This window comes from Micrasema longulum, unplaced genomic scaffold, assembly GCF_059751315.1.
Source record: "Micrasema longulum isolate JH-2025_06_02 unplaced genomic scaffold, ASM5975131v1 h1tg000165l, whole genome shotgun sequence".
Taxonomy (NCBI): Eukaryota; Metazoa; Arthropoda; class Insecta; order Trichoptera; family Brachycentridae; genus Micrasema; species Micrasema longulum.
In genome coordinates this window covers 138,820-249,592 of record NW_028277370.1, presented here as the reverse complement: position 1 = coordinate 249,592, position 110,773 = coordinate 138,820, and the positions used below count along the sequence as shown (strand labels likewise).

At 32.0% G+C, this 110,773-nt stretch overlaps 6 protein-coding genes across 7 annotated transcripts; 3 read left to right on the top strand and 3 right to left on the bottom strand.

Annotated features, from left to right (window-relative positions):
- Positions 1-1,577: 1,577 nt before the first annotated feature.
- Positions 1,578-24,247, top strand: LOC148284028 (sodium-dependent nutrient amino acid transporter 1-like). Its single transcript, XM_088242807.1, has 14 exons — positions 1,578-1,625; positions 1,710-1,787; positions 5,029-5,107; positions 6,528-6,780; positions 7,469-7,676; positions 10,388-10,431; positions 11,138-11,285; positions 12,194-12,272; positions 16,011-16,114; positions 17,273-17,465; positions 18,474-18,650; positions 20,316-20,415; positions 22,446-22,717; positions 23,683-24,247. Exons 3-14 carry the CDS (start codon positions 5,060-5,062, stop codon positions 23,881-23,883), a joined length of 1,827 nt encoding a protein of 608 aa, XP_088098933.1. The 5' UTR covers positions 1,578-1,625; positions 1,710-1,787; positions 5,029-5,059; the 3' UTR covers positions 23,884-24,247.
- An 850-nt stretch (positions 24,248-25,097) lies between these two features.
- On the bottom strand, positions 25,098-34,108 carry LOC148284027 (sodium-dependent nutrient amino acid transporter 1-like). The gene is made up of 13 exons (XM_088242801.1): positions 33,776-34,108; positions 32,692-32,947; positions 31,602-31,821; positions 31,219-31,262; positions 30,148-30,295; positions 29,572-29,650; positions 29,354-29,457; positions 28,748-28,940; positions 27,734-27,910; positions 27,523-27,622; positions 27,153-27,329; positions 26,904-26,995; positions 25,098-25,998 (listed from the first exon to the last, which is right to left on the bottom strand). The coding sequence occupies exons 1-13, from the start codon at positions 34,106-34,108 to the stop codon at positions 25,819-25,821; spliced, it is 2,103 nt and encodes a 700-aa protein (XP_088098927.1). The 3' UTR covers positions 25,098-25,818.
- Positions 34,109-36,534: 2,426 nt separating this feature from the next.
- RpL29 (ribosomal protein L29) lies at positions 36,535-39,899 on the bottom strand. Its single transcript, XM_088242806.1, has 4 exons — positions 39,871-39,899; positions 39,626-39,680; positions 38,102-38,166; positions 36,535-36,779 (listed from the first exon to the last, which is right to left on the bottom strand). The coding sequence occupies exons 2-4, from the start codon at positions 39,660-39,662 to the stop codon at positions 36,660-36,662; spliced, it is 222 nt and encodes a 73-aa protein (XP_088098932.1). The 5' UTR covers positions 39,663-39,680; positions 39,871-39,899; the 3' UTR covers positions 36,535-36,659.
- A 3,472-nt stretch (positions 39,900-43,371) lies between these two features.
- LOC148284025 (acylamino-acid-releasing enzyme-like) lies at positions 43,372-62,357 on the bottom strand. Its single transcript, XM_088242805.1, is given in 15 exon segments — positions 43,372-43,730; positions 44,433-44,642; positions 46,994-47,291; positions 48,561-48,698; positions 50,070-50,220; positions 51,251-51,366; positions 52,783-52,960; positions 53,867-54,012; positions 54,866-54,995; positions 56,378-56,515; positions 57,371-57,516; positions 58,706-58,872; positions 60,328-60,379; positions 60,382-60,538; positions 62,200-62,357. Coding segments are annotated over 15 exon segments (2,139 nt in total). The 5' UTR covers positions 62,212-62,357; the 3' UTR covers positions 43,372-43,630.
- Positions 62,358-70,278: 7,921 nt separating this feature from the next.
- Positions 70,279-85,137, top strand: LOC148284024 (membrane-bound acylglycerophosphatidylinositol O-acyltransferase mboat7-like). Of its 2 annotated transcripts, none has more exons than XM_088242810.1 (7): positions 70,279-70,599; positions 72,048-72,334; positions 75,526-75,677; positions 80,225-80,436; positions 82,439-82,624; positions 83,581-83,716; positions 84,743-85,137. In XM_088242810.1, the coding sequence occupies exons 1-7, from the start codon at positions 70,373-70,375 to the stop codon at positions 84,944-84,946; spliced, it is 1,404 nt and encodes a 467-aa protein (XP_088098936.1). In that variant the 5' UTR covers positions 70,279-70,372; the 3' UTR covers positions 84,947-85,137. The 2 variants fall into 2 exon arrangements, with proteins under 2 accessions (XP_088098936.1, XP_088098937.1); XM_088242811.1 differs by lacking the exon at positions 70,279-70,599 and adding an exon at positions 71,831-71,971.
- Positions 85,138-98,233: 13,096 nt separating this feature from the next.
- Positions 98,234-109,337, top strand: LOC148284023 (membrane-bound acylglycerophosphatidylinositol O-acyltransferase frj-like). Its single transcript, XM_088242800.1, has 6 exons — positions 98,234-98,556; positions 100,830-101,110; positions 103,172-103,323; positions 105,240-105,451; positions 106,228-106,413; positions 109,169-109,337. Exons 1-6 carry the CDS (start codon positions 98,321-98,323, stop codon positions 109,335-109,337), a joined length of 1,236 nt encoding a protein of 411 aa, XP_088098926.1. The 5' UTR covers positions 98,234-98,320.
- Positions 109,338-110,773: the final 1,436 nt, after the last annotated feature.

Here is a 110,773-nt window from a genome sequence, read left to right as displayed (position 1 = left end):
CTTATTTAATAAAAATGCTTGTAAACATTTACTTATTAAACGCAAACTGTTGCATTTCATAAAATTTTAACGACATATATTTTCTACGTGAATCAACGATTTTTGTTGCAAAGATAACAGAACATACATCTAGAAGTTTCGGAAAGGCTCATTCTGACAAGGTGTTTGTTCAATCTGCAGTGCCCTGGGCGGGCTCTAGTGATAACCCTCACTTGATTCCGGCTGAGCTTTATTAGGTCAAAGGCAAACCTTTGCGAGTACCCTGCGAGTAATCAAGGGAGCAATAAAGAAGTATAAATATTTTAAATAAATCAAAAATGTAAGAAAAATTTATTGTTAAAAAAAAAGAAATAATCGAAACATACTCGTATTAGGTTTTTCAATGAGACAAATATTACATGTAATAATAAGGAACAGTTTAAACACAAAAAAAAAAAACAGAATAGATCAATAAGCAATTTATACAAGAAATAATTTGAGACAAATGAATTGGAATGGTTATAAAAAAAATGTTAAAATATCAAATAATTTTTGCTTCCCAGCCATTAAACGAAATATTAAAAAAATGTAATTAAGATCTCTAATGCCTCTATATTAGCAGGAATTGGAGTCTAAAATTTAAATTTGAAATAAATGGGATAATTAACATATTACAACAGAGATCAAGGACATTTTAAAGAAGGCAACATAGAAGTCTAGGCATCTACAGGGCTTATGTCATTGGTTGGTTTAAGTGTCCACTTTACCCATTGTGTAGCATTCACTATTCTGCCCATATTTGAACATCTATATCACTTAAATTCTTTCATCTGTTGATGTTTGTGAAGTTAAAGGGCTGAAACCTTTATTTATGCGAGTGAGATTCATCTAATTGAATTATTTAACCTACACACTAGGCAACGCCTGAAATTTTGATTTTTTAAATTTCTATACTTCTTCATGGACCAGGTGGATTTATCAACAATATTTTGAGTTTGTCCAAATTTTTTCGACAAGGACTGGATTCAACTCCCCGGGGAGCTGTTAACATTAACATATTACATCAGAGATTATTATTATTACATATTAATAACAAGAAGAATGTTCTTCATCTCTGTTGTAATATGTTAATGTTAACAGCTCCCCAGGGAGTTGAATCCAGTCCTTGTCTACAAAAATTTGGACTAACTCAAAATATTGTTGATAAATGGGATAGAGTGCAACAGTGGCTAGATACGGGAAAAAGTTACAATCCTAGACCTATTAAGTACACACCATAAATTTTATTGACGCCCAAAAGGGGCCACATTCGCCGTATTAAACTTCAATAACGTTTTAAATTACTATAGGTAGTATGAATGGTTTTATATTGTAATTATGGTGTCGTTTATTCTTTTTTAATTAAAAGCGTTAAAATATTAAACTCCTTTCTTCATAGTACATCTAAAAGTAAATATTGGCCACCTTACAATATTCCTTAAAGTACCTACCGATCTTTTTATTTCCCCATCAGAAATTGCATTAAAAAAACAGAATAGTTCTCTTTTTGAAAATGATTTTTTATCTGTCAAAACAAATGATTTTCAGTTGATAATCTTTTGGTATATAATTCATTTCTAAATTTCTTTCGGGGAAAAAAATAGTTCGTAAGTATTTGGCTCATATATTCAATATCAATGTGATTCTAAATGTATTTTGTCAAACAGATAATTTTTTTGACTAATTTATAGTTTTCTAATGCTTAAAATCAGTGAGTCAACAAAAGTTAATTACTTGAAGAAAATATTTGGAGATTTTATCGGATTAAGGTATGAATAAAGAAATCATTACTAATTTATTGTATACAAAATGAAAATCAACTCTGAATTTATAATATTAATATTAGGATCAAAGCACCAGTAAATGACCACCCCCCAGTAAATGACAATTGGTTCATAAAACACAATATAATAAGAATTGCTACATGTGTCTAGTCAAAAAAAAATTAACACTAGAAACTATGACAAAAGCAGTAGGCGGACACATCTTTTGGTAAGAAACAAATCCATCAGTTTTGAACTGTGAGTTGTCTGTCAAAAGGTAATAGTGCGTCTTCCCGTTATTGTTCTGAGATTGATAGTGTTTTTATAAGGAAAGGTGTGGTAAGTGTTTTATTTGATGCTATTTCTTTTACAATTATTTAAATATACCCATATTCTAATGTGTTAGGGTGTTTTATAATGTAATGAGTTAACTGAATCTGAGTATTATTTTTACTGGGGTAGTAGTGTTTATTCACTGGTGATTCTGCCAATTGTTTAAAGCAATATTAATTAAAATTGTAATATTCGTATTTCAATAAAAAAGTCAAAGTACTTAGAAAAATTAATGTGTTTTTTTATTATTTTCTTTTATTTTGAACGCTTAAATAATGAAATTTATACATTTAATATGAATTTTACTACAAGTTAAACCTTAAACGGCCATTCGTTGGTGCTTTGACCCTATGTATATTTTAGAAATACAAAATAGATATACCCATATGAAATATGTTTTGTTTTTTTAAGAAATACAAAAGATACCGCAGCGGCTTCATTACTTTTCTGAATATTTGACGATAATTAAATAAAAATCACGTCGTTTCTCTGTTGGGGTAAACATAGAGGATAGAATGTCATTTTACGATATATTTACATTCATACACTGATTAATCCGACTAAATCACTGATACACATTTATACCATCGGCAATAGCACTTTTGACAAATTACAAAAGCGTTGTTTGTTTTTTTTTTTGCTTTAATTTTTCAAAACCAATTTTTCAATATTGAACAATTTTCTGTCAGATAGGGTGAATGGAAATATATTTTTTATATTTACGACTATTCTACTGTCAACTTAAGAAGATACTTTTAACGTTTGCACTCTCATGAAATTCTGTAAATATTGACAGTCAAGTGTAGGAAACAAATGCCGTACTTTATTGTTGAGAACCCCAATAGTGACGTACCACCGCAAAACTTTACGATCGATTGACAATATCGAATTATATTGTGCGTGTTAATTTCAAGGAGTTTGCAATACAATTAATCAAAGTTAATTTTAATGCATTAAATTTAATTTGGACGTTGAACTTATTTATGCGCCGATTAAAAATAGTTAAAATTTACAAAATAAAATATGCTATTATGCGTGATGGTTACTAAAAATGAGACATGTTCACGAATTAGCTCTTTTTTTTCGCATTGCCCATTCCCACCACCACTTCTCATAAAACTCACGTGACTACTCAGAGCAATCAGTGTTGTCTTGCTGTTGACAAGGAAAAAAAGCGGAGTACACGCTGTGATCATAAAACTATTTAAATACCCATAAATTAAGGAACCCTGGTATACCTATGTTAGCTAAATGTTAGACCGTCTATCCGATCGTCAAAAATAACTATTTCACTCGCAATTGTTATTATGTGATCCATACTCCGTTTGTTAAAAGATGACACTCCCGAAATAATCTAAATAAAACAATTATTACTTTTATTATAATTATAACCAATATAGTTATTTCTGTTGCTATCTTTGTCGTCCTATAATTATTGTGGGAGTCATATTTTGTATTTTTCTTTTGTATCATTTTGATTTACCTTGATTCGTATATTCCTGTTGAATTACCAAGTAGAACAATGGAATAAAGTGCTTTTATATTTATTTTAATATTTTATTTTTAGTTAGTATTAAGCTATTTAGTCATGAAACCCCGTTTCTATTACCCTTTGACGAATAATTATTCAAAATCGATATCTAAAATCGAAGGAAAAAAGACTGCCACAACACTATTGTCACTATTGTCACTATTGTCTGAACTGTAGTTTCAAGCTATTTAGTCATGAAAAAAAATGACTATACAGGTGCCACCGTTTTGTAGCAACAATTCACGGACAGTGTATACTTGTAATGACGTATTAAATAGACTTCATGAACTCGGCAATAGTTATTCCCACGTATCTGATATATTTAGTGTAGGGTATTGTTCTTATAGAACAAACCTTTTGAACTTTTTCAAAGATGGTGAGTGGTAATTTTTTTTATTTATTCATGCATTTCATAATACATAAGTTTTTTGTTCACTTTGCCCAGCTGTATGGAACAGTACTTATGATTTTCTTGTTGCATTACTGTAGAATGTTTTATTATTTAAACTTTCTACTGAAAATGCTGTATAATTTTTAGGTTGATTTTTTAAATATAAATCTTGTATAATTTTTAGGTTTAATTTTTTGGGTATAAGGAAATTTATGTTTTTTTAAAAAAAAAATATTAATCCAAATATGTTTGTATCATAAATGTTGCAAAAGGCAGATTTGCCGTTCATGTTAATAAAATAAAATAAAATAAACCCGTTTCTATTACCCTTTGACGAATAATTATTCAAAATCGATATCGAAAATCGAAGGAATAAAGACTGCCACAACACTATTGTCTGAACTGTAGTTTCAAGCAATGACTAAAAATCGTTTCAAACGTCATAAGTGCCATCATCGTTGCTGCCGGTATAGCAAAAAGCAGTAGGAATGTTTTAAATATTTCAGTAATTGATTTAAAAGCGGTCCATTTTAAACGGTTGTTAAGTAAAACATTATGTTTCTGATTACGGGAAGATGGCGCAGGTTGACACGAGGTACAAAGTTTGAACCGGGTTGTGGTCCTGTGGTTAGACTCACGGATCAGAGGTCCGAGGTTCGAACCCCACTCTAGCGCAACTTGATTCCCATTTTCTAATAGTGAGTTATTTAAAACTCGTTGAAAATGGCCCACAAAATTGAAATATTTGGGTAAGCCATAAGAACGCAAATATTTCTTAAGTAATTTGCCCGCAGCTACCGCTACAAGGAAAAGTACCTTAACTGAGAAAAAATGCAATAAAAAAATATTACAAATTTATTTATTGATTTAAAATTTGCAAAAAGGTGGTAAGTCACCTGGCTGCATATAGGTACTTAATGTTCAGCAATTTCAAGATTGCAGGTTAAATTGAATCATCGCTGATATAATAAGTTTATTTATATTTATTTCAGACAAGAAATCTGAAGCTTTACTACACAAACAATGGAGAAAAATAAAATGGCATCTTCATCCGCAGACAACGTCAATGGAGTGAGGATTTTAACATTATAATATCTCTTAAATATCTGACCCTCATTCTGCGTAATTCGCTGAGGCGAAGAGAACTTGAGACCACACAAGCGAAGTAATTTCAAAATTACAAAAATTTAAAGAATCATGGCGTTGATAATACAAGCGAAGTAATTACAAAACTTTAAAGAATCATGGCGTTGATAATACAATACATAAAAATATATTTTTAAAATGTTTTTGGTCAGTTCTATAGTCCACGAGCTGAACCCGGCAATGCTTTGCTATTGCTAGATTTGAGTACATACTCGTACGAGTATATACATAGATTAAATGAACGCAATCGAAAGTTTAATAACAATTATTGTATTTAGATGTTATAAGAATTTAAGGATAGAATCTTATTGGGATCCATTAAAAATGAATTTTGTTTGTTAACATTAAAAATAAATATTTTTATTCACAAAAAAAAAAGATTTTTTTTGTACATTTTATGCATTCTCGGCGAACGCAGTCGTGGAGAACGATGAAAAAAACATTTACGCCCCTAATTTTTTTCTATTGAATAAATTGAAGATTTTAATAGCTATAAATATGTTCACAGCAATGGTCTACAGTCTTCAGTCTATCGAGGACGCACATACAAATATTTCATTTTATATACATATATAGATTAACAAACATATACATTTTTTAAAACCAGTGAACTTCCTCATTCTGTCTAGTACTATATCATTCGTAGCATGGAATTAAAAATAGTCCAGAAACCGTATACGAGCATCAAACAGAAGGCGACTAAACTACTCATAAATAAGTGGTTTTACGTTTTGGCCTATTAGTTTCTTTGTAGACGTCGCTCAGTACGCAACTCACATTGGACATTTGACCGACATTATCTTTAAAACATAAAATATTATTTAACGTGATATAAAAATATTTGTTTTATGTAAAATAAAATTTGTTTTATATTTTAAGTTTCAAGTTAATTAATTTAATTACTTTTATTAAATGACCCATTACTTATCTACTCTGTTGTGTCAATTAATATTTCCGCGTGCACAGTAAAATTTTAGAGAAATTAACCGATTGCTTTTTTTTTTTTTTTACCTTACATTTGTGTTATGATTGTATTTTTTCCCATCGTGCAACATTACAAGGTGACATCACGAATGCGCTCGGTGAAAGTGGGGCATAGTGAGGGGATTTTTGGACACAGTCCGATGTATTCAAATATGATTCTACGCTCCTTCTGGACTATTCTTAATTCTATGATTCGTAGAGTGGTTTTCATGTAATTCCTAGCGTTTCTCTGCAAGCTTCTCAGTGACAATTCTTGCAGCTTTACAACAAGACACAACAAACATAGCGTTTAGCCGGGTTTTGAATCTTTTCAATGGTTTGGAAATTTTCGACCTGACGAAGATACGGTTGCGTTCTGCAGGCAATCCGAGAGCGGCCGACATGGACCAACAGCCTCGACGTGCTCATGTCCTGCATCTCCCTGTCCGTCGGGCTAGGGAACGTGTGGAGGTTCCCCTTTACGGCTTACGAGAACGGAGGGGGGGCCTTCATCATTCCGTACATCACGGTGCTTTTCCTGATTGGGAAGCCAATGTATCACATGGAGATGGCCATTGGACAGTTTACTAGCAGGAATAACGTCATGATATGGGTCGTCTTGCCGGCCTTCACAGGTAAACATGAAAAAAAAAAACATACTAAATCAAATGTTTAAACTTCGGTGGGAGATCATCATCATCAAATCCTAATCCACGCCTGTAGTTCAAACACAAATAGCCATCGACGTGCTTAAAAACATGCTAAGCATTTGAGCGATCACAATGAACAATAATGAGCGTGCTTAAGTTATCGCAGTCACAAGTCAAGTCAACGCTGGTGTCGGTTTGTTTTTTATTTTCCTCGTAAATAAATACAGTTCATTGGCGAAAAATCGGCGTTTACTATAAACAAATAATACAATATATTACTTTTGCAAAATAGTAAGGAGTATCTAATACAAAAAAGTGAAAATTAAATTACAATTATTATGGTGACTGCTTTTCTTAATATTTGGCTTGCCAACCGCCGGCTAAATGCAATAAATAGCATGATAAATAATAAATACATAAATAAAAATAGCAGTTTTGGATATTTTCCATATTTACACCGGTGAAAATCATATATGTGATTGCACAGCAGGATTATACGTCGCGAAACGTAAATATTTTGACATTTAATGTTAGGTTTCCACCGATGTTTCATTGTGATCGCGAATACGATAAACAACCATGGTGAGAAATTGTTATCACGTCGCTTATTAGCACGTCGATAGCTATTTGTGATTGAGCCATTGGTTAATATAATATTATGTTTGCTGTGCAGGTGTGGGAGTAGCTCAGCTAATGGGCAATGCTTCAGTTGTTTCGTACTACGTGTCTCTAATTGGGTTGACCTTAAGATACCTGTCCATGTCCTTCAGAGAGACCCTGCCGTGGTCGTATTGCCGACCGGAGTGGAAAGATACCTGCTTCTCCGATAGTGGGAATGCCAACCACGCGAATGCTACCAGCAGTTCCGAATTGTTTTTTGTGTGAGTACCGCTTACAACCCGCTGGTTAATTTCAAATCAGTCTGGTGTTTTGCAACCTTTATTTATTATTTTATTTGTGATGTTATCGCTTAACTCTACATTTAATGAATAACATATGTAGGGTTCATAGTCCGCAATCGGTGACACACACGTGCTTAAAAGTTTCACTTGAAATAGTGTGATGACCGAAGAAAGCAATGTCATCATTTTCTATAGAATTCAATACAACATTATAATGCAACTCTAACAGTATTGCACATAAATAGGAAGCATAGTTCTGCAGTACATTCACATCGTCCCCACTATAAAGAAATTAACTACAAAGGAACGTGGTTTATAAAGAGACTACAGGACGCAACGCCAGTCAGTCAGCCCGCAAAGTTCAGTCAGACCAGCCAGTCCAAGGACCCTGCTCAACGCAGTCACTCAGCTCCAGCGTGTAGGGCAAGTGCAGCTACTTCAACTCCTCATCGCCGTAACACTCGCCCGACATAATCCATTATTTGTTCGCCGTGAAATAAATAATCATCAAATAGCAACCTCGTGTCTTCTCTGTCAATCTCTAACTGGGGTAGTAGCTCCAACCCTCAGCAACTTATTCCTACACATATATTGGGCCAAACATCAGAAATATTACTTGTAATGATTTGAAGTACCCTGATAAGGTCGACAGAATATTGAACTACCACGGTTGAATAAAAACATCAATTTCCAATGGATATAGTAATAAAATCCATCGTCATCGTCGTCGTCATTACCTTTCCACACCCAATGGTGCATAGGGCACTTTATTGGTACACCAATCGCAGTGTATCTTGATCATTTTTGTTACATAAAGGTAAGGTGATCAGTCTTACGCTTTAGGTACCAGTCCAGGGACTATGAAATATTCTAGTGTAAAAACCCCCCTTTAAATAATATTTCATATCAACCAGATCGGGAATCGAACCCGAGATCTCTTGCAAATAAGTAAGGTAATAAAACTACTAAATAGTTTCATTGGCCTTGAATCAAAGTTACCAAAACCTATTTTATTTATTTTTTAATGAAAAGATAGATATATTTATTTTTATATACCTCCTCTAAGGATTATATCATGTGTCTCAACTTATCACGGGGCTTTTCGATAGAACGTCTAGAGTCCCAGCAGGACTTTTTTTGCACATGAGAATTTCTAGGCCTGCTGGCAGGAAGCATTTTTTTTATGTAATGCGTCTCTTTCTGTCTTAGCGAGTTTTTCAATCATGTTACCTGTCCTTCCGGAAACTCCGTCCAGAAGGACATTGTGTTGGGGGTTTCTATCATTATGGTCTAATGTAGTTGGGATACGAGACACTATTTATAGATAAATTTTATATTTAAAGCACTAACTTGGTGGTTATTCATTAATATAAAATAAATAAAACCAGTTTGTTTTTAATCACTATTTTTTTTAAAACTAATGAGTTTACAAATGAATTCGTTCCTATTTTATTTTTATTGTATTTGTCTAATTTTAATTTTTTTTTAAACATGAAGTACTTTTAATCCAGTGTCTTTATTGAAGTCATGATTATTTTTTATCAGATGATTTGCGAATTCAGAAAATTATTATTAGCTAAGCACCTTAAAGGTTCTTTTACTCTAATATTCAAGTTTATTTTAGTTTCTCCAATGTATATTGAATCGCAATCATTACTTCATAATAAGAACAAAATAATTAATAACCACATAAACCATATTTCTTTTAGTCCACTCCTGTCTAGCTTCGGAAATATTCATATCAAATTACCACCCTTTTAAAGAAAAAAAGACTTGATTCATTGGCTCCATGTATAGTATTTAGTAAACATGGAAAAAAATAAAATGGAAAATAATTAATTAGTTACGTCAACCTTGACGAAGAAGCTTGTTTGCTTTGGAACCGGCCTGTGGAAAAAAAAATAGTGGTTGAAAAAAAAGTTGTTTAATGTATTTTATTACTACATATTTATATACTTTACATAGATTGTTTTTGATTAACCCATTAAGCCTCTATTTTAGAGGCTATGTAATATATAAGAAATGATAGTAATAATGAATTTAACTATGAGAAATAAAAATATTAATAAATTTAACTATGAAATTATTCTCCATTTCTCACCTTGCAGCATCTATTAGTGTATAGAATACAATATATCGTAGACAGAAATTCATCATCGTATAAGTCAAATTTGATCGCTTTACAGGAGAGAGGAAAAATCGTTTTTTATGTGTTCCGTAAAACTATTGCAATATATATTTTTTCCACATAATATAAACCTTTTGCTCAGTTCAAACAGTTATGCTCTGGGATTTTTTTTGTTTTTACTAGCAATGTTTGAATATATTCACCGCCAAATGGCGTAACTTTATAGTAGTGTAAATATTTGGAAAATTTTAATTATTTAAAATATATATATGTTTTCCAATATTTTGTTTTATAATGGAAATGTTATACTATACCAACAATATGTTCATATACCACTGATTTTCTCAAATTGAACGGTTTGGGTATGCAGGAAGAAATTGCCTTAAGGCAGTATGCCCGCTCTTATTCATATGTATGTAAACTGTAAATGTATATAAAGTGTTTAAATAACTGGATGACTTAGGCGGTGATGTTAAACACGCGGTGATGGATTGCCGCCGACGATATATGAATGTCAACCTTACTGTTATCTATTTAACTATGACGGTATTTGTTATTTCAGAAAAAATGTGTTAGAGCAACTCAGTCACATTGAAGATGGAATAGGTAACTTGAATTTGTAAAAAACATCTACCTATCTTACATTATTTATTTATTTATTTATATATACGCCCAATGGGCATTTTAAGGACATTTGTGCAAAGAAAATTATTATAAAGGAAATTAAAAAGACACAATGGTAAATAGTAGACTTGGTGGGAGTGGAAGCGGGAGAGAGGTGTTTATAATTGAGTTTGATTCAGTGATCGTATGAAAAAAGACAACTTGTTATCAAAAAAATCAAGACCGGTATGTTTGTTGGCAGACTTAAGAATTCTGGGCATAGGGGAATGAAAACCATAGTTAGTTCTATGGTTATAGGTATGAAAGAGTAAGTTTTATCTGAGGTTTCTAGTTGGGATATTTAATTTTATTGAGCTCAGTAGTTCAGGCGCATCAAATCGTGAGTTGAGAATTTTAAATAGGACTAGAAAGTCGGATTTATTCCGACGGTCTTGAAGAGAAGTTTCTAACTCATTATACGTATATCGGTCTCTGGATAAGCCCAACCTCCAGCCTATTTTTCTTAAAAATCGATGTTGAACTGATTCAATATTTTTGATGTGAATATCATAATATGGAGACCAGATAACAGAGGAATATTCTAGTAGTTATAAACGTTATTATTATTACTCTCTTGTTGTTTATTTTCAAAATATTCTTATTGCCCTGTCTTTTGAAATTTTTTAGCTATTATATTTTTTACTTCCAGGTGTTCCAAATGTTAATTTAACTGTATGTAATTTTGTTTCGTGGGTCACCATATTTTTCATGATGGTCAAAGGGGTGAAGAGTACCGGAAAGGCGGCCTACTTCACGGCCATCTTTCCTTATGTCCTAATGTTTGCTTTACTGATCAGGTGAGTGATTAATCATTGAATGTCACTAAATTACCCCACTTTGCATAACATTTACGCATAATGTCAAAGTTTAGTGCGGCTACCTATAAAATAATCATATGCCCGCTATTCCATTCTTCTTTTTTTATGTAATGAAGGCTAAATTAGTAACATACAAACTCTTCAAAATAAAGCAATGAGAGTTATACTCAAAATAAATATATTTTCTAATGGAAAAATAATGCGCGAAGAAATTGGCTTGCTCCCTGTAAAGCAACAAATAAAATACAATATAGAAATTTTTATCCGTAAAATAATTAAGGGGATAAATAAAGTAGAAAACATAGTCAAATTTAACTAACAATGTCATACATAGATAAAAAAATAGATAAAAAAATAAGATTACAAAAATGACAAATATTTTTTAATTTTTTTTTTTAAATATTTTGGCTTAGTTTAATATTGCATTCCGTGTGAGGAGTGTAATATCACAGTAAAACATGCTTCTGAGAAAAACGAAAAAATAAATAAATGTTGTTTTTGCTGTAGTTCCAATATTATGCATGTCATTACCATATGCCATGTATTAAAAGAAAGGGGAAATCTGAGATATTAATTTAATTTTCATATTAAGATTAATATTTAAATTTTAAAAGAAAAATTGAACTAAATGATAAATATAAACTGAAAACCTAGTTACTGCAGTTTTGCTTCTTGTATTTTATGGTTCTTGAAGAAATTAATATCGAAAAATAAGCAAGACTAAAATAAAGATTCCGAATCTGTATTTAACAAAATGTCGTCAAAAATGATAGATACTGCACTCTCCGCAAGGACGGCAGAATACCATAGGAATTTATTAAAAAAATAATAAACAATGGAATTTTACAAAATAATTTACAAAACTTTTTTCATCATTTTCTTTCCAGAGGTGTAACGCTAACCGGAGCAGTGGATGGAATAATCTTTTTCATCAAGCCTCAATGGAATCAATTATATAATCCAAAAGTTAGTGATCATACGACATTTATCCTTTGAAAATGGTTTAAATTTAATTTGTATTTGCAATCATTTTAATTTAAAGAAGTTTAAGTTTTTAATTTAAATTTTAAGAAAATAATTTAATTTGAAAGTGGAAATTATATTAGAATTTCTATTTCGTATTTACTAATTTATAATTTTCTAACATTCTATGCAACCTTTCTCCTATAATAAGTTAGGTGTTCACATGTAGTAATGTATATTAAAGTACAAAGATAAATACACAATTCCGTTATTGCACAAAAAAATATTTTCATGTCCCGACTTGCTAGAATGTTTCGTGTTAAGTCAGGATTCTTGTATACTAAATCAATACATAAATAGATGTATTAGGGTCGCAGCCGGATTTTAATTTTAGGCTGATTAGATATCTCCTTGTCAAATGACGAAACGGCTCCGTATTGTAAAATGACTGATCGAAGATTAGCCGTTTTTTATTTTGGCTGACCGAACGATCAGCTGTAATGTTTTGGCTGAATACAAATAGCGCCTGATTGTCCCTTTGAGTTCTTTTTTTACCACTTGAAGCGTTGCATATCACACGTTGTTGTTTTTGAGCAAAAATTTGTATCTTGCAGTAAAACTGTACTATAAATACTATATCAAATATCGTGATAAAAAGTGCTAATTTTGTGGAATCTCCATATTTAAACACTAGTAAATTTTTAGATTTTCTTGGCTTTAATTTTGATTAATTTATATTCCTAATGCCATAATTTTATTTTACACTTAATGGCAGAAATCATATTTCTTAGGATGGGTTGCCTTAATAAAAAACGAATAAAAAAAATGTTTTCGATTTTTTTAAAAAGTTGTTTGAATATTATGCACAATCAAAAGGTAGGTACCTAAGTGATGGTATTTCAACTTTTTCAGATCTTAATATTTATTTTGTTTAGTATAAATAATTTAGTGTGGTAATACCAAGGAAATAGTGTGGCATAAAGAAGTGTAAAACTTGCTTTCTTTTGTATTCAAATTGTATGTGATTTATTTATTTATTATTCGGCACAAGTGCTTTTTACAATATAAAATATAACGAGTTAGTAAGATAAACAAGAAAAAACAATATTAAAACATGGGTATAAAAAGAAAAAGAAAAATAACAAGAAAAATATGCATATACATGTATGTATGTCAGCATACAAAAGATATAAAAAATATATAATAAATTAACACCAGATCATTAGCATAAGTAGTTTTTGCAAATAATTCGTTGATTGTTAATATGGAATATCATAAAATAATTATAAAGAAATGAATTGAATTCACAGACTTGAGTTAAAAATGTCGATATGAGAGGTACATTCATTTCCTAGTCTGTGTATACGCGGTATTGGTGAGTGACAAAGATAGTTGGTTTGAGAAGGGTGACAATAATATAGACTATTTTGTCTAGTTCTACGTGTTTTTTTTTTTATACGCCTCCACTCGTTTGCGAGTGATTTTGGCTCTTAGAAACAAGAATAAGAAATTTAAAGAACATACGCTTCAGTGAACGACAAAAAAAACCCATACCCACGAAAAAATATAATATAATGTGAGGTAGTTAAAATCAGTATGAAAGAGTTATGTGACAATAAAATATTATTACCGTATAAATTAAACGTAAACATAAAATGAAATTTTGGGCCAAAAGTAAAGAGGGACATTCAATTAGACTTATTAATTAAATTATGCAAATAATATTTAACAAATTCAAATATTTTTATTATTTGTCCTTAAGAATTTAGTCAGAAGTAAATAAGTATCCAAATCATTCTGGGCTAGTAAAAATTTTACGTTAAGAGGGAACGTATTATATTCTTCACAAATATTTTGAAGGAATTCGCTTCTTTCGTAGAGGGGACAGTCAAAAAACAGATGATCTAATGTCTCATCGTCATTTTCACAAAGACACTAATATTTATTAAATCCAGGAGTTCGCAACAATCGAATTTAGAATTAATGATTTTTTATAAAAATATTAGGTCAGTTATTTTCCTGCGATCCTCCAGAGTAGGTAAATTAAATAAATTTAACAAAGAAATGTAGTTAATTTGTTCTATAGGAATATGCAGTTTGAAATGAATGAATCTTAAAATTTTTCGTTGGACTCTTTCAACATTATTTATGTGAATTTTGTTAAAAGGGGACAATATGATGAAAGTAAGGTGATAAACAAATGAGCGCGGATTTTTTATACGCATTATTTCTGAAATTATTGGGAGTGCGTGTCGCTCCCCGCTTCCTAGTGAGAACCGTCTCTGCGTATGTATAGACTCGCTCGCAACTGGTATGTATCATTGGACACCGAACTTGCATGGGTACAGAAAAAAAGTAATAAGGGTCAACACATATCGCAAGAAAATTTCAACGATTTTGGAACTTTTTATTTTTTTAATATTTTTTTTATTATTAATAAAACATATAATAAAAAAATTACATATTATACTCCCAGGAGTTATAAGAAACTCATTTGGGACCGTACATAAGAAAAATCATTTTTTAATATCAAACAAATGAATACATCCGAAATAAAAAGAAAACATTATTGTATTAGAAACATAAAACACCATCTTATATAAACTACATTAATAATTATCAATATAAAAAAGATTTAAGAAATATTTTTCAATTGCGACACTTCTGGATTTTTAATTCAGTTTTTCGTGTCTTAGCTCATCAGACAGCTTATTATATTCGGAATGGCCAATATTTTCCAAGGACCTACTGCCAAACTTTATTGAGCGAAGATTGACACATGAAGATTCCTTGAATAACGCGTATTGTAATTATGAATATTATGACCAAATGTGTGTTTTAAATTTGAGTGAGCAGAAAAGTTGATGATATTTAAAATAGTATTGGTTATGTCATGCAGTGGCATCACCTTGAAAGGAAGTATCTTTGTTTGTCAGTAGACATCCTTAAGATGGGAATCCCGTTTAAGTCCAAGAATGTTTCTTAAGCTAGGGTTTCCTAGGACAGCGGTGCCCGTATTTTAACGGCCGTAGTGAACGGTGATGCGGTAGACAGCCGTCGTAACGTCGACTAGAGAGTGGTTTCCTAAGGAAACGGTGTTAAATGGTGTTGATAACACCGTTTTTCTTAGGAAACCACACTCTAGTCACCGTTACGGCGGTTATCCACCGCATCACCGTTCACTACGGCCGTTAAAATACGGGCACCGCTGTCCTAGGAAACCCTAGCTTTAGAGCTCTGTTCTGAAGAACTTGTATTTCCGAGATCTGATTTTTGCTGGCAAAACCCCATATGCATGATAAATACGATAGGTTTTTGATTAACTGTAATGTATTTTTGTGTTGCTGTTCCATCTGTCTAGCGTAATTATGTTAAATTATGAAGATAGCAATTTAACCTGAATAAGCAGGTAAAAGCTAATACTAGTACTAGGATACATTGGAAGAAATCATAGAAACAATGAACCTTGTATTATTTGTGTAAACCAACAACTCCAGATAAGGCTCTTATTAAAAAAATAATTATATTTATTAATAGGAAATAGAGATTTACGATTAAATAATGAATGTGTCGTTGAGTTCAAAGCTTTTTTATTTTATTAAGTAGCAAATTCAATAAACAGTTAAAGTGGTCCATAATACTAATTGGGTTACTAAGCCTTTTTGAAAAAATGGTCTGATAAATTAAAAAATATATCAGAATGTAGAATCAATATGTTTTTTAAAATGCCATTTTTTTTAGGTTTGGTATGCTGCAACAACACAAGTCTTTTTTTCGCTTTCCGTTTGTGGAGGAGCAATTATAATGTTCGCCTCCTACAACAAATTTACACACCCAGTTTACAGGTCAGTAAAAATATCGTCTGATATTTATTTCGCGATGTTGGATACATTTTCTGTAAAGGTTTGAAACATGGATATTTTGAATTACCGAAAAACAAGATGTTTCGCGCCTTTATGGGACAAACGGCAGTTTTACGTTACCGCGTTATTTTTATTTTTTTAAATTTTATTTATTGGGGATATCAACAGTAATACATGTAATAAAAATATAACAAATAACATATACAGAGAATAAAACCAATGGCAGATATCCACAGAAATACATTAAATACACGTACAATACATACTAGTGTGTTTGTGTGAGTATAAGTGAGTGAGAGGGTGAGTGTGTGGGTGTTATATTGGAAAGAGGGTGTCAGGTATCGAAAATATAAATATATATAAAATATTAAGAATTAGAGATAAAATTTAATAAAATAAAATAAAACTTTATTATTGAAACTAAGTATAAGACAAAAAAGTATGTTTTAAGACGCGCATTTTAAATGTTATTTTTTTACAATCAAATGGATCAATAAAGGGAAAGTTCAAATTATATTCACTAGCAAAACGTATAAGTGGAGAGTTCTGGGCATAGTTCGTACGAACTGCTGGCACATGAAATAGAGAGCTCGACGTGTGACGGGTGCGGTAGCCGGGGACATTTAATGATAACTCCGACAAAAGAGCCGGACTATCAAGGCGTCCACTGAGTATGTCATGAAGCACCCCCATGTCCAACAGTAGACGGCGTTCTTCTAAAGTAAGCAAGTGGTGTTTTTTGCAGGAAGACATATAATTGAGATCGGATATACCGTTACCAATTTTCGTAAAGAAGGGAACTCGGTAGGCATGATGCGCGACGTTAAAATGATGTGATGCCAACTGAGAGCCGTTTTATGGGCTTGTTTTGAAATCCGAAAATTATAAATGAAAAAATAATTTTATACATTGATAGTTGAATCTTAAAAATCCGCGCAAATATTCAACATATTTCTAATATTATTCTCGATTTGAACCTATTCAAAGAGGGTGGGTTTCCTGGATGCCCGATTTTCCAAAATTTAGGTAACTACTCATTGGGCAGTGTGCGACATATTATTCATTTGACTCCAACCAAACAATTCAGTCTGTGTATTGTTTTTGGATGCTTAAAATTAATCGATGCACATGTTTTTATAGAGATGCCATGATTGTGACAACTTTGGACACATTTACAAGTCTCCTCGCCGGGTTCACCATATTTGGTATCTTGGGGAACTTGGCTCATGAGAAGGGGGTGACGGATATGAAGAAAGTCATTGGAACTGGTGGATCGGGTTTGGCCTTTATATCCTATCCTGATGCTATCGCCAAATTTAAAACAGTTCCTCAGGTACAGAATCCTTTTCACCACTCTTTATAATGGTTTAAAGTGTCATTAACGAAATTATTTTAAGAAAAAAACAAGATAATTACGTAAGTTGAATATTTTGAATAATGAGGAACATAACATCCTCGAATTAATGGTTTAATGTTCGAACCCTACTCCATCTCAACTAAGTTCCCATTTTCTAATTGTAAGGTATTTACAACTCGTTGAAAGTGGCCCCCAAAATTATAATGTTTAGGTAAAATAAGGTAAATTTATCCAAGCAAACAATGAATTTAAATAAAAGTATATATTATGTACATATATATATATATATATTATGTTTGAAGCACTTTTGTGGAACATTATTATTTGATATAATAAAATAAAATCCTTTGTTTTTATGTACCACATATATTTTTATAATTTGACAACCAACTAGTTTCGGCAATACTATGCTTTTTTTAGGGTTAATTACAAACTAACATAACAAATATAAAATTTTCACAGTGAGGGTAGAGTGGGCGTGGCTGCGGAAGTAGATAGGAGAGGGGGTTTAATAATAATTTTAAAAAGTCACTCATTCAACTTTAAGGATGGCATCAAAATTTTACATACAAACAAAAAAGGATATTCACTTGATTATTTTGAAATATTGGAGATTAGAAAGGCTGTAAATAAAAAAATAAATAAATTAATAATCAAATAAATTTTAGAACATTCCTATTTTAAATATGTTCCCTCTCCCTAAATCCACACACAAACCCCCCTCCTCTCTACTTCCGTAGCCACGCTCACTCTACCCTCACTGTGAAATTTTTATATATGTTATGTTAGTTTGTAATTAACCCTGAAGAAGGCATAGTAGTGCCAAAACTAGTTGGTTGTCACATTATAAAAATATAAGTGGTACATAAAAACAGAGTGATTTTATTTTGATATATAAAGTTGGTTGGTTTGAAGATATTACTTTTTATAAATAAGCTGTTAAAGTTTTATGAATAAAAACAACCTCTCTCATACTGTTTGTAGTTGTTTGCAGTTCTGTTCTTCCTGATGTTATTTGTCTTGGGACTCGGGAGTGCTGTTTCCCTCCAGAGCGCCATTGTCACCGCTCTTGCTGACAGATATAGGACGAGGAAGTACTGGCAGTTGGCGCTGGTGACTTGTGTATCAGGATTCCTACTGAGTCTAATCTACATAACCCCAGTATGTAGTCACCCTAAACCTAGAGAGTATCGTTCGTAAGAAGAAAGAGATACAGTACTAAAGCATTTTGCATTTAAAAGTGAAACTTACTCTTGAAAGAAATAAATTAATAATTGTGATCGCACCACTTGCCTGTTGGCAGATGAACGCTCAAAATTGGTCTGGTTTGCGGGATGCGTTATCTTTATTTACTTTACCACCGAACCCTAATACAATTGAAGCAATTACCTACCTTATACTGGGGTTCTGACACCTTATTGTTTGGTACTTCTCTCGCAGTAGTCAGGATCAGATCAAAACCTGTGGTCAGGATAAGGGGAAGTTGACGTGGTTCCTTGATCATTACATGACACAGTGGATTAAGTGAGTTATTGATCGCAAAAATAACTTATTCGCGATCGCGGTGAGAATATCAAAAGTACGTGCACAATAACGACAGCTCGGTTGTTTTCTTTTGTTATATGCATTTGAATAATGTTGAATATTAAATATGTTGGGCCGGAGACGAAAATGTGGTACCTACCCATAGTAAGAATCGCAACATCTTAACCGGGGCCCAGTAGGCAGCAAATAAATTCACGTATAACACACATACATTAAATGTGGCGCAACAAAATTGTTTTTTTAGTTCATTACAAAAAGATTTTAAATGCAGTTCTAGTTTGATTAATATTGTCAATAGTCGTAGTGATTTGAAATATTTCTTTGAAATTTTGAATTCAAATCAATTTTGAAAAATATGAAACAAGATTGGTCGTGGAACAATTAAATCTATAGAAACATTGTATTTAAAGTGAAAAATTATTAATATTTTTATACACTAAAAAGGTAAAAATCCTGAATCGAGTGAAGAAAAGTGCGCCTTTTAATGCAATGATTGGCGTATTTGCCTACCATGCTTAAGGTCCAGAGACCGATTCCTTTCGGCGAGGGTCAACTTGAAATATTTGCTTGTAAGGTGGTTATACACTGCAATATTTCACTGTCCCTGGATTGACACCAGAATCGTAAAACTGATCACTTTGCCATCCAATACATGTTCGAGATACACTGCATATGCTATTTCAATGCAGTGGCCTGATCAAGTGCAGATTAGGGTTTGATGATGATGAATAAAAACAGCAAACATTTTCATAGCAATATTTATTGGCATCTTAATCTATCAAAATCCACTATTATACATTTGATATATTATTAAAAAAAACATACTGAACAATACGTCTTTTTGAGCATTGCTAGCGAATGTTGAGTACGTTTATGTTTCAATGTTTAAGAATAAATTGTTACCAATGTTGAACATTGATAATATTTTATTTTTTATGGATTGTTTTAAAAATAATAATTATTGAACAAACATTACATGACCCTATTATATAATTTCATTGATTTAGAGAGGCATCCTTCACACTATATCCTTTCATTGATCTGACCATATCCATTCTATTTTAATATATATGTATTATATATACGGCCTAAGACAATTACAACAGTTATATGAGGAAACATGAACAAGAAACTGAACAAAAATAACATAAAACTATGTAGCAAAGACAAACAAGGGCAATAAAATAATGGTATATAAATATAAATGAATATCCTCCATCTTACCTCATTTGTGTACTCATTTTGAAATGCAGACTTTCAATTACGTTTGTATATTTTCAGGGAGGCCAGCATATTTTAATTCTAGTGGATGAGTTTCAGGGAACGTTTCTGATTCTTGGTATGGCTATTGGTGAAATAATTGGTGTTTTCTGGATCTATGGTTAGTATTATATATCTGTAGGCAACATTTAGGAAATTGATCACGGAGCAATTCGAAAACAACTATAATTCAAAATAAATTATTGTGAAAATAAAACCTTGTTATCAGTGTTACACAATTTTGCAACACTGATAACAAGGTTTTATTTTCATAATAATTTATAATGAAGTGTTACGAAGTGAATGCCGATTCAATTAAAAATATAATTCAAAATGTTTTTACTTATTGAACATAAGGGGTTTTTTATTTTTATCAATTTTATCAAAAGATAAATTTAATATTTTATAAATGCCAGACCCAGTCAACTCCGATAATGGAAACCATTTTTTTTTATTCAGGGATTGGCCTGAAGCACTGGTTTATATCCAATTTTTAAAGAATAGAAGTTTAAAATAAAATTGCATAAAATCGAACAAGTAAATTTTAAAAGTTTCTCGGAATAGAATTCACCTGACTTGATCGCAAAGTGAAAATCGCAGGGCGATATCTCACACTGCACCGAAATAACCGCACCTGAAAGATTTCAGGGCCCTGAAAGATTTCAGGGCCCTGAAAAGGGACACGCAAAACTCCTCTGCCGGGAGGTACCACTTCCCACGCGGAGTTAGGACTTCCTGTCCGTGCAGCGATTAATTACCTTTTGATCATTGTCACTGCAAATTTGATCTAATCAGCTGAAGTAGAGATATTTGGGTTTCAATGAATGTGATGAAAATTAAAAAAAATTCTATGAAAAAATACAATATAAGAAATGTAAATTGTAAAAATGTAAAATTCACCATTCTGTCAATATTTAAACATCCACATTTCCTCAACTCTTCCATCTGTTGACTTAGGAGCAAAAGAGCTGAAACCTTTATTGATGCAGGTGAGATTCATCAGGTTGATTTATTAACCTGCCAAGCAACTCCTAAAAACAATTTGTATATGTACTTCTTTTTATAGCAGTAAGTTTATTCATAGTAATGTTAGTATATAAAACCACTTACCGACTTTTTATGTCTACCGGTTTTGAAACGTACTCGTCTCTTCATCAGGACACTCACTACACTAACATGCAAATACTAAAATACACTTTTACCTTTGCTGTAGTATAAATGAAAAAATACGTAAATTACATGCAGAGTTATAGGGGGATGCAAACACCACCACGTCTGAACATGCACAGTGCATGTTATGTCCAAATGAATGTTTGAGAAGCTGGATTTCACTCTCTAGGGAGTTATTAACTCTTGTGTGGCTGTGATGTCACACTAGTCGACATAGGACACAAGACTTGATATATCTCTCTTATTTTTTAAAATGATGAATTCGTATTTTTTGTAATCTTCAAATGGACATTTTCACACCGGATTTGGAAAGTGAATTTTGTACAACTATGCTGGATGTTAATACAAAAAAATATTTATCCTCGCTACGCGAAAAAAGAGTGTCCGCTAATTCAGCAAACATATGTATAAGAAAGAGCACGAAGATAGAACTTATCACAAGGAAGACAGAAACGCTGTTCTATGGCAGGTGTTAGTGTGAAAGAGACAAAAACGAAAGGAAGTAAAGTGTAAAATAGATTCAGATTTTAGCTAACAGTGATGGGAAACGCACGCGCGTAATCTGAGCGGCGTATTAATGATTATTAATTTATTTTACTATAACAGGGCTAAATTATATGTTTATTTGCACAAATAATGGAAAAGGGATTATTAAACAGTATGTTTCCATGTTTTTTTTTTTTCAATTTTTGAACTTTAAATTATTCCGTCTTTTACTAGCGGTAACACGATGTTACATCACCGCGCGCAAAGGGATTATTTATCACAGTCTTTTAAGAGTTAAGATAGAAATTTGTTGCAATACATAATTTAGATTTACACATACTCAAAGCATTGTTCAATTTTTCTAACTTGCATCTCTTCACCCAACCTACCATAGGCCTCATAGAGAGGAACTGTATTTTAAACTTATTTTCTCAATTTCAGTGACATGTATCTCTTTACGTAAATGCCACAGAAATATGCTTTATTGCGCCACAGGTTTAGAAAACTTCTGCGAAGACGTCGAGTTCATGACGGGATCGATAGTGGGCAAGTTTTGGAGGTACTGCTGGGGCATCATTACTCCCATCATCATGATAACAGTGTTTGTGTACGCCTTCGCCAGTCTACGGAGGACCCAATACGGAGACTATGTACTCCCCCTGAAGGCGTACGCCGCAGGATGGATGATATTTACAATAGGATTATTACAAATACCAATGTGGGCTGTCATCTGTTGGGTTACTAACAAAAATGGAACCTGGGAAGAGGTAACAATTTTATTGAGCCCACATAGAAAGGCATATATCTTACAGACCAAAAAAACAAACAAATAGTCTTATTTACATGTAAAATGGTATATACAGCAACGAGGTATCATTGAATTTTGTGAAATAAGTATATTTAAAAAAAACATTAAATTGACTTAGCTTTGCCTAAAAGTTTTTGTTCAATTACTACTAAAACAAAATCATGTGTACCATTCTACGTGGGCATAATTCAATTATTAATTTGTGGGTCAGAAAATGGTAAAATAATATTTGAAATAGACAATGAGAATTTTAATTAGTGCCCTAATGTTAGCTCGAGATAAGTGTTTTTTAAAAATTTGAAATGGATAACATATTTTTGTCTAATGTGGAAACCTTTGCTAGTTTAAATTGTTTTTAAAATGTGCACGAGAAAGACTAAGGACCGACTTGGCTTATGGAAGATAGATTTTTTCTTGAAATGTTTTATTTTTATTTTTTGATAAAGAAAAAACATTTGTTTTATGGGCTTATACAAGCACATACATGACGAACGTCATTCATTATTTCATTATTTCCTTTTCGCACCTATTGGTGCATAGGGCACTGCATTGGTACACCGATGTATTAAATGTAAGAGATTTATTTTAAAAAATGACTGAGGCTAGTAGGTGTTTGATCATTAGAAATAGTTCAAAATCAAAAGTAGTACTTGAATAATAAGTTAAGAAAAAGTATTATTTTTTCATCTAAAAACGATTATGTTTTTAATGGTTACTTTTGATTTTCGACTATTATTATTGATCAAACAACTGGGCCTAAGGAAAATCCAAATATTATTATTGTACCTTAGTAGGTGTTCATTAGTATGGAAAGCAAAAAAGTAGTTCAGTAGGACTTAAATAAATACATTTAGGATGAAAATATGAATTACACATTTAAAAATAAATCGTTTAATGGCATAGTCCATCTCCATTCAATTTCAGACAATCAAGAGGTCTTTCACGCCGTCAGAAAAGTGGGGCCCTAAAGATCCAATCAAGAAAGCAGAGTGGCGCGCCTTCAAGGAACAAGCCCTGCAGAACAGGGTAGCACTGAACTTACCCAGGTGGAAACACATCTTGTATTCCTTGAATGGTACTTATCGATATACTTCTGCAATAGCAGGCACTAGTGCAGTACAATGATAATAACAATTGTAAAACTAAAAAAATATACCTTGCGAATTGTCCGTACTTCTTCATTCCTCATAAAGTCAAACCACCACACGCCTAAGATTCTGCTGAGACATCTATTCTCAAAACTCAGTATTTTGCTGTTTTGGACCCCAGTGAGGTGAAGTAAAGGGAGAATAGGTGTTAGGCAGGCGTTATATAGAAAATTTCATAATATTTTAATGTTCATTGTTTAAAGTGACAAAAATACACTCAATTTAGATTGTATTCAGTTCTTATGATTAATTGACAGCTTTTATAAATACAGACAACCGAAAACTATGTTTTAAATAACAATCATGTTTTGAGATATCACATAAATAAATTATAAATACTTGTAAGCGTCTTTAAATATCAAAATTAATTGTAGATATTCTTGCTAAGCTTCGCTAAACTATTGGATTTTGGATCGAATATTACGCAAAGCGAGAAGATTTTTTATGCAAATATAAATGATTGGATTCTACGAACTGCGGACTTAGTAGAAATAATGTATTAATTCAAAAAATCATTTAGAAAAAAATATCATCATATTGTGTTCAATTACTTTTAGAACATTGCATTAGGAAGTTTGATTTTGGTAAATGAAAAACATTTATATATGCTTTTCAATAAAATACTTACTGAAATTACACAAATCACTTTTCACACTTACTTTTAAAGTAATGTGATATTGATCTTTTTACGGAAAGAGAATATTAAATACATTTATTTTTAGAACAGCAAAAGACATTGAAATGAATTTATGCTATTTTAAAATATTAGAGATATTTATAAATGCGCTGTACTATCTTAGCATATAAAATAACAACAGTACACAAGTAATCCATAAAATATTTATTAGCAATGGTATATTTCTTTCAATCAACACAATATACAGGTGATATATAATTTGTAATATAATTTAAATACCAAACAATGATAGAAAAGTTTTACAATTACAATTATTGAAATACTAACTCTGATGCTTACAATAAATAATATATTGTTGGGTTCAAAATTGTGTAATATTAAATAACGAGAAATAAAATTTTCATGAGGCCAATAGTAAATAAAATTATAATTTATTGTAGAAAATTTAACTTACAAAAATACAAAACTGTGTAAATGGCACAAAATGATTTTGTGCTGGATAAAATATATAAATTATTGATGTCTTTGTTCCAATTAAAAATAAAGCAAAGATGGCTCTGACTTTCTTATTATTATCATCAAGTGTTTCATGTACCACTTTAGGAAGCCTCTGTATACATTTTTCATAAGAGTCCATTAATTTCAGTACTGGGCCCTTCTATAAAAATATATTCTGTAATCTTGTTTTGTTAAAATTAAACACTAAGCTTTTTTAATTTTCAATTACAAATTACCAACGTCCTTCGATAAAGAAAGTGATTTGGTTGACAGCAGAATGAATTAAATTATTTCATATCTATAAAAGACGCGAGCATTGACGTGAGACGAAATAACCTACTGGTGTTTATAAGAAATTGAATGTTCAGAAATAATATTCAATGAGATTAAACTGTAATTTATAAAAATTTAATCAGTAATTGATTAACTTTATAAATAATTATTTTATAAATAAAAAATATAAGTCTCAATGGCATAGTCTTTCAGATTGCCTTTTTGTTTTTAAATACACCAACTTTTTTTAAGAAGAGCTCAATACACAAAAAAAATGCACCTAATATATCCAACTGTCCGATATTAAAATTATTCGGACATAAAATTGTTCACTTGAAAAAACATATGTATAAAAAGTTTCAGGACAAAATGAGCTAAAATAATAATGTCACCAGCATAATCATTATTTTAAATAATAATCACATGTTCTCTTCATTCCAGGAGAATAAAATAGGTTCAAATTCATACATCTAAATAAATACTTAATTAAAATTTGCGGCACTTCTATTCATTGGTAGAATTCCTATAGGAGCCATTGAGTGAGTACAAAATATGCCTTATAAAACCCAACTTCAATGTGTCCCGTTTTCTTTTTGCTTGATCCTTAAATATCATCCATTCCAAATAGACTTTGGAATCCTTAGGACCCCATCCCGATGTCTGACTAAATAAGGACCTTACCGTCTGGAACAGAATAAAAACATTAAGACGGTATATAATAAGGGCAAAGAATAATTGATGTATCAATATTCATCCCTCTAAGATGGTCGAAGGTGCAAGGATTATTTCTTTGTCAAATTGTTTAATGTGCTCCACAAAAAATTAAGTTGATAGTTATAAAGAAGCTTTAAAAAATGGAGACAAAATCTGTCTAATGCATAATGTATAAGGATAGAAGAAATAAAATAATAAAATAATGACACGTGAATAAAGGAAATAAATTGAACATTACACAGTACAGTCCTTAGAACAGGTTATCCTAATGAGAAGAACTCTAAAATAATTTATTATAACAGTGAGATTGCACAAAGAACATTATTAATTATTATTCAATCTATTTTATTTTTTTAATGGATGAAGAAAGTTCACATAGCTAATCTTTTTTGAAAACTTAAGTAAAAGATTTAAATTTATTGCTAAAGAGATGGAAAGATTTTTGAGAAGGGAATATGGAAGTCTAGGCATTAACAAACATTGACATTGGCTGGCTGGCTGGCTAGACACTCTATACACTATGTAACATTCACCATTCATCCACATTTCCTCAACTCATCCATTTGTTGACTTTTGTAAAGTAAAAGAGCTGAAACTTTTATCGATTTAGGTGAGATTCATCACCTTTCAATGTTTAAACGCCTTTTAATATACACTTGAAAATAATAATACTACATTAAATTGCTATAATATAAAATATTTTACTGATAATTTATTTCGCTACGTTTTATGAAAAATCATTGAAAAAATGAATAAGTGTACATCACTGACTAACAATATCATCTTCTTGCAACACCAAAAGTATTTTTTTTAAATTTTCTTGTACTTAATTTGAGATTGATGAATATATTTGAAAAATAACATGCAGAGCATACCCTTATTGAACTGGATTCCCTTTGTATATAAACTATAACCCCCCAAAAAGGTAACTGTATGAGGCCAAATGCCGCCAACACCCAACCTGAAACTGGAAAATTACAAGCAGTTAGAATTATCTGCTAAAATGTAACCATTAAATTATTATTCATTGTTTTTTATTTTTTTTTATTTTAAAAATGCTAGATAATTTTAATTGAGTCAAATATTTAGGACATGAAAAATGGGGACATAAAACATGGCCTTACTGTATGCACTTATTGGATATGCATTATTCATATATTTTAACATCTCAAGACTCGCCAAGGCGTATAAGAACACAAAGGTCATCACAAATGGAGTGATTATACCCCAGCACCATCGCAAGTAGAATGATACCTTCTTGCCGGTCATAAACTCGATATCTTCACAAAAATCTTCCAGTCCTGAAATATGTAAACAGCGAAAATGTATCATTAACAATGAAGCAGATGGTTGATTTTTAATAGATGTTTTTCACAATTTTTAAGATTTTTTTTATGTTTCGACCTGTTCTCAGAAAGGATTTTTAAATGTTGATTAGTTCTAGAACAGTAAAAAAAGTCACCCATTTAAAAATAAATAATGTATCATATTTACCATATATCCAAATGATTCCAATAAGTTCCGCTAATGCCAGTCCCAAAACTAAAAAAGTGCCTCCAAAGTAATCTACAAGATTCAAAATATGTTGGCCACCCTATAAATAAGAAAAAAAAGTTTTACAGTATATTTTTATAGTACAGTTTTCAATAGAAAAGCAAAATTTTATACACAAAATTAATGTTATAATAATTTATGAAAAAGTTACAGGAGTAATGTAGAGGAGTCCAGGTATAAATGTAACGATGCATGATAGAAGTGCAATCTTCCAATATGAAAACTGTTTGAAACGGTCAGCCAGAACAGTCACTATAGAACTTTGATATGATACTGCACTTCCAAGGCCCAAAATCCACAACATTGCAAAAAAAAGTGCAGAGAAAATCTGGAAAAGAAAATTGGTTAAACAACTTAGGCTCTAATTCCGTTTTTATGATAAATATGCGTAACATATATAGTGATTGGGACGTTCGCCAACCTTGCTTGAGGTCCTGGGCGATGAAATTTTTGTTTATAAGGTGGTTTTATATCAAAATATTTCGTTTATACGGTAACTTAATACTAATCACCTTACCTTCCTGTAATAGATGATTGAAATCTTATTGAAATACACGGCATTTGAATGAATAATGCAGTGCCCTATGCACCATTCTGTGTGGATAAGGGTTCGATGATGACATATATAAATATGTACCTATGTAGCAAAAATCAAAGAGCTTAAAAATTTGAGGCCTATGATGACATTTATTTACTTAGTAAGTAGTTATTACTAAGTAGTTTATTACACATTTTTTGAGACATACTCCCAACACCATGGGACTAAAAGTCCCGTCTTGAGTTGGGACGAGTAATTAGTTGACAGACATACGAGTATATCACCATAAATATTATAGGATCAGAAACATAATAATCATTTAAAAAAAGAAATATATGGCAAATCAATATGGGAAACGGCAAACACAAAAATTCAGAAAATCTTCAAGGAGTTTCCCACTCAAATCCCTCCCTTTAAGGAAAATCCAGTCTTTAACTCCTCTCTTGAAAATAGTTTTTGCCCTTGAGAGCTTAATACGCTCTTCCAAAATATTGAACACTCATTCTCAACATTCACTGACATACATCTGTAATTTTTTTAGAATTTTTTGTATGTTTGATTTGTACATTTCTATGTTTTTATAATTTATTTTAAATCATAAGGCATAAGGTAAGAAACGCTTGTTACCTGTGGAAATTTATCAAATTTAGCTATGGCATCGGGATATGATATGAAAGCGAGACTATTTCCACCACTTCCGATCACATCTCTTATGTTAGTAACATTCTTCTCATGAGCTAAGTTACCGAGGATTCCAAATATAGTGACTCCAGCTAAGAGGCTTGTAAATGTGTCGAGGCCTACCACGATGATAGCATCCCTGTAAAATTAAATAGATGTATGCAAATAAATACATGCAATAAATTATTATTATAAATATTTTTTTTAAAGGGGCCCACTAAGCCTATATTTAAGAGGCTTGTCAGCAGGTGGGAAAGAGAGGATATGGATGGAAGTAATGAAAAATACACCATAACACCAAATTGAGACAAAAATCTTTCTTGGACTTTTTTCTTGCAACTGGTTAGTTTCACAGTTAAAACACCAACTGCGCCATGGCTCCTGACTTAATAAGAAAGGGATATTTTGATTAAGGGAAAGATCTTTGATCAATATTCAGAGTATATTTCCATAAATGTTTCTATTTATAAAGAATTATTTAATATGCAATGACATAAAACAAATGACATATTCCGGAGTGAGATTTTTTTTTCACTCGAGATGCATCCGTACCTGTATATATTTTGCTTAAATTTGTTGAAAGACGAGTACATTATGATAGCTCCAATACAAACAGTAAGTGAGAAGAAAACTTGGGTCACTGCTGCGTACCAAACCTAATAAAATATATAAAAAATAAATTAGAACACATTACAAATATTTATCAAGAGAATATACAATTTATTATTTATCTTTTAAAATGTAAAATTAGATTACGTATACTTTTATACCTTAGGACTGTACAACTGATGCCAATCTGGTTCAATAAAAAACCTGATTCCTTCCAATGCGCCATCTAATGTGGCAACCCTTAAATAATAAATTCAACTTATTAATACCTATAAGTACTAGAGATGTGACAATAATTTCATTTCTTAAGATTATCAGATATTAAGAGATGTCAGATGTTACATTTTTTAATATTTTTTTTTACAAATAACAGTTTGACGATATTCAAATCCTCATAGTTTCATAGAGCAATTTCATGTCTTCGCAACCTCATTAGTTAGTAGTAGAAGGTTAAGTAGGGGGTTTTGTAAATGTATTAGAAGGTACTTTCTTAAAACTTATTTCAGGAATTATTATTAGAATTTTTGGTCTTTGTCAATTTTTGTTACAAATAACAAGACTTTACTAATGACAAGAGTTTACTGTGTAAAACTTAGTGGATTAAAGTATCAACCTGTTATTTAATTGAATAAAATTTTATGAAATTACAATGAACATTTCTCGATAAATTTCACCAACTAATTTGAATGTTTTATAATTTTTATATTTTTTTTAAAGTATTGGAATTTTCTACATACTTGATGAGAAGTGTAATCATAATAACATAAGGAAAAAGGGCCAAGAAATAGGACGCCTTTCCCGAACTTTTTACTCCGTTCATCATGACAAGAAATATGAAAAACCATGAAAATAGTAAACAACAAGCCAAGCGCCAATCTGGATAACCTGAGAACACAAATATAGGATGATTAGTTAAGAGATATTTCAACAGAGATGGAGAGCCAATTTGTGAAGGGAAAATGGAATCATAGCCATTTATAAGGCTTCGTAATGACATTTCCCTAAGTTGTTAGTTGAAGTAATCACTTTATATACATAATGAAGGGTCAGATGTGGAACAGTGGATCAATTTATTTATTTTTAATTTTAAAAAAATCTATGTTTATTTAGTAAACACTTTTTTTCAGTAAATAAATAGTTTACCCTTTACCCTGACTTTGCTAAAAAGAAACAATATATAATTTACTAATAAATTATAATATAAGTGATATTTACTTACTTGTTACACTGTACACCAAATCTGGGGGGGGCCCAGAGGGTATATACATGATTTGCTTTCAATTTCAATGCTTGATTAGAATAACTGGCAAGCTTTTTTGACCTATTCAATGGCTTTATATGCAATAAATTAAATAGAAAATACATTTACTTACAAATGCTTAACTATTTCAGAATAGCAATGAAATGACTTATTTTTTAAAATCATCATTTCACACCAACAAAATCTTTTTTTTTGCAATTACTACAAAAATCGTAAATACTGTTATTAAATGAGCAGATATTGAATTATCATTTGCAGTAGAAAAAAACAATGTTGCAATGAAGAAAAATAAGGGAAATATTATTACTGTTATAGTGTATCCCATGTTACATTGTTCCCCAGCTGACCCTACTCTGTAAAAATTACATTTCTGCCCATCATCAAAAAATTATATTTAGGTATTTTTCATTTTTCAAACATTTGCATAGAATGGTACATAAAAATCACATCACAGTTACCACAACCTGTTTATTTTTTTGTAAAATAACTGCTGTAGCCATTCCAAGTAAAGTACTTTAATTTAAAATAAATAATGTGCTACACTCACCAATTCCATTTGTAATGTTGTCATACTGCCCAAGTACAGATTTCCTAAAATGTTTTTTTTTATTAACATATTTGTTTACTCAATTTTAGCACAAATTTAAAACACAAGATTTAAAAGATCTCATAATACATTATCAAAGAGATTTTGTTTAGCACATTTTTTAAGGATGAGGGAATCTGGTTGTAAGGCTCTGTTTATGTGTTTTATTTATGAATTTGATTTGTTTAATAGATGTATCTTTATTGATTGAAATATTGTTTAAGCTTGTAAATTTCTTTTATTCAAAATCAACACAGGACAGAGGTCCTACAGAGTAAGCAGGGTGTTTTGAAAAATAGAATATTGTCAAATTAATAATTAAATAAATAAAATATATATATTACGTGAAATAAAACTCAGAGCTGCTTGTTTTATTCTTGTTATCATGATAGCTACCATTCCTGGTAGAAGCTGAGTAACAATTAGGTCCCCATTCCTCTATGCAGGTAGCCCAAGGTAGTTCGAGATTAAAAGATTGTAGCATGTAGAAGATTGTTAAAGCCATTAGTGACACATAATATGTGACTATGGAGAATGTTGCTACTAACTGACCATATCCCACACCTATAAACAATGTTTAATAATGTATATTTACTATGTTTAAAGAACTCAATTTGTGCTACTTATAAATTGAATAATGAAATCTTTTCATTTAAATTTGTCCACCATCAACAAAATGAATCTCACTCTTACTCAAAAACTAAAATAATAGGGACTTGAATAAGTTCTCGGTGTTTCCCAACACAGGGTGTTAGCTTAGCCTTTTTACATTGGGCAATACTACAGCTAGCTTAAATATTTTTTCATAGTGTTAAACATGTTGAATTTCGTGCCAATAAAATAGTATTTGCGGGGAATTTCACTGGGTAGTCTTACCCCACCCGCCGTATTTACCGGATATTCCTCTTTTCGATTATCACTTGTTCCGATCGATGACTCATGGCCTGACTGAGCAGCACTTCCATTCTTATGAAGATGCCAAAAAATGGCTCGATTCGTGGATAACTTTAGAAGATGAGTTGTTCTTTTGAGATGGTATTCGTAAACTGCCAGAAAGATGGGAGAAAGTAGTCGTTAGCAATGGACAATACTTTCAATGACATGTTCTTTACAATTTTTTAAAAATACAGCATTAATTTTCACGAATAAGCAGCGAGCACTTATTCAAGTCCCCAATATATACAATTTATGTTTAATTTTTATTTAAAACTACATATTTACATAGTTGATTCTCCATAATGTCTATTGGTGAATATGATTATGCTTTTCGCAACCATAATATTTACTGAATTAAATTTAAAAAGTTAAGAAGACTGAATAACTAAATCAAAGCCGACTTGTTTTGGAACACAATCTGCCTTTGCCGAGGTGTTAACACTTATCCTGATATTGATTTTAAAAAGCTACTTAAACAAATCTCATAAATAAAATCACCTGTCATAGCGGGTGAAATGGCCCACACTCGAATTGGATTCCTTCCAGAAAACTGTCCTAGAATCATTTCCAAATAGTACATTGGTTTCCCAACAAAAACCAGAACAATCAGATAAGGAACTAAGAAGGCTCCACCACCGTTCTCATAGGCGGTGAAAGGAAAGCGCCATATATTTCCTAAGCCAACTGACATCGCGATACACGACATCAGGAACTCTAGGTTATGGGACCATGTTGGCCGATCATCCGGAATATCCTTGAAACATAAATTGAGCAATTAATAAGTCTTACCCTCGCTTGTTCCTTATGCTACATAAGGTATTGCATTGGTAGATTAATTGAGGAGTATAAAAGCGAAAATGCTACTGCCAACTAGCCAATATTTTTAAACATACTTACATTTTTAATAATCAATTTGATTTAAAATTAAAAATAAAACTGGGAATACAATTTATGTCTGAAAATTTGTATTAATAATTACCACAGTCCCGATAAATACATTTTCTTCTACGGGTTCAGCGGATTCCGTTCGGATTCTTTTTCGAGAAAGCTTCTTCCTCCTCTGTTCAGTAGATGTTCCTTCACCGGTTTCATTTTTCTGTTATGTTGGGACAAAAGTGTTATAAAAAAATAATCATTTGCATTCTTACGATTTACCCAATGTTTCAATTTTAGGGGGAATTTTCAACAAATTTTCAAGTAACGTACTATTAGTAAATAAGAATCAAGTTATGGCAGAATGGAGTTCGAAGCACATACCTTTGATTTGCGAGTCTATGACACTAAGCACGGGACCACAACCTGATTCTATATATACGAGGTCGGTTCAAAAAGTATTTGACTTTTATTGATAAAAACAACATTCATTGAGATATAATTAAATGACACTAATCCTCTTCAAAGTAGTCCCCTTGAGCTGCTACACACTTCTCCCAACAGTTCTGCCACTGCCGGAAGCAACGCTGGAAAGACTCTTTTGGTATGGCGCGCAGGTGGTCCGTCGCAATGTTCATGATGTCTTCCCTGGTCTGAAATCTGGTCCCTTTCAAAGGCATTTTCAGCTGGGGAAAAAGCCAGAAATCACAGGGAGCATCACAGTCTCCAGCATGTCCTGTGCAATCTCCACACGAAGTTGCTTCTGCTCAATTGTCAGCAACTTTGGCACAAATTTTGCTGAGACCCTTCTGAGGGCCAAATCTTCAGTTAAAATGGAATGAATGGATCCAACACTAATGCTCACTTCATCAGCAAGTTCTCTGATCGTTATTTGACGATCCTGCATGACCTGAATCCTTACTTGATCAATGACAATATCAGTTTTGTATGTTGAAGGCCAACCGGATCGTGCTTCACTCTCCACTGATGAGCGGCCATCTTTGAAGTGGTTATACCACTCCTTTATCTGTGTGGTGCCCATTGCTTCGTCCCTAAACACTTTTTTAATTTTGTGGATAGTTTGCACTTGAGAATCCCCAAGCTTTAAACAGAATTTGATGCAGTAATGTTGTTAAACATTTTCTGTCATTTTGTTAAAACTAAAATCCGACGACAATAGCGTACACGTGCTCACTCTTCAATGGCGTGGCAGCGACTGAGTGGCGCTGTGGTCGTGAAAAAAATTGAGCATGCGCACTAGGTATACCTACAAATGTATAATCTAAGCTCCGCCCTCAAAGCGTTATTTGTTTTGCCAATAAAAAATATGGTCCGATGCTTTTTGAAGATACCTCCTACATATACATAGTAAAATGATGGTGTATGTGTAATTTAAAAATCATTTTATCTAGAAAAAGAGTTACAAGCAGAATGCATTTTCATGTAACATCTATTAGTTTTTTTTTATGGACAAAGAAACAAAAATATTTTGTATGGACACCGGAATTAGTATTTTTGTTTTCTAATTTCACAGGAGAATATTTCATTTAGAATATGATAAGAGTGATCTATTTATATCTTTTGAAATAATGAATCCTTTGTGACATTTACGTTATTGCAAAACAAATCTTTTCAAAATTTACTCATGCAAATAAAACGAGAATTGACCATATGTGGTATTCTGTGCCATATGGCTAGTATTAAAACATTCATACATTTGACTAAGTAAAATTATTTGAACATAAACTCTTACCGCCATAACAAATTAACAGTGTAAACGTTTTTCACTCTTTAAAAGAATTAGCAATGGTTTTCTGAATATTAAAAATAATTTTAATGCAATTACACTTTGAAAAAATACTATTTTAATGACAATACTCTTGTTGAAAACGAATGAAAGGATGTGCGAATAACATTCTACCCACGATACAATGTAACAATTTTAATTATCGGAGTTGCAAGATTACAATGTAAATTAATACTAAACAACCTTTTTTTCTTCATTGTGGTACTTGCATAGAAAATGTTGTAAGAAACAATCTGCTGAGTTATACTTTTGTCAGTACATTCAAATTAAAATTATTGTAGAAACAGCGGTGAGTCACATAAATAAATAAAATATATTTTACAATAAAGTATTGAAGGGTATAAAAATAAACCTTACCCTAACCATTTAATAAATATTTAATGTTGACCATCAAACATTATCAAATTAACATTATCAAAGACCCAAAGTACATTTTTTTATTACCAGTGATGGTTTTGTCACTTTGGTGAAAAAAATTAATGAATTTCTATAACCTATGTGTGAAGTTGGAGCAAATTGTCTACGAATGATAGATCTAGTATTTGGATTGAAATGGATGCATAAGTTTTGTTTAAAAAATACCTGTGTAGTATGTAATCTAAACATTTGAAATATTTAATTGTTACTGTTTTAAAGGAACTACGATTTATGTTATTTAAATCTCTGTTGGAATTCAGTCCATTTGTGCGTCATGATTTTTCTGGTTCCACTCATATTAATACTTATGAATTTACTTCATGCGGCGCCAAGGATACTTGAGGGCCATTTACATGTGGACAATACAATAGATAGGAAAATATTGTCTTGTCCCAGTTCCGTGAACCGCCTCGACAGCATGGAACGCTGCAGAGTAAATGAAAATTATTACTCATTTTATACCAAGATGTATTGGAATTGTTAAAGAATGAACTAAATAATAAATATGTTTTTTTCTGCCTCCATTTTTGGTAGAAAAAATGTGTGGGAGTGACACATTCACGAGCAAATCACTATTGTGACAAGGTTTTGTCCATGCGTGGTTATATGAGGACAATGTGGCTGCTAAAGACCGCACGCAGTGATGGAGGTAATTATTGTTCCGCAAAAAAAGTCTGTCTGTCTTATCTCACACATAAGAATGCTTATTAAAACACACATAAGAATATGCCATAAGATTTAAAATTAATATATAAATATAGGTGTTCTTTAAACCCTGTCACATCCAAAACCATGATGATCAGTATGGGCTAGAAGACATATTAAAAAAAATATTTAGAAAGAAGAAAATTTGTAAAAATAACAAATGGTTGCTTACTTCTGCAGGGGAGAAGTGAGGGGAGAAGTGTGAGGAGAAGTGAGGGGAGAAGTGAGGGGAGCGTGGTGCAGTATCAGACTCCCCCTCCTTGTTTCTTCCCTGCAGAAGTAGCAACCATTTGCTTTTTTTGAAATTGAATTTTTTTCATTCTAAAAATTTATTTTAATGTGCCAATATGTCTTCTTGCTCATACTGATCATCGTGGATTCGGATGTGACAGGGTTTAAAGAAAATCCTGTATATATATAGGGGTTTCCCAGTATTGTTAATTCGACCACATAATGTATTTTGGTGAATTACAAATAAACATTTAATTTTTATTTAAAAATAAAAAAAAAATAATCGTAGGCAATAAATAAAAACAAAATGAGTGCAAGTATTTTATATTTTCATGAACAAAGATCAATGTGATCACATTGTAATGTATACAATATCAGGTATGTTCATGTAAATACGAGATATTCACAAGAGTTTGTTTATTAATCTTATTGTCTAAGGTTTCTTCTGTTCTTGTCTCTTGGCCGCATTCTCTTCTGCCTTCTTCTTCTGTTCTGCGGGCTTCAAGTTGTGCTTCTTGGAGAACCTCTGGTTTCTCAAGAACTTGGCATCCATCTAAAATCGAAAATAATACTAATTAAGAAAAAATAATACCAACATTGAAATGTTCAATAACATTGGATATTTTGATAGATTACAATCTAACAATATTTTGAAATATGTCGCAAACTTTTACTAACAAACAGGGATATTTTATAAAGATAGATGGAACAGGATTGTGGTCTAGTGGTAGTGTCACATTCAGAGGATCGAGGTTTAAACCCCGCTCTAAAAATTTAAAGCCTCCATTTTGCAAGTTAATTTATATCCAATACATTACTCGGATTCTATCAAAATAGTATCAGCAGTCGTTTTGGCTACATACAAATTTAATGACTCTTGTACTAAGAAATATTAATCTGTCTTTATTGGAATATCTATAAACATAATAGTGGTAAGCAAAACTAAAAGTTGAATCTTTGCTTTACTTCTACTGTTTCTAACAAATCGGCATTGAAAGAAACATTGTATGTTAAATGCTAGCGTTGTCTTATGGTGTGCAATGAATGTGTAGTTTTTTCAACATTAACACGAATGTAAATTTGCCCACAACATATATGATTAATTGGAAATTAGAGCTGACTCACTGTCTTATTATATTTGTTGTTTGTGAATCTGTATCCCGGCAGATGAAGAATACAGTTGTGTGTAAAATAGAACCAGAATCCTGGATGAGTATTTTCCACTCGGAGGCTACTCTCAGGTAAAAATCCCAAAAAAAGAAATTAAGTGGAGAAAACTCCGCCCTCGTAGGATAGTGGTTGGCATGTTCGCCTACCATGCTTGAGGTCCTGGATTCGATTCATGGTAAAATCAACTTAAAATATTTGTTTAGAAAGTGATTTTCAACTGCAATATTTCTATTTATTTATGTTGATTTTAGTAGTTAGTTATCTGGGAATATAATTTGAAAACACAAAATTTGTTATGTGGTATTCTTACATCTCACAACATCTTCGAGATTTGCACTGGTTAAAAAGCCCAGAGAGAATAAAATAGAAGCTTAGTTGGACAGTATTCAAATCCCTTCTAAAATGGCTCCAAGATACCTATCGGACCGTTGTATTAGGGAAAATACATGCCCAAGAAAATCTACTCTTAGGTCAGCATTTGATTCAAGAAGAGGAAAACTTGTCGAAATCCGGATCCCAACTAAAATCTCACTTCTTTAAGATTATCATACCTCAATTTTAAATCAGAAAATATAATATGTCACTTTCGTTTAGTTAGAATGAAAGTTTAAGTATACAATTTAAAGCGCCCTTGAGGTGATTTTTCACAAAAATGGCGCTATATAAATCAGCCAAATATTATTATTATTATTAAAATACACATACCCCGAGGGTAGACTCGAACCTGCACTTCAGAGGCCGCTTGATGCCATTACGGTGGGCCTTTCGGTCTAGAAAAATAAATACATACATAAGTATTTATCAAAACAAATAACAATCGGGTAATGAGATGTCATCAATGCACACCATTAGTGATACACAGGGCACTGGATTGGAACACCAATCGCAGCGTATCTTGATCATTTATCTTACATTGAAGGTAGGGTAAGATTTGTATTACGATTCAGGTGCCAGCAAGGGGCTATGAAATATTTTAATGTAACAACACTTTTTAAATCAATATTTTGAGTCAACCATGTTGGGAATCGGACCCATGCCTCTTGCATGGTAGGCAAACGTGCTGACCCCTACACCATGAGGACGACATGAATTATTATTACTCAATAGAATACTAAAAATTTGATCAAATAAAACTTGAAATGTTTGTTTTGGAAACATGTGTCCTGTGGCTAGTGTCGTGGACTCACGGATCGGGGGTCTGAGGTTCAAACCACTCATTGCCATTTTCTAAAAGCGAGTTATTTACAACTCATTGAAAATGGTCCCCAAAATTGAAATATTTGTGTAAATAAAAAGAGTGCAAATATTTCTGATTTATTTTTTGAATAAAAAATAATGTTTTAAAACCTTATGAAATAGGAAATAATTTGCTTTAAAGAATGCATAATAACCCAGAAAACTCATGATGCAATCTATACGACCATGAAAATCTATGAAATATAAGGTATGAATTGAGACAGAAAGAATTATAAGACAGTTATATTGGAAGTTTTTTGATAGCATACTATCTGAAGATTCTGAGTAAAGAAGAGTAAAATGTAATTAAGTTGATGGCGTTCTTTGGGAAAAACCTGATTCTGTCTCAGGTTTTTGGAAGGTACATTCACATGTATATGTAGCAATGTAGTTCAGGAGCACCATATCTTAGGATACTTATGCAGTTGCAGAAAAATGAACTATAAGTTTTTTTTTACCGAAACAACATAGTAAAAAAAAAAACATTAATTTAACGATGCATAATAGTAATATAGTATATATTATGATAGTGAACATTTTTTAAAAGTATTTTTAATTCTTGATATTTAAAAAAATACTTTTTTCGAAATCCCGAATTGTATTTTTTACAAGGAAACCTAACTAGCATTGTTCTTTTTTAGCATACTTTTCATATTAAACCTAATGGATTTTAATTGAAAAATAAAATACAGATCATTTAGGATTTAGTAACTATGAAAAAATTGGCCATGACATGTTGAGCTGACACCAGTAGCAGGAGTGAAGGAGTTTAAATGGCAATCAAAATTAAGATGAAAAAATCAAACAAAATAAACAACAGAAAATGCGAAAAGTAAAAAACCGCACAGAAAAGTCGTGAGAAAAGAATAAAGGCCGTAAAATACATCATGTAAATACGGCTGTCATTGGAGTGTTCAATGTTTTCTTTACTATAAATAATTTACGAATCGCTACACTAATAAACTGATATGAAATTACGAATAATGTACTCACTTTGGTTATGATTTGTGTGATTTTTTGACTTGGCCATCTCGAACGAGTAGAATTCCTGTAACACAAATATTTTAGGTTATACCACAGTGAAAACACAGAGCACTTAATTCACTAGATTTACGGAAAATAAACGGTCATCGAGTCGGTAGGACGAATACATATGCAGAATATCGTATATTCGAACGATTCTGAAGACCGATTAAATAAATAATTCAAAATTAACTTCAATATGACAATCAACTTGCCTTCTTGACAGATTATAAAACCGGAAAAGAAATTCGGAGCATAGAGCACAGACAATATTTGTTGTTGAAGTAGACAAAAATGACCCAACGCCATAGAAAAACTGAAATGATCGCAAAATTTGAATTGTATATTGGGCGAAATAAAAGGAAGTGTAAAATTTAGTAATATAGGTAATTACCACCGAAAAGATAATTGAAGTACTTATAGTTAATGCTCTCCTCAAATTTTAAATGAACTTGGTGCCTGATGATTAGTAATAAAAAATGTTATTGGTATATTATATATTTAAAAACTCACTCTTCTGTGCATCTTTGCGCCAATATATGCTTTGTATGATATACTTGAGTCGCATCTATGTCTTTAAATTTAGATTGATAACTTTCCATTTTGTGATTGATTTATGAATACACAAATTATCTACAAATCTTAATAGGTACACTGCAGATTCATATGGTTATTATATATTTTATTGCTGTAAAATTAATGTAAATACATTATACTTTAAATAAATAAATTGCACATTTCGAAAATGGACTCAGGTTTGACTAATATTTATATATTGTAATGAAATGTAATTGTAACATTGTAATATAAAACAACTGTTTCAGATAAACCTTTGTTTAGTTTTTAAAGTTCGCCAGAATGAGGAATGGAAGCTCTGCCAATGAAACAGATGCAATGCTTGCAATTTATCGTCTTTTCCCGCCTTAACTTTTAAATGTAAATTACCGGGTATACTGCAATTGTGGAGTTAAACTATTAAAAGTAATAATCCAGATTTGGTATTATGGCACGACTATCAATGCAAAAAACATTTTTATGTATCAGCGCTATGATTTTTTGAAGATTTCTGATTTTGAAATTACTTCGCCTGCGACATCTCAAGTTCTCTACGGTGAGTTGTCCTGATTGGTAACCGGAAATGTATCACAACACTCAGCCATTGGTTGATTTCGGAGAACTCGTCATTTAAAGTAGTTCATTTTCATCAATATCATTGTGAATTTTTTTATACATTTTCGAGAAACTTTGCCTTTACCGCACGTAAGTAAACATTTTTTATATCCGATTTCCCGTTGCACTGGACTTCCTCATTGATCAAATACATGGACTTTTTAAAAGTAATACTGTCAATTTGATCATTAAAATAATTAAATATTTGATCATAGTACGGACGGTCCAAGTGAGATCCATACAGACTGGTTTTCGGTAAAGCCAAATTTGTGCTATTTCGGTTGCAACTCCAGGTTTATTATAAATATTTTTCATACGCCTAATTTCCAAAAATCCTATTGCAGCCCATTACAAACGCAAATATGGAAGGGTGATACTTTAGAGCAGCGATCGGCAATTGGCGGCCAGATTTGGCTCGCCAAGTACTTTCTTTTAGCCCTGCGGGATCCTGTTCAGTTCCTGAACGGACCACAATAGTATATGCACCCTGGGGTGGTATTCCAAACGCTCTCGCGGCCGTATTATCTCGTGTATTTACATACAAAATACACGAGGGCGGTTCAGAATAGCACCCCTGGCCGTCAATTAATGAATTTTTATTTTTTTGTAAATCAGATGTTCAGGCTAACGAGTATTATAGTCAGTATGTTTTATATTAAAACGTCGTTTCAAATTGTATTTTATCATCACAGCAATTCTTTAATTGCATATAAGGCACATTAGTTTTAAATCTGCGTTTGGCTCGCACGAGTGACGTCGACAGTCGTGTGGCTCTCTAAAAGAATCGGAATATTCATACAGCCCACAAACTAAATTAATTGCTGATGCTGCTTTGGAGGTTTTTATCAGAAAACAATTTAGAACTGTACTTGGAATTTTATGCTAATAAAAGCTTTAAATGGCATTAGAGGATTTCAAGTGTATTGAAATGAGTGTAGTGAACACGTTGATTTTATTATTATTAACATTGAAAGCATTTACTTTGTGGTCAAAGATTTTACTAAATGTTTTAATAACCACTTACCGGGACTCACGGGGACCTGTCACAATAGATCTTCACAGGTCGCAGTGCCGTCAAGAACTTGAATGGCGCTGACCCCCACGGGCTCTAAGAATAAGAATTACTTATTGACTTTTCTATGTCTACTTATTTCAGTGCATGCAATAGTTGCTTTTTAAAATGCATGGCATGTTGGTTTTATATTTTTGTGCAACAACTACGGTGAAGGTGTATGGTGGGTTTTGCAAGTTGGTTTGATAGGTGTCCTGACGAAGAGATGTAAGACAAATTGTTGCTTACTCCTGATGGGGAGAAACGGGGAGGAGGGAGCCTGATACACTGTCAACCGCACGGCCGCGGCCCCCTCGCTTCTCTCCTGCAGAAGTAAGCAACCATCTGTTTTTTTAAATATTTAATTTTTTTAAATTTTCTTCGTTCTAAATATTATTTAAATATGCTAGTATGTCTTCTTGCCCATACTGATCATCGTGGTTTCGGATGTGACAGGGTTTAAAGAACGCCCGTACAGTACAAGTGTTGGTATGTGTTGAGAGAAATTTAAACATTATTCAATACTTCCAGTAATATTAATAAATAAAAATTTATAACGTCATTCGCATCGTTTTACTTACAATATTTCGAGTTAGTACAATTTTTTGTAAATAAGGACTGGATTCACACAGACAGTTGATAAGCCCTTTAGATGCGACTTCTATAAACAGTTCTTCATCTCTGTTGTAATATATTAATGGTTTTATTTGTTTAATTATATATTATTGATCAGACTAACTAACACAATACATATGAAACCATCTGAGTTCTTATAAATTGTTTCAAAAGATAAGATTTTGAAAAAGATATCTGCTAATAGTGTTCACCTGAATACATTTTGAAAAAACAGTACTTTTAATGGGTTTTTAAGTAGCTAACTTTGAAACAAAACCTTGGAGGATTTGGGGGTTTTATCAGGCGACAATGCTTGAAAAATTATAAAATATACAAAACTTTTTAACTCGTTTCCTTAAATTTTGTTATTTAGAGGGTTTTATCAGTAAATCGACGATTTAAAATTATCTTCTGAATGTTGAGAGTAAATGATTGGGAAGAATATTACATATGAGGTGGTTTGATTTTTCGAAATTTAAGACTGAGAAAGGACGCAGTACCCTCCGATAATGAGGGTCTTAAAGATGTGGTAGGGGACCTGGTTTGGACACATTCTGGGGACACCTCAAGAGAGCCTTAATCCTAGTTGCCTCTTCTTCACACCTGAGTATTCTCGCGGCCCTGATAATATTTCAGCAGAACTCAGGGATTGATGTGGGCGGAGGTTAGAACGCTGGCTGGAGATAGGTACTCCTGCGTCTGGTGATGTCTGAATGCTTCACTCAGAAATTTTTATCGATTTCAGAGAAAAGGAACGATCAAAAATAAGTAGCATGTTAAAAAGAGTGGAAAACAGAAAAAATTTGAGCCACTATTGGTTTTAACGCTCAACCAGCTATAATTATTTTCTACTCTTTTATGACAAACTGTAGAAGGATTATTTTATTGTAAAACATATTTATTAAGTATAAATTGTAATGTAAAAGATTTTTAACTCTTTATTAATTATTACATAATATTATTCTTCGTAAACACACAAATTTAATACAGTTCAGTCTTATTACATTGTGATGGTTACATTACTGACTGTTTAGAATTACATATTGATATTGAGCATCAAGTATAAAGTGTTGTAATATAATTTACTGATTCAAATAAAAATATTTTGTGCTTTCTTCTGTTTCCATGGCTTATTTGAGCTACTGAGTATGTTCAAGTAACCAAAGTGCTCCATTGATTTCGTGATCAATTTCAAATGCTCCCAAACTCAAAGCATGATTATCCTCATACACCAAAGCTCTAAAACAGAACACATTTTTTATAAAAATAAACATTGGTCATGTATGGCTCTTATCATTCCACAATTAATATTATTAAAGCTGGTATTTTTTAAACTGAAATTTATCAAGGTCTTTATTAACTTCAAGGTAAAATTTTATCCAGCCACCTTAATTACTTAAAACTTTTTCAAAATTAAATTAAAATTAAAATTGGGTTGTGATCCCATGTTAGTCTCGCAAACTCACAGATTTCAAAGGTATAAAGTTCGAATCTAAGTCTATCACAAGCTGATTATATGTTTTCCAGCATAGTTAAAATCACAAGAATGCTAATATTTATTTTCATGAAAAAAAACATTGTCAGCGCTGTCACTCTCATCTGAGCCCGATGGTGCCAAGGGCACTACATTGTTGCTCAAAATGCAGCGTATCATGATCATCTGTTGCATTAAGGTAAGGCGATGATCAAATTAACATTTTTTGTTGATCTTGCAACAAACTTGTCAAGAATCGACCTAGAATCGTGGTAGCAAATGCGCAAACCACTACACCATAGAGCGGGGTGGACTTATCTCAACTTGATTTTTTTTTCAAGATTTTTACCAGAGCCATAGAGTCGAAAACATTTGTCCAAGATTCTGGTTCAATTCGCACATAGAACTTCATTCTTTATCCAATAAAATGAGAATTTGTTGAAATACTGAGTGAATGGTTAACTCACTTGGTTTTGCATCCGTTTGCCTTAATCTTCTGATAGAACTCCAAACCTTGAAAGTATGGTACTCGTTTGTCCTTAGATCCCAATAGCATAAGTGTTGGAGCCTTGACATTGTGTGCGTAGGCTAAGGGAGAGGCATTTCTCATGGCAACGAGTAATTCTTTACTAACCGGGCCAACCTCATTAAACTCAGTTCCCGCTTCGTATGAGCACCTAAAACACATAATATATTTCATTAATAATATTTTGAGTAAATCACACCATTTATAGACACAAGAATCTTACACAAATGAATAAAGGTTATCATGCAGTTACGCATTGGTGTCAATTATTGTCACGATTTCCTAATTGATAATTGCTTTTTATTCTAAATACATACTTCCGGATGGTTCGTCAAAAAATGTAAATGTTGCTTAATTATTCAAACATTAAATACTTGAGTTACATGAAAAACGCCAGTAACTTTGACTTATTTTTTGCTGATTAACGTATGTAATTAAATTATTTGCTTGCTAATTTACCACAAATTAAAACTTATAATTTTTAGTATATTTAACTGATGATACCATTATTATACAAGTCCCGATAAAATAATAACTAACAAAATTTAACTTGTTCTTTCAAATAGGAATGTTCAAAGTGATCGCTATTTTTTTGGTTCTACATAAAGATTATTCACGGTGTTAGATTCCATATAAAACTCAACTTAATAAATAGGGTATCATTGATTACATGACATTTCCCTGGCCGAGTCTTTGTCTACAATGTCATTCTCCTGGCGAGCGATTCTCCCTGGGCTTTACAAATCACGATAAACTTGATGCGATTACTGGCCAGCTTACAACTAAGATTTGAACAGTGTCTAGTATTCACATAATCAATATCAAGTGCGTATCACTTACTTTTACCTGGGGGCAAAAGTTCATAGTCAAAACCCAATACTGAATATTCACCCATATTCAACTTTTAAAAATTGTGTAGATGTGGAAATCACAAACATAAGGCATAATGGTGAATGATACAGCGTATAAAGTGATCGCTTGAGCCAGAAAATGACAGATCATAAGCCCTGTAAATGTCAAGATTTCCACACTCCTCAATAATTCCTTTATCTCTGGTGAGACGTTGGACTCGAAATCTTAAGAGGGTTAAATTTCAGTATTAGTCTACAAACATTTGGACTTGTAAAATTGACGGGTGTTTTATGACATCAATAATATTGAAATAGTTTATGGTACAGGCACTACAGCAATTCCAGACAAATTATACATAAGTATGGTGTTTCCCGATGCTCGTTATAACTGAGAGTTACAGGAAGATTTTTTTCAATAAGTATATAAACTTACGAATCTGGTATATCCGTAGTATTATATTTGGAAACGAGTTCAGTGACAGGGTTCTTAACAACGGCAGCTGAGAACACATCTGGATAGAGGCCGAGAAGAAGCGATACTAAGTAGCCTCCGTGGGACTTCCCAACAGCCACTGTATGCGAGAAGTTTGCGATCTTTTCATTGATAAGGGTCACCATTGCCAACATACAATCATTAGCATCATTTACGCCAATCTTTCCCGGCAAACTCAATATACTGTCTTGACCAAGGCCGGTAGATCCTCGGTAATTAACTCGCAAAATTGAAAAACCTGATGGAAAATTAACAAAACGTCAATGCTAGCAGGGGAAACAGGTAAATGCAGGTTTATATACTGTGAAACGAGTTTGATTATGCTGCAATATTGAACCATTTTCCTTTTTTTAATGCTTCTCTGTATATCGGGGTTCCCTTATGTACCGTAATAATCTCAGAGTAGTAACGCGTGCGCTACCACTTATAGAGCTGCCTGTAGGAATAAAAATTAAAGTTAGCTAGAGTTTGCAGCAAAACAATAGGTCATACTCATGTCAAGAATTGCCAAATTCAATATAAATTTGCATCGTAATTACTTTTATGTGAGCATAAAGCGTACATGTTAATGTTGCACTACCTAAAAATATTTCAAGGATCTACCGGACTGGTCAAAATATATTTTACAATGAAAAACGTCGGTAAATGGTTAAGTAGGTTGTGAAACTATTAACACACACAAGAATTATGAAAAATCAACAAATAATTCTTAACTTCGATTGTTCAAAAAAATATTTGATGAAAATCATACCTTTAAATTACAATATAGATTGAGAAGTCTTTCAAGAAAGGAATACTAAAATGTAGGTCTTTACAGAGATGAGACTTGTCATTGGCTGGTTTAAGTGATACTTCATGTGCCAGTCCAGGGACAGTGAAATATTGCAGTGTAAAATCCCCTAATAAACAAATATTTTAGGTTGATCCTCCCTAGGAATTGATTCCCGGACCCCCAGCGTATGCAGGCCAAAGCCCCAACTCAACACTACGAGGCGGATTTATTTCTACTCAATTTCATCTTTCACCGCATGAAAGATCACCATCGTATTGAAGGCAGGTTCAATGCTTTACCCTCAAATAGTTCCAACACATAACATTGAATAATAAAATTTATCTAGTACACATTTAGAAAACAATATCTATGAGATGTGTGCTCACCAGTCGGGTATATCCGTTGCATTGATCATGGACGCTACATCTGTCACAGGATTACCGGCAACAACGGCCGAGTACTTATCCGGGTATTGTCCACTAAGATGGGTGACTAGAAAACCGCCATGGGACCGGCCCAGTAGCACACATTTATCCTTGTCTATGGAAAAGTTCTCTATGGCTTTGTCTGTGGTCAGAACGCAGTCTTTGACATCTGCTTCGCCAACTCTCGAGGAGAGGTATTCGAGAGACTTTTGACCAGCACCGGTTGATCCTCGGTAGTTAATTTGGACCATCGAGAAACCTGTGAGGTGTTTGTAATTTTAAATGTTAATTATACAGGTAAAACTAGGTGAGTAAGATGCGGTGAAAATGTAGAAAAAGCAGCCGAACTTGTAATCTTAACAATTTGAAATTGATTTGAAAGAGATGTCGTTGAAAAGGTGAGAATTTTATATAACAATTTCAATCTGGTTGGCTCACCTTTCCCGAATCCCTTTTGGAGCATCTTATTATGATGGTTCACAGCAATAACTATAGTAAGATTTGTCTACTAAAGCAAAAATACAAAGTTACGTCATTGAATTTGTATTTTACACCTACAGTAAAACCTCTGTTTTACGTTTTTCAAGGGAGCAACAAACTGAGGAAAACTTTAGTGTAAAATATAATTATTGTACAAGACTATACTAAATGTACTGCAGAAAAATTGTAAGAACTGTCATGATTGGGGATTATTCATATTTACCAATGATATAATTTAAAATATTTTGTATTTTTTCAAACAATACTTCAATGTGTTATTTTTTATTGAATTAAAAAAAATACATGCATAAATAATTTTATCTAGGTACTTAACCTTGAAAACACGAAAATAAAAATTTGAATTTGCATAAAATGCATACAACGATTTTTTCCCTAAATATTGGGAAATTTTATTTATATCGATGGTATCACTTTTTTTAGTATGGCACCACACAATTTCAACTGTCATTTACATCGCGTACTGTTTACTGTTTTGCACTATTATGATAATTGTTTAAACTTTCTCCTTTTCACATTTTGTGTGTATAAAATCAAATAATATTTATATTGCCAATTTTTTTAATTTTCTGCATCGTAATTTATTGATTTAAAGACTTTATTCTTCCTAAACATGCATCAACTGCATGTCACTGTTTCATAAAATGTCAAAATTAGACACTTAACAAAATGGTCAATTACACTGCACCTACTTTGAATTTAGTTTAAGACAATAATTTACACATTTTTTTATTTACCTCGATTTTATTCTCCATTCACGCGGCAGCGCGCGGCTCGTCTTTCGACAGATCGAATGAGTTATGAAAAAAATTTCAACGTAAATCCGGGGTTAAGAGAAACGTTAAAAACGTTAATTGGGAGGAAAATTTAATGAGAATGTAAAAAGCGAGAAAACGTTAACGAAGAGGTTTTACTGTATTTATATTTTTTTCCCCATCATTAAAAAATGTTTTTAATGATTTACAGTGGTAATTTTATTTAAATATCTTTGGGAATCTTTACTATTATGCAACATGGAAATATAGTTTACCAAGCATGATGTACAGTGCAGTTTCGATGGAGTAGGTGTTGGCGAAACTTGAATGGGGTCCTCCGTGGGGTTGCACGATGAGGGGCTGAGCCTTCCCCTCTGTCTGGGGGCCTCCCATAAATAGCGCTGTGAAATCTTCTGCAATATAAGACAAACAGAGAATAAGTATTATGATAATATTGTTATGTAAAAGTTATTTTTTCAGGGTAAAGATTGGAGCTTTATTACTTTTTAAAAATCAACACGTTATTTAATTATCATTATTATTGGAAGGTCGGGCAGCTATAAGCAGAAATGACGGTATTAGTTATCCAATATGATGACTTGTTAGGTCGTAACATATGAAGTTGCCAATTATAAGTAAGACGACGCGTGACCGCATTCCGGAAAGGTTGTGTGTAACATTTTTCTGTTTCGGCTTTTTTGCTTCAATTGTCTGTAAATACAGGTCATTTCTGGTACTGTATTTTTGTTGTCCTATCATGCTGTAGTAACATCATGCTGTAGTAACATCATGCTGTCAAGGAAATATTTACGAGTCTTATTCTTGTATGAATTCTAGCGCAGCCACGGCGGGTAGAAATATCAATGACGCATTTGAGGAAGCATGTTTTATAATGTTGAAAATATTGTGTTTTCAACAATGTTTTGAGTACCTATGTTCAAATGTTTGCAGACAGTCTGGATTTTCTCCGCAGGGAGTTATTCAGATGTAAAATTGTTTGTTGCAACAGAGAGGGAAATCATTTTTGAGAAAGGAATATGGAGGTCTAGGCATTTACTAAAATTTGAAAATTGTTTTCAGGCGTTGCCTAGTAGGTGAATCGGTTCAGCCGGATGAATCTCACCCACATGATAAAGGTTTCAGCTCTTTTACTTCACAAAAGTCAACAGATGGAAGAGTTGAAAAAATTTGGATGTTCTAACACAGGCAGAATCATGAATGTTACACAATGTGTAAAGTGGCCACTTAAACCAGCCAATGACAGGTCGTGCCCTGTAAATGCCTAGACTTGCATATTCCCTTCTCAGAAATGTTTACCCTCTCTATTGCATCAAATTTATATTGTGTTTTAATTATTACAAATAAATTCGGCAACTTCATATGTTATGGCCTATTACATAGGTCCAATTATTTTAGAAATAGTATAAATTGATAATAGAGATTTTAAACTCACTTGTACGCAAATAAACATTCATGCAAAAATATTTTTAGTAGCTATGAATAAACATGTGGGATCGTAGTGAAGCCTCTGACTCTTGATCTGCAAGTCCATGACACTGCCTCGGGATCATAACTAGCGAATTAATAGATGGGAAGTGGGGAAACAATGACGATATAAAACATGCGCTTAAAATGTAGTCAATTTTAACTAGATTTTCATGGATTTTGGAAGAGTTAAAACATGAAATTAAATGTTTGTGTTGTTTTGTCTAAAAAAAACATTTAACCTTTGTAGCACCATACTTCCTCATGAAATAGAGACAAAACGATATGAAATTACTTACTGACTGGTTCATTGCTAGTTTCGTGCGTCAGGTCCATATACCTTAGCGTCGCAGAACTAATTGCACTGGGGACGGGCACAGATTCTTTGCTTATTAGTTTCCACTCAATTGAACTTTCTTTACCGGCAGCTGGCAGTTTTGCTATAATGAGCTGGAATCGTAAACATTGTTTAGATGACGGACGTGCATAGTGATATGTGTATAATATTAATATAATGAAAAATTGTTACAAATACAACAAAATTAGGATTTGTTGCAACATTATTTTTTATTTTATTTTATTTGGGAAACCAACAGTTCTACATACATATTTATAGTAAACAAACAGATATAGTGTATAAACTCAGAATCAATAACATATTTCCACAAAGTAAACAAAGTTAGTAGAGAAAATATATTACATATTATATGAATACACATAAAAATGTTATTTTCATGTACTCGTATGTTTTTTAATAGTCAAAGAAATTTTTTATTTTTTTAAAGAACAGTAAGTTATTGTAAATTAAGTGGGATTAGGACAAGGATGCTTGAAGAGAGGACAAGGAGGAGAAGAGAGATGTACATATTTATTATTATAATGTCTACTAAGTTATATAATGCATTTTTAGAGTAAATTTTAAATCTGACAGAGTGATGTTTGTGTAGTATATGTCTTTAAATTTTGTATTGTACACTAAACAATTGTTTGTATTGTAAACTGAAAAATTTGAAGGTTAAAATATCTAACAAGATCATCTCTAGTGGAAAAGCTTCTTAAGCTCACACATACGCAAACACGTCATAAAAGAAGCCTCATCCTCTGGGGACCACTGGTTAAACCCGAGGATGTTAAAGAGCTCGCCCCCTACCTAATAGCCGATACTGAACGGATCTGGGCTCGGAGGGGTAGATTTAGCAAAATGAGAACTGTCGCCTTCTACGCAGTAGCCAGGCTCATTGAAGACCTGGGCTCGGAGAGCGAAAACTTTTCACGGGGACCCGTCACAATAGTTCTTCACAGGCCGCGGTGACGTTAGGAGCTTGTATAGCACTGACCCCCACTTTTAAGAATATTTAATAGAGTTTATGTTTACAAAATGCATAGAAATGCACTGCCAGTATTAATATTAAGAGCCACCTGTGGCGCATATGTACAATTTTCGGCAAAAGTCAATAGGTCAGAAGAAAGGACAAAATACCTGCGACGGCTGCTTCATGGAGCTCCTAGAGGCCAGAATATAATCATTGTGAACATCAATAATACTAGTACTGCAGGGGAAAGATGTACTAGATATATCAGTGATGATTCCAGTTTCTAAAAAAAATTAAAAAAAAAATTACATACATACTTGGTATACACCAATAATTTGTTAATTTAAGAGGCACTCTTGATGACACACTATATCTATCTTGTCTCAGGGACGATCAACCAATTACAAGATTATTATTTCCTGTCATGACAGTACACATGCATTAAGAGGAAGTGCGGTCTCACTTTTTAAAAAAAAAAACGTATTTCAGATCCCGTATTTTCCCCCTGAATTATGGTACTAGAGCAATGATTTTTGGAGACACTAGATATTTATTTATTTATTTAACTTTTTGTACATAATGTTATTTGTATATTGGCGGTCTCTATGGTTTTTTCATTTTTATAATTATATTTTTTTAAGTTGATCAACGGGCTTATAAAAGCCCTGCTAGAAAGATTGGCTGGCATTAATGATACATAATATATTGATTGAATTTAACCTAAACTATTTAATTTTGGGAACTATTAGTCCTTCTAATATAGCTTGAATAGAATGACATTTGTCAGAAAAAGTGACGATATAACTTTGTAGTTACGTCAAAGGAGTTATTTATATTGACACACGAAAAATCATTTGTATCTGGCGTGTACATTTGTCAGAAAAAGTGACGATATAACTTTGTAGTTACGTCAAAGGAGTTATTTATATTGACACACGAAAAATCATTCGTATCTGGCGTGTTAATTTATTTCTTAAATACAATGCTTGACACATAAATCAACATTAATATATAAAATCAGCTTTAAAACAAAAAAAAACCTAATTATTAACGACGTTCTTACAAGGTTACATCATTTTGTGAAAACGTTAGAGATGAGACAAATTGATCGAATAAAAAAATAGTTCCTTTGATGTTGTTCATGAAAAAAGTATAAATGTCTTATTTTTTGGTGAATAATTGTGTTAAACACACTATAATAGGCTTGTTTTTGCATTTTTTATATGAATTTTCGGAAACAGAGTTTCATGATTGCATGAAATAACTGATAAAATCGATTTGATCAGTGATCAGTAATTTCCCATCACTAATGAAATTAGTTTGACAGCTGTCATTCTATAGGACCATCCAGAAACCCTTGAAGCGCCCAATTTTATCTGCTATCTAAAAACGTATGGCATACAAATCAAAAAAAAAAATTGAAAAAAGGAAAACGTACCGACACAGAAAATTTCATTCTGATACTCTTTCTAAAAAAAAAAAAACAACAAAGTCGGTTGAGTTTTGCGTTGCGGAAAACGGGACAGTGAAACACTGATTTTGCAAAATTAGTTCGAAGTGCAGTTGTCTTTTTCGCACAGTATCAGGGAAGCATTTAAAAGAGAGTTACCGAAAAACAATATTCAAATACCTATTCATAAAACTTCTCAGCCACCGCCTATCCTCTTAACTATTTTACAGAAATATAACTCAGACTTACCAACATCAACTGAATAACTCCTGACTTCAGTTTTCTGCGGTGTGGAAAAAATTAGTCTCTTCGAGTCCAGAGCAAAACATCTTTTAGGGAATCCTTGGGCGTATACTCCAGTGAACTTTTTACCATCTTGGATGTCGATTTCAATGTCAACAATATCAACAACTGTCTCGATTTTCGGCTAAGGAAAGACAATATTATATTATTAACTCATGTAGCCCGAGTCGTACATATTTCCTAGTTTTAAATAAGGCTGGGAACATATTATTATAAAATTAATATTTGAAGCACTTACGTTGTGGTTATTCATTAAAGTTAAAATTAAAACATATTTTGTTTTGGCGTTTATTTTGTAGATATTCACTCCATATTCATACTTTTAATATAAAAAAAAAACAAATACTGATTTAAGTCTACTGAACCCTTTATTTTGTTTTTATATTGTAAAATAATAAGTGTTTAAACAAAATACTTAATAATGTCCATGAAGTATAGAATTTAAAACCAAATTTTCAGGCGTCGCCTAGTATGTAGGTGAAATAATTCAATCACATGAATCTCACCCGCATAAATAAAGGTTTCAGCTCTTTAACTTCACAAACATCAACAGATAAAAGATCTGAAGGAATAAAGGTGTTCAAATATGGGCAGAATGGTGAGTGTTACACAGTGTGTAAAGTGGGCACTTAAACCAGCCAATGACAGGTCATAAGCCCTGTAGATGCCTAGATTTTTATATTACCTTCTCGCAAATGTTCTTCGTCTCTGCTGTAATATTTTAATAAAGTTATTTTCTTTTTAAAAAAAACCTGGGAATTTTTTTTTGGAACTTATCTACATAAATCCCACCATTTTGTAGGCACAGCACAACTATAGCAGTATTTTTCTTCCTGCTTGACTTACAATTCCTAAGAATAAATCTCTACAGAGAAGCAACGTCTTTTATTATACCAGTCCACAGAAATAATAAACGTAGGAATCATTACATTGCTTAAAATTTCTAAAACCAAACTGCTAAATCGAAGCAAAAAATAAACATGTGTCTGTTGAGATAGCTATTCATAAATATAATTTGAAATAAGCTTACATTGGATTCTAGGGGCCAAGAAGTCTTTACAATTTGATGGCAGGAGTGATGAGGGCCTCCAATCTTCCTCTGCAACCAGATGAGACAGTCTCCATTCTGATTAAACCGAGGTGATCTCACGGAATTTCCCTCTTTGGAGATTTTAGCTGCAAACAACGGATATTCAGACCTGTTTCGTAGCATGTTTCACATATATGCGTGTTTGTGTTTAATTTATTTCTGAGAATAATGTTTGACTTAGATAATATTTATAACCATTTAATAAAACAACCATATTTAAAAGAAAATATTATGTAACACAGAATGAACATGTTTTAGGTTAGACAGACAAAATCAAACGAAACCGTGAACCGCAAAAAAATAAAGCTAAGTGTGAGTTTTGCTTGTGTAGTAAATTATTATTAGGTATTTTGTAATACAAATTTTAACACACGGGTTTTTTAATTATAATTTTTTTATTTAGGTTAATGTTTAACTCTTTTATCTTCAAATTTGTCTAATCTAGCTGTGCTTGATTCAGGATAGGTAATTTGACTGCTAAGCAGTGGTTTTAGATACATAATATATATATTTTTTAAACTATAACAGGTGAGTTGCACCAAAAAAGGTAAATAGCAAAAATATTGAAGTTACATAATTGTTGATTGAAAAATAAAATAATTGTTGCTTTTTTAAAAAAAAAAATTGTTATTTTTAATTAAAAATTTGGCCTATTTTCGTGGTTGAACCGGCTCTAAAGAAAATATGATTTTATTGATGACGCGATTTTATGCTTCTACGATAGGGAACCGGAAAAGTTCTTGCTGGTGGGAACCCCAAAAGAAGCACCCCAATGGCAGACCAAGGAAGAGATGGATGAATTGTGCGGGGAGTGATGAGTAGGGTAGGAGGGAGGGGAAGCTATAGGAGGATGCCCAGAGACAGAGAGGAGACCAAATGCCGCCCACGGATAAGGCATTAAGAAAAAGAAGTAGAAAAAAACCAAACAGGAGTACTTACTAACAGTTCCATCGAGAGTAGTCTGGAAGATGAAGCCAGGTCGGTTGGTACAGAAGATAAGTCCTAATCGCCGAGGTTCAGTTTCCCAAGCTACACCCACAATGGAGGAAGCATCCGGAGACCACAATATCTAACAAACAAAAAAAAAAAAACACTTTTATTCTCATAACGTTTCCAGGGAGTTTTCTTTTGTTTTCTTGAAGACTAATCAACTTTATTTACGCTCAATGGACATTTTCACAACAGGCGTATATGGTCGGTACATAATAAAAATCGAGAGTATGAATTGACATAAAGGAAAAATACGGGTAAATTGAGGCAATAAAATATAAAAATATGGATTGGCATGGCTCATCTCAAATTCTTGTATGTTGATCATGTTTTTGAATATATTGTACACCATTATTGTTTGTCTTTGCTACATATATAGTTAAATGTTCTTTGTGTTCAGTTTCTTGTGCATATGTTTCTTACAAACTTTAATTTCCGAAAATATATGATTCAAGAAAAATGGCATAAATTGAGATGGAAAGGAAAGAACAATATTCTAAACTTTCAAGGATAGAATGAAAGAGGGCATTTTGTTTTCAAAAAAGTTAATACTAGGGTAATTGTTAGCTATCATGAGAATTCTGGGTAAAAAATAATATAAACCATTATTAGGTTTATGGCTCTCTACGAAAAATCTGATTCTGTCTCAGGTTTCTGGAAGGCACGTTTCAACGTCCGGAGCTAGGAGCAACGAAAAATGAATTTTGTACAAGACTACAAGATCGAATTTCTTTCGACGATCTTGTAGTGAAACATATTGAAATTATTTTTTAATGGGGAAAAAAATCTGAAGACGATTTATACAGAGCTGTTTTTGTGAAAATCACCAGAAAGCGCAGTACATCTTGTAGTACAGGCGGTTAGAATTCTAACTCCTATTTATAGATTGTACTACTACAATAAACTCTCCTACAACATGGTATTCTTGACACAGTGGTTTCTATATAACGCGGTACGAATGATCTGATTGGTATTTTATTTAATAAATTTATTGGATAATATAAATATACATATTAAATAACAGGGAATCTATATAAAACTAGTTTAGAATAGTCTCCATCTAACATGGCTTAGCCTGTTCTAAGATGCACATTTTTTATCTTTTAAATAAAATAAGTAGTATAAATATAATATATAAAATAAGTAGCATAAGTAGTTCTATACTAATATAACATTTTTTATTATATCTTATAACTTATAGCTACAGGTTTCTTATAGCGCGGAAAGAATTAATTGTGTTATAGCAGGGTTAATAATTTAAAAATGCTTTTCTTAAGCCTGGGTATTTTGTGCGATTTCACCACAGTTATTGGGCTCAGCAGCAAAAAAAAAAAAGTTTTAGCAACTCAAAGATTAAAGTAATTGCCAAAGTGTAGTAATTCTTTAACTTTGTAATTGAGGGCAAGGTTACGGTTTAATGTTGTTTTTAAAGAATTATATAAAACAATGTAAGTTACTTACTTGTCCAGGGCACCAGCTTTCCGGTAGCCAGTCCACAACGGAAAATGTTTCAGTTTCAATCTCGCAGACCACAATAGAAGAGAGATGTTTACCGACAAGTTGTTCTCCCCATTCCTGTTTGTAGACATACTCATTACCCTGAAAACAATCATATTAAATTAGATCAACATTTCTTTCCGGTGGCACTACAGCCCATATCTGTCTTCAACTGCCGTCTTCCGATTGGCCGCCCGGAGAAGCTGCACTGCATCCTTTCTCACTTCATCTTCACATCTCAGCCTGGGTCTTTCCACTAATATCCTTCCAACTAGGTGTCCGCTCATTAGTCTTTTAGGGACGAGTGATTCCGGCATTTGATGTACATGTCCGGCCTACCTTAATCTAAGCAGTTTCATATGTGTCGATATGCTTATAAATGAGATAAATATAGGTAAAGAAATCTATGCATAAAAGGGAGGGCTCATGAGCAGTTATAGACTGGTTTAAAAGATCACTTAATAGACTGATTGAAATTCACCATTATGTTAATAATATAACATCAATTATGTGTAACATAAAGAAATGATAATTATAAACTGTTTAAATGTCATGTTGGGTATTCTCAAATTGCTTATTGTCTAATCTGAAAAATTCCACATGGCTAAATTTGAATCGGACAAAGGAAAAAAAGCTACAATTTGTGGGGATTTAAAGTAAATTGAGGAAATTTATACTGACAATTTTTTAAACTGCTGATTAGCATGTTTAATTTGAAGTGGTTATGGTTGAATGAAAAATAAATGCATTGACTTTAGTTTAGCATTAAAGTGTAAGGTCTAATTAGCATTTATATTAATTAACGAAATTTGACAGCTATGAAAGTTCTGTCTAATGAGTATTTAAAATATTTCTAATGCTCTGCACACTGATTTTATTGTAATACATATGTCAAATTGGTAAAATTATTATCCTATATTTGGGAGATAATGCACAGAATAAAATCTTGAGGTAAACCTTGGTAACTTCTTCATCTTTGGAATTACTGGCTTTGCTCGTAGATGGATGCCTTTTGTAAAATGGTTCTGATTTAGGCAGTTTTCTTTCCGCAATGTAAATAATACGCTTTTCATCTTTGTCCCAATTCAAGATACCGAATTCAGCTAAAATAAAAGAACAATAAGTGAATAAAATAAAATTACAATTATTTTATGCAATGAGAAATTTTAATACTTTCTCCTTGTTTCTATTCTTTTTTAAAAAATAAAACCCGGAAGTTTCAAATGAGAGTTTGAATAATGAAAACCTTCTGATTCTAGCGAGCCAACCATGGCTACGCTCCCATAAAATTGAAGTGGTAGGACTTGGTAAGACTCTCCTAAAAGACTCCTGGGGAATAATTATGATCGGAAGATACCCCAGCCTATACTATTTTAACAAAAGAAATCAAATTTATAAAATCATGAATAAAAACAGGGTCATAATATCTAATCCAACCTAAATGGGCAAGAATGTGTAATCGTTGATGGCATGATTCACAAATTACAATCACTTTTCTAAAAAGAATCCACAACAAAGAACAGACAAATGAATTTTTTAATCAGTGTGATAAGATTTTGATGACTACATAATGTTATTATATAAAGTAATGAAAGATTATTTATTAAAATATGTCATTCAAAGTTGATGAACCTAAATAATTATGTCATTATGATTATCACAGATCAATCTTGATAGATAATCTTAAGAAAGACGGAAAGATATTGTACTATAGTGTACTTCGATGAAATTTGGTTAACAAAGGAATTTCTCAATACTTTGAAGGAAAATGATTATTTATTCAATATTAGGCCAATATGTATGAAGAACACTTGTATAAAGAAAAAATGTACAAGAAAATGAACAAAAAGAACATGAAACGATGTAGCAAATACAAACAAGGGACAATAAAATAATAGTATCCAAAATATTCAAGAACATGATCAACATATAAGACTTTAAGCGAGCCATGCCAATCCTTCTTCATTCCACATTGTGTTAGTGGAGAAGAGATCTACGAAAAGCGGGAAGATCTAACTCAAATAATGTTAAGTTGTGCGACAAATTGTCTAGTTTACACATTCTGGACATTGGAGCATAAAAACAAAAGTTGCTTCTAGAAGAATTGATGAATAGCAAATTTTGACTTTTAGTGACACGATTGGGAACATAAAAAGAAATTGATTGCAACAGAGATGGGACATCACTTATAGCATTAAGTATTTTGAAAATGCATATAAGGTCCATCTCCGTTCTACGTTTCTCTAATGAAGACATATTGCTCTATTACAACATAAAAATTATTATACTTACAATCTGCATAAACATCTCCATGTATATCCAATGCTGGTAGTTCAATGCATCGTTCCATATGGCGATACTTCCAAATCTCCAAGTATTGTTTTTTCGTATCTTTTGCTTCTATTTGCTCTTTGATAATGGCTCTAAGGGTTTCTTGGGGAGAAACAACGCTCATTACTCTAGATTTAAAAAAAACACACAGAAAGTTAAATGACCTCAGCAGATTTTTTAAAATTATATTATTTTCTTGTCCTCACAACCTATGACACCATGTCCTCCATTATTTGACATAATTAATTTATTATTATGTATTTATTTATTTATCATAGAGAGGGTGTAAACATAAAAGGAAAAAAGAAAGATACACAAAAAAAGCTAAAATGATGACCGTGGGCAGTAATGAGCATCAAATGAATGTTAAGAGCGACATTGAAAAACGCAAAAGAGTTTCTGTACCTTGGAAGCAGGAAGTAGAATAAAAGAGAAGTCGACAGCTGTATTCATCAACCAAAGCTTGTGTTTAGCAAAAAATTAAGATTTTCAAGTCAAATAACATAGATCTTGCTTCACAAGCAACTTGCCAAGACGTATGATGGAGCACATTGATGTATGGTTGTGAACCATGGTGCCTTTCCGAAACAGATGGAAAAAGACTAGAGGCCTTTGAGATGTGGTATTACAGAAGAATATTAGGAGTTTCCCGGAGGGACCACATCACTAATGATGAGGTTTTCAGTAGAATCGAAGAAGGGAGGCACCTAATCAAAACCATTTCAGAGACGCGAGTCCCATGGATCATCGAGTCCCATGGCTACATTGGGCTCTATGAGGGTCTCCTGCATGACATAATAGAGGGAATGGCTGAGGAGAAAAATCACAGAGGGAGTATTTGGAACAAGTGTGCGAGGACTTACACAAACACTTGTTCCAAAATATTAAGGAAGATATTTGGTGCTGTCAATCAAAACGGATTGTGGAGGAGACGGTTTAATCATGAATTAGAGACTGAATGGGAAACCCACATTGTTCGATTCATTAAAATAAAGAAGATTACAATGGTTGGGCCATGCGCACAAAATGAATGATAACTGTACCCCAAAAAAGATTCTTTATACCACTCCAGAAGGCAGACGAAGCAGAGGCAGGCCAAAATTAAGATGGCTGGATAATGTGGAAAGTGACATTAGAGCAATTGGCCTGACGAACTGGAGATGAGCCGCAGGGTGCAGGGAGGAATGGACACAGATCTGGAGGAGGCCAGGGCCCACAACGGGGCTGTAGCGCCACTGATGATGCTGTGCGTGGACTTAAACTGCGCCACATATGTTGAGCTGAAGAGGGCTGCAGAGAATAAAGTGCAGTGGAGGATGAGATGTGGGACTTTATTGTACTTTGTTTTATTGTACTCGTATTGGAACATGTGCTGGAGACTAGTATTCCCTGTGGGTAAACGGAAGTTTACCAGGGATAGTAAAAATCAAACTCCTTGTATTTTAACAACTAGAAATTGATGACGAGGTAAGGAATGCATAGAAAGTTGAATTAGGGGAAGAGTTTGAAAGGGAAAAGGTGTTGTTAATTATCTAAGGTGGGCAGATGGATTGATGAAGGTTAAAATTTGGTTTGAATCTTACTCGTTTGAGACATCAATGCCGAACGAAGTTTCCGAAATTACTTCCAGATTTCATTGATATTTTGGGTGGTGGCAATCTTGGTTATTTTATTCCTCTCCAAGTTCCTTTGGGTCCAGATGGACCCTACGACCGTTCCGTTGTTTGAGATCCTCGCAGAGGAAAGTCCGGGGATTTGAGCTAAAGTCTTAAAGATGGACACTACTCGATCTACCTGCAAAAACAATAAAATTACATTTTTCCAATTGTTTATACACTCCTCTATCACTAATCTTTCACCCTAACTGTGGACGTGTCCAAATAGCAAAAGCGGTGAATTGTAATACATACATACAAAATATGCCGTTTTACATTGAGAAATTTGCAGTTGCAACAAAGCTTTGTTTATTATTTAAAGTAAAACTTTGTTTTTTACTTTACTTAAAAAATTTTAGGAAGTGTTTATATTTTAAAATTGTTTTTAATAAATTATACATTATTATGTAAGTTATCTCTACATTGCTGTATTAAAATTAAATATGGTTTAGTTTTATATGGTAGAATTGGCTCTGCACTATTTAACCAATTTAGTAGAATAAAATTTATTATTATTATTGTTGTATATTTGTATATTTTATATGAATGTGATGCTTTATATCGTTAAAAAAGGCTGCATATTTGGGGGACCACTGCTTAAGTCTGAAGATGAGAGAGTGCTCGGCCTCTACTTAATAGCTCTATATTATTATTACTATTTACTAGACAGGTATCACCGTTTATAGCAACAATTCACGGACAGTGTATACTTGTAATGCTGTATTAAATAGGCTCCAGGAACTCGGCAATAGATATTCCCACATATCAGATATATTTAGTGTAGGATATTGTTCTTATAGATCAAACCTATTGAACTTTTTCAAAGATGGTGAATGGTAATTAAATCTCAAGTATAATTGTTATATGAAACATTGCTTTTGATTTTCTTGTTTTATTAATCCTTTAAAATATTTTATTTCATTTGAATTTTACATTTATTTTTTTGATTGTTTAAAATTTCTACTGAATGCATAGAATTAAGAATATTATAAGTTTTGTAAAAGGCAATTTTCCGTATAAGTTAGTAAAATAAAATAAAAATATTTTAAAGACCTGGGTTTGGAAGAAGAGATTTGGCAATAGATATGAGAGCACTCGCCTTACACTCGATCGACACAATTCATAGTGACATCAGGAGCTTATTAACAATGGCTCCTATCATTGAGAATAAGAATGTACATTAAACTATTTTTTTTTATTAATCAATATATTTCATAAATGGTACATGTTTTTTAAAAATCTATTCAAATCAACTTTTATACATCTAGTAAATTTTATAACTGTAACTCTCCAAAAGAAGAGACTAACTCTTGTGCTTGAAGAGTGACTTACACTGCTATAGTTATTATTTACTAAAATTTATATAATTTTGATATTTAACAATTCAAAGTCAAGTCAAGGCACGTGATAACTATTGAGTTCAAATACAATCGTACGAATTGTAGAGCTTGATTTGTGCTTTCAGCTGGTGAAAAAACAATGGATTATAGTAATTTTTAGCGATTTAATTGACGCTTCAGATTTTGATGATGCTTTTTTGATGCTGCAATGCTGTTATATCGGCGATGAATAACATACGGCATAAAACCTCAGAAAAAAATCACCAATTATTAGTACCCGAAAGACCGTAACAATCTAAGAACACAATAATTGTGACATAAAAATGTACACATTTTTCAAAATATTCAAACTACAGAAGGCGAGAGATTAGCCTCAATAGACTAATAGTACGACATATTTTTAATACGTTTTAGATATTAGGGTTGTAATACAAAATTCAAAAGGATAAAATGTACATACCTGCGCTGACATTTTGGTAAACGTTTCTTTCCCGTTTGTTCTTGCGATCTAAAACAATGAATCGCAAACTCACTCTTTAAAACGTTTTTAATCTCTGTTTTATGATCTTGTTTAATTAATAAAACAAAGCGTCAGATAATTTATCTTATTCTTATTCACACAATAAAAATAAACATTGTCATCTGTAGTAGGTACCTATCAACTATCTAGATAAAGCTTGCACAATAACAATTGACAATTTCAAATAATAATAAGTTATATTTATCAAAAGTGGTACATCGTTTAAATTTATATCATTTAATCAAAACACAAGTTAAACAAGTTCTAAATCGACAAGTAATGAATAAATAAATACAAAGTCAGCGAAGACGCAAATCATAACCACAAAAAGGATTATTATGAATTTGACATTAGCTAAATTATTAGCTTGTCAGCTGTTCAGCTTTTGGCTTTTTTAATATTCCTATGTTTTTTTGTTCTGGTTTTCTCGTATTTCATTGTCTATGAGTTTTCTTGGTTTAAGGTCGTCTTCACTGTTTAAATATTTTTCGTCGGATTGTTGAAATAGTACCTTTTCTGGCAAGCAACAGTTTTTATTTGCCCTTTGGGCCTCAGTTGATTAGGATCTCGGGCACCTTAAAATATCGCCCCTTGGACCTCACAATTTTTTTGCTGCTTGGAGCAATTTATATGTAATATAGAAGAACCTTTTACAAAAAATAATGCTACCAAAACCAATCAAAATTTACAAACATAATACGTATATTAAATAAGCAAAAAAAACAAAAATATATAGAGGGCGTTTTGTTTATCTTTTGTCTGAGCTGCAAAAAACACGACCAGCCCAGAGCCATTTCATCGTTGCAACTCTTTCAATAATGTCCAGCACTTCTGTTTTGGTTTATTTATTTCTTACTTTATCTCTAAAGCTAGAGTTTCCTAAGACAGCGGTGCCCGAATATCTTAACGGCCGTAGTGAACGGTGATGCGGTGGACAGTCGTCGTAACGGTGACTAGAAAGTGGTTTCCTAGGAAAATTGTGTTGATAACACCGTTAAAAAATAAAACCACTGTCCAGTCACCGTTACGACGGCTGTTCACCGCATCACCGCTCACTACGGCCGTTAAGATACGGGCACCGCTGTCCTAGGAAACCCTAGCTTAAGACTTATCCCCAGCATCGCTCGCTCCATGGCTTTCTGTGAGAGACTCTCAGTTAATACGCACTTTTGTTAAATAATGTAATGGTCTCAAAACTCAAAACTAAATGTGAGTACTGGCAAAATACAGGAATCAAACACTTTTCTTTTAAGATTGATGGGGGTTCAAAATTTGATTTTGTTTTTCGGAACATAATACATAATATATTTAAAAATAAAAACGGAATAGTGTTGTGGATCTTCATAAAAAAAATCGCGGCAAACTTGAAACATTGAAGTCGCGTCATTCAAATAATACAAAAAAAAGAAAGTTAGGTAGTTTAATCGGGTTGTGGTCCAGTGGCTAGTGTCTCGGACTCACGGACCGAAGGTCCGCGGTTCGAATCCCACTCTACCCCAACTCAATTCCATTTTCTAATAGTGAGTTATTTACAACTCGTTGAAAGTGGCCCTCAAAATTAAACATTTGGGTAAATCATAAGAACGTAAATATTTCTTTAAAAAAAAAAAAAAGGTTAGTTCCATAGTATGTATTATGTATTGTATAAGTCAATTAAAAATCATTATGTGTGTTATTAACATTTTATTTACTACGACCAAATTTAAAGCGAAAAACGTACATTTTAAGTTAAATGCTCAACCCTTAAACACTAACGTACAAATACGGTACGTCCCCGAAATTGTTTTTCGGTCATAACCTTGTGTTGCGCAGGCTCTGCCCCTATCCATTTTGGTAGTTTCTTGTCTGCCAGAGACTGCCAGAGTCGCACAGAGATAATGTAAAACAATAGTCGCGGGACAGCCGAGGAGAGTGTTTGTCAGTCTTTGTACTAACATGACAATGGTTTTTGTATAACTTTACAATATTTATCGGTTTTGTTTGAAGATAAAATGAATCGTAAACGACGTACTTTACCTGGATTTTCAACAGCAAGACGGTGGTGCAGGTAGCCGCTGTTCTGCGGAGATAGCCTGCACGTCTATCTCTAGGACAATGTCTTGATCTATTGTCCTGTCCTCCGAATTTCTATTCACACTAGGACAAGACAGCATTGTCCAGTCTTGTGAACTACGCATTATGTAGTTTCCTGGAAATGACACATTACTAAATTTTATGTTGTAACATATGTTACACTACAGCCGTTTTTGTTTTGGTAGGTACCAGGGCCGGAATCATGATGGAAAGTTAACAGTTATCTTTAATTTTATATACAAAGTGAAATTAAGTTTTCGGTATGAAAAATATAATATGCACAATATTTTTTTTTCAAAACATGTTCAATTACGCGTTATCGAGAAGTATACTTAAAAATTGTATCCGAATATACACGTTTGGTACATAAATTTCGATTTTACTGTATGCAGATAATTCTGTTCACCTGTTGGTGCATGCCCCTTTTTTAGCTTTCAGAGACAACAGCTGGGGTGCTATTCTGAACCACTCTCGTGGCACGAGAAAACAGTTTTTTTCGTGTATTTTGTATGTACACGAGATAATACGGCCACGAGAGCGTTTGGAATACCAGCCCTGGAGGCGCAAATCAGAAGTCTGGGCGAGGACCTATGCGACGTCGGATCAGTGATACTTCGCAAAGAACTCACATGAGAAGTAGTATCTTGCATGGTCAAGTTAGTGCAGGACATTGGAAAAATAAACCAAAGTAGGATAGAAAATGCCCAACACTCTTCAAGTGGAATGGAAGGCCTTTTGATGACTGATTTATCTGTTGACACAGGCCGGCTTCTTCTGAAGAGTTTTGAGTAGTTTTCTCTTCACAAGAGTAAATGTTGAGAAGTTCCTGATTAGCCCAGCATAGAATATCCCTTCTGATCCCAACACTGATAGAGAAAATAGTTTCTTAATAGCAGAGAAATTCCACTTTATGAAATATAAACCTTGTACACAATAAGCTAGCTAAATAATAAATGCAACTGCCATCTAAAAAAAATAAAAATTCTGATAACTTCCCTTTGTAATCGGAGCCCTGGTCCAAGGTCCATGAACAAATGCTACCCACTAAGATGTTTGTTTTGTGACCAAAAAGTCACATTTCTTTCAGAATAAATATTACATAAAATCGTTATTGAAACAACAACAGAGGCATTCTAACAAATTGAGTAAACAGCAATCATCATAGAAATATAAACACACCGCTAAAATTTGTATTTATTAATTACTACTATAAATAGTTCGTTTATTTACCTAGATGTCACGTGCAATACTTACCCACAAGCCCACGTAATAATAAAGAAGTTAGGTGGTTTTTAAAATTAATTTTATTCGTTAAAAGACTTTAAGGCATAAATTTAATTAGTAAATTAGTTTATTTTTAGCGCGTTTTGGTTCGTTGTTATGTTATACACATAACTTACATGTACCGTCAAACATGACAATTTTGCCCAGCCATGACAGTTTTGCCCACTACCGAAATCCTTAACAAAATCAAGTTTTAAAGTAAGAAAAGTTACTGGTATCATAAAAATTACATTTGGTAAGTATATTTTGATAGTTCCATGGCAAAACTAAATATTTAGTTTACCGCCAGCTTCAGTTGATCACTTGAAATTTGAAGTTAAACTTGAAGGTCGGTTTGTGTATATCTACAAATATTGTCAAAACTTTTGTTGTTGCGGAGTTTGTGTTGAAAGGAGGCAAGTAAGTTTTATATATTTCATTGCATACATAATAAAGACGCTATATAACGTATTTCTGTATATCTATTTGAACAAACACAATATATATTTAAGTGGGCAAAATTGTCTTTGATTTCTTAGCTAGTGTTTTGACAATTTTGCCCACGTCTAAGGTTGTCGCTACATACTACACTGAAAAAACATTATCCAAGAGAGTAGAAAAAAAACAAAGTAGAAAATATAAAAGAAAATTAAGTAAATGGCAAAAACATGATTTTAAACGAGGTAACGGGATGTTTTATTCAAACTGGCCCATAAATCAGATTTTTTGCCAAAGATTTAACAAATAAGATTTTAAAATCTGATGGGGGGTTTCAACTCAAATACACGCTGAAAATGACAAGCCAGTTATTCTGTTCATTTAAACTTTGTATACCACACAGCAATTGGTAAACAATCCATCCGATTTTTCTCTGCCATCAGGATCAAAAGATACCTACACCTTATAGAGGAGAACATTGAAAAAAATGTCGTAGCGACACGGAAACAACAGACTTTGATGCCTACTCAGTTGATGAATCAACAGATTTCGAGACATTCATCATTAGTAATTACGACGAATATGAACAACGTGCCTCCGAATCTTCGGCCGAGGAAAATGAAAAAAACAGTGTCTGATCCGCTTGAAATTAATAACGGTGAAGAAGTCGCTTTCATTTTAGTAAATTTTAACACTGTTGATAGGCAAAATGACAAATAGTATGTCAGTTAAGTTATCAGCGCATCAACTACCACAATTTTAATATTGTTATGTCATTCGTAAGACGCAAACGTAATGGAGCTTTGTGTGATCTCAAGTTGAGGATATTGCTGATATATTTAATTGGAACATAGTGAAATCTTTACCTGAACCTGTAATCTTGCGTCAAGGTTTTTCTCAAGGTAAATCTTAAAAACTGCAAGATTGAGTCATTTACTGTGAGTAAATTAAAAATTTTTGTACAAAAACCAATTTTAATTTTTACCATTCAAAAATAATTTAAACCATTAAAAAATGTAAGAATATCCGACCACATTTTAGAAAGTTTTATTTATTAAATTTGCCAGCTTTTTGTGAAATTGTGAAGACTTATTTTTTATTTTAAATGTTTTTTGTATAAATATTTTTAACAGTCTAAAGAAGAAAATAAAACATACAAAATATTATGAATTCTGTACAAAAATACGATTTCAAAGTAAAGGTAATCTAGCAATTAATTGCACTGCTGTACAGAAAACAAAGATCCCTTTATTACGAAAATCGCATCAGAACTGAAATGGTTTGTAAAAAAAAAAAAATTGGCTTATGCATAGTCAAACACGAACAAATTAAAAGGATTAGAGATAAAATCCTTTGGTTTTGTTAAAAATCCAATTATATGCCAACCCTTGCCCACAAATCCACATTGTATAGAAAAATTGAGGAAATAGTTGTCAATTTTGCCCACCGGGTTTTTTCATTGATTTTATAATGGTGATGCCTCAATGATGCTATTGTTTAAACATAAACAGTTTTTTTCGCCCAAAAAGTAGTAATAAACCGTATGATAAGGATGATAAAACCAAAAATAACAGTTAATTACCAAGTGGGCAAAATTGACAATAAGTGGAGATAATTTTGCCCAGCATGTTTTGTCTTCTAAAATTGCACAAATAAAAAAAAGCAAACGTTTTTTACTTGTAAAAATGCTAAGAATAATTAGTTTTACTATTCAACAAAATGAATAGGAGTAGTCCCACACAAAAAAATTATGATATTGTAAAAGTTTGTTAAAACTGGGCAAAATTGTCACGTTTGACGGTAACAGTTCTTAAATGTACGCTATATGAACTCAAATTTGTTAACTATAAAGAAATAAAAATAAAAATAAAAATATGAAAGATCTAAGAACTGCTAACTATAATCAAGAAATAAAATATTTCATTATGATAGTGTATGCGTAATTAACAAATACAGATTGGAAAAGAAATGCTAATAATGATGGATTTTAACAATTTAAATATGGATAAACTAAACGAATCTATATTATTTCTATGTTTAATTGTTATTTATACATGCGTAATTTCACACACAGAACTGCATTTTTCATCGGTTTTACACACTGTGTAACATTCACCATTCTGCTCATGTTTGAAGATATAATTAAATTTTTTGGTTTATTAAACATTTATTGATCCGGGAGAGATTCATCTGAGTGAATTATTTTATCTACATACAAAGCGACGCGACGCCTGAAAATATTATCTAATATTTATGCTTATTCTCGGGCCAGTCGGTTTAATTAACGATATTTTGAATTTGTCCAAATGTTTGTAGACGAGGATTGATGGTGAAAGGGCAGTGCATTGCTGAATCAAATGCAGCGTATTTTGATTATCCGGCACAGGAAGGTGAGATGAGTCTTACGCTTCAGCGGTTAGTCCAGGGCCAATGAAATAGTTCAGTGTTCAATCACCTAAAAACGAATGTTCCTTGTCGAACCTGGGCCCTCAAGCAAGGTAGAGGGTGAACACACCAGCCACCGGATTTCATTTTAGGATTCGCATCTTAAATCTTTCTAGTCGCTCTTTTGCTCCATGTCTCAACTTGCTCTTTTGCTCCTTACATGTCCAAACTATCTCTGCCCTTTCTTAATTTTGTCAATAATGCTAGTCGCATTCTGCGCGTATTTCGACATTTTACGCATGATTTGTTTACGCAAACCTACTTGGCAGACAAGGAAATGATAAGTTATTATTTTGTTGCATGTGGAGAAAGCAAATAAGCATTAATTCAACAATAATTATTAGCTGGTATACGGAGTACCTACTTTGCAGAATTAGAACTTACCGACTGATGAGCATAACCGTCGCGTGCCTACTCATTCAACTGTTAAAAAATTCAAACTGCTTCATGTATTACCGACCACATTACTTATATATCATTTTATATTCTACAGCGTGAAAAGTTTTCAATAAACAACTCCAAAATATACAGGGTAACCTATAAAAGCTGATTCAATAATTCATTGAATATGAATCCCCGAAAAAAAAGATTTATTATATTTTTTTACAAAATGAGAGTTTCATTTACCTCGCGAGTTATGTACAAGGTTTATATCTCTTAATGTGTATTTTTTCTGCTTGAAGCCTCTATTTTAAATGGGGTTGCTTACTTTTTGCCTTGCTTATTATGTACAAAGCTTATATTAACTGGAAAAGGTATATTCCTTCTAACTAATAGTGTGAGCATCTGGTGGAATATTCGGCTGTGGCCGAAAAAATTTAAAATAGAGGCTTCAAGCAGAAAAAATACACATTAAGGAACTTCTCGGCATTTGCTTTAAGAAGAGAAAACCACTGAAAACTAATTCAGGAATAGCCGGAATATTGACAGATATTTTTATTTTTAATTTTTAGACATCTTTATTTACATTTAAGTCAATATTGAAATGTTACTTTCTAAATATTTAAGTTTTTCCTTTATCCTTTTTCTTTCTTTCCCATCCTCTCTCCTCTCTTCATAGTATAGTGATAATTTTTTATATTTTTTTGTTAATCTTTGGTTTTAATTTTGTATAGAATGAGATTAAGTAATTTTCTCAAACTGAACGGTTTGGGTAGGTAGGAAGAAATTGGCTTAAGGCAATATGCCCGCCCTTATATGTACATTGTATATGTAAATAAAGTGTTAAATAAAGGCAGCCTCCGTGGTGTAGTGGTCGAGACGCTTGACTAACAGGCGGAAGGTTCCGGGTTCGATTCCCGGTGAGAACACAAAAATTAAATGTGAATTTTCTCAATCCAGGGTGTTCTGTAATGTATTTCACCACTGTAATTGGGCCTCCTGGCCTGTTGCGGTGCAAAAATAAAATAAATAAATAAATAAATATATATACTGCTAAACAATTTACTCTTTATAGTTTGTGAAAAAAATAAATTGTTATTGAATCCTTAGTAAAAGAGCTGGATTATATTAATACCCGTATGCAGAGACAAAACTTAAGGTGAGTAAAGTACATTCTAATTTCAAATGCAGAGAATAACCCGAAGGTGAAGACAATAGAATGTACTTTCCTCACCTTAAGGTTTGTCTCTGCATACGGGTATAAGTCTTGTATTATATGTGGACTGAAGATCACTTCAGTCTGTGTCTATGATATCAATCATAGACACATAAGATTTGTAAAAAAAAATATGGCTCGTAACTTTTTCATCACCCAGTATTCTGAAAGCAGAAGTTAACTGATATGTTCTTTATTTTTGCACCACTCAGTACGCATGTATCCATTGCCTTCCAATGTTCTTCGTCGCTAAAGAAATAGAGTATCGATATAAATATATATTGACAGTTTATCGCGATGCCGATATGTGACTACGATTCGGGCTTAAATAACAACAGTTACTTGGCTTTGTTTTTGACGGGATTTGCATTCTACCACCGAACTGTGATTAATTTGGAGACGAAGAGATGGCTTGCATCCCTTATAGGGATGTTTGTGATGGTTTATATAATGTGGGAACATGCCTGGCATCATCTTTTGGTGGTGTTATCGTGTATAGCAATAATTAAATATGTCGGATGGAGGTTGGTACATTTTTATTGATTTATAAAAAAGATTTTTCGTATCAATGAGAAAGCTCACATTTCACATCTCACGTGTATTTTTATTTTCTTAATCTTTTTTTAATTTTATTTATTAGGGATATCAACAGTAATACATGCAAAAAATATAACAAATAAAATATACAGAGAATAAAACCAATGACAGATATCCACAGAAATGCATTTTTTTGTTTTTAATTTTTGTCTAAAATTGTAAGATTCAATATTTCCATGTACTTATAATTTTCTCAAACTGAACGGTTTAGATAGGTAGGAAGAAATTGCCTTACGGCAATATGCCCGTCCTTATATGTATATAAACTGTATATGTATATAAAGTGTCAAAATAAATAAATAAATCAAAGCTTGCTGTTTTCATTTTATTTGTCATAGACTATTAAACAAAAAAATAAAAAAATGTACATGTCGTATTATCAGCTTAATATCTGAACTTTAGAGGATTAAACAAGCAAGTCCACCTTTTGCCTTTAAAAAAAAAAAAAAAATCATTTACCATGGAAATCATACTTTTTTATCAAAATCAAGGTACAAGAAAACAATTTAAAAAGTAAGACCAATTACAGATTTCACATTAATTTATTATGAATACAGAAAGAGAGGGCGAAAAAATGACCATTAAAAAAAAAAGAAATATTATAAATATTAAATAAAAAGTACATAAAAGTCAAAAGACATGGTAAAGTTCCAACTCTACCCCCGTCCCCCCTCTTTGCTTCCATGAACATTTATATTTGTTACTGAAAAATTAATCATTCATTATATACAGGTAGTAGATGTATGTAAAAGTTAAGCAGGAGATAAAAAACAGATCTAATAAAACCATAGTATTTACAGTGTAAATGTCGATGTCACTAAAACTGTCATACAGTTAAAAAATATATAGTATATTTATTATTCTTAATTTACAAAAGGAGAATGCATTTACAAAAAAATGGAAAGATGTCGTTTTTTGTCTATAAAAAAAAATGTTTTGAATGTTTATTAACAGCATTTGTTTTTTGTGGATCTCAATCAGATTCTTCACTTAAATTATTTACAATTTCTACCCATTTATTTCTTTTTACCGGATTTTTGGTAATACTAAAATAATATTAGATTCAATACTTTTTTAAAAATCGAATTCCTACATGAATTTTTCTATAGATTTTGATTTCTGGTGACACGGTTAGGAACATAAAAGTAATAGGTTCAATAGAGATGGAACATTACTTATAGCATTAAGTATTAAAAATGAGTAATACAATCATAGAGGTCTTTTACTAAAACAATATGAACAATTATTTTTTCTAAATCCATTTAAAATATTTTTATCGGCATTTATGACATTACTATGGTATGTGATATTTCTCTATTGGCTACAAAGATTTGATTGATTAAAAAATTGCTTATAGTTTTTTTGTTATTTTCAGAACATGCCACTTGGCAGCAATGACGTATTTATTTACATACATACTTATATTCCGTCTGGCGGACTCTACGATACGTTACCACCACAGGATAGACGTTAACCTTCAGCAGATGCTGATCACCCTAAAGCTGGTTGGAGTTGCCTTCGACATCCACCTCACAAACCGAGGGAAGAAGGTCTCTTCCAATGACAATGACAAAGCTTCCAGATGGGCTGACGAGGAACCTATTGACCCAAGTTATATGGAGCTTTTCCATTACGTGTTTTGTTATGTTGGAATGGTTGTAGGTAAGTTGGAATGTTTTTTTGCTATTATTTATTTTATTTTTATTTTATTTTATTCAGAAAACATACAGTCATACATAATAAGTATTAAAAACAACAATTTTTCAACATAAAAAGACCAATTCAGTTTTCATAAATTATGCAAAAGATATAAACATTAAATGTGACAAAAAATAAAAAATAAATAAGAATTTCAAGGGAGAAAAGAATAATTGTTGACATTTGCGTTTTCCATGGAGGTAATAAATAAAAATACCGAATGTACACTCCGAGCTATCCACGCACACACATGAACGCACCTATAAAACATACACAAATATATACATAGCATAAACCACTCAAGATGCACATTCAGCAACTATCCCAAATAATCGACCCCATGAAGAAATTTTCCGTACAAATGAAACGTGCAGTTAAAAATGTCTACATCAATATTAAGTCCATTATAATTTCTACAGGTACGTCTAGTGAATGAATTCGATGTAAAGTTGATAAATTTTTACAAGTTGGTACATAACAAAAGGAATTTAATCTAGTATAGCGAAGAGGACAACGGAAACCAATATTTTGTAAAATATACGGCGAATCAACTATATTATTGAGAATTTTGAAAAGAAAAATTAAATCACATGTAAGGCGCCTTTTTTGTAGTGATTCTATATTAAAATTGATCAAAGATGCGCCGAAATCATTGTCAATGTTGCCAAAATGATATTCCAGGCTCCTTATACATTTCTTTTGAATGTTTTCAATTTGATTAATATATACATTATACTGAGGGGACCATAATAATGAAGCGAATTCGAGTTGCTATGTTAGAATAATTGTTTGCTATGTTGGATTGGTCGTAAATAGTTGAAATGATAACTTGCTACGTTAAAATGGTTGCTTGTTATGTTGTATTGGTTGTAGGTAAGGTTTTTTTAAGCTCAATGCCACGCGTGGCATTTATTTAAAATCAAATTTAAAAAAATATTTTTTCACCTAAAATTCCACTGAAATAATGCATTCAGATAAATCTTTAATATATTCTTTATATTAGTTTAGTTTGTTAAAATAATTTCGGCTCTGAGACTTCACAAAATTAACAGTTAATATAATAACTGATGAACTTTTAATTTGCTCTCGTATTTTTTCATAAATTTTAATTTAATAATTTTTTGCTCATGTGTTTTTATTTTTTCTATTTCTCATTTTCCACTTACTCATATTAAAAAAAAACCACTTGAATGTACCTTAATTTTTTTATTTTATATGTTTTTTATATATATTTTACATGTACGAGTATCTACCCCTTAGATTTCATAATGTATTCTAGATTTAGTATACCCACGCACAGGCCATGCCTATGTGAGATTTATTTGTTTTCATGAAAAACGTTATAAAATATTATGTAACAAAAAATGTACCAAATATAAACAAAAAAATTGTAAATAAAATAAAAATTAAATAAGAAATACAGATATTTTAACATAGTGACAACGGTGAATGTTAGACATCAAGTAATGTCACTTAAACTAGCCATTCACAGGTCGTAATCCCTGTAAATACCTAGATTTTCATTTTCCCTTCTTTAAAATGTTCTCTATCTCTATTCTTACAAATGAACATATGGGTTTACTCTATCATAATTCCATATAATTTAATCAATTATATCTCAAAGATTTATTTAAAAAGTGATATCACAAAAATTAAAATCTGAATTATTGTAAAATAAAATGTTTAAGGTGATTAAAATAAAAAAAATAAGATGTTGACCAATTAAAAATCACTAGATGGAAGAGTCGCGGAAATATGGATGGCTAAACATTGGCAGGGTGTGTAAAGTGGCTACTTAAACCAGCTAATGACAGGTTATAAACCCTCTAAATGCCGAGACTTCTATATTCCCTTCTCAAAAATGTGTCCCTTTCTGTTGCAACAAATTTCAATCTAAATAACTCCCTAGGGAGGAAATCCAGCCAGTCTGCAAATATTTAGACATACTCAAAACATTGTTGCGATACATTATACTTAACATATTTAGGTAAATTAAAATGAAGCAGTTAATTAGGAATGGCCAAATAAAAAAATCTTTATTTGTTGGTATTGTTGCAATGTCTTGATATTGAATGCCCTAGGTGCAATACAACCTGTTTTGTACAAGAACCTGGGGGTTCACGAAATTGAAAAAAAATAATAAAACATATTAAAAAAACCTATTTAATATATTATTTTGAAAAGTTTACAAAAATCTAGTCATACGTACCTATATACAGGGTGTTCTTTAAACCCTGTCACATCCGAAACTGCGATGATCAGTATGAGCAAGAAGACATATTGACACATTAAAATTATTTTTTTAGAACGAGAATAAAATTTACAAAAATAAAATATTTAAAAAAACAAATGGTTGCTTACTTCTGCAAAGGAAAAGCGAGGAGAGGGGAGGGGTGAGTCTGATACACCGTCAACCATGTGGTCACGCCCCCCTCGATTCTTCCCTGCAGAAGTAAGCAACTATTTGTTTTTTACTTTATTTTTTTTAAATTTCTGCCATCTAAATATTTTTTTGAATATACTAATATGTCTTCTTGCCCATACTGATCATCGTGGTTTTGGATGTGACATGGTTTAAAGAACACTCTGTATATATTTATATATATATTATATATATATATATATATATATATATATATATATATATATATTAATACATGCATTTCTGTTTTCTTTAAAAAAAAAACAATTAAAAAATATTATTTAATACTCATACATTTGAATATTTATTTAGCTTTTGTACATAATTGTTAAAAATACTTACTAAAAGTGGAAATTTGTCTTCAAATAAATGTAATATTCCTTTCAACAAATGACATTTTGGCCAAACACTTCTTTGTCTTAAAGTTACTAATAGTGAGTTATTTACAACTCGTTGAAAATGGCCCTCAAAATTAAATATTTAGGTAAATCATAAGAACGCAAATAAATATTTAAAAAAAACATAATAGTTATAATAATAATTAAGTTAAACAAATTTCAGATGAGGATAACATGTTAAATGATGTTATTTTATTATAATATTATGTTATTTGTCCTGTAATTAATTTTGAAGCATTATATCCTTTTCCAAGTATAGTTCTCTTTTTGGCATGGTAATGTATTGAAGTGTTGATTATAAAAATGTATTTAAGGTATATCGTTTGATTGACCAGGTCCTTACGTCCGATACAGGACCTATGACGACTACTTGAAGCTTCCTTTCGCCAAAAATAGTAAACCATGGAATATCCTGCGAGACAGGATAATGCATGTGTTCCTTTCTGTCATCGGCTGCAAGATCATAAGTTACCACTATCCAATCGAGGTAATAAATAATTATAATTATCGTTAATAGATTTTGATTCTATAACAATAATGAAAACATTGTATATTGCCCTAGTGCAAAGTCAACTCGAGTATAACTCAGTTATATGATTACCGTATTACAGGGGACATCGAAAGAGTTCAGCATACATTTTTGCGTTTTATCAATTTTAAATTAAGTAAACCGATTAAATACATAAATTACACATACTGAAATGATTATTTAAACATCCAAACATTAGAAAACAGTCGAAAATTAAATGACTTGCTTTTTTGTTTAAAATAATAACATCAATGTTCGATTGTTGTGAACTTATTAATTTGATTAATATACGAGTGCCTGGTCAAGTTACCCGATGTAATAATCTGTTCTACTGCGGTCCATCAGATTCACCAGTAATGCGGATGCATGTACTTGCGAACCAATATGCTAACAACATCGATGCCTTTAACGTGAGTCTTGTACATTTTAAATATCAGTGTATATTTTATTTATTTAATTTTACAATACGCCCAAGGGGCATTTACAAAAAATATACAGGTAAGTACAAACATAGTAAGTAATAATTTAAAAGATAAACAACGCTTTTTTGTATACATCTAGAAACAATAAAAAGCATACTGCCATGCAAAATAAAAAGTGAAACTTTACATAGTAAAAAAGAAAAAAAATCAAATATAACTAATTATTCTGTTTATATTGTATTTTATAACATTATGTACCTAGCTGCTTTAATCCTTTAACTGCATTTCTTTAGTTTTTTTTTTAATATTTTTTTTTTTTTTAAAACCAACTAAACTTCTAAACACAGTTCTATATTTTATTTCTTTATTTTGTATTTTTTAAATTTTTTGTTTTTTATACACTCATCTTTTTATTTTTATACCAATTATACTTCTTAACACTGATCCTATCTTTAATTTCTTTGTATTGTATTAAAAAAAAATTTGTTGTTTATATACCCATTTTCTTTTTTATACCAACTTTACTTCTCAACACTGTTCTATCCTTTTTTGCTTTATATTGTATTTTTTATGTTGTTATATACTCATGTTTTATATAACTTCCATGTGTATGGGCGTGAAAAATTAGTAAAAAATAAAAAAAAAATAAGCGGAACGAAGATTACGCACAATTCCGCGGGTAAAGTAAAATCAGTCCAATCAATCCTTCTCTTGACTTTTTATTGGTTAACATCTTAATATTTTTGTTTAAATCATCTTAAACATGTTATTTTTCAATTATTCCGATTTTAACTTTTGTGGTTTTACTTTGTTAATAATAATATTTAAGATATACTGGATTCGACCTCCTCGTTGTCTGTAAAGTAAAATCTGTACGAAAAGGCGAATATTTTTATGATTAAAAAAAACATGTTTAATCATAAGTTGACGGAAAATATTCTTCGAATTTATATACAAATATTTACATTTTCGTCAGAAAAAAACGATTTTACCAAAGTAGACAATCAAACATAACTTTCCATTATCTGCCCAGTCCATGAATATAGAATTTGGCCGAGATCAGCCACCGAGTCTAAAACACCCGTGCATAGACTATATTGTACATCGATCATTCGTTTTGTAATTTATTTATTTTTTACCTACAGTCTGTAGTAATAATTTATGTGACACACGAAATGCAACCGTACATAATTTTCAGGATTTAAAGACATAATTTATAGTTTTCCAAAGAGGATTCATAGCGTGTAAGTGCTAATTTGTTATTTTGATGTTAAATTTGTATTTCTCTTTCATGTCCCTTTTTTGTAAGTCCAGAGTTATTTATTAAAGACTTTATAATTTAAATGTTCTTCAATGTGCTAAAAATTAAATTGACTTAAGAGTATTTCATGTGTGTAAACATCTTGTAGACAAGCAGGAACAGGATACTTAGAGACGTTTTATTTCAGACGATTTTTTTTTGTAAAAAATAAATATTTGCATTTATATGGTTTACTCAAATATTTGAATTTTGGTGCCATTTTATTGTAGTCGTAAATAAGCGTGTTGGTTAATTGGAAACGAGTTGTGGTAGAGCAGGGTTTGAACTTTAGACTTCCTGATCCAGAGTCCGCGGCACTAGCCACGGGACCACCACTCGTCTATATGTTTTTTCTTGTATTCATATCTCAACTTTAAGAAATAAAATCCATGTTAATTCAGGAAAAAAATATTGATTTATAAAATTATACAGTGATTGATTTAAAGTTACGCATTTTCAAACAAACCATGATTACCGTTTGAATTATTTGCATTTTTAAATTTTATTTATTTATAATCTTATGTTTTCATTTTGAAATATGACATTATATTTTCGAATCGTTTTTGGGTCAATTTAAATACGGGTTAAAAAATTATTTTTAAATTATTTTTTTTAATTGAAAAGATAAAAGAAAAGAATTTCAGTACCGGTAGTTTATATTATACATTAATTAATTATTAAATAGTCAAATTGATTCCCCTAATCTATTTGAAAGACTAACATTCCTTGTGACATCTAGACTGACAAGACAAAATCTTCTGTTTTATACAGACAACGCGTCAACAAACCATTTAAAACAATCTGCAATATCTAGAATATGCGACCAATATAACAATATATTTACCAGGGCTGATATTTTTATGACAATGTGTGTAAATTTAAAAAAAAAATTATAGAAATATTGAGAGAAGCAGATATTTAATTAATTTTATCATTATACACATATTTTTCATTGCTTATCTTTTACATTTGTCATATTTAACATAATTTAAATTATTGTCTTAAATGTAAATTTTTTTGGTGTGTGCATGAGTGTCCTACACTAATATACAAAGTAGTTGTTAATATTTCTGTAAATACGGTTTGTTAACCCAATAAATTATTTAAAAAAATAGATAGAAAATAGATAGAAAATAGATATTTGAAATAAAAAAAAAACGTTAACGAGCGAGCTGTCTGGCGTCTTTTGTTGTTGTTAGTCCAAGCACAATACAAAATAATATCATAATTTATTAATCTATATTTCCATTTGAAATAGACGCCTCAACAGAAAAACAGTATAGTTTGGCTTTTAAAAAGGCATGGCATTTTATTTTTTTAGCACAATGTCCACACTCAGAGAAGTACACTGTCAAAAAGAAGTCTTATTTTTTAAAGCGCACATACGCAAAATTCCTCGCTTAGACGTGGACGCAAGCGCAAAAAACACGATGTACGAAAACATATAACGAGATCGTTAGATTTTTAGACATTTCAATGGCAAAACTGACGCAAAATGACGAAAATCGGGGAGGACTGAGGAGTAAACCACATGGGTATTTTGAGTGGCAGGGGGTATGATGGCAATAATCATTTCAAAATTTCTTGATATTCTTATTTTTTCTTCCAGAAAACGTCAATCCTATGCGAATTCAATTCTATACTAATTATGACTTTCGGTTTCTGTTCTAAAAATTATTTAAATAAGTTAAAAGTCACTTCAAAACGCCAAAAACTAGGCGTTTTTTTCGTCAAACCTTACGAGTTCATTTAAATAAGTGAATAAAATACACAATAAAATGAAAGGCATAAATTTAATGAGTAAATTCGATTATTTTTAGCGCTTTTTGGTTCACTGTTATGTTATACATGTAACGTTTATGTAACAGTTCTTCAATGTACGCTATAGGAACTTTGACTTATTAACTATAAAGGAATAACGAAAGTATACCTAAATATGAAAGATCTTACTGTCAACAAATTTTTTTATTTTTTTTTTTTATTTATTAATAAAACATATAAGACATGAATATCATGATATTATATTCCCAGGAGTTGGACGAGAAAACTCATTTGGGACGGTACATAAAAAAAATAGTACATTTCTTGTAACAATACATAGTATACATTTAAACAATAAAAATTCAAACAAATTTTAACAATCTATGAACTTAATATTAAAAAAGGAAAGAAAACATTTAAACAATCTGTGAACTTAATATTAAAGAAGAAAATAAAAACATTCAAACAATCTGTGAACTTAATATTAAAAAAGAAAAGAAAAACATTTAAACATTCTGTGAAATTAATATTAAAAAAAGAAAAGAAAAACATTTAAACCTAAGACACAATATATAGACTATTCACAGAAACTGAGCTAAAAACTATCACTTTCAAAAAGATTCAAGAAATAGGTCTTCATTTCTGGTCTTTGAGATTTACCACTCGAAATTAGACTCATTTACTAAATGAGTCTAATTTTTATTTTTTATGTTTGACAATGGCAATACAATAAACAATTATTTGAATGGATATCGATTCAATATCTCTAATTGCGCCATTTTTTAATATTTAAATAGTCATGTTTATTTGGGATACTTCTGTAAAAAATAAATCTTTTTAAAAGTCTGTTTGTAAAAAAATATTATAAATCGGTGGCGGAGAGAATAAAAAATGCCAGTTTCCAATGTTTCCAATTGTTTTTACTTGTTTTTGTCTTTGGAATATAACATGGTAGTTCGTTTTTAAATTGTTATGGAGGGCTTATGTGCATGAACGTATTTTAATGTGGGTATTTTCCACAGTACATACTGACGGACGAGTTTCGCCGGCGCCATTTTCTTTTCAAGAACTACTTTAATTTCCTGCAACTGGTGAGATTCAAGATGTGGATGACGAGCGGATTATACATGGCACAGTGTGTGTGTTCCATTATTGGGGTGGGGGCTTATCCAGAATCCCTAAAGGCAGAAAGCGCCAATGGACCCACCGTAAACTACATCCACATGAAAAATATGTAAGTAGAAAATGTTAGGGAAGAATCGCGCCTTTTACGCAATCACAACAGGCGCAACTGTCAGGAGCAACGTTTTGTTTGCACCAAAACAGGCCAGGAGGCCCAATTACAGTGGTAAATTACAGCAAAAAACCCAGGTTTGAGAAAAATCACAGTAATTTTTTGTGTTTTCAACTTCCGAACCTTCTGTGCGCGAGTTTTAGCCATTACACCACGGAGGCCGCCATAGTAATCGACGCGTTAAAAGTTTATCATTGCGATTTTTTATCGTTTTACCGGTTCCAAAGCAACTTCGATTTAAATTTACCGATAGGGGATTTTAACATTTTTTTAAATTAATAAACAAATAAAAATACAATATTACAACTAAATACAATTTTTTACATTAGTCAAATACATATATTTACATTAACGTTTCCCATTAAGTAAAATAAATAAACAATTCTTGTGTACATAATGGGGAGTGACGTCTTACAATAGTTTATTTTATTTCAGTTAATAATATTTTTAGGATAACATAAATAAATTACAAAAAATATATAAACGGTGTTTTCAATCAGTGTTACATAAAGAAGAATTATAGATGTAATTTTTCACTTCTTTCTATTTAAGAGAATATTTCTTTCTATTTTACAATATATTTAATATTGTATTCCTGACTGTACTTTTTTACTTTTTACTATCTTTGTTCATTTCATTGAAGAAAAATATTCCTCTGTAAGTATAATGTTTTAATTTTGCCATGTTTTATGAAAAGGAAACCTCGCAAAGTTCAAAACATACTACAAACGGACAAATTGAGACTCGACTCGCGTTGACTTTGACGTTTGCCGACAAACTAATTTTTCCAATACGCATGCGCAAGATTGTTATCGCGGTTTAGTTCCATTGTGATCGGTCAAGTTGCTAAAGGATTTTTAATCGACGTCAATAAACATCTGTGATGCTGGACACTTATATCTACAAAACCGATAAAATTATTTTGAACCCTTTAAATGTTACCGGCCAATCGTTTGCCTTAATGTTTTAAAATAATTTTTCATGTAAAATTAAATAACAAAACACATTGCAGATTATATTTTAGCTACTGTTAAATCTCAAAAGAAACACTCTTACACTTCCAGGAGTCAAAATAGACGGTGAGTCATGGGGCCTACTACGAACTATGATTTCAGGCAAATAAAAAAAATGGGACACAAAATAATCAACATATTGCCAGAACATTATTAAAGCATGGTACGGATTCAATTGAATAAATTAAAAAAAAAAAAAAATAGAAATAAGTCGGAATAAAACATATTGATAAATAATTGGGTGGATAATTAAACTTATATAGCAAATACAAATATTCTTGTTTAATTATTATTTTCCATTGCATTTAAAAACGTCTGATTTAAAACATGTACTTAGACTACACACAATCTGAAAAAAAAACTTTTTTTTGACATTTTAAAAGTAATAATGGTTTATGAAATACTGTCCTGTCAAAAAAATAATTTCGCTACTTAATAGTAGCATAAACAATATTTTTTAATTTGTAATTTTGAATTCTTGTAAAAACGGTCAGTGCGTTGGCCACGGCACTAATACGTCACGATTCATGTTCAATTTCAACTTTGTTCCAAACCATTAAAATTTTTATAAAACATCGTCACAAATTTGGACGTCACAACTACCAATGCCAAGCTTGTCGCGTTTTTCTAGTGACATATATTAAAAAAAAAAAAAAAATTAAGTTATGTATGAAAACATTTCTCCACAATATCCCTATTGATTTTGAAAATAAAATTAATTATTCTTATTCCATGTTATATATTTTTATCGGAATTCGTAGTACGTGATATTTCCCTATTCAGAGAAATGTATTACCACACAAATTTAGTAGATCATAAGAATTGTTATGTTTATAAACCATTATACTAATAAAAATAATAATAATAACTTCTATCATGCAAGTTCTTTCAAAGCATGAAATAATATTATGTTGCATTTTTGTCGTCAGAACTCAAGAAGAAGCCGAAAAGTTGTCTTACGACTTTGAGACGATCAATACTCTGGATTTGTATCGCATTCACATCGCCCCTTGGCACAACGACTTCTGGAGATACTGGAACAGAACAGTTCAATACTGGATGGGCATGTATATCCACAAGGAACTCCTCGGGGACTCTATCTTAAAGGATTATAGGTGCGGAGATACATTAAGGATTTTTATTTTTTGTAGCGCTGCAACCCATTAAACCCAATGAGGAAGTGTTACGGGCAATTTGATATAAACAATGTTTTCTTACATGTGGTAAAAATTAGAATATTTAGACTCTAATCAGAGCGACGAAGTTTCTCGAAAACGTATGAAAAAGTTCATAAAAATGAACTTCTTTGCAATGTCACTGGCATAAAATTAGAATAGAATAGTCCAGAAACTGCAAACGCGCATCAAACTGAATCCAACTAAACTGTTCACAAACGAGTAGTTGTACGTTTTAATCATTAAGTACTCAGTACGCAACTGCCGATTTAAATTTAATTATGCCATGTTGTGTCGTTTGCAAGTGTCAAAATACTGCTGGGATTAAAAGAGAATACGGTAAAATTACATTTCATGTGTAAGAAGCGAAATTACAAGTAATATTATTTAAGAATTCGATTACTTTACCGTCAGATTGTTAAATAAAATTACTTAAACATTTTGTTAGTATTGCCAGGGATGTCGAATTTTTCACCCGGCTTTCTATTAATAAGCCTTATTGTAGTATTAAACGGTATTGATGTACTTAATTACTAAACTATTATTTAATGTTTTTTTACGTACGGTAAAAGTACCTGTTTTTTTATATTTCAGTCAGTAAAATATTTTTTGTTGTAAAATATAACAAAACATAAAACAAAATTATCTTACATTTGTGTATATTGTTCACGGTCTGGCAACATTACGGGGCCACTTCACGCATGCGCGCAGACGGGATGTCGGGTAGAGGGGGGACTTTTAGACGCATGTACAAACTTGGTTCTACGTTCCGATACATTATAATTCTCTGGTTACAGATTTATGTGACCGCGTGTTTGCAATAGTCAATTATTGTTGCAACCGGAAAAATTATCATTTAATTAATTTATCTAATAGTTTAAATTTTCGAATTTCAGGATTGTTTTGACGATGTTAGTAAGTGCATACTGGCACGGAATAGAACTGGGGTTCTACTCGAGTCTTGTGCTGTCTGGACTATACATAGTTGCTGAGAAACCTTATCACCAGATATACCACTACACTACCGGATGGGTAATTAATACGTTATAATTGAATACACAAGTAAATTATTATGAAAATAAAACTTTGTTATCAGTGTTACACAATTTTATTCTTTTACAAGAACACAACTATAGTTTCGGGAGAGCACTCCTCCCATCGACGGGTGATATAATGAGTTTTATATCACCCGTCGATGGGAGGAGTGCTCTCCCGAAACTATAGTTGTGTTCTTGTAAAAGAATAAAATTGTGTAACACTGATAAAAAAGTTTTATTTTCATAATAATTTATAATGAAGTGTTACGAAGTGAATGCCGATTCAATTAAAAAAACAAAAAAAAAAAAAAAAGAATACACAAGTACTTGGATGACCAAAACTAAAACTATTTTTTCACTAAAATATTATTTTGATGATTTTCATTGTCATCTGAAGCGTAAAATTGATCTTCTTAAACTTGCCTTATGTACCAATAAATAGTTTTATAAATAATTGTTTCTCAGTCAACATAAACAATTTAAACAACAAACATTGAAATAAATGGTCAGAATAGGATATATGACACTCAGTAAAAATAACGACTACTGAACATTCAAAAGCGTTACACTCGGTATAAATAACGACCACTAAACATTCATAAGGGTCACAGTTAGTGTAAACAACGACCGTTAAGCATTCAAAAGCGTCACACTTAGTATAAATAACGACTTCTAAACAGTCAGAAGCGTCAAACTCAGTATAAACAACGACCATGAAACATTCGAAAGCGTCGCACTCGGTATAAATAATGGCCATTAAACATTCATAAAGGTCACTCTCAGTATAGACAACGACCATGAAGCATTCAGAAGCGTCACACTCAGTATAAACAACGACCATCAAACATTCAGAAACGTCGCACTCGGTATAAATAACGACCATTTAACATTAATAAAGGTCACTCTCAGTATAAACAACGACCATCAAACATTCAGAAGCGTCGCACTCGGTATAAATAACGATCATCAAACATTCATATTCACATCATAATCAATGAACATATTTAATTATTTTTTTCAGGGTTCTTCAGCATTCCTAGTGGCGATGTGGTTCATCCAAGCGCATATATTTAGTCACTTGATGATGTCCTTTATAGTACTTCAGCCAAGTGTGATAATGCTCCACTCTGCGGGAATGTACTACGCTCCTTACATTTCACTCTTGATATTTTACGTAGTCGGAAAACTGGGCCTCTCATTTCTACAGAAAGAATGTGCTTTATAAAATACAAACGCTTTCAACCATAATAAAACAATAAAATATAACATGACAGGAGAAATCAAAATTAAAAAATTGGACGAACTTAATATATTATACTTTTTACAGTATTTTTGCATGTTCTCCAATGACTCAGAAAATCCGTGGAATAATATCTTTTGAGGTGTCGGTCTATGTAATAAATACTCAATTGTTTATTATTCTTTCTTTTTCATGCATTATTTTATCTGTATTTGGTGTGTATTATTTAAAACTTATACTCATCAAACTGTAATTTAGAAAAAAAAATGTTGGTACCATATTGTGGGGTTATATTACCTACTACATCTAGGTAACATCGAAATCAGGATTTTTGAGTTAGCAACTAAAGCACGTATTTGTATCTTCCTCTATGTATGCTACAAATAGACAAGTAGTCATGCATTCAAAAAATATTATGATGCACGACTTGTCTATTCGTAGCATCTATGGAGGAGGTTATAAAAACGTGTTTTTAGTGGTTAATTAAAAAATACCTATTCTGAATCTGATGATCTGATTGATCTTGATCTGATCAGAAAATGATCAGATTGATGTAGTTATTACATCTGATCTGAAAATAAGCTGATTTTGATAGTTGTGTTGTACGCACGATATAATTGATTTAAATTTACAATTCAATTTTTATTTTTATGTTGTAATATTTCCATTGGAATTATTCAAAAATATAAATTTGAATTTAAGTTATAAATTTAAAAAACTTGGTACAACCAGCCAGAAGATGCCCATTAAAGGGTGAAAGCGCTTATTGGTCAAACAAATAAGTGGAAATGTGTAAAGTTTTTAAATTTATAACTTTTATTTACTTAACTCACTACCGTTTTTAAAAGAGAAAAAACTGTTTTTTTTTTTTACGTAATACTAATAATGTGTTTACATTTTTTTTTGTAACGCTGTGCTTTACTTTTGAGTTCCTACACATCTTTTAAAAAATATTATTACGTTGTTTTTTTTCAGTGTTTATAATTGTGTTCTTTTTGTAAATGCTCTATGGCGTATCGTGAAATAATATAAATAAATAATAAAACTTATTTATCAAATGATGTAATCTGTGATAAAACATAATATTAAAAAATATATTTACTTCTTATATTGTATTTTTATTGCTTTTCCCAATTTCCGACATTGCCAAAAATATTTTTAGTAAAATTGCACATTCGCTCCTAAGTGGGGCATGTGGACATCATCAGACGCTTCCAGGAGACCCCATTGCCAGACAGTACTTTCACTTTCTCCCACGTCAGTTCCGGATTCCAAACTTCCGCCGAATACAACCAAAAGATTGTCATCCACTGGTATGACCAGCCCGCAGGTGTGAAAAAGAGGCAACTTGGGTCAAGGTTCTCCTGAGGCATCAGCAGCATCTGTCAAAGCCAGATCCATTGACGAATCCTTAAGAGGATATGCGATACCACCAGACGATTTTAATTTTGAACATTACATGACAACTGCACGTCGGACTAATAATGCTTAACTAATATCGACGTTTCGCCGTCCCTTTTTCCGCACTTCAAAACTGAACGGATTTTTTAGTTTCTTTTTAGAAATAGTATCATTACGAATTTTTCTGTGTCGGTACCTTTTGCATTTTCCAAAAATAGTTATCATATTTGTATATTGTGCGTCCGAAGACTTGTGTTCTGCCGGTGACAACATAAGGTCTTGAAACCACGTCACTCACTGCCAGAAATGTTCACAAAATTAAGTGCACTCAGCGGTCTATGGAAAGACAAATGTTGGGGGTCTCAATAAAACCGAATAAAAAATGATGAGATAAGACGCCGTATAAAGGTGACCGATATCGTAGAAAGAGTGGGAAGACTAAATGGCAGTGAGCGGGTCATCTGGCGAGACAAGAAGTTGATCGGTGGACCCCCAGAATGCTTAACTGGAGACCCCACGAAAGTAAAAGGAAAGTGGGGAGACCACAGAGGAGATGGACTGACGACATCGTTGAGCTCGTGGGACCCATGTCCATGTCCATATGGAAACAGAGTGCCCAGGACAGGAGACTGCTGCGAGATATTGAATAGATTTTTATACTATTAAGCGTGTTGTCCAGATACCCTTTGAAATATATGTATGTTTTTTTTTTTTCATAATAAATTTCATAAAAGGTACATGTTTAAAAAAAAATTCAATACAGATGTACTTTTATACATCTAGTAAATGTTATCACTGTAACTCTCCAAAAAAAGAGACTAATTCTTGTGCTTGGAGAGGGACTTACACTGTTGTAGTTGTTTATTTATAAGAGTTTAAATAATTTTTAATATACGAGTACTAGAGAAAAAAAATACAAACATGGGATTTATAAGGAAAAAAACATAAAACGATAATTCATTCATACTAATTAAAATTAAATGTAGTTTTTACACGTGTTCAAAAAATGTATGTAGATTTACTATAAATTTATTTATTGATATATTATTTTTAATAGTTTTTAGTTCATTGGAAAGATAATTATAATTTTTTACACCTTTGAAGACAAAGCTATTTTGACCATGACTTGTGTGGAATTTAGGAATTTTAATATTATGTTGGTATCTGAGTGACTTATTTATCTAATTTTTTTTTATTTTTCATTCGTTATAAATTTGTATGATAGAATTTATTTTATAAAGAGTGTCTACTGTATAAACCTTAAATATTTTATATAGACTTTCCGTATTGAATGTTGAGGGTTTCTTTTAAATTACTTTATTAATTAATCTTTGTACTATTTTAAGAGGGTTTAATATATTGGCATGTGCACCACCCCATCCTACAATACCATATTGTAACAAAGATTGTACAATTGTCGTTTATGTAATAATATTTAATTTGTATCTTTGCTATTATTAATTATGTACGTGCTTACACCTTCCATTATGTTGTACCCCAACTTAACACACGGCCTTTGGCCTCATAGAGTTTGGGGTACGTTATTATTGTATTTTTTTGGTGATATGTATGTATTTGTATGAATGAATAAATGAATAATACGCTATTATTGGTTGGTTGGAAGAAATTGCCATTTGGCAATAAGCCCACCAATGTACAAATAACATTATGTACAAAAAGTTAAATAAATAAATAAAAATAATAAAAAATATAGAAACAATTGAAAGCAGCAGTAGAGAGAAACGGGCTGATAAAAAGAAGAAGAAAGACGTCAGAAAACAGCAGATGAAACTGATTTTTTTAAAGGATTTTTAAACGGTTCTAGTTCCAAAAAGAAACAATTTATCAAAAAAGCAAATCGATAGAGACACGGAAATAGTAAATATCTATAGTGCTTAAAAAAAATATTGCTCTAGTGCTATAATCCAGGGAGAAAATACGCGAATACGTTTGTATAAAGAAAAGCGAGATCGCGTTTCCTCTTAAAACGTTCGTTTAGGAGGCTGCTGAGTAATTTTATCGGACTTAAATAAAATGAATTATCAGGTTTAGTGCCGAAATACTGCGTTTATTGGCAAAAAATAAAAGTAAATACATACAATACAAAATAAAACGAAATAATTACTAGACAATGAATTGAATTGCAAGAAAATAATTCTAGCAGCTTCACTAGATACAAAAATACCTGTTCTGAAGGTACATTTACAATAATAATTATAATATAACGTTTATTTTTTAATAATTTAGTTTGTCTTTTTGTTGATGTAAAAAGTAAATTAATTTAAGAGTATATCTTAAGTAAGTATTACCATAAACTTTTTACATGTAATGGAAGGGGAAATAAAATACGTGAATATTTTTTTATACATTGCATTATTTTTTACCTTGCTTATGATAAACAAAGTTTATATTTTAACAAGTAGATTTTTCTGTATTTATTTAATCTTTAAATTTAGCAACAAATTTTGGGAACAGGAAGGATATTCTAATGTGGGCCAGTCAAAAACTTCTTAGCATTTGTTCATGTGGAGAGGAACCCACTTAAAACTCTTCGGGAGAAGCCGACCCGTTGTTGACAGTAGTCACCAGGCCCTTGGTTTATTTTCTCAATTGCCTGCACTACTTTGACCATGTATGATTACTACATCTCGTGTGAGTTCTTCATAATTCGTGAACATTGACTAACTAGAAAAAAATCTGTCAAGTATTAAAAAAAAAACATTTTTGGATGGACTTTTTATATTATGTAATGTAAGGTGAAATAAAACAAGTGAAACTTATACGCAAAACAAATATATATAGAAATAAAGGTTAAAGAAATTGGCTTTCTCACAGCTTGCCCACCACATACCGCATCTGAGGACATAAGTCTCCTTGGCGGTGCCCACATACACGGAAAATTGCTCGTTGTCAAATGAGAAAAGCTGCCCGAAAGAGTTATCTGAAATCTGATAGCCTTAGCATCTTTGTGCTGAAAGAAAGTAATCCAGAAGTTCATAATATGGCTTTTTCACAGCAAAGTAGCAATTAACAGGATTGTGGTCCCATGGTAGCACTGTATAATCACGGGCCAAAGGTCCGAGGTTAAAATCCTACTCTTCCACAACTCGATTTTAATTTTTTCTGCACAAGTTATTTTAAGGAAATGGTCTAAAAATTAAAATTTTTGAGTACATAATAAGAACTCGAGTATTCTCGTTTTTAAAATAAAAGTAATTTTAGTAATTAGTAATTTAGTAATTTAAAATAAAAGTAAAAATTTTCATTTAGAAAAGAATGAAAAAGTTAAATAAAATTAAATTTAACAATCAATGCCATACATACGAAACTCAATTTAAAAATATATACAATTGGACATTTAATGGCATTCATTAGCCATACATGAACACGATTCAATAGCTATAAAAATTATAATCAATGCACGTTGAGAAATAATGTTATTTATTTAATAAGATGGTTCCCATAATAAAAATGACAATCACCAATGAAAAATAATGGATGATCAAATGATCAACTTAATCATTTTAATTTTTTGACTTAGTAACACTACTACTACCATAACACCATTTACACGCAGGAGCGGGCAGAGAGGATGGGCCGCCACACACGTCTATGGTGACGTACCTACATTCCCAGCTTCATCCACATTCATTTACCTTGTCATAAATGCCCTTCGGTTGTTCGTGCTTTTGACATGACCAGAATTAAGATTTCGGTTTATCTGATCATGCCGAGTCTTTCTTGGTCGTCCTCTTCCTAAGTTGTCATTCATTCTCGCCATTCGTCTGTTTGACCATTATTTCTTGATCCATTCGTTCTACATGACCAAACCATCTCGGGAATCTTTTCTTAATCGTATCAATTGTACAGGCTTTTAAGAAAAACAGTGCCAATCCCAGAACGATAAAAAATTGAAATAAATCGTAACAAAAGGAAAAATTGTTTGGAAGAATTTTTGTCTCTTTTAATGCGTATATATGCGTCCCGAGAGGTATTAGACCCATCGGTACATACCGATGTACCTACCTTAAAACTTGAAGGGGGGGGGGTCGGTAGAGTATCTTCGTAATCACTCGGGAGAATTAATCGTCAACTATGACGTCATAATAAAGCTATGTCACTTTGGTGCGTAGATTTTTTTTAAAACATTTTTTACATTTTTTTTTTTGCACCACAACAGGCCAGGAGGCCTAATTACAGTGGTGAATTACATCACAGAGCACCAAGGCTTGAGAAAAATCACATTGTAATTTTTGTATTCTTACCGGGAATCGAACCCGGAACCTTCCGTGCGTGAGTCAAGCGTCTTGACCACTACACCACGGAGGCCGCCAATGGATATGTGTACCGTGACGTACGCTTCACCGTGTTACATTCCGATGTAAGTATATACACAAAACTTTGAAGGGAAGGGGGGGGAGGGGTCGGTAGTGTATATTAGTAATCGCTCAAGAAAATTTACCTTCTACTATAACGTAATGTTGAAGGTATAACGTCCTTAACTTCCCATTAAAATCGCGGCCCAGGTGCAGAGAGAGGTTTTGAGGAGCTGGCGAGAGAGTTCTCCGAGGAGGGCATAAAAAAGTTTGTGCCACGGCTCACCACACGCATTGAACGGGCTTGCGATTACGTGGAAAAATAGTAACAACAACAACAAACCATAACGCCTTTTCCCCGTAGGGGTAGGCAGAGAGGATAGAACGCCATTATACTCTTTATTGCCATACAGACCTCGCTTTCTCTACATTCATACATCTTCTCATGCACGCACGCCGATTATTCCTACTTTTGACATGTCCATCTTCAAGTATTTGATGGACTTGATTGTGCCATGTCTTTCTCGGTCTTCCTCGTTTTCTGCATCCATCAACATTCGCATCGTAGATCCTTTTAGCCGTTCTTTCGCTGTCCATTCGCTATACATGTTCAAACCAACGCAGCACCCCTTTCTTGATTCTGTCGATAATGCAAGTCTCAGCCTTACGCACTTCACGGATCTCGACATTTGTGCACCTATCATACATCGTTTTACTACACATTCGCCTGAGGGGTCGCATTTCGACAGCATTCAACCAACTTTCATCATCATTTCAATTCCATACTTCGCTCTCATACATTAGAGTTGGCACTAGAACTCCGTTGTGAACTGCGAGTTTAGCCTCCTGCGATAAACACTTGTTTGCCAAAGTAGATTTCAGTGCACCGTTCACCCTGTTCCCGGCACTCACCCTCCTTTCAATATATTTATCGGTCTTTCCATCCCTAGTAAACATACTTCCCAGATACGCAAATTATTATATCTGATTTAGAATATCTCCGTTCACACTGTTCTCACATTTAGTTATATTTTCATCCCTTTCAAAAACCATCACTTTCGATTTATCAATATTCATAAGCAAATCGCTTTTCTTGCATACATCGTAGACTTTTGTTAGCAAGAATTGAAGGTCTTCTTTGCTGCTAGCAAGAAGCACGGCATCATCCGCATACAGAAGACAGTTAACAGTTAAACCACTCATTTTTGCTCCCATTCTTAATTCTTTCAGTTATTTCATACAGTTATCGATGTATATGTTGAACAGCCATGGTGACATTACACATCCCTGTTTGACTCCTTTAGGAATGTTAAACCACGGTGTGAATGACCCATTCACCTTCACACATGCTGTGCTGTCCTTATACAGTGACGCAATAGTCCTTGTCAGGTTACCATTCACTTATATACTCCGATAAAACCTTCCACAATTTCTCTCTGTCAACTCTATCAAACGCCTTTTGCAGATCGACAAATGCGCAGAAAAGTTTCTGGTGTTTAGCCAGAAACTTTTCTGTCATATTTCGCAATATCCTATATTTTTTTAAATACACTTTTTTTAAATATAAAAAAAAACTAGTACACTTACTTACTGAACACGCCTCGTATTTTTACATTTTGTTTTGGGTTTTTCGTCATCCCACACACATTTGTATCCGTGAGAGAGACTTTTAAATGGGTTTTCTATTGAAAAAAGTAATCACACATTTACAAATATTTGCCGACCGTAAATTTATCAAGAGACAAAATAAGGATAGGGAATTTCACACTTTGTCATATTGAATTTATTTGTATTGACTTTAATAAAATAAATATCTTTTGTACAACGAAATCAGAAGTTTCTTTAACATCGATTTAACAAATATAAAGGACAATGCAAAAAAATATTTGCAAAAGTAATTAAACTCTACGTCCAGGTTTATAAAAGTGAATTTTAAAATGTATCCAAATTAAACACTGGATATGAATTATTATATTTTTGTACGCATTTCGTATTTTTATGATTATTTTTTATTCGTATAGCGGTCTCCGTGGTGTAATGGGTTAAGACACTTGACTCTCGCAGGGAAGGTTCCGGGTCGGATTCCCGATGAGAAAACAAAAAAACAATAATGTGATTTTTCTCAAGCCTGGGCGTTCTGAGCCGAAATTCACCACTGTAATTGGGCCTTCTAGCCTGTTGTGATGCAAAAAAAGTTTTTTTTATTATAAAAATCATTAAATTGTAATATTTGTTGTATCATCACAATTTGACTTTTTGCATACAATGGTGCAAAGGGCATTGCATTTGTAACCCAAATGCAGCGTTTTTTTGATAATCTGTTACATGAAGAAAATACGATCAGTCCTGTTCCTAAGGTACTAGTTCTAGAACAAATAAATCTGTGGCTTGGATCTATAAGGCCCAGTGTCGTAAATCGCAATATTACAGAGAAGTATTATTTATCTATTTTGTGGTGTTAAAATGAATTGTTTGACGTCTTTAATAGCAAATAATAATAGAAAACAATACAACATATGTATGTGTGGATAAAATTATTAAATATACTAGTTTTTTAATTGACATAGACTCTCAACAAAATTGTGGCAAGAAAAAAATGAAATCTGAAATTAGGCCGTATAGATCCAAGCAACAGAAACATTTTAGTAAAAACAACATTAAAAATCAATGTTTTTATTCCACCCTGCTTCAAATCGAACGCAGGACCTCAAGAATGGTATGTAAGAACGGTAGTCGAACGTGTCAACCACTACACAATGATTCAGGATATTAACCTGAGAGCAACCATAGAGTCGAAAACAATCGTGTAGGATTCTCGTCCTATTTTACACACATAATTGTATTATTTATTCGCCTCGATACACTAATTAATACATCAGACCACCAGTGTTTTGGTCACTTGTAATGGTCAACGCATTTGCCTGCCACGCAAGAGGTCTCCGGTTCGATTTCCGACATGGTTGATATGAAATATTTATTTAAAGGGTGTTTTTACATTGGAATATTTCATAGTCCCTGGACTAGTACTTGAATCGTAAGACTGATCATCTTACCTTTATGTAACATAAACGATCAAGATACGCTGCGATTGGTGTACCAATGCAGTGCCCTATGCACCATTAGGTGCGGAAAGGGAATGATGATGAGTAGGTACGGGAATCAATTTGTCGTTGGTTATTTTTTTAATTCTTGACGTCATGTCGCTTTAATCGTCAAGTTAATTAAATATTAAAACTGCAATTGAAAAACGTAACCCAAGAATATTGATTGATCAATTTGTGGATCCACTGTCATTGAATGAATACAAGTAGTGACGTAGGTACAGTCATGGTGGCAGGTCGCAAATATCTAGGAATTGTGAATTTTCATTTTTAAGTAAATTTTAGGTAAACAGTTAATAAAAACACAATCGATTATAATTATAATTTCACATATTTACCTCGGATCTTTCTGAGAACGCGCGACTTGAGGCAGGTACAAAACACACGTGCGCAGGTAAGTTATTCATTAAGTCCGTGTCTGGGGTGTTATTCTGAATCTTCTCGCGGGGTTAGTATTGGTTTATTTGTGGATTTTAATTTTTTGCATGCGGCTACACTTGGTTTGATATATTGCGACACTGATAATTAAATGTCAAATTACGTAAAATAAACCGTTTTTCAATGGAAATTTCATAGTTAGACATCATGAAATTATTTAAAAAATGAAAAAATAAAAAACGAATACGGTTTGGTCAATTCAACCTAATTCAGTGTTTAAGTCATGTTTAAGGTCGCAAAAATATTCTAAATAAAAATCATCATCAACAATGTTTTGACCGTGTCCAAACGCTTGTAGACAGGCTGGGTTTCATCTCAAAGAAGTTATTTAGATTTTTTTTTTTTGCAACCGAGAGGGAAAACATTTTTGAGAAGGGAATATAAAATTCTAGGCATTTACAGGGCTTATGAGCTGTCGTTGGCTGTTTTAACTAGCCACTTTGAATAATGTAACGTTGATCATTCTGTCTATTTTTAAACATTCACATTTCCTCAAGGGCATTTACAGGCCCTGTCATTAGCTGGTTTAACGAGCCACTTTGCAATTTGTAGCGTTGACCATTCTGCCTATGTTAAAACATCCACATTTCCTCAACTAGGTGAATATCACACCGTGAAAATTGTTTTAAGGCGTTGCCTAGTAGGTAAATTGGTTCAGCCAGATAAATCTCATCTACATGATAAAGATTTCAGCTCTTTTGCTTCTCAACAGATGGAAGAATTGAGGAAATGTGAATATTTAAACATGGGCAGAATGGTAAATGATACACATTGTGTAAAGTGGCCACATAAACCAGCCAATGTCAGGTATAAATATAAGCGCTGTAAATGTCTGGACTTCCATATTACCTTCTCAAAAATGTTTTCCATCTCTGTTGCAACAAATAAAGAAAATCATCATGTTTAGTTTTATGTGTTCGTATTTATTTTACGTAGTTTGATATTTATTCACCAGTGTGGATATTTCCACTTAAGTGTAGTCGCATGCGAAAAATAAAAATCCCCAAATGAAATAATCTCAACCCCCACGCGAAGATTCATTGAATTCAAATACAGTTCTGTGTCTTAAATAGAAATAGAATAATAAAAATAATTGAGTCGGGTTGTAGTCTTGTGGCTAGTGTCTCGGACTCACAGATCAAAGGTCCGAAGTTAGAATCCCACTCTACCCCAACTTGATTTCCATGTTCTAATAGTGAGTTATTTACAATTCGTTGAACATGGCCCTCAAAATTAAAGTATTATTTTTACATATTAATTTATTGCAAAAAAAATGTATACATACTTAATAACAGGGAATCTATATAAAACTAATTAATGTAAAATGAAAACGGAGTGTTCTTTGTTTATGATAGTCTCCATCTAACATGGCTCAGCCTGTTCTAAGATGCAATTTTTTTATCTTTAGAGCATAAGTAGTCCTATACTAATAAAACAATAACATTAAAAAGAAAAACTAAAACTACTTAATTATAGATGCCCAGCTAATCAAATGTAAGAAATTAAAAATCGTTATTATACAAATATAAAGTATATATATGTGAAGAATAATAAGAATACATGTTACTTAAACATAAATAATATAGTATTTTTAATATTTTCTGCAATAACTTTGTATTTCATTTTTAATTAAATTTGGAGAAATAAAACTTGTACTTTGTTTTTTGATACACTTACTTTATTTTTACCAACTAGTTTCGGTAATCAACTGTTACCTTCTTCAGTTATAAAAATACCCCGAAGAAGGTAACAGTTGGTTACCGAAACTAGTTGGTAAAAATAAAGTAAGTGTATCAAAAAACAAAGTACAAGTTTTATTTCTCCAAATTTAATAAATAATTTAGTATAATATATAATAGAAAACGATATAAAGCAATGAAATACACAAAAAATAATATGTTTACCAATTATATAAAGTACTACGTGTTTTGATTTACGTATATTTTTCAAAAAATCTCTCGCTTTACTATTTATATGTGCAGTCATTTTTATTTAGGTATATCATAAGATCGCAAATATTTCTTTTAAAAAAAACGAGTGTTTTTAAATATATTGTAACTTTGGTAAAAATCGTGAAAAGGAAATTGATGTGAGAAAAGCTCCCCTCATTCTTGAGGTCCTGAGTCTGATTTCCAGGAGAATAGACATGAAATATTGGTTTGTAAGATGGTTTTATTTATTTTATTTTATCGGTATTTTTTCCGCTATTACATAAAAAAATAAATAGAAATATATGAGCAATACTAGAGCCAATGAAAAAAATCCTCTGTAAATCTAATAATACATAATATATAAGAAAAGAGTTTACGTAATAATAGGTGTGTGACGTTTGTATTCATGTAAATGTGTGTATGTGTGCATGAATGAGGGAGAGTGTGCTTTTGCGCGTGTGAATAAATGAGGGAAAGGGTGCGTTTGTTTGGGTGCGTAAGTTTAAAAAATAAATTTAAAACTTTTATTATATTGAAAAGTCTACAGGAAAGAGCTTGGTTAGAAGTTGGTTGGAAGTTTTGTAAATATTTAAGTCAAGAAATGTAATAAATTATATTATGTATGGTAAATTTTTAACCTTATTCTAAAAAAAAGCATTTTACTTTAAAATTGAAAATTTAACACTGTTCAACACAAAATTTAACACAATTTATCAAATTTAATATAAACTTAATACTGCAATATTTCAAAGTCTCTGGACTGGAATCTGAAGAGCAAGACTGATAAGCTTAACTTTGCGCAATAAATGATCGAGATTAGGTGCAGTCAATGTTATAATGCAGTATCCTATGCACCGCTGTGCGAAGAAAGGGAAATGAAGTTATCCAGCATCACTATTTCTTTCAGCGCTCAGTAGCGTATATAACACTGGATTAATATTGCAGATAATCAGTTTATATTTATAGTTTTGATATTTTTAAAAGATATTTTTATTTAATTTGTATTTGAAATTTAGGCAAAATTAAATTAACTCCCTTTTTAAAAACGCCTTTTAATTGCTCTTCTTTCTTTACTATTCATGATAAATGTTTTTTCTACAATAATGTTTTGAGAATGTCCAAATGTTTGCAGACGGGCTGGATTTCCTCCCACGGGAGTTACTTAGAACTCAATTTGTTGCAACAGAGAAGGAAAACATTTTGAGAAAGAAAAATTAAGTCTAGGCATTTACAGAGCTTATGACTTGTTTTAGCTGGTTTAAGTGGTCACTTTACACATTATGTAACATTCACCATTCTGCCTATGTTTTTACTTCGCGAAAGTCAACAGATGGAAGAGTTGAGGAAATGTGGATGTTTAAACTTAGGCAGAATGATGAATGTTACACAAACAAATAAACCATCACGCCATTTCCTCTTAAGAGTAGGCAGAAAGGATAGAACGCCACATCACTCCATCTTTGTATACAGATATCGTTTTGTCTACATTCATACATCTTCTCATGCACGCGCCCTGATTATTACGACTTTTAACATGTCGATCTTCAAGTAATTGTTGGGTTTTGGTCATGCCATGTCTTTTTCCGCCTTCTTTTATTTTTGGATCCATCAACATTGGTATCGTAAATATTTTTAGCCGTTCTTTTGCTGTCCATTCGCTCTTCATGTTCAAACCAACGCAGAGCGCCTTTCTTGATTTTGTCGATAATGCTAACATTCATTCTATATCGACACAATCAAGAATGAATGTTTTACAGTGTGTAAAGTGGCCACATAAACCAGTCAATGACAGGCTATAAGCTCTGTAAATGCCTAGACTTCCATATTCCCTTTCCTATCCTGTTTTGATGGGTGATGATTTGTAGTGTTTTTAACTGCTGGCAATAAATGTTGGATGACGTTTTCTATTGAATATGAAAAACTAAACGCATCGCTTAAAAAGGGTTTAAAAAAAGTACTATTTACACGTAACGAAATTTATTAAACATGACGAATCGAATCCGGGACCTCAGAGGTGACGGATAAATATGCTTATCAGTACTCCATGAGGCTGGCTGATCTCTTGATTTCCTTTTTCAGCATTTTTACCCGAGAATAGCAGAGTCGATAAAATATCCGCATCTGATTCTATTTCACTCACAAAACTACATTGTTTATTCAGACTCATTAAAAATGCGAGTAACTGTGGATTATTTGGGAACTACACATGATTTGACCGGATTGTCAATACTCCTGTTTTTCTCTGCGTTTGGATTTGCTTACAAAAGAGTAGAGCGCCCAGAACTGAGAAAATGGATTGGAACTGCCTTTGGTCTGCTGATGTCTGGACTATTTTTTAAAGAAAGACTCTGGCATTTTGTATTGGCGGGACTTATTAGCATATACGCCATTATTGCTGTAGGACCAAGGTAACTATTTTATTGATTGAATCAGAATCAACTTTGTAACCCCATAATCTTATCCGACCCTAATAGTTCATAAGATCTTAAAAACTAATTTATACATTTAATTCACATCACATATTTTATCAAAACTCATAAACTTTTAATTGATTTTAAATTATTTAAAAAAAATCTATTTATTTCGTTTCACCGTGAAACTCATTATATAATTTTTAACCCATGTAAAATGACTTTTGAGACTCTTTTATCTACTCTTTGGTAGTATTATGTTTTTTTAAACCTTTAGTACAAGGCATATAACATAATATAGTCTCAAATCTCAAACTCTATGAGACAAAAAGCCCAGTGCTGAGTTTGGATACAATATAATGGGAAATGGAAGAATGCACATTATTTAAAATAACAAAAATAAATAAAGGATACTTAAATATTAATTTCTTATAACCAATATCTGAACAACACGCAAAACTATGTGCGCCATGTTAAAAAAATAATTAATTAATTTAAATTTTATATTTTAAGCATTAACTTTGTGGTTATTCATTATAATAAAATAAATAAAGCAACTTTCTTATTCAATTTATGATTATTTTCGACATTAAAACTATACTATAAAAAAATAAGCTCTATAATAAAGGGACATTGTTAAAAAATCACAAAGACGAAGTCCCTAGAATACGATATAATAAATCGTCACGAAACGATTAAATTGTAACGATTGCGATTCATCTAAATTAGAAAAACTAAAAGAAACTTTAATTAGAGCTAAAGAATATTTAAGGTGCCCAAATAATAATAATTTGTCTGAATTCACAAACCATCTAATAGAAAATAATCATAATTTCAATAAAGAAGCTGGATTAAAAGTTCTTTATGTTAAAAATAAAATAATAAAATTAGACAACTTAGAATTCTTTTGAAGTCGTATGGCTAGAGAGCGTCTATGACTATTTTGTAAACTGTTGTAAATTTAAAAATAGCAATGTTGGCTATACTTTTTCATTTAATCAAATTATGTTATGAACACCGATTTCTTTGGGGAATCTTTCTACATTTTAATTATGTTGCCTTTGAGTTTTATCCGCACTGTCGGTAGGTAAAAACGTATTTTTCAAATAGTCTCAACTTTATGACATCTCTTTCCTGTGTTAATTGGAACAAATGTCAAACAAAATGCACAAAAGTATAGCTCAAACCTTGACAATATGGACGCCTTAATTTTTAAATTACAATTATTTAATGAAAAAAAACATTAAATTTGTAAAAACTTAACGGTAGAAAAAAGATGAGAGACTTATTAAACTTATTCAAAATTAACATATTAAAACAAAGATGAAGAACATTTAAGAGAAGGTAATATAGAAGTCTAGGCATCTACAGGGCTTATGACCTGTCATTGGCTGGTTTAAGTGGCCACTTTACATACACACTATATAACATTCACCATTCTGCCCATATTTGAACATCTATAATCCTTCAGTTCTTTCAATTGTTAATGTTTTTGAAGTTAAAGAGCTGAAACCTTTATTTATGCGGGTGAGATTCATCTGATTGAATTTTATCACCTACATACTAGGCAACGCCTGAAATTTTTATTTTTCAATTTTTATACTTTTTCATGGAACAGGTAGATTTATCAACAATATTTTGAGTTTGTCCGTAGGCAAGGACTGGATTCAACTCCCTAGGAAGCTGTGAATATTAAATTTAAATATTTTATTCATAATTATTGATTCAATATGGGATTGGCCAGAACTGTTATTTCTCATCGACTACAGGGTATCTGAAAGAATTACTAGATTGATACCACCATTATGTAGCAACAATTTACTGACAGTGTATACTTGTAATGCCGTATTAAATAGACTCTAGGAACTCGGCAATAGTTATTCCTACGTATCGGATATATTTAGTGTAGGATATTGTTTTTATATGTCAAACCTATTGAACTTTTTCAAAGATGGTGAATGGTAATTAAACCTTTAGTATAATTGTTATATGAAACAGTGCTTTATGATTTTCTTGTTACATTCATCCTTTAAAATATTTTATTATTTGATTTGATTTTTACATTTATTTTTCATTGTTTTTAACTTCTACTGAATGTGTTATCTAATTTTTAGGTTTAATTTTTGTTTTTCAATCTTGAGTATACAGTAATGTAATTTTTTTAAAAAAAATAATTAAACCAAATATGTTTATGCTATAAGTTTTGTAAAATACAATTTTACGTATAAGTTATGAAAATAAAATTAAAATAAATTAGTAAATGTTTCCAGAAAATGCCACAAAGCTGCTTTCATTCTGATGTTTACCTACATTACAACTTTCCGAATAATCTACTTTAAAAAAGAAAAAGAGGACGAGTTACAAAATCTTCTATTAATGCTGATGACTTTCAAAATAGTTGGCGTGGCTTTTGAAATCAATGCTGCTGATAAAGTCAAACAAAATACTATCGATAATGACGACTTTGGAGAAAAAAACGCCAGAGACATAACAACATTAAAATACGACGATTTGTTTCATTACGCATTTTCTTATTTAGGATTACTTACAGGTGAGATTTTTATACAATTTTCACATCAAAACTATAAGGTAATACCAAGTTTTAAAACCAACAATGAACATAATAATAAACAATTTTTTTTTATTTACTGATTTATTCAGTCCATTCATCAATGGCAAACACATTTCTTTATTATTATAAAGAAATGTGTTTGCCTTTTTTGTTGAACTTTATTAAGTACAATTGAAATAAAAAAAAGAACAGAAAATTAAAGCGACAATTGAAATAAAATAAAACTACGGAAAATTAAAGCTAGGACAAAAATTAAATAATCCTCAAGACAAGATCTCGTCTTTCTTAGTGATTGTTTAAATCTAGAAAGACTAACACCAAAAATGTCCAGTTCTGTCTCGAGTTAACAATGCGACGCGATCGGGATATTGGTGCATGCAAGCCATAGTTTATGCTGTGCTGATCATGGAACATAATCATTACTCTTCCGCATCTAAAAGTGCATTGGCCACTGCATTGGTACTCCGATCGAGGCGTTTCTTGATATTTTTTGTTACATGAAGGTAAGATGATCACGCTTCACGTAGCAGTCCAGGGACTATGTCAGGTAGAAGTCCACGGACCATGTCATGTCAACCATGTCACGATCGAGGAACAGCACATTACTATTTCGCAACCGGCGTACCGGAACATTGAATGCCACTTGTTCTAGTAACGATGGTACATCAGTAAGCCATTTAGTCAATTAAATGTGCCAGATACGTTTATGATATTATTTTTGGTTTGAAAAGTACATATATTTGCAAGATATTTCCATATCGCACCTAAGCGATAATAATGATACATGTCAAAAATACAGTTTTTGAGTAAGTATGCAGAAATTTTCCTAAATATCTGTGGCTCGGATCTACATACAGGGTGTTCTTTAAACCCTGTCACATCTAAAACCACGATGATCAGTATAGGCAAGACGACATATTAGCGTATTTAAAAAATATTTAGAACGAAGAAAGTTTTTAAAAATAAAATATTTAAAAAAAACAAATGGTTGCTTACTTCTGCAAGGGAGAAGTGAAAAGTGCGCGGCCGTGCGGTTAACGGTGTATCAGACTCCCCTCCTCCCCCTCCTTGTTTCTTACCTGCAGAAGTAAGAAACCATTTGTTTTTATCTATATTTCATTTTTTAAGATTTTGGTCGTTCTAAAAATTTATTTTAATGTGCCAATATGTCTTCTTGCTCATACTAATAATCGTGGTTTTGGATGTGACAGGGTTTAAAGAACATCCTGTATAATGAGTAATGTTGTAAATTGCAAAAACATAGACGAATATTTTTAAAATAATTTTGTAGAGTCATAATAAATTGTTTGATTATGAATGTTAATAAAAAACATTGCCATTTATGTGTGTGTAAATAAAATACTAAAATATATACTTTATATTTTGATATTTGCTATGTACTTAATTGTGAAAAAAAAAATTGACATCATCGATCCTCTGCAAAATGTTGGTAACAAACAAATTTGATCTGACATTGGCTCTTATAGACCCAAAAACTGGCATAAAAATGATTTATTTTTACTTACGTATGTGGCGAAAGTGTATTGAATTGAGAAAGTAAAAAAAAAGATAAACTTAACAAGGCCAGTTGTCGTCGCCCCGTTGATTTAGTTGACAGTTTATTAAAACTTTGAAACGCCATTTTCTCCATATAAGGAATTGCGGACTAACTAATGCTACTATGATTCTAAACAGGCGATATTTCCTATACGCACAGTAATTATTAGCATTGTGTATGTGGCCTTGTAAGCAAAAAAGTCAATGATTTACTATATTATATTCAAATTCAATAAATAATTATGGCACAATTATTACTATGGCATTGTTATTTCTTAAAACATTTAAAGCTAGATGGCAGAAGTGAGTAAACATTAAGTAATATCTTTGTTTTAGCGAATGAACGTTTGTCTCTTGATAGCCCAACTGTTCTCCTGTAAAAATGAGTTTTTTTAAATTATGACACTTTTATTCTCAGAATGCCATATATGTTTAATTTGAAATACTTTTATATAAATTGTAAATCCTTACTGTATTTTCCAGGTCCTTATTTTCGGTACCAAGTGTACGAGGACTTTATCCATTTACCGTTTTCAAGAAAAGTCAACAATTTGGGATTCGTTTTATGGAAACTGTTCTTAGTTTTTGTTTTCACGACGATCCAACTAACATTTCAGAGTTATTGGCCACTCGAGGTAGGTATATAATCTTGAAGTAATTATTACCTGTACTGCTAGGGGGGCATACTCAAATCAATATCGTTAAACCGCATTTTGAAAATTATGCGTTTTAAGTATTTATTTGACTTTTTATATATACAAAATACATTTGGATTTTGAAATATTTGGGATTCACAATTTGCCGCCCAACTGTATAGTTTTGAGTAAACTTATTTATTTATTCATTTAACACTTTATATACATATAAGGGCGGGCATATGGCCTAAAAATTACTATTAAAAAATACCATATTATCTTTTACATAATATTTTATTTTTCTTTTTTACGCCACACAAAAATATTATAACTGTCCATTATTTATTATAGGAGTAAAAATTCATTAACATTTTCTTGTATACCCACGAACAGCCCATGCCTTTGTGGTATTTTTTTGTTTACTATTTTTACTATTAATATGTATTTCATTGCTATGTAATTATGCTTTATATTTTAATTTCTCTGTTTTATCACTTATATTGATTGTAAAAAAACAAAAAAAATGAAATAAAAAAAGGCAATTTCTTCTTACCTTACAAACCGTTCAGTATGAGAAAATTACAAATACATGGACATATAAAGCTTTCGATTTTATACAAAATTAAAAAAAAAGATTATCAAAATAAGAAATATAAAAAAATAACTCTAAACTATGACGATAAGAGAGATGTGGGAAGGAAAGAAGAGAGATAAAAGAACAACTTAAATATTTAGATAGTGACATTTCAATCTTGACTTAAATGTAAGCGTCTCTAACATTTGTGGGTAAATTATTCCACAATCGAGCAGCTACTACTGTGAAAGAGGAGGCAAGAAAATTAGAGCGATGAAAGGGTATTAAAAGGGTTCTCTCGTTACTAGAACGAAGAGATAGTCCGTGTCGTGCTATTTATATAAGTAGAGGTGATAAAAAAAACTGCTGTTTTAAAAATCAGGATCTTCTTGTAAACCTATGTTTATGTTCCATTAATTTGGTAACCAGTAAATTCACAGTTTTGTTAGCCTTAAAACTAGAGATGGGCATTTCGTTTTCGTTTATATAAAAGTAGCAATAACAGTAACAGCTTCATAAATTAAGCCCCCACCCCCCTTATAGTTCGTAGTTTTGGTTAATTTAGTATGGTTTTTTTAACCGTATACTTTTTAGTAAACTTATTTAAGTGCCTGTTTTAAGTAGAGGTGGTAAAAAACAAGTAACTGTTGTTTTAAAACAGTTACCCTCCCAAAACACTCAAAATAGTTTAACAAAAAAAAATCTGTGAAATGATAACTGTAATTGCTACTTTTACAAAAAAAAATGAAATGCCCATCTCTAGTTTTAAGGCTAACAAATTTGTGGATTAACTGGTTTAAAAATTAATGGAACATAAACATAGGTAAACAAAAAGATAATTTTATAATACTAAGCATCAGAAGATGACAGATAAAAATAAGTTTCAATATTTGGTTGACTGCATAACCTGGAGCAAGCCATAAACATTTTTGTGGTCCTGTACAGCAATCCACTTGGTTACATTGACCCTAAACATATTGAAACTGATCATGGCTGACTAAATTCACTGACAATTCGATCTCTCTCTTCAATCCGTGCCTCCTGTCTGAGGATGGTGATTACGCTTGACTCCAGGCATGGCTTGTCTGTGGACAGTCTCCCTCCATCTGGAACGGTCTTGTGCTCTTCTATAGGCATTCGTCAGTAATGATTCTGATAATTCAGTGACTATGCCGCTCCATCTTGTCGGTTGACGTCCACGCGACCTTGTCCCTTTGACACTTCCTAGGAGAATAGTTTTCTCCAAACTATCTGAAAAAAATTTCCGTTTTTCTTGTTACCCTTTATAAACATAAAGTAGTATTTTTACGGTCACCATCTAATTAACATTACAATTTTTCAGTACATTTCAGAGAACGAATTTGCCGAAAGAAGTGTTCTATACAAATGTTTGTTTGCTACCCTACAATGGCATCGTTTCAAGTTCTGGCTTTACCTTGGTTTGTCAGTAGCTGAGTGTATATCTGGTGCTGCTGGGCTGGGAGCCTACCCATCATCAGGACAAAACATCACATCGTATGGACCCACTAAGAACGGAGACGCACTACGGAAAACGTGTGTAAAATTTTAATAAAAATTTAAGTGTATTTTAGATATAAGGACGTTCATGAGATTTTCAATTAGGGAAGTGGTAACTTGATGTTATAAAAATGGTACCAACTAGCGATACAATGTATGTGTGTGAGAGTATGTATGTATGTGTGCATTACTATTTAGATATCCCTGATATTCTTGCGGATTCTTTTCCCCTCTGCCGAGGAACTTCAGAACAAAATATCACTAAACAGAACTGTCGATGTGTTCTTACAGCAAAGGCAAGCATTCAAGAAGCAAGCAGTTTTATCGCTCCTGACTTGAGATGACACACTTGTCATGCCTGCCAAGATCATGCCATGACTGTACTTATTGTACATATAAATTTATTCTAAGATTGATTAAGTTGAGTTTATTCATTTTGTTACATGTATCATTAATGCCAATCTACAAGGGCACACAAAAGCCTGATTGGCTGAAAAAAAATTGTTCTACGCTGCAATATTTCATTTTCCCTGTACAGACACCTGAAGCGTAAGACTAATAAAATTGATCCGAATACACAGTGATTGGTGAACTAATGCAGTTCTCTATGCAACACTGGGTGTGGATTGGGAAATGATAAAGATGATGATAGAAGGTTATAAAAATATTTCACTCTTCCGTTAAGTTATTTTGCATCAATTTCGTGTTTCTTTTTGATAATTTTAAATTGTTTAGAGATTTTAGGGATTGAATTTCGTTGATTTCAATTCACAAGAATATTTTTTTTGAAACGCATTCGTTTTAAATTTCAGATCTGAGGAAAAATCTGAAACATTAAGCTATGACTTTGAGACTATTAAAACGATTAAAATTCTTGGATATGAGAAATCGTACGCCTTGGTAGACGCAGTGAGGATGTGGAATATTTCCATACAATACTGGCTGGCTGTGTATATCTACAAGAATTTGTCTAAGGAGACTTACACCAAAACACAAAGGTATTTTATTTATAAATTATATCAAAACATACACAAATATAGACATTTTTTGCTATATTTTATTTATTTGCATAGTGCAAAATTTAGTATTTTTTTAATATATTTTTTTTATACATAGGAGTTGCTTTATTATTTACCTGGCTTATAATATACACAGTTTATATTTCAAAAGTGGATTTTTCTGCAGTTAAATTTCTTTAAATTTATCTAAACTGTTGGGATCAGGAGGGATATACTAATGTGGGCCAATCAGGAACTTCTCAGCATTTGCTCACGTGGAGAGGAAACCACTTAAAACTCTTCAGGAGAAGCCGGCCTGCTGGCAGTAGTCAACAGGCCTTCCGTTCCACTAGAGAAGTGTTTGGCATTTTCTTCCCTACTTTGGTTTATTTTACCAATTGCCTGCACTATATTGACCATGTACTACTTCTCGTGTGAGTTCTTTATTACCTATCACCGATGGGATGTCGCATAGATCTTCACCCAAGCTTCTGAATTGCGCCTCCAGCTGTTTTTTAATAAATACTAATTATAAGTTTAAATATTTATGATAATAATAATAATAAATAAATAAATTTGGTATTTGTAAACATTATAAAATTGCAAAATTAAGATATATTTTGTTCAAAGGAATAATTCGCTACGCCTCTATAAAGGCATGTCAGCAAGTAAGAAATAGGGTATTAATCTCTCTTCCTTTCCTCTTTCCTCTTTTTCCTTTTTTACATTGAGTAATAGTTTTGATTTACGGTAATTTATAAACAAATACGTTTATTTCTATTTTTATATATTTTTAGCTAAATTCATCTTTATTTTCTATAGAATATGTTATGTAATTTGAATTATGTTAAAAAAACTATAATTTTATTGGTTGGTTGGAAGAAATTGCCGTTTGGCAATAAGCCCGCCAATGTACAAATAACATTATGTACAAAAAGTTAATAAATAAATATATGGAAAGAGGTAAAAAAAATACACCACAACACCATATTATAACATATATATTTTGGATTCCTTTCTTGCAACTGGCGCGAATCGAACCCGCGACGCCAGTTTCACAGTTGGTAGTCTAAACAACTGCGCCACTGCGCCACTGCGCCTGTCTAAGAATAATTGTTAAATAAAGTAGACTACGTAAACGAAAATAAACAATGTGAAATATAAAAAAAAGACCTAAATTAACATATCACAACAGAGATGAAGAACATTTTAGAACTAACAACACGTATTTAAAAGGATGCATCGAAATAATTCTGCTTCGTTTTTGAACATCAGTGCCTCGATTATGATGGAAAGATAAAAACGTCATACCTTCACCTTGACGGTATAGTTGGAGATAAATTCCCTCTAGCGATTATAAAGATATACTACCGACCCCCCACCTTGAAGTTTTGGGTAGGTACATTGATATGAAACAAGGGGAAGCGTACGTCACGGTACACATATCTACGCTTTAAAATGACATAGCTTCAGTATGACGTCATAGTTGAAAATAAAAGTCTCCCGATCGACTACAAAGGTATAGTACTGACCTACCCCCCCACCATCAAGTTTTGATGGAAGTATATTGGTTTATACCTACGGGTCTAGAACCCTTCGATACGTTTATCTAAGCATTAAAAGTGTCCAAAATTTTGTTCCATCGAGCAATTTTTCCTTAAAATTTTTTATCGTTTTGAGGTTGGCTCTTTTTTCTTAAAATCCCATTAAAAATATGAGAGAGAAATAAGAAGATTCAAATTCGAATTAAATTCCGATATAACAGTCACTTTAATAAAGCGAACGCCTAGATGTGAAAATAATGTCGCTAGGTTCTGTCCTATTAACAAATAAGAGTATCTTAGCGTGAGAAAGTTACCACTCTAAAAAAATAATTTAGCTATTATATTTTTTCCATCTATTCTTACTATCTTTCCGAGTGTATGTATCGAGACGTTAAAGAAGCCGGCTTTGTAGTCGATCGGTAGATACAAACAGACGATCGTTAAGCGTACGTAAAAGCCATGCAAAATTCATGTTCAAGCGAACATTTTTTGCTTGAATTGGGATTCATTGGAGTTTATAATCGCTTTGAAGTGAGCAATTTTTATTACAGAAGCCTATTTAAACTACAAATGAATACTATTTAAATGTTAATTACGTAAGGAACGCGTAATAACTGTTTGCGGTCATTCCATTGGCTTATTTTGACCATATGATATCGATATGAAAAGTAGGTAAATTAAGTATACCGTCTCGATAAATACATATAAAGATAGCGTGCATAATTGAGGCACAGATGTTTTCAGAAAGGTCTGTGAATTTTTTTTTAAATATATTTTTTTTATTATTAATAAAACATATAATACAAAAATTACATATTATACTCCCAGGAGTTATTAGAAACTCATTTGGGACCGTACATAAGAAAAAAACATTTTTTGACAGTACATAATATTAAACAAATTAATACATCCGAAATAAAATGAAAATATTATTGTATAAGAACTATTATATAGAATATTATAATATTGTATAGAATTTTATCGGTTGATGTATTTGGACTGATATATTTAAAAATATTAGATATATTTATACCGTTTAATTTTTAAATGGTTTGGAGTTGTATCTTTTTAGGTGCTTGTCGAATAAGTTTTTCAGTTGTATTTTGATAGAGTTTTGAACGATTTGGACTGTTAATTAGCTACGGTTATTTTTTTGGATGTGTTTTGAATATTCGACTTTTTATATGATATTCGATTGTTTGATGTTTCAGATCGCTGATAACCACATTAGTTTGTGCCATATGGCACCATATGGAGACTGGTGCAGTTATATCTGTGTTGATGCTCACGTATTATCTACAGACAGAAGTTATCTACCTGAAAATATCAGAAAACTGCAACAGCGATCGAGTAAGGACAGATAATATTTATAAACATTAAATTATAGTACACATTTTTTAATTCAGTAACGTAAAACCTAAAAAATATTAAGTAAACGTGAAATACTTAGTGAGGTACGTACAATATATATTGTTAGTTTATTATTTATAATTATTATTGTTATTTGAATTATTTACATATTTTATAGTATTTTTTCGATGTTTTTTTAATGAATTTATGTTCAAAGCATTAAATTTGTGTTCAAACATTTAAATTAATGTTGGTAAATATTTATAATTAACCACTTACCGACTTTTTATGTCTACCGGTTTCGAGACGTACCCGTCTCTTCATCAGGACACTCATTACACCAACATTCAAATACTAAAATACACTTTCATCTTTACCATCGCCGTAGGTAGTATACAAATGTTAACGAAAAAATACAAAAATTACATGCAAACACCACCATGTCCGAATATGCACTAAAATTAGGTTACTAATATTTAGCGATATGTTTATAGGGGTGAAGATTAGGGCAGTGTGGAGCTAAGGGGTTAAAGGTTACACGATTGGTTAACTTTTAAATAAAAAAATGGGCTGTATTGAAAAGTTGTTTGATTATTTATTTAATTTACAAGAAAAGATATTTGAAAAATGTCAAAAGAATATACATGGGAGGAGGCGAGAGTGCTGGCTGGCGATGGGGTCTTCTGTTGTGGGTGGTTATTTTAAAAAATTAAATAAAAAAAGCTCAAAACCAAAATATTAACGAATCTAATAATGCATTTATTTACAGATGTCGCTGTTGCTGAAAACAGGAATGTGGATAGTAAAATTTTTTCTATGTCCAATTTGCTTAATGCCATTTTTGCTTGATAAATTTGTTACAATATACTTTTATTTTTCATCAATTTATTTTCTTCCGTTTATAATGTTAATTGGCTTACATTTTATGGGAATTTACATTTTGCAACGAATGAAATAAATTTAATAATATAAAATATAAGTGTATGGGGCTCATAGTCCACGATCGATGAAACACGTGCTAAATAATTTCACCTGAAATTATAAGGTGAAGACTTCAAGAAACAAGTCAGCATTTTCTATTGAATTTAATTATGCGAAACACGAGAGCGTCGTTCTGCAGTACATTAACATCGTCCCTACTATCGAGATACAAACAACAAAGGAACGCGGTATATAAAGAGTCCACAGGGTGCAGTCAACGCCCAGTTTAGTTCAGTCAGTCCAGACAGCCCGAAGACTCAGCACAACGCAGTCACACAGTTCCAGCATGTAGTATAAAGCTAGGGTTTCCTAGGACAGCGGTGCCCGTATTTTAACGGCCGTAGTGAACGGTGATGCAGTGGACAGCCGTCGTAAAGGTGACTACAGTGTGGTTTTCTAGGAAAACGGTGTTATCAACACCATTTAACACCGTTTTCCTAGGAAACCACTCTCTAATCACCTTTACGACGGCTGTCCACTGCATC

Bases quoted from the DNA above. Each gene is read 5' to 3' on its own strand.
- LOC148284023 (XM_088242800.1), top strand. From the start codon at position 98,321: ATGCGAGTAACTGTGGATTATTTGGGAACTACACATGATTTGACCGGA. The intron at 101,111-103,171 runs GTGAGATTTTTA...TGTATTTTCCAG, and splicing joins TTATTTAGGATTACTTACAG to GTCCTTATTTTCGGTACCAA. The intron at 103,324-105,239 runs GTAGGTATATAA...ACAATTTTTCAG, and splicing joins AGAGTTATTGGCCACTCGAG to TACATTTCAGAGAACGAATT.
- LOC148284028 (XM_088242807.1), top strand. From the start codon at position 5,060: ATGGAGAAAAATAAAATGGCATCTTCATCCGCAGACAACGTCAATGGA. The intron at 7,677-10,387 runs GTGAGTACCGCT...TTGTTATTTCAG, and splicing joins AGTTCCGAATTGTTTTTTGT to AAAAAATGTGTTAGAGCAAC. The intron at 10,432-11,137 runs GTAACTTGAATT...TTTTACTTCCAG, and splicing joins TCACATTGAAGATGGAATAG to GTGTTCCAAATGTTAATTTA.
- LOC148284027 (XM_088242801.1), bottom strand. From the start codon at position 34,108: ATGGGCACCACACAGATAAAGGAGTGGTATAACCACTTCAAAGATGGC. The intron at 30,296-31,218 runs GTGAGTGTAGCA...TTGTGTTCTCAG, and splicing joins CAACATTACAAATGGAATTG to GTTATCCAGATTGGCGCTTG. The intron at 27,330-27,522 runs GTAAATATGATA...TACATATTTCAG, and splicing joins TGGAATCATTTGGATATATG to GACTGGAAGATTTTTGTGAA.
- RpL29 (XM_088242806.1), bottom strand. From the start codon at position 39,662: ATGGCCAAGTCAAAAAATCACACAAATCATAACCAAA. The intron at 38,167-39,625 runs GTGAGTACATTA...TTATTTTTCTAG, and splicing joins TCACACAAATCATAACCAAA to ACCGAAAGGCCCACCGTAAT. The intron at 36,780-38,101 runs GTATGTGTATTT...TTTCGATTTTAG, and splicing joins GGTTCGAGTCTACCCTCGGG to ATGGATGCCAAGTTCTTGAG.
- LOC148284024 (XM_088242810.1), top strand. From the start codon at position 70,373: ATGCCGATATGTGACTACGATTCGGGCTTAAATAACAACAGTTACTTG. The intron at 80,437-82,438 runs GTAAGTAGAAAA...TTTTGTCGTCAG, and splicing joins TACATCCACATGAAAAATAT to AACTCAAGAAGAAGCCGAAA. The intron at 82,625-83,580 runs GTGCGGAGATAC...TTCGAATTTCAG, and splicing joins TCTATCTTAAAGGATTATAG to GATTGTTTTGACGATGTTAG.